This window comes from Tachypleus tridentatus, chromosome 11 (genome assembly GCF_004210375.1).
Source record: "Tachypleus tridentatus isolate NWPU-2018 chromosome 11, ASM421037v1, whole genome shotgun sequence".
NCBI classification, from domain to species: domain Eukaryota; kingdom Metazoa; phylum Arthropoda; class Merostomata; order Xiphosura; family Limulidae; genus Tachypleus; species Tachypleus tridentatus.
This window is the reverse complement of record NC_134835.1, coordinates 5,178,577-5,322,755: the sequence shown is the minus strand read 5'-3', so window position 1 is coordinate 5,322,755 and position 144,179 is coordinate 5,178,577. Positions and strand designations below refer to the sequence as shown.

Below are 144,179 nucleotides of genomic sequence, written 5' to 3'. Positions count from 1 at the left end.
TGTTTTATGTTGTTTTTTCAAGCAGCTTTGTTTTACTTCCCTAAGTGGCTTTGGAAGTTGTGGGAAGGTGGAAAAATCCAAGCTTTGGTGATGGATTTGGATATCGGGTTGTGTACTGAAAGAGAGAAAAAACAGAAGAAGGGGCTCTTGGTTGATTATTTAATTTCTAGCTCAGGTCAGCACGACTGGTATGCCATAAGATATTTTTTCTGTGAAGTCTTAGCATTTATTAATGTCAGTGGCCAGATGTTCTTAATGAATCGGTTTTTCGACGGAGAATTTTTAACTTACGGTTTGGATGTTATAAAATTTTCAGAAATGGATCAGAGTGAGAGATTAGACCCAATGATTCGAGTGTTTCCACGAATAGCGAAGTGCAGAATTTTCAAATTTGGGCCATCAGGAAATCTGGAATCAGATGATGCTTTGTGTTTATTGCCATTAAATGTTATTAACGAAAAAATTTACATATTTTTATGGTTTTGGTTCATACTTCTAGCAGTTCTTAGTGGAATTGTTCTTATTTTTCGGATAGCTATTATTGCTTGCCCATGTGTAAGAGCGTACTTATTAAACTTTCGTTTTCGAATCATTTGCATGGAACATTTACAAACCGTTATTGAAGATGGATCACTTGGAGATTGGTTTCTTATTTATATGTTGGGTCAGAATATAGATGGAGTGATTTTTAAAGACGTGATAACAGAAATGGCTGGAAGAGTAACAGCAGAACAAGATGACGCCGTCGATGTAGCACAAGAGATCTAAAAATATATTTAAGCCTAGTATAAAAGTAAAGCTAAGCTAGACTAGGTAACAGCTTTTAACGCAGTCCTACATTATTGTAAAATATATCTTGGTGAAGATAAATTTTGTCACTTAAGTTTTATTTTTTCTTTTATGAGAAATCAAGATGATTCTTACAACAGTTATTTTCAGTTTTAAGAGTCGCGTAATGAGGCTGAAAACATATTTTAGTAGTGTTACTTTAACTAATATTACGTTCATTTAATCAGATCTTTAAAAGGCATATAAATTATATGTCGGGTGAGAATATGGAGTGATGTTTAAAGACGTGATAGCAGGAATGGAAGAGTAAACAAAACGAAAGGACGCTGTTGAATGTAGCACATGATATCTAAAGAACAGTGTATTATATATTTAGTCCTAGTATAAAACTTAAGCTAAGCTAAACTAGGGAAGAGCTTTTAATACAGTCTTACATATTGTAAAACATTTCTTGGTAAAGATAAATTTTGATGTTTTAAAGTTTATTTTTTCCAAAGTTAGATTCTTACGAGAGCTGTTTTTAGTTTTAAAAGTGTAGTGTAATAAAGCAGAACACGTTTTAATATTACTTTAACATTACTTTCACTGAATCAGATCTTTAAGTTTTAAAGGCATATAAATTATATGTCGGGTGAGAATATGGAGTGATTTTTAAAGACGTGATAGAAATGGAAGAGTAAAAATGAAAGGACGCTGTTGATGTAGCACATGATATCTAAAAACACTGTATTATATATTTAGTCCTAGTATAAAACTTAAGCTAAGCTAGACTAGGTAAGAGCTTTTAACGCAGTCCTATATATTGTAAAACATCTTGGTAATGATAAATTTGATGTCATTTTAAGGGCTATTTTTTCTTTTATTACGGATTAAGGTAATTCTTATAATAGTTATTTTCAATGTGACGAATGTAGCTGAAGACGAACACAAATATTTATATTTCACTATTAAACTAATAAAATACCTTTTTTTTTAATCAGATCTTTTTAAGTTTAAAACTCAGCAAGAGGCATAAAATTGAAATGCCCGAGAAGTATAGAAACGTTAGATTTGCCTATTTTTACTCTACTTAATACTCAGTGGAACTTAATTAAATAATAAATATTTACCGTATAAAACTTCCTGACATGCTTGTAGAAATTAAGCTGTTGTCATTTAGATTTTTTTTGTTTTTTAGTAAAACAGTTACTTTTGACAGAATTAAATAAATTCATGCATTTTTAATGTGATTGTGAAGGTTATAATTCTCTTGTATAATTGAGCAACACATACAACAGTTCCATTTCAAAGACTGTATATATAGCCAGGTGGGTTAAGGCGTTCGACTCGTAATCTGCAGGTTGCGGGTTCGAATCCCCTTCGCGCCAAACATGCTCGCCCTTTCAGCCGTGGGGGCGTTATAATGTGACGGACAATCCCACTAGTCGTTGGTAAAAGAGTTGGCGGTGGGTGGTGATGACTAGCTGCCTTCCCTCTAGTCTTACACTGCTAAATTAGTGACGGCTAGCACAGATAGCCCTCGAGTAGCTTTGTGCGAAATTCAAAAACAACAAACAAAATTTTAAGTTCAACGGCAAATATTTTAATGACAATTTACAGTACGACATTTCGATCACTTGAGCGATCGTTCTCAAGTACATTCTGTAGAGGTACATGAAGTGAAACAACGATATTAATTTTTATTGTTGTTATGTATCAAGTCATCCCGAAAGTGATGTTCGAACATTTAATACGTAAAGTGCATCATCATTTCTGTCTTTGTAGAAAGGTTTAATGACTAAACTATGTAGTTGGACGTTTATAATAATGTTCAGACAAACAAAAGATACTAATCCGATTCCACTTTTTCAGACCATTAAACAAACTTATGAAGATGAATGTGTCTGAAGAACACGTTAGGCATATAATGCTTTATGAGTTTGAAAAAGGCAATAGTGCAGCAGAAACTACGCGAAACATTCAAAGTGTTTATGGTGCGGAGTCTCTCAATGAAAGAAAATGTCCAAGGTGATTTCAAAAGTACAGATCAGGTGACTACAGCTTAAGTGATGCGCCACGTTCAGGTTGTCCTGTTGAGTTTAATGATGACTTGATGAAGATTATGCTGTGCTGTAACTGTTGAAGAGCTGTCACAGAAACTTAATTCAGCAGTTCACCGTCATCTGTAAAAGCTTGGAAAGGTGTCAAAACTTGGAAAATGGGTCCTCCCATGAGTTGACAGAATCCGACATAGAGCAACAGTAAACATTTGCACTCCCGTGAACGTAACTCACCTTTTTTGGAGAGGTAAGTGACTGGAGGTGAAAAATGGATATACTGTAAGAATGTTAAGCGCAACAGTTAATGGCTCAGTACAGATAAACTGGCTAAAATGCAGCCCAAAATGGACCTCTTCCCGAGGAAAGTCTTGTTAAGCGTTTGATGGGATATTGTTGACGTGATCCACTTTGAGTTGCTGCCATTCAATGTAATGATTACGTCAGACTTCTATTTTCAACACTTAGAACGCTTAAATGTTGCACTGAAAGAAAAGAGGCCTGCTTTGATCAGTCGTAAAAGTGTTGTGTTACAGGATCACATCTGCAAAGGTTGAAGAGCTAGACTGGAAAAAAAAAAAATCCACACCCTCCTTATTTTCCAGACCTCGCCCATCTGATTATCCTCTATTCTGAAGTTTACAGAACTATCTTAATGGAGAAGAGCTTGGAACACATGATGGCAAAACTACTCTCTCTACATTCCTATCCTCCAAATCCCAAGAAGTTTATAGAAGTGTCGTTCAGAAGCTTATGAATCACTGTCAGGAAGTAATTAATAATTATGGAATATATATTATTGATTAAATAACATTAAAAGCGTTTGAAATCCTTTCTCTTTTTCAGAATCTAAAATCGGGCATTACTTTAGGGATGACTTGATATATAACTTATGATAAAACAACAGTTATACTGTGGACGTCCTTTCAACCTCAAACCTTTTTTCTCCTGTCAAATTGTTTTTTGTTTTTTTTTGTAAAACCAATAACTTGATGAAAGTAAATTTACCGAACAAAGACTTACTTTACTTGAAGATGATCTCAGTACAGCGCTCGAATGTACTTACTTCTTTCTAAATATATTTTTCCTTGCTATAAAAGTTGTAATAAAATACTGCTTATAAACGCAAAACTAAACTATTAATGTAATAATGGTTGTTCAATAAAATATATTAAACTTCGCTCAACAAACCTAAGAAATATCATTAGGCCTCCTACAATGTTGAGGTTTATATACTATGTGATATTCTAAGTCCTTTTTACTTCTCCGTATACTAACATATTCTATTTTAAATTTCACTTCTTGAAAAAAAAAACATTTTAATATATATATATATACAGTGAAACCTCGCTTTAAAGTTTAAGCTTATTCGTTATAGTGCTCTTGTCTCCTCGTTTTTTGTGTTTTCACGTGAAAGAAAAAACAAAATTATAAAAATCCATAACTCTGTGAAAAATACACTATTCACCCTAATGAAAGTAATTCACTGAATAATATTGTTTAATACAGTAATGAAATAAAAGACACAGAATCTTAAATAATCTGCAAAAAGCAGACGATATCTCATAACTAGCAATTTTTTAAGTAGCGCTACGTGATTTGCTAAAAATCTCATCTATCTGTACAGTAACGTTCCCATGGGAAAAATGTTTTCTTGGCAAGCGACCTACAAATCACTGAACAGAGAATAACGTAATCCATGACGTCATTTGATAGACGAAAACGTCGCTTGTCTGATGATTATAAGTAATATAAATGTTAGAGTGAGCTACTATATGTATTAACAAATCCTGAAAGAAGGTGGGCGTGACACAAGGTGTCTGATTTCCTATTTAATGGCTCTGTAACCATACAAAATTAAAGGTTAACAAATTGTATTTTTTTGGTTTTTTTTCAGCGATCACGGCATCGTGTAGCGTAATTTACGTTGAATTTAGCAGTACCTAAATAAAGTACTTATATCTCATTCACGTGCAATGAACAATTCCTTAAATTAAAATATCTACATATTTATAATGTTTAAATGACTGCTCTCAGGAACCCTTTCTGAGCGCCAAACGAGATATTACTGTATGTATATATTACATGGAATCATTGAATAGTTCGTTTGGTTAATAATGGACTCGACGAAATGTAATAGTATATATTCACGTAATTAATTAAAGTTACAATATGATGAAGAAAAACCCACTCAAAAACCTCATAGTTCAATCTTCGATTCGAGTTACGAAATTTTTTTCTAATGTTTCGAAAGGGCATCCTAACCGAAGTGACTGGTTTTAGTTTTATAAAAAAAGTTTGAGTAGTTATTATTGTTTGGAAACTGGTTCGACTAAAATGTATTTGGACTACTCCAAGAATGCTCAAAGATAGATGTATTTTCTCCTGTATGGAGTGGCTTATATATACATGTGTGAAGAAATGATGTCACTTATACCACCAGCAATATCATAATATACAACTTGAAATACATAATCTAGGTCTTTCATAATTATTATCAATAACAAAATGCTACTATCGTAATACAGAACTTGATACGCAACGTTTACGTCTCTCATATGTGCGACCACCAACTGTTAATTTCACAATACTCAACTTGAAAAAAAAAAAAGTAGTTTTCTGATACTTACAAACAGTAACTCAACGTTTATATTACAATACATAATTTGAGAAATATCGTGTCTAGGTTTCTGATACTTGACATTAAACATCACAACAGACAAATAAATAAACATAGTTTAGCTCTCTGATACTTATCACAGTCACAAAACGTTAATATCACAATATACAAATTGAAAAGCATTCTCTGATACTTAGCACAGCAACACAACATTGGTATCACAATATGAAGCTTGAAAAACACAATCTAATTCTCTGATATTTTGCCCTAGCAACATGACGGTAAAATTAAATACCTTGATCGAGATATACTGTTTACGTATTTAATACGCACCGCCGGCTACACAACGTTACTATAACAATACCACACTTGAGAAACACTATAAATCTCTGATGCTTACCATCATGAATATCACATTAATATTAAGGTACACAATTTGACAAACACAGTTGACGTCACTGACTTACAAAGAGAAGTACAATGCCAATACCACGTGTAACGGATTTACTATTATGTATTTTATTTTAATGTTTGTTTCAGTTATATATTTAAAATTCATATAACGTATAAAAGTATATTGCGAAACTCCCACCTGTTCTATACATTTGCAGAAAATAAGCGAGCGTGAGTATTAACAATAAACTGAATGTGTATGTAATACCAGTGATAACCAGTATTGTAAGTGAACTTTCGAGAACGTCTCCTTAAACTATTTGTAATAAATGTTATTATAAATTGTATTATTATTTGTATGCTAAAATATATTTATGTTAAGACAAATAATTATGTGTGTCAATTTTGTTGGCAAATATCATAAATTTTATACACATTGGCATTCAATTAACTTCGAAGTTAAATTTAAAACTTCCAGCTATTTGAAATCGTAAGAGTTAAATACGTAACATAATAAATCGGAGACTCGTCCGTGATAAATTATAACACTTAACAAACGATACACAACTTCAGTAACACAGACAATGTTTCGATTCTTTTCACCTTCAACGCAACGTTACTACCATAATACAAAACCTGAGATATACAGTGTTGGTCTCTCATAAATACCACCAGTAACACAACGTTAACATCATAACATACCACTTGAGAAACAACTTGCAGGTTATTCATACTAAACACTAGCTACGAAAATGTTATATACATTAACATACGCAACTTCAAAGTACTTCTCAATTCCTCAAAACAAAGCATTAATGTGTGGATTGCAAGTTTGGATTTTATCACAAAGATCTTTCAGTTTTGTAGAACATTTAGTAAGTGTTGGCAGAAGTAGTCCTGTGTAGCCCTATGTTTCAGTTTTGTAGAACATTTAGTAAGTGTTGGCAGAAGTAATCCCGTGTAGCCCTATGTTTCACTTTGAAATAAATTCGGCGCACGTGCAACAGGTCGCATGACAATTACGTATTATATAATGAAGTTTATATCTGAAAGGTTGAAACAAGAGGTGCCTAGTTCATCATATAATTTATTATGCTTTCCATACGAACAAACGCATCGTATATCACATGCCACCGTATGGAACAAGAAAAATTGTCATGCAGCTTCTATGTTCCAAAGAGACTTTCTTCGCAAATTCTGTTAGTCCAGTGTCACCAAGTGTTTCAGTAGTATTAACAGACTAGTCCAGTGTCACCAAGTGTTTCAGTAGTATAAACAGACTAGTCCAGTGTCACCAAGTGTTTCGGTAGTATAAACAGACTAGTCCAGTGTCACCAAGTGTTTCGGTAGTATGAACAGACTAGTCCAGTGTCACCAAGTGTTTCAGTAGTATAAACAGACTAGTCCAGTGTCACCAAGTGTTTCGGTAGTATGAACAGACTAGTCCAGTGTCACCAAGTGTTTCAGTAGTATAAACAGACTAGTCCAGTGTCACCAAGTGTTTCGGTAGTATGAACAGACTAGTCCAGTGTCACCAAGTGTTTCAGTAGTATAAACAGACTAGTCCAGTGTCACCAAGTGTTTCGGTAGTATGAACAGACTAGTCCAGTGTCACCAAGTGTTTCGGTAGTATGAACAGACTAGTCCAGTGTCACCAAGTGTTTCAGTAGTATAAACAGACTAGTCCAGTGTCACCAAGTGTTTCGGTAGTATGAACAGACTAGTCCAGTGTCACCAAGTGTTTCAGTAGTATAAACAGACTAGTCCAGTGTCACCAAGTGTTTCGGTAGTATGAACAGACTAGTCCAGTGTCACCAAGTGTTTCGGTAGTATGAACAGACTAGTCCAGTGTCACCAAGTGTTTCGGTAGTATAAACAGACTAGTCCAGTGTCACCAAGTGTTTCGGTAGTATGAACAGACTAGTCCAGTGTCACCAAGTGTTTCAGTAGTATAAACAGACTAGTCCAGTGTCACCAAGTGTTTCGGTAGTATGAACAGACTAGTCCAGTGTCACCAAGTGTTTCGGTAGTATGAACAGACTAGTCCAGTGTCACCAAGTGTTTCAGTAGTATAAACAGACTAGTCCAGTGTCACCAAGTGTTTCGGTAGTATGAACAGACTAGTCCAGTGTCACCAAGTGTTTCGGTAGTATTTAACAGACTAGTCCAGTGTCACCAAGTGTTTCAGTAGTATAAACAGACTAGTCCAGTGTCACCAAGTGTTTCGGTAGTATGAACAGACTAGTCCAGTGTCACCAAGTGTTTCGGTAGTATGAACAGACTAGTCCAGTGTCACCAAGTGTTTCGGTAGTATGAACAGACTAGTCCAGTGTCACCAAGTGTTTCGGTAGTATGAACAGACTAGTCCAGTGTCACCAAGTGTTTCGGTAGTATGAACAGACTAGTCCAGTGTCACCAAGTGTTTCGGTAGTATTTAACAGACTAGTCCAGTGTCACCAAGTGTTTCAGTAGTATAAACAGACTAGTCCAGTGTCACCAAGTGTTTCGGTAGTATAAACAGACTAGTCCAGTGTCACCAAGTGTTTCGGTAGTATGAACAGACTAGTCCAGTGTCACCAAGTGTTTCGGTAGTATTTAACAGACTAGTCCAGTGTCACCAAGTGTTTCAGTAGTATAAACAGACTAGTCCAGTGTCACCAAGTGTTTCGGTAGTATAAACAGACTAGTCCAGTGTCACCAAGTGTTTCAGTAGTATTTAACAGACTAGTCCAGTGTCACCAAGTGTTTCGGTAGTATGAACAGACTAGTCCAGTGTCACCAAGTGTTTCGGTAGTATGAACAGACTAGTCCAGTGTCACCAAGTGTTTCGGTAGTATGAACAGACTAGTCCAGTGTCACCAAGTGTTTCGGTAGTATGAACAGACTAGTCCAGTGTCACCAAGTGTTTCGGTAGTATTTAACAGACTAGTCCAGTGTCACCAAGTGTTTCAGTAGTATAAACAGACTAGTCCAGTGTCACCAAGTGTTTCGGTAGTATAAACAGACTAGTCCAGTGTCACCAAGTGTTTCGGTAGTATGAACAGACTAGTCCAGTGTCACCAAGTGTTTCGGTAGTATTTAACAGACTAGTCCAGTGTCACCAAGTGTTTCAGTAGTATAAACAGACTAGTCCAGTGTCACCAAGTGTTTCGGTAGTATAAACAGACTAGTCCAGTGTCACCAAGTGTTTCAGTAGTATAAACAGACTATTGTTTTGGCGTAATGACGAACGGAAAAACAAATTTAACTAACGCTTGGTTGCCATAGAGAAGAGATCAACTCTGAGGCAATACGTTCACAGCACAGCATAAATAGTCCTTTTTGTATCTTTGTGCTTAACTTCAAACAAACAAACAAACAAACAAGTGTAACTATAATTATATGCAATAAATTATACAAAATTCCACGTACAAAATTATATAATGCTATTATATATTACAATAAATATATAATAATATAAGCATTTTTATTATTTTATCCATAATAATATATATTTTATTATAATGTGTATTGTAAATCATCATAGAACATCATATGTTCTTTCAAATGAGTGAATTATTTTCATTGCAATCGGGTCACATTCTATTGTGCTTAAAACGTTGATAGCCACTGGCTGTAAATTTATCTACACCGACTGTGACGTAAGAAAGAGTCTCATGAATCTTTCTAGAACACACGAGAAACACACTGCTAGTATATAAACGGTTAAAAAGCCGAATGACATTATTTCTTGATGGTATTTGTTTGCACGTTCACACTTTTTTCAATATTATTTATTCGTCGCTATGGCAAGAAGGGAATGTTTAAATGACCCAAACATATTATATTTGTTGCAAGTTTGATCTAATTAAGTTTATTCCTTTCTCAATTTGTAAAAAAAAAAAAAACAACCAAAAAACTTACCTGATAGAAATAAATGAATATTTAATTCGGAATCAGCGTAGCAGAATCATGGAAAATCCGTTATAAAAACAAAACAAAAAATACCGTTATGAAGTTTAAATTCGCAAGCCTGCGTTATCCGACATGAAATATACTAGCTGGTTCCTATGAATAATTTGTATTATTAATTTAAACATATAACCAAGAAAAATGTATGCTAGAAATTATCCAGCTCAATACTTTAATAAAATATTTAACAACACTTATAAACTAAATTTGTAAAGAAAATGTAATTAATAAACTTTCTAAATTAATGATAAATTACACTTAACATTTCACAACGTTTCACCAGATTTACCAATCATCACTGGATGAGATATAAAAACTAAAGCAAACAGAATTATTTTGAAAAAGAATCACGTAAGAATCTGTAAGAGTACCATGTAATGTATTAACATACGTCTAAGCAATTACAAACAATAAAGTAACTTATGGATAAATTTATTGATGAATTGTGAAGTTTAGGTACAATAACACTTTTAGGGCTGAATATAAGTATTGAAATTCGTTCTGTACAGAAAAGAGAAAGGAATTATTAAAATAGATATAAGTGAATACCTTTATATTTGTTAAGAATAGGGTTATGTTTTTAATAATAAGGCTTGTTTTATTTTTAGTCTATTAATGTTTTACTTTTGCACAACCGTTAAAATACAAAAATATATCAAGTAGCATAGGCGAGCCTAATTAAGTCCGAAACAAAATATATAATAATTATATATATATTCAAAACTATATAATTTTGTACAATATAAAAAATTATAATTTATATTTTCGATAAAAAGTACGGCGAGTAGCGATTTGCATAGACAAAAAATGAAGCAATACCACCTGCAATCGCGATCAATTTTCAAATATATCATCGTTCCACTCGTCGCTCCTAGGAATATAGTGGCGATACGAACAGTACTGGTAATAAACAACATGCATAGGGTAAAGCTATAAATAAAAATTAACTGGATAATTTTATCAATCCTTGCATTGATTAAGTACAAGTAGAGTTGTGGAATAAATATTTGTGTTGAAATATCAGCAGCCACTTTGTTATAGGCTCCCTTAGCATATTTACATCAAGTTTTGAGTAAAATGTTAAGCTTACCATGATGTTCAAGAATGAAAAATGTTTGTAATTTTTTTCTTGTCACCTAGACTTCGGTTCCACCATAGTTATCCGAGGTTCCGCGAGAAAATTTTAAAATGTTAATATTTTTTCCTAAAACTATAGAATTGTATCATAATACAATATACAAAAAAAGGTAAAATATATCATAATACGTTTATTGCGTATTGGGCCTTTTAATATTTTATTCTGTCTAACACCAGACGACTTTATTTTACATAGGGGAGGCTCTCGCGGTGAAAGAGTTAATACAGTCTCAATTAACTTCAACAGTGGAACCACTGGTTGTTTGTATATACAGCACCATCTCAGTATCTCATGCAAGATAGCCTAGTAATTTTCGTATGAAACATCGGCCAACTCTGGGTGATTATGCCAACTGTCTTTTACAAAGCCAGTTCTGGATTAGTGGCTGCATCTCCAACAAAAATGAAACATGACGTCATAGCTGAAACTTGTTCGAATTTGAAACATTGTGATGCAAATTGATGCAGTATCAATTATTTCAATTTCAAAGTATATTCATATGAAGTATAATTATATTTATGACAATTCTACTTGCTAATTGTTGAGTTATGTTAGATTTGTTGTAGTTTAATTAGACAAACTTGGTACCAATGAGTTCTATGATTTTATGCGGGTGTCAAAGATATAAGAATACGTTTTTAAACAAATTGATAATTAGTTGTCACTCTTATAATAGATAAGTAGGTGAATATCAGTAATAAATCTGATACGAGTAATAATCTTTCTAGGCCTAATACGAATTTATCGGCGTTGAAGTCGTGTGCAAGTTCCTTAACACTAGGTGATGAAAAGAGTACCGAAACAAGAAAGAAAAGAAAGTCAGTGGCGACGTCAAGGGGGAGCTTGAGCCCCCACAAATAAGCCAAGCCTCCCCTCAGCCCCCCAATATTGTTACCTACATATATTCATAAAATACGGAAAACACAATCGTTGTTGTTGCTTAACAATTAACATCATTAAGACTTAATACTCATTAAGACGGAAGTATGTGTCATGCGTCCCATAACAACGTACTGAATGCACTGAAATTCATGCGCTGTATTGCTGCTCACTGTGTAATACCATTCTATCTTGAGCTTTGACGAAGATTAGACAACCACGTTGATTTCAAGTTACAACAGATCATCAGGGATTTTACTTGATAAACCAAAGGTTTTACAGGTATTTACCCGTTAATTTAATTTATCTTTTATTGAAAAGCATGAATGGCATGCATGTTTTGTTTGTTTTGGAATTTCGCACAAAGCCACTCGAGGGCTATCTGTGCTAGCCGTCCCTAATTTAGCAGTGTAAGACTAGAGGGAAGGCAGCTAGTCATCACCACCCACCGCCAACTCTTGGGCTACTCTTTTACCAACGAATAGTGGGATTGACCGTCACATTATACGCCCTCACGGCTGGGAGGGCGAGCATGTTTAGCGCGAACCCGCGACCCTCGGATTACGAGTCACACGCCTTACGCGCTTGGCCATGCCAGACCCCGGCATGCATGTATAAGTGTATTGTGTACAGGTCAAAACTATGAAGCATTTAGCCAGTGTTGTGTCCTTTGTGAGATCATTTTCCATTGTGTATCAGCCATCCAAAATTGTACTGATGATTGTGGCATACACTTAAAATTATGACTTACAATCCAATTAATGTTATACTTATGATTAGATAATAATCTTACATGTTAACTGACCAAATAATATTTCTAAACAATTCTAGAATGAATTTTGAAATTATCATTGGGCTATTTAGAAGTGCCTAATTTAATGTAATATAGTAGTTACATTATTGTAACAGGTGCTTGTCACACTTATGATAATAAGAACAATATCACAATCACAGTTTGGCCTGTATGAATAATGTGAACTTTTGAAGAAACCAGCCTTTCTGTGAAGGTCAACTTCAATTTAGACATTTTGTTTTGGTGCTACTATGACCATTCAATATCCAGGCCGCGGGTTTGCTTTGTTCGAGCGCTCGATTTCTGCCTTGAACGCCTTAAGCGTATGATCACCGAGCCGCTGACCATGGTGTACGCTCTGCGTACGGCTAACGATCGACTCAGGCCGATCGAGATCCAGATGCCAATCGCACGTCACCCCCTTCCCCCCCGCTCACTCCCATTAGCTTCCCACAGTTTTACAACATGCTCTATCAAAGCTGTGTTTGTGTTTCCTAATTAGCCCTGTAATTTTACATTATCATTACCGTCTAATTAAGTACTTGTGCTATATGGTAAAGATAAACACTTTCTCTAACAGTATTTCACAGATATGTTCTGGATTTTCATGTGTTATTAATATAATTTGGTGATTTCAATGCCGTAGAGCAGTTGTTCATAATGTTGAACTATGTTTAGTTGTTATTTGTTCCTTATTCATGAAATGACCCAACAGTATGTTTGTTATATCTTTTTCTTAGATTTCGATGTTTAAAATGAATATCCTTTGTAAGCCCTAATGCCAGTATAAGGAGAGAAATTCCCATTCGTTTCATACAAACTAACACAACTTGGAAGTAAGAAGTAGTACTAGCAGTCAGCCGGCTCGGGAGTCACACTGACGTTCGCGCGCTCTGTATAAAAAGGAGTTATGTTTGTTTACGCGGCTCTCGTTCTTACTGGTACTCAGCCTCACACTGGAACACACACTCAGTTTGGATTAATAAAAGGAAATCAAAATCAGCGACTCGTTTTCAAACAAGACAAGAGTCAGACATCACCCACTGAAACATAAACCAGTCACACTACACATAGGGTTGATTATGCAACACTACCTTCTACCCAAGAAGAGGCATCGAGTAGATGGTCCTACAAACACATGTGGTGCAAGTGAGGAGGACAATGGTGATCGTGATGGTGAGAAAGCGGACATGACTAGCGCAGGACCCCAGTCGCAAGAGAGCACCACTCACACCCAGGGTGAAAAACTACCTCCAGGACCCAAGGACCTGAGCCAGCTTCCAGATAGTGGTCCTACCTGTCCAGACTTGAAGAGATACCTGGCTACAGAATACAACGGCCAGTCAAGGTCATTCAACAATAACTGGCGTGATCAGCACTCGTGGTTGAAGTACTCTGTGATCCAAGATGCTGCATTCTGCTTCGCATATCGTCTTTTCAGTCACACACACTTCAGTAATGAGAAGTCCTTCACCCATGAAGGCTTCCAGAACTGGAAGAAGGCGACCATATCACTGAAGTCCCATGATAACTCTGCAGGACACAAGTTTGCCATGCAAGCTTGGGCAGAGTTTAAATTGCAGTAAACAAAGGGTGCAAGGATCCAACATGTTCTCGATGCAAGCCATGCTAAAACTGTGGAGGAAAACTGACATTACATAAGAGCCGTGATAGATCCATTGCTCTACACAGACTGCCAGAATGAAGCCCAGAGAGGTCACAGGAAAGGTAGTCAGTCAGATAACAGGGGAATTTCCTGGAACTTCTTGACATGATTTCCAAGTATGATGAAATCATGAAGAAGAAGCTGAGTGATCCTGGCAATGACAATTACACGCACCATGATATCCAAAACGAACTGCTTGACATCATAGCTGGAATGATCAAGAACGATATCAGCAAAGAGGTCATGGAAGCTGATCATTTTGCTCTAATGGTGGATCAAACAAAGGATGTGAGCAAACAAGAACAACTGTCCATTGTGATAAGGTACCTCCACCAACAGACCCTTCACGAGGAGTTCCTGGACTTCACAGCTGCTGAGGGTCTGGATGCAGATTCATTGCTCAAGAAAATCATGGAGACTGGCTAAATGTGGTATTGACCATAATGCCTGCATTAGCCAGTACTATGACGGAGCTGCAGTCATGTCAGGGCACATCAGTGGCGTACAGGAGAGATTCAGGAGAGAGGTGTCTCAGGCTGTGTATGTCCACTGCCATGCATACAGGCTCGACCTTGTGCTAGTTGATTGTATGCACAACATCCAGTCTGCAGCAGAGTTCTTTGTGACAATTCAGAAGCTGTACAAATTCTTCTCTACATCTGTTGTGCATGAAGAATTTCTGAAGGAACAGAAGAAGCTTGAACCCGTGAACCAGCACATAGAGTTGAAGCGACTGTCAGACACAAGATAGGCCTGCCAACATGCTGCTTGTCTGGCTATGAAAAGAACCCTCCCTGCCATTGTGACAACCCTAAAGCGTCTTGTGGAAGGGGACAATGTTCACAGAGTCACTGAACAAGGGACCTATGCATCCTCCTAGATCAGCAGTTCGTAACCAGTCTAGTGGCCATAGAAAAAAACTACTGCTGATGACAAAACAGCTATCAGACCACCTCCAGTCACCTGACCTGCAGCTGGCCTCTGCAGAGGACCTAGTACAATTTGTCATCTCTGGTCTCTCAGAAATGAGAACTGAAACACCATGGAAAGACTTGGAAGAGTCTACTGAGGATATATGTAAGAAATTGGGAATACACACTGAGACGGTGCAAAGAGTACTGGCCAAAGAGATGAACCAACACCAGATGCCAGGAGACACAGCTTTTATGCCATCATAGACAGGATGCTCAAAGAGCTGAATAGAAGATTCTCCTCTGATGCCTGCAGTGTTCTGATGAATGCAACTGCATTGAACTCCAAATACTCCACATTTCTGGACAAGCAAGCACTCTTAGGAATGGCAGCAAACTATGGTGTGGCAGAGGATGACCTCACAGTGGAGGTCCACTAGTTGAATCGGCTAACTGCCAGGAAGAAAGACAAGGGGCAGGAAGTATCCACACCATTGGAGCTTGCAACCATGCTGGAGCCATACAAGGATCCCTTTATGGATCTCCACAAACTTGTATGCATCGCTGTGACCCTGCCTGTCACTTCAGCTGCCTGTGAGAGAAGTTTCTCATGTCTGAAGCTTCTCAAGACATACTTGTTCAACAGCAATGGTAACAACCACACCAGCAACCTTGCTGCCATATCAGTATACTCCAGGAGGGCAAAACAACTCGATATTGATACTGTTATAGACACATTTGCTGCCAATCACCAGAACAGGCGCATTGTTTTGAAGTAATATTGACTATAAACACAACATGATGAAAGATAGTTAGCCTGATAATGACCTTACTTTTCCTCAGAGTGTATTAACTTCACATGGGATAATTCGTTTCTGCTATATAAACTATGTCTTTATGTTATATTTCTTTTGATTTGTAGCTTTACTCTTAATGGTATGTTAAATGTTCAATCTTAGGTAATCTTGATTTTCTTTATTATTATGTATTACCTTGGGTGGAATTTAGGTGAGCTTCCTCTTTTACATATACGCATATTTTCATAAACAGATTATTTCTAATTTGTAATAATGAATTATTAATCAGATTCTGAGTTTCCAATGAAAACTGCATTAAAAACGCAGTTCAAAATATCACACCTTTCTGAAATGTGCCACTGAAGAAAGTATTATGAAAGTTTTATTTAATATGATTTTGCATGGACAGGTAATGAAGATGGACCTAGTGGGTTGAATGTGGAACAGTGTTGAATAACAGTAGTTTGCATCCAGCAAAGTTAAAACGGCATTTAGAAACCAAACACTCCCAATTAAAAAATCCAACTTCCGAGTATATCAAAAGAAAGTATTTTCAATTAAATGCAAGAAAAGCTATATTTCGCTTGTTTGTCCATCAGGACAACAAAGGTGCTCTTATTGCTTGATATCGTGTTATTTACCTGTATTGTAAAAGCAAGTGAAGCTCATACAAGTGCAGAAGATTTTATAAAACCATGCGCAAAAGATTTAATAGAATGCATGATTGATGAGAAATTTCTTAAAAACATTAAAACATTCTGTGCCCCTTTCTGACAATTCGGTTTCTCGAAGAATCAAGGATATGCCAGCAGATTACTCAACAGAATAAATAAAGCGAGTAAAAACGAGGCCAACTTTTTCGCTTCAGATGGATGAATCAACAGATGTCTCAGATTATGCAATGTTGCTTGTGCTTGTTCACTATATTCACGAAGCTAGTTTTGAAGAAGACATGCTATCTTGCAAACCTTTGCCGCTCAAACAACGGGCGAAGAAATATTTAAACTGATCGATTTACTTATAGAAGAACATGACATCCAATGGCAGCTTTGCTCAAGTATTTGCACTGATAGGGCTGTAGTTATGAATGGAAAATTTTCAGGCGCAGTGTCACGCATAAAAAAGAAAAACCCGGATATTGAGATTATCCACTGCTGTCTTTATCGTCATGCACTTGCAATGAAACGAATGCCAGATGAGTTAAAAGCGGTATCGGGTGATGTCATATAAGTAGTTAATTTTATAAAATCAAGACCACTCAGTGTGAGGATTTTTAGTTTACTCTGTAAGGATATGCGAAGCTTGCATAAAAATGTGCTGCTTCATACGGAAGTCCGATGGCTTTCTCAGGAAAAAAAGTGCATTTAGGTTTTACGAAGTGCGTGAGGAGATAAGCTCCTTTTTATTTCAATACAATTTTAAACGTGCATACAAATTAAGGGACAAATGCTGGATACAGAAAGTGGCTAACCTTTTGGGACGTATTTACCTATCTAAATGAAGTGAATACCACAATGTAGGGTACCAGGATAATGTATTTCAAAGCTGAGAGTAAAATGGAATTGTTTCTACGTAAGATAAAACTTTGGGGTGAATGTGTACTTTTGGAAGGACTTGATTGCTTCGAAAATGTCAGTGGGTTTATTTAGTTATGAATGAAATTTTCTTGAGTGAAGATACAAAAGTTTCAGTCTTGCAGCACATATCTGATTTGTGTACAACTACTGGGGAGTACTTCCCTCCTCATTTAGAAACATTATTGTGGATTCAAAATACCTTTGTTGACTCTGCAAATACCAACGATTTGACTTTGAAAGAGAAAGAACAGCTTACAGAAAATTCAACTGATTGCATCCTAAAAATAAAATTTCAGTGGGAAGAAATTACACAATTTTGAATTCAAATGGCCATGGAATACCCTGAAATATGTAACAGAGCTTTGAAAATGTTGATACATTTTCGAACAACATATCTTTATGAGCAAACATTTAAGAGTATACAGCTACAAGGACCAAATTTAGAAACAGGCTAAATATTGAAGATGACTTGCATTTACAGGTAACAACCATAACTTCAAATATTGAACTACTTTGTGAACAGAAGCAAGCCCATCCGAGCCACTAATAAATAAATAAATAATTTGTACTTTTACTGATATAAACTTTGCAAACATAATTTTTTTTCTAAATATTGATATTTTAAATAAATGTATATTATAAAAGCTTAAAGTAAACTTTATCTGGTGCTAGTGGCCGATTATTCTATTTTTAGTTTATATTTTTTATTAAGACTCCGGAATGTTTTGTTTTTTTTCTGATATGAAGCTCCACAGGTCTAAAAAGTTTAGAAAACTTTGCCATAAAAACTCAAAATTTTATTCAGTCACCTGAATGATTTTTGTGAAAAGTTTATAAAAAATATTATTAGGCGAATATGTGTATTCACTTTTGAGGTAGTTCTAATATATTTCTACAAATGCTAGTTTTGAAAATGTTCCGTTATATCCACTAGAAAAAAAAAGTTATAATTTTTAAATACGCAAACCATCACTTACTGTCTGAGTTAAAAAGAGTTAAGAAAAAATTCTATATTTTTTTATTAGGTTTAACTTGCTTTTATATCATAAAGTTAATTTGATTCCTTTGTTATTAATAGCAAATGATTGCAGCTGCAGCGCAACAAATCGTGGAAAATCACTATGTAAAAACTACACTGACAAACATTATGCTAACGTTATAAAATACAGTGCAACAACTGCCACGATTTCTATATTGGAAAAACAAGCAGAAAAATGGAAACCAGTTTCAAAGAACACACAAAAACGCACCTTCACACGTTATTGAACATTGCAAGTTAAATAAACATAACATAGCCATAGAAAACACCCAGATATTAAGTAGGGAAACAAATATTAACAAATGCGAAATCAAAGAAGCCCTACTTTTACAACAACTAAAACCAAAATTGAACCAACAGAAGCATCTTTATGCCTGTACTAATTAATAACCTCATATCTAACTGCAACGCTCCCTACAATTCCATACACGTATACATTTTTGTTCCTCAGGCATGTGCCCGACAACGGACAGTTGTTTGTTTGTTTGGAATTTTGCGCAAAGCTACTGGAGGGCTATCTGCGCTAGCCGTCCCTAATTTAGCAGTGTAAGACTAGAGGGAAGACAGCTAGTCATCACCACCCACCGCCAACTCTTGGGCTACTCTTTTACCAACGAATAGGGGGATTGACTGTCACATTTTAACGCTCTCACGGCTGAAAGGGGAGTATGTTTGGTGTGACGGGGAATCGAACCTGCAATTCTCAAATTACGAGTCGAGTGCCTTAACCACCTGGCCATGCCGGGCCACGGTCAGTTATATACAGGGGCGTAGATCCTGGGGGGATGGAGGATACATCCCCTTCATTTCAGGTGGTGGGTATGGGGCATACAATCATCCCCCTACAGTTTGGTCTATTGAATTGTTTTATTGCATCACAGGCCTACAAATTGTGTGTTTGTTTTTATGATTCTCGTGTTGTTACCAATCGAATTACATAATTAGGCCTAGATATAGGCTTTTTCGGTAGCCGAAATGCACATCTTTAATATAGGCGTGGTTCTAAGCTTTTCGATCTAAGCGATAGTTCGTAAGTATCAGTCAGTAGGCCTAAGTATACGTGAAAGGTTTGCAAGCACTATCACAGAATCTACCTACGTCTTGTACGTAGTGTAAGATTAAGTAAAATTATCATCACAACAGATTGAACAGAGCATAAAATTCGAAAATATTATTCCCAAGCGTAAACTCATGTGATCTAGATCTGGCAGGCCATTTGTAGCTTGTAGCTGCATCAATCTTATGTGTATATTGTGAGGTTTTCCTACGTCATTTGTTCTTATGCATGTCTAGCCTGTTTTATTGTCGAACGCCAAACTTTCCTCACCTGCCGAAGTCGTTGACCATAGTGTACGTTTAGTGCACAGTTAACGACAGGTTCGGGCCGCTCGGATCCAGACGCGCCCTACATCACCCCCCTCCGCTCCTTTTAGTCTGAGCCTCGATTTTACATTAATGTTTGTGGCCCTCATTAATCCATGAAATTTCAGATTATCACCGCCCTCTAATAAAGTGCTGGTGCTTTATGGTAAAAGAACAATATATTCTCTTATCACAGATAGTAAAAATATTTTATTTTCTTGTATAATTAGAACACAAAAGAAGCGATTTCAACGGCCTAAAGCCTCTACTCGAATTGTGTTGCTAGTTTTTGTTTAGGTGTTTTTAGTTAATACACGTGCTTATAGACATTCTATCACAACGTGTTTGCCTTTTGATGAGCTTTAACAGGAATATAATATATTTGTGATTGTTTAAGTATTTTTCGAGAAACTTGCAATTACTTGTGTTGTAAATAGCACATATTATTGTCCCAGCGATGCCCAGGCGGTCAGTCGGCTCGGTAGTCACTATGAGGTTCGCACGTTCCACTTAAATACATCGTACAGTTCAGTCCTACTTCCATTCTGTTCTATCTTCGTTCGTTGTACGTTAGAGTTTTTCAATAAAGACTGTATTTTAGCTTGTTGAGTCATCTGGGAAACAAATTCCAATTATGACAAGCAAGCGTCTGAAACTTTCCGATATTAGACAGTTCTGCAAGCCAGTTACTAGTATTACAAATGACAATGCAGATGCAGATAATCCAACAACCTCAAGCAAAGGAATAGAAACTTGCCATACAGTGGAAATACCATGTTTATCAGAGGACGAGTCTGAAAATGCTTGTGCAACTATTGCACATCATGAACCACCAGAGAGTTGTGAAACAAGTTTGTGCAGTAATGAGAAATCTGACAATCAGACTCAAAAAGTCATATGCTTTCATTGTGCCAAGGCGAAAAATAGAGGCCTTTTTACAGGGAAATTGGAGATGCCAGTGGAGTATTCCTTCACATTCACCGGTTTTTGCAACTGGAAAAAGGCAAAACAGAAATTCAACGAACACCAATCCTCCTCTCATATTCGCTATATCTCCAGAAGGTTCACTTGATGTGACTCCAGTGATTGTCCAGTTACATGATGTAAAAAAGAAGCAGCAGGAAGAATGCAAAAGAAGTCTAGTCAAAATATTCAGAAGTTTACGTTTCTTACTGCATTAAGGTTTAGCATTACATGGACATACTGATACGGAGGGGAACTTCCTGCAGTTAATGAAACTCCTGGAAGAGGAAGATCGTGAGTTGACGGCCTACTTGTCAAAGAAAACCACATTCACATTACCCCAGGCTCAGAATGAAATAATGGAGATGTTCAGCCATCAAATACTGAGGAACATAGCACACGAAGTGCAGCAGAGTAAGATCTTTGCTGTAATGGTTGATGGCACTCAAGATGTTACAGGTGCCGAACAGGAAGCAATATGTGTACGATACGTAGATGAGAACCTTGGCGTCCATAAAACATTTCTTGGTTTGTAAAGTGTTTCCAATACAACTGATGAAACAATATCCTCGACTATACTTGATGTACTGACTAGACTCAATTTACCACTGTCAGGATTAAGAGCACAAACTTATGATGGAGCCGCTAACATGAGTGGTGATACAGTGGATGCCAAGCAAAAATAAAAGAGAAGCAACCGTCAGCTTTGTTTTTTCACTGCGAAGCACACAAGGCTAATTTAATAATGTAACATGCAGTTGAAGCTTGTGAATGTGTTCGAGATTCTATCCAGTGGGTACATGAACTTGGTGTATTGCTTCAGAGGTCAGGCAAATACAAGACAATCTTTGAAAATATTGTATCGTCAGACAGCCACAATGGTCCAGTTAAATACATCCGCTCTCTGTGTCCAACACGCTGGTTGTGCTGCCTATCTGCAATTACACGTTCTAATGATAACTACAGTGACATTGTTGATTCTTTGTCTGAATTAGCAAATGAAAAATCAGATGTAGCAGTGAAAGCACGAGGTCTGCTGGACAGGTTTGACAAAGGAAAGACAGTTTTAGGATTGGTGATGGCTCAGCATCCATTAGCTGCATTAGAGGAACTAAACCGTGCATTCCAAGCAAAATCAGCGACAGTATCTGGCATGATTGAAGCATCTTTAATGACAGTTGAGCAATTGCGGGTATTGCAAACAGAGGAAAATTACAGCAAGATATTTGATGAAGCTGAGAAAAAGGAACTACCACGCATTTGCAGAACCCCTAGAAGGATCACAGGTGATGGCTCAGCACACCATTCTGCAACAGCTAGAGATTACTACAGAAGCCAATATTTTGAATTTGTGGACACAGTCATAGAACATCTGACCACTAGATTCAATGCAGACAGCAATGACTTGAGGCAATATCTGGTACTTGAGAACATGATCACATCTGGCAAGATTGACAACTCGATTATAAACTTCTATCCAGAAATCTCTGCACAACGGCTCGAGTTTCAGTTGCCCATGTTCAAAGGAACGACAAAAGCAGTATCTCTGAAAGGTGCGAAGGATGCTTGCTATAAAATGCATGAAACAAGCCAGCAGATGTTTAGTGAAATGTTTCTTCTCATGAAAATTTTGCTTGTATATCCAGTATCCAGCTGCGAATGTGAACGCAGCTTTTCTGCATTAAGACGTTAAAGACGTGATTAAGGTCAACTATGTCTCAGTGCCGCTTCAACCACGTGGCAGTTAGTCACACTCACAAAGATGAGGTCGACAAGATAAATATATAAGAGCTTATGAAAGAATTCATGAACAGATCATCACAAAGGAGGTCTACGTTTGGGAACATGTAGACTAGAGGACTAAATGAATCTTACTTAAATGAAAAATATGAATAATTGTGTGCTACATTGTATTGATGTGTAATTTTTAAGAGTTCGCAAAGACATTTTAACTATTTTTATTAAACAACATGAACAGTTTTTCAGTAGATATAAACTTATCAAGTGTAATTACTAATTTTATTAATATTTGAAAACGTAATTCATGCAATGAAAGTTATTAGTAACCTTGTCAAGTATAATGGCCATCTCGTGCAATGTGCAGGAATAAATTCATGTGGCAGTTAATTTGTGACACATTTGTCTTTATTCTGTTAAGATTTTGAAAACTGTTCACAACACCTCACTTATACAAACCTACATGGAAACCTTGAAGTATCGTGACAACCCATATCAACTGCATTGAGAATACATTTTACTTCAAGCGGGTTTTAATACCCATATCAACTGTATTGAGAATACATTTTACTTCAAGCGGGTTTTAATACCCATATCAACTGTATTGAGAATACATTTTACTTCAAGCGGGTTTTAATACCCATATCAACTGTATTGAGAATACATTTTACTTCAAGCGGGTTTTAATACCCATATCAACTGTATTGAGAATACATTTTACTTCAAGCGGGTTTTAATACCCATATCAACTGTATTGAGAATACATTTTACTTCAAGCGGGTTTTAATACCCATATCAACTGTATTGAGAATACATTTTACTTCAAGCGGGTTTTAATACCCATATCAACTGTATTGAGAATACATTTTACTTCAAGCGGGTTTTAATACCCATATCAACTGTATTGAGAATACATTTTACTTCAAGCGGGTTTTAATACCCATATCAACTGTATTGAGAATACATTTTACTTCAAGCGGGTTTTAATACCCATATCAACTGTATTGAGAATACATTTTACTTCAAGCGGGTTTTAATACCCATATCAACTGTATTGAGAATACATTTTACTTCAAGCGGGTTTTAATACCCATATCAACTGTATTGAGAATACATTTTACTTCAAGCGGGTTTTAATACCCATATCAACTGTATTGAGAATACATTTTACTTCAAGCGGGTTTTAATACCCATATCAACTGTATTGAGAATACATTTTACTTCAAGCGGGTTTTAATACCCATATCAACTGTATTGAGAATACATTTTACTTCAAGCGGGTTTTAATACCCATATCAACTGTATTGAGAATACATTTTACTTCAAGCGGGTTTTAATACCCATATCAACTGTATTGAGAATACATTTTACTTCAAGCGGGTTTTAATACCCATATCAACTGTATTGAGAATACATTTTACTTCAAGCGGGTTTTAATACCCATATCAACTGTATTGAGAATACATTTTACTTCAAGCGGGTTTTAATACCCATATCAACTGTATTGAGAATACATTTTACTTCAAGCGGGTTTTAATACCCATATCAACTGTATTGAGAATACATTATACTTCAAGCGGGTATTAAAACCCATATCAACTGTATTGAGAATACATTTTACTTCAACCGGGTTTTAATACCCATATCAACTGTATTGAGAATACATTTTACTTCAACCGGGTTTTAATACCCATATCAACTGTATTGAGAATACATTTTACTTCAAGCGGGTTTTAATACCCATATCAACTGTATTGAGAATACATTTTACTTCAAGCGGGTTTTAATACCCATATCAACTGTATTGAGAATACATTTTACTTCAAGCGGGTTTTAATACCCATATCAACTGTATTGAGAATACATTTTACTTCAACCGGGTTTTAATACCCATATCAACTGTATTGAGAATACATTTTACTTCAACCGGGTTTTAATACCCATATCAACTGTATTGAGAATACATTTTACTTCAACCGGGTTTTAATACCCATATCAACTGTATTGAGAATACATTTTACTTCAAGCGGGTTTTAATACCCATATCAACTGTATTGAGAATACATTTTACTTCAAGCGGGTTTTAATACCCATATCAACTGTATTGAGAATACATTTTACTTCAAGCGGGTTTTAATACCCATATCAACTGTATTGAGAATACATTTTACTTCAAGCGGGTTTTAATACCCATATCAACTGTATTGAGAATACATTTTACTTCAACCGGGTTTTAATACCCATATCAACTGTATTGAGAATACATTTTACTTCAAGCGGGTTTTAATACCCATATCAACTGTATTGAGAATACATTTTACTTCAAGCGGGTTTTAATACCCATATCAACTGTATTGAGAATACATTTTACTTCAAGCGGGTTTTAATACCCATATCAACTGTATTGAGAATACATTTTACTTCAAGCGGGTTTTAATACCCATATCAACTGTATTGAGAATACATTTTACTTCAAGCGGGTTTTAATACCCATATCAACTGTATTGAGAATACATTTTACTTCAAGCGGGTTTTAATACCCATATCAACTGTATTGAGAATACATTTTACTTCAAGCGGGTTTTAATACCCATATCAACTGTATTGAGAATACATTTTACTTCAAGCGGGTTTTAATACCCATATCAACTGTATTGAGAATACATTTTACTTCAAGCGGGTTTTAATACCCATATCAACTGTATTGAGAATACATTTTACTTCAAGCGGGTTTTAATACCCATATCAACTGTATTGAGAATACATTTTACTTCAAGCGGGTTTTAATACCCATATCAACTGTATTGAGAATACATTTTACTTCAAGCGGGTTTTAATACCCATATCAACTGTATTGAGAATACATTTTACTTCAAGCGGGTTTTAATACCCATATCAACTGTATTGAGAATACATTTTACTTCAACCGGGTTTTAATACCCATATCAACTGTATTGAGAATACATTTTACTTCAAGCGGGTTTTAATACCCATATCAACTGTATTGAGAATACATTTTACTTCAAGCGGGTTTTAATACCCATATCAACTGTATTGAGAATACATTTTACTTCAAGCGGGTTTTAATACCCATATCAACTGTATTGAGAATACATTTTACTTCAAGCGGGTTTTAATACCCATATCAACTGTATTGAGAATACATTTTACTTCAAGCGGGTTTTAATACCCATATCAACTGTATTGAGAATACATTTTACTTCAACCGGGTTTTAATACCCATATCAACTGTATTGAGAATACATTTTACTTCAAGCGGGTTTTAATACCCATATCAACTGTATTGAGAATACATTTTACTTCAAGCGGGTTTTAATACCCATATCAACTGTATTGAGAATACATTTTACTTCAAGCGGGTTTTAATACCCATATCAACTGTATTGAGAATACATTTTACTTCAAGCGGGTTTTAATACCCATATCAACTGTATTGAGAATACATTTTACTTCAAGCGGGTTTTAATACCCATATCAACTGTATTGAGAATACATTTTACTTCAAGCGGGTTTTAATACCCATATCAACTGTATTGAGAATACATTTTACTTCAAGCGGGTTTTAATACCCATATCAACTGTATTGAGAATACATTTTACTTCAAGCGGGTTTTAATACCCATATCAACTGTATTGAGAATACATTTTACTTCAAGCGGGTTTTAATACCCATATCAACTGTATTGAGAATACATTTTACTTCAAGCGGGTTTTAATACCCATATCAACTGTATTGAGAATACATTTTACTTCAAGCGGGTTTTAATACCCATATCAACTGTATTGAGAATACATTTTACTTCAAGCGGGTTTTAATACCCATATCAACTGTATTGAGAATACATTTTACTTCAAGCGGGTTTTAATACCCATATCAACTGTATTGAGAATACATTTTACTTCAAGCGGGTTTTAATACCCATATCAACTGTATTGAGAATACATTTTACTTCAAGCGGGTTTTAATACCCATATCAACTGTATTGAGAATACATTTTACTTCAAGCGGGTTTTAATACCCATATCAACTGTATTGAGAATACATTTTACTTCAAGCGGGTTTTAATACCCATATCAACTGTATTGAGAATACATTTTACTTCAAGCGGGTTTTAATACCCATATCAACTGTATTGAGAATACATTTTACTTCAAGCGGGTTTTAATACCCATATCAACTGTATTGAGAATACATTTTACTTCAAGCGGGTTTTAATACCCATATCAACTGTATTGAGAATACATTTTACTTCAAGCGGGTTTTAATACCCATATCAACTGTATTGAGAATACATTTTACTTCAAGCGGTTTTTTATCAACTGTATTGAGAATACATTTTACTTCAAGCGGGTTTTAATACCCATATCAACTGTATTGAGAATACATTTTACTTCAAGCGGGTTTTAATACCCATATCAACTGTATTGAGAATACATTTTACTTCAAGCGGGTTTTAATACCCATATCAACTGTATTGAGAATACATTTTACTTCAAGCGGGTTTTAATACCCATATCAACTGTATTGAGAATACATTTTACTTCAAGCGGGTTTTAATACCCATATCAACTGTATTGAGAATACATTTTACTTCAAGCGGGTTTTAATACCCATATCAACTGTATTGAGAATACATTTTACTTCAAGCGGGTTTTAATACCCATATCAACTGTATTGAGAATACATTTTACTTCAAGCGGGTTTTAATACCCATATCAACTGTATTGAGAATACATTTTACTTCAAGCGGGTTTTAATACCCATATCAACTGTATTGAGAATACATTTTACTTCAAGCGGGTTTTAATACCCATATCAACTGTATTGAGAATACATTTTACTTCAAGCGGGTTTTAATACCCATATCAACTGTATTGAGAATACATTTTACTTCAAGCGGGTTTTAATACCCATATCAACTATATTGAGAATAGATTTTACTTCAAGCGGGTTTTAATACCCATATCAACTGTATTGAGAATACATTTTACTTCAAGCGGGTTTTAATACCCATATCAACTGAGAATATTTTACTTCAAGCGGGTTTTAATACCCATATCAACTGTATTGAGAATACATTTTACAAGCGGGTTTTAATACCCATATCAACTGTATTGAGAATACATTTTACTTCAAGCGGGTTTTAATACCCATATCAACTGTATTGAGAATACAGCGGGTTTTTACTTCAAGCGGGTTTTAATACCCATATCAACTGTATTGAGAATACATTTTACTTCAAGCGGGTTTTAATACCCATATCAACTGTATTGAGAATACATTTTACTTCAAGCGGGTTTAATACCCATATCAACTGGGTTTTCAAGCGGGTTTTAATACCCATATCAACTGTATTGAGAATACATTTTACTTCAAGCGGGTTTTAATACCCATATCAACTGTATTGAGAATACATTTTACTTCAAGCGGGTTTTAATACCCATATCAACTGTATTGAGAATACATTTTACTTCAAGCGGGTTTTAATACCCATATCAACTGTATTGAGAATACATTTTACTTCAAGCGGGTTTTAATACCCATATCAACTGTATTGAGAATACATTTTACTTCAAGCGGGTTTTAATACCCATATCAACTGTATTGAGAATACATTTTACTTCAAGCGGGTTTTAATACCCATATCAACTGTATTGAGAATACATTTTACTTCAAGCGGGTTTTAATACCCATATCAACTGTATTGAGAATACATTTTACTTCAAGCGGGTTTTAATACCCATATCAACTGTATTGAGAATACATTTTACTTCAAGCGGGTTTTAATACCCATATCAACTGTATTGAGAATACATTTTACTTCAAACGGGTTTTAATACCCATATCAACTGTATTGAGAATACATTTTACTTCAAGCGGGTTTTAATACCCATATCAACTGTATTGAGAATACATTTTACTTCAAGCGGGTTTTAATACCCATATCAACTGTATTGAGAATAAAGTTTTACTTCAAGCGGGTTTTAATACCCATATCAACTGTATTGAGAATACATTTTACTTCAAGCGGGTTTTAATACCCATATCAACTGTATTGAGAATACATTTTACTTCAAGCGGGTTTTAATACCCATATCAACTGCATTGAGAATACATTTTACTTCAAGCGGGTTTTAATACCCATATCAACTGCATTGAGAATACATTTTACTTCAAGCGGGTTTTAATACCCATATCAACTGCATTGAGAATACATTTTACTTCAAGCGGGTTTTAATACCCATATCAACTGCATTGAGAATACATTTTACTTCAAGCGGGTTTTAATACCCATATCAACTGCATTGAGAATACATTTTACTTCAAGCGGGTTTCTCGTCATCACGAATTTAACCAAATGCCGATCTTTGATTCTTTTTTTTTATTTCTTCCAGTTATTTTAACAATTTCATTCATTCTCCCAAATATTCAATAATAACTATGTTTAGGAATAAGTGATCATGTTCTACATTGACCTTAAAGTGATTATCTAAAAAAAAAAAAATTATCAGAAAGGACCTTAAAGAATTATTACAGTGTTTTTGAGCTTTTCCTAAATTACATCGATTGATTCAAGCAGGTTCTGAAAATCATCAAATGAGAAATTATTCCTACAATTCTATAGCTGAATATTGAGGTTGAATACTTTAAGTAAACTCCTAGTTAAAGTGCAGGAACACGAAGAAAAAAACAATAGAAGTTTGGTGATATAAAAAACGTACATCGAAGTCAAGAAATATAAAAGTAATAATATCAGGTAAACCTAAGGTGAACATGCATTAAAAGTCTTGAAATCCAAAGTAAATAGAAACTAAAACCTCAGAAACATGAGGTTAAATGTACTGAAAATCATGAACAGGAGGTAAATAAGCACCTGGAGGTTTGGAATCACAGTGAATGTTTGCTCCAGAACATGGATTAGAGTCCCATTTTGGCTACGTAGAAAATAAAAATGTAATTATCTATTTACAGTTTTACTGAAGAATGGTTTTTAAATTTAATTTTCGGAACTAGTTTTCGCAATTTAAGTGCATATATCTAATTATAGTTGGTTTTTTTTAGGTACCCCGTGTAATAGAATGAGGGTTTATCCAATTATTTTTTCTGGTCATCAGACACAGTATTTTGACCCCAACAGAAATAAGTACAAAGAAACCACGTCAATAACTGGATAAATGTAATAATAAAAGCTTCAGACATTAATAATATATTGGGTGTGTTGTCTGTCAATATTAGTAGTAAGCCTACGAAGTTACCTGTTTGTTTACTTTCAGATGGAGGAGCTCCAATGTCTTGATAGACCGTAACATTGTTTGTTTGTTGTTGTTTTTTAAGTTCGCACACTACACGAGGTTTATCTATGTTAGTCATCCCTAATTTAGCAGTGTAAGACTAGAGGTAAGGCAGCTAGTGATTATCACCCACCGCTAACTCTTGGGCTATTCTTTTACTACCGAATAGCTAGATTGAGCGCCACAATATAACGACCCCACGGCAGAAAGGGCGAGCATGTTTAGTTTAACAGCCCTCAAATTACGTGTATGGCACCCTAAATATCTGGCTATGTCGGGCCTAGATCGTGACATATCGATATTTTGTTTTGAATGTGACATTAATGTTTCACTCTGCTAGTACTGAACTTAATTATGACGGTTTTCAGGTGAAGGAAAGTATTTTTTATCTTATTATGAAAATTACTTTCTACTCAGAAAAGGAAACAACGAACGATATAAATAAAGTTTTTGTTGATGTTTCATTGAACAGTAACCTGTTCTAGTTACAGAATTAAAATATGTATTGTACATTAGAAATAAAGTTGTTCATTGACACTAAAATGCTTTTCGCCTTTTCACTCGGGTTTATTAAATTCTACCTACGGTACTCTTGAAAATGAAATAAAAGGTGAGACCCTTCTAGTAGTTTATGTTTGTACTATCAAAATTATTTTTCGTAATGAATATTTCTTTTTTACTTAAAAGTTTAAGTTTTATATTCACAAATACTGTCTTTAGTTTCAAGTGCAAAGTTCATCAGCTTAAAATATTCCAAAATACATAAAATTAACATATATTATATTGTTTGTTTCTTGAAAGGAGATTAGAGTACTTGTGGTAGAGTAGGCCATTACACCTGGTTACAAGCGCAACTCAAATTTATTGAATACGTGTGTGTGTGTGTGTTTTCGTATGTCAAAGCCACATCGGGCGATTTGCCGAGTCCACCGTATACTGGGCACGTACAAAAACACAATACATGTAGAATTGTGCAAACTTATGTTTAGCATTTGAAATATTTGTAGTTACTTATACTACAGAATGGACTGTTAAAGTACTGTACAGTTGTGATTTTTGTTTCAATGTCTTTATTAAGGTGGGAAAGTTGTTGCTTGTTGGTATCAAAATAGTGTTCACTGAGTAATTTGGAAGCTACATATTTTGCTAAGTGTGGTTGTAGAAACTAAAAAAACTGAATTAATGTTTGAATTCGTACTACTGGTTTCAGTGTTGGTTATAATAGAGGCTGAGTTTATTATATTATGCTTTAATGACAGTTACGTTTGTTGTTGTTCGTTGTAAGCAAAATTTTAGGTCTTTATTTATTTTCATAGAATTTGTTCCCTCAAATAGAATAAAAAAAATTGTTAAAAATAGAACAATACACACTTTGGATGGTTCAGTTGTTACTGCGAAGACAGGTCCTTTAGTTAATAGGTCCATAGTGGAAGTTAATAGTTATAATGAAAGTTTCAAGTTGGTAGTTTGTTCTTCATATATGTAGTTTTCCATTTCTTATCACGTTTTTAGTGAAATTCTCTCTCTTCCTTTCAGTACCTGTCTAACTTAATGTTCATGAAATAAGTTTATAAAGGGAAAACTTTATATCCCTTTCTAGGGATATATTTTAGTTTATTTTGTGGACCGCCAACTGAGTAATTTAAAATATTTCCATACCTACACGTTAGTCTGATGCAAGTTTAACATTTGTTTGTCAGACACACATTGTAACATTCAAAGCAAATACAAAAATACACGATTCATAAAAGTTTTGATTCATATTTATTTCAAATAACTAAAACGTAATCCAACCACCTTCATCATCTAGGAACACTTACTTGTTGTTAAAAATAAAATATTCAAAATAACTGTAGACATTTCTATGATGTATATTAACTTTTCCAAAGCCACATTTTGTAGTGACTTAGCCTGTGATAAAAGCACCACATATAGGCTATTTTTAAGTAATTATTTAATATTCCAGAAAGACTAGGTTTGTAATAATAATCCTTTTAGAATTTTGATGGTATACGAGTATTTCAGTTATCCTGACAGCACAATTTTCATACCAACAAGGGGGGGGGAAACAACTGACTATATAAAAAGTGAAAACAAATTAATGATTACAGATTCAAACAGTGTAATGTTCAACAGAGATCTGACAAATAATACAATGAACAATAATCATGGCCAACATGTCATTGAACATTATCTAATTTTCTGGAGAAGTGTTTAACCATCACTTAATGTGAATTATTCAAATAAAAAATTTCATCAATGGCACTAATATATTTTTATGAACTGACAATAGTAAAGCAAATACAAAGTAATTAAATCGTAAAATCTAGTATTTACCTCTGTAATTATTATGTTCAACCTGAAGTTTATTGTATACATTATATTTTGCCACATTAATAATAAAAACAAATTTATCAATGAAAATGTGCTGCTCTAATTAGATTCTTTAGAGAAGTCTAGTCACAGTAATGGCAGATTTTATTATTCAGGAAAATGAAAATATATTCTTGTTTGAAGTTCTCATTATACAAGTGACAAACTCATTCATTACTTGTTACAGTTTCTGTCACCCTTGCTTCTAGGTTAAATTACAATAAAGAATAAGGTGGCAAGTCTAAATAAAACAATTCTGTTAATTCTGTACAACATTTTAATAAGATGCCCTTCATGAAATAGCAGACCTAAGTCGCTTATAACATGGTCTTTACTTGGACCAACTTATTCTTTGTTAAGGTTTATTATGTAGCATACTGAGGATGAATCTGTGTATGCTTATATTATATGTGGTGGTAAACAAAGAAAGAGTGCACAATCAAATAGTCTATTCTACACTTATTAACTAGTGCAGACCAGACACATGAAAGATTTTCTTTACTGGATACCATAGAAGGAAAAAAAAAAGAAGACATTATTACATACACGTTTTCATAATGTTGTTCACTTCCAAAACGGATACATCTACTGTATCCTACAAAAAAACAAAACTCTTGTTATTTTCTGAGGTTGATACACAGTAAACTATTGTTTTCTCATAACACTATCTATAAGTATCAGGAATAACAGTGTTAAGTACACAGAAAATAAGAAACTTTTCAAAAAAAGCCTTATTAATGTTTCTTTTTAAACAATACATGACACTTTTTAATAACAGAGGGAGCTGTTTTTATTAAATTATTCAACATGATGGGTACTGTTCTTACTGAGAAAGTTACAAAGCACAGATGATCTCTATCAGAGATATTTTTCTGATCAGAAAAGTTACACAGAACGTTGCTAAAGGTGTCAATATTAAGGGTTTTATTGTTATAAAGAGGGTAAAAAGCTTCTAAAGTCACAAACATCAAAAGCACTACCCTTATAATAAACGTTTAAATACCAAAGGTGTTATGACACTGCTGACAAAAGTAACAAATATAACTTTTTAAAACTTTTAACTACCCAAAGTTTTTACTGGAAAACAAAAGAATTGACATTTTAAACATCACTAATGGATCAAAATATAATGATAAAGAAAGGTTATACATGTAAACAAATTTATGTACAGGCCTAACCATGAGAGAGAAAATTAACTGTGGGTCTATAATTTAAAGAACTATGAACATGACAATATTTTTGTTTTCTATTCAGAATTTACAGCACAAATTGTACAGGGAACCATGAATCCTACAAAACAGAAACCAAACAATTGATGTACAGTTGTAATTGATGTATTTGATAACAGATTCTCAAGTTTCAGCCAATATTACTATTTTTTCACTAAGCAAATGATAAATACTTTTTTTTTTATTAAATGTGTCGAACACCTTTAATTCTGACTGGATATTAGCATGTTGGATAACTGAACAGGCTTCTGTCGCTTGCTTCTCTATACGTAGATCTTGAGAGATGAACACTCTCTGATGCAAACTTTAATCTGGAAATGTTGTTGAGGGAAAGAGGAAATTCTAATAAAGGATTAAAGTGTCACCTCAATGTCTTCAGATTTTTTATCAAGGTGAAACAAACTCCAACTGTACAAAAAATTAAATTTTCCTTTCTCAATATTCACAGAGGAAATGTACAAAACATATTTACATATTTGTACATATGGTTTTAGGAAAGAGTCATAACTGGATCACCCAACCTCTGCCCAGAATTACCACTTGCTCTGTGTTCATAATTCACTAATCTTCGGCCCACCAGATACCTGAAAATAAAAAAGGACTTTCATACTAAGCCAATTTTTCTATAGTTTATATTATTACATCTAGTCATCTTATTATCAGCTTTGGTGATTTGTCTTTCAAATTATTCTATAATAATGGATCATAAAATTTGGTTTAAACATAGATGGTTAATTAGAGATATAGAAACACATTTATCAATATTTCATAAATTAGATTCTTTTAGTTTTAGCTAGACTGTCAATTTATCTATATTTAGGAGCTAACGATTTATTACAAATGCTATAAAACACACTGTAGTGCAAGGAACTGTTGCAGTAAGTGTGCCACAACAAGCATCTGGTGATACTGCCACAAACGTTGGATATTAGACATTATATTTTGTATTAGTTGTAGCATATACATTATGGCTATTATTACAAGTGACACGAGCATATTATAGTGCAATAAACAAATCACAGAATGTTTCTTTGCTATCCACACACTAAAACAAATAACTTCAGTGGCAAAAAATACAACATTCTTCAAAACTAAGCTAAATTACAACATCTAATATTATGTCTACTATCCTTCCTTATGTTCCCATGAAAAAATAATACTTAAGACTTTATTTGGTAAGTCTGAAGAGAGAAAGGAAATCATCTACAAGGAGGTGGCACCTTTTAACTTCTTGGATAAGGTTACTGTGTTAATTTGATATAATTTTCTAAGAATAATAATAAAAAAGTTTGTGATTCCAGTATATATATTATAATATTAAATAGTATACACTCCTTTTGTGCATGATGATATGTATCTTCTACAAACTATGTGAATCAAACCTGGACATTTAAGGCTGATTAAGAAAGAACACAAACAAATTATTTAAAGTTCTACAGTTTTATGTGCTTACCATTTGATGTGTTTATATAAATAAAATGGTTTTAAGTTCTAGTTTTATGTGCTTACCATTTGATATGTGTTTATATAAATAAAATGGTTTTAAGTTCTACAGTTTTATGTGCTTACCATTTGATAAATGTTTATATAAATAAAATGGTTTTAAGTTCTACAGTTTTATGTGCTTACCATTTGATGTGTTTATATAAATAAAATGGTTTTAAGTTCTAGTTTTATGTGCTTACCATTTGATGTGTTTATATAAATAAAATGGTTTTAAGTTCTAGTTTTATGTGCTTACCATTTGATATGTGTTTATATAAATAAAATGGTTTTAAGTTTTACAGTTTTATGTGCTTACCATTTGATATGTGTTTATATAAATAAAATGGTTTTAAGTTCTACAGTTTTATGTGCTTACCATTTGATATGTGTTTATATAAATAAAATGGTTTTAAGTTCTACAGTTTTATGTGCTTACCATTTGATGTGTTTATATAAATAAAATGGTTTTAAGTTCTAGTTTTATGTGCTTACCATTTGATATGTGTTTATATAAATAAAATGGTTTTAAGTTCTAGTTTTATGTGCTTACCATTTGATGTGTTTATATAAATAAAATGGTTTTAAGTTCTAGTTTTATGTGCTTACCATTTGATGTGTTTATATAAATAAAATGGTTTTAAGTCTAGTTTTATGTGCTTACCATTTGATGTGTTTATATAACTAAAATGGTTTTAAGTTCTACAGTTTTATGTGCTTACCATTTGATGTGTTTATATAAATAAAATAGTTTTAAGTTCTAGTTTTATGTGCTTACCATTTGATATGTGTTTATATAAATAAAATGGTTTTAAGTTCTAGTTTTATGTGCTTACCATTTGATGTGTTTATATAAATAAAATGGTTTTAAGTTCTACAGTTTTATGTGCTTACCATTTGATGTGTTTATATAAATAAAATGGTTTTAAGTTCTAGTTTTATGTGCTTACCATTTGATGTGTTTATATAAATAAAATGGTTTTAAGTTCTAGTTTTATGTGCTTACCATTTGATATGTGTTTATATAAATAAAATGGTTTTAAGTTCTACAGTTTTATGTGCTTACCATTTGATGTGTTTATATAAATAAAATGGTTTTAAGTTCTAGTTTTATGTGCTTACCATTTGATGTGTTTATATAAATAAAATGGTTTTAAGTTCTAGTTTTATGTGCTTACCATTTGATGTGTTTATATAAATAAAATGGTTTTAAGTCTAGTTTTATGTGCTTACCATTTGATGTGTTTATATAAATAAAATAGTTTTAAGTTCTAGTTTTATGTGCTTACCATTTGATATGTGTTTATATAAATAAAATGGTTTTAAGTTCTAGTTTTATGTGCTTACCATTTGATGTGTTTATATAAATAAAATGGTTTTAAGTTCTAGTTTTATGTGCTTACCATTTGATGTGTTTATATAAATAAAATGGTTTTAAGTTCTAGTTTTATGTGCTTACCATTTGATGTGTTTATATAAATAAAATGGTTTTAAGTCTAGTTTTATGTGCTTACCATTTGATGTGTTTATATAAATAAAATAGTTTTAAGTTCTAGTTTTATGTGCTTACCATTTGATATGTGTTTATATAAATAAAATGGTTTTAAGTTCTAGTTTTATGTGCTTACCATTTGATGTGTTTATATAAATAAAATGGTTTTAAGTTCTACAGTTTTATGTGCTTACCATTTGATGTGTTTATATAAATAAAATGGTTTTAAGTTCTAGTTTTATGTGCTTACCATTTGATGTGTTTATATAAATAAAATGGTTTTAAGTCATGCATATTTCATACTTACTTATCATTTCTTATATGTTCGTATAAATAAAAGAACTGTACCACTTGGAATACTATTATTCCTGCAATAACCACAGAAGCTAACAAAGATGGGTAGATCCGTCTCAATATCAAGTTCTGCATTTCAAAACCGGCACCTACAGCAGAAGTTAGAAAACGGTATATTTTGTTGAACAAGAAAGGTCCTGAGAATTCCACTGTTATTGCACATAATGTTAATCAACTATAGAGAATGTCACTGAAACATAATATTTTAGGAGCTTAACAAAAACAATGCTACAACTTCACATAACAGCCGAGTCATTGAACACTTCTGAGTCTTTCAAATCAGTTTTAACTTGCAATATTAAAATTTTGTTTTAATTCACTGGATATTTTCTTTCAGAGTTACCATAAAAACAATGTCTGAAACTTTGTTAAAATAAGGAAGGTGAAAAACACTAAGAAACTCACTTAAATGGTCTGTGATAAATACTTGTTTTGATAACATAGAGGTCTTCAGTTCTGAACTTACCAAACATGGGTAATATGCTACATGAAAACAAGTATGGCAGAGCAAGGGTTGAGCCTAAGGTGATGATAACTGGCAATGCTAAGTCCACAATTATGAGTTTCAAGCTGATGTTTCGAATGCCATCATGGTAAACCTAGTGTGGTATATAAGAATGACACTAAATATAAAATTCTGTATATACAGTTGTAATTAAAAGTTATTGACACTTGAATTACTTATGATAGATAACTTTGAAAATACAACTTGCTTAAAAGACAAGTTTTATTTTTGTTAGTTTTAAAGTAACTGGAAACCATTATTGTGACATATTTTCCTTGATGGATAAATTTTACAAGGAAAACGTGATCTGAAAGCTAACACACTACAAATGATATGAGAAGTATTAAAACACACGTACGAACAACAGGAAATGCTTATGTTATCCAGTTCAGCAGATAGTATTCACACAATTGTTCTTCTTTCTTCACAAATTGTGAAAACAAACTAATATTCAGTCTCTTCTAATGAATGACATAACAGTGACTTGTACCAGTGTCAGTGAATTCCACACCTTGTCAGTAAGAGGGTTAAAACACAAAAATAACTACAATGGTTTTGGTTACCCTCTAGCAAGAGACTAAACTGTACATGTTATAACTTTTAGTTACATTAAAAGAAAATTCTACTCAAGTAGAAACACATGTAAAGTGTTATTAAGTTGTAATTTCATCTTATAATTAGGATTCATTCTAGAAAGATAAAACATGGGCAATTTAAAGTTATTTCATATTTTTGTCTATGGTTATCGGTTGGTCAAATCAACAAAGGCCATACATAATTAGGGCAGAGAAAAAACATTAAATATATTAAAAAACAAACATTTGTTTAGGATATTTCAGAAGGTACACAAACAAAATTTGAAAAATTTTAAGCCTAAAGTACTCTTAAACTTAACATAAGGATCACAACACTCACAGCAGTCAACACCCCACTCCATATATCCATGGATAGAATATTATTAAAAATACTTAATTAAAAAATCTGATTATTTTGTGTAGAAAAAACTTTTAATATTTATTACCATATTTTATTACAATTTATTTTATGTACAACATTAAAAGTCATAGTATGGAAACCCTGATGGTTACTTGAGGGTTGCAAGGTTGGTATAGTCGAGTGACTCTTAAGAAAAAGTTAATGTGATTATAAAAAAAAAAGGACATAACAGATATCCTACTCATAAAATGCAGACTTTTATTTTAAGAAGCCTGGTCCAGGGTTTTGGATTAACACTGTTTACAGTTACTAATGAAAAATGTGATTCTCTGAAATATTATATAACTAGTGCATACCAGACATTTTAATACAGTAATAAACATTTTAAACACCAAATATTTAGTTTTTCTTTAATTGGATGCTCAGCATTTCACGTTACAGCTTATTCAGGAGACTTCCATTAAACACAAACTGTAACTACAGTGCAAAGAGTGAAATGGTTTAAACAACAAATTTTAATTGAGTCTATATTACACAATTTTACTACGTTCTTTTGATGTATTTCTTGTTGAAATAATAAACTACTACCTGTGGTTACCACAAGTTCCACCTAAATCAAAGACTGAGATAATAAAAGATAAGATGAAAAAATTATCATTATGGACACTATATTTGTTCCTATTCAACTCTGGTAATATTTGTTCAATAACAAGAGCTTCTTTGAATGTTTTGGTGGTGTACTTTATAGTTTTGGTAAAGATGTGTACAGAAAATGGTGGATTCATATCAGGTGCAATTTATCCATGACTTGTTAAAAAATGATCTGTGGCCATATTTCTTTCACATTGGTGTTTACAAAGAGTCAATAAATTCTCTAATCATTGTGTGTACCATTCTTCTTGTCCTTCCAGATGATGGCAGATTTTACATGTAAAGTGGTAACTAACATTGGAGACAACACACCCATTACTTTACTACAAGCACCAGTTTATTATTTTAACAATAATCTTTACTACTTAATATGTCGAATGCATACTTCAGACTCAATTAGAATTTATTATCTAAACCAAGTGAAGCTATGCATTGTAGCTACAGTTTCTGTTACAATGGAATAAACCCAAATAGTTAAGTGAAACACTGAGTGCTAGTTACAAAAAGTAAGATATTTGGTGTTGATATTAAGACCTTTACTGATAAGAAGAGAACAATGTTTTGACCTTCCTAGGTCATCTTCAGGTTAACAAAAAAAGTTTGCAAGTGACCGTTGCTGGACACATGTATTAGGGACGAGAGTATAAACGTATACAGGATTGTAGTGGGCATTGCAGTTAGATGTTAGGTTATTAATTAGTATAGGTATAAAGGTGTTCCTTTATATTGTTTTAATTTTGGTTTTAGTTACTGTATAAGTAGGGCTTCTTTGATTTTGCTTTTGTTTGTTTCCCTACTTAATATCTGGGTGTTTTCTATGGTTATGATGTGTTTGTTTGATTTGCAGTGTTCAAAAATGTGTGAAAGTGTTTTTTTGTGTTCTATGAATCTTGTTTCCATTTTTCTGCTTGTTTCTCCAATATAGAAATAGTGGCAGTTGTTGCATTGTATTTTATAGTGTTAGTGTAGTTTTTACATACTATGAACTTTAGTTTTGTATCTGATTTTTTAATAAGTTTGAACTGGAAATGAAACAAAGACAATTCTCTGTACAAAAACAACATAATATAGTATTGCATTTGATATATTAAAGCCATGACTTTCTATAGGTTATATATAATATAGTGTTAAACATTACAGAGAACTATTGGCAATTTGTGAAATAGAGGATGTGTCAAGAAAGGTCTGATTTTCTATTCTATTGCTCTGTAACTAATAATGATTTAAGGTGATAAAAATTAAGCTTTGCCTGAATGATAACAAAATTATAATGAGTGATGTACAATAAATTTCATGCTTCTTAGAGGTGCAATAAATGGATTAGAGAAGATGGAATGCCTAGACTGAAAATATCACAATTCTCATACTTGTAGAAATTCAGAATTATATTTTAATACTGTCATGAAATTATAAACGTAAAACTTATATACAATTAATATTTGGATTATTAGCTATGTTTTTATGCCAAATTTATTCATGACATAATAAGAAAGTAGTTTAATTAAAATTAAATTTGTAAAGTAACTCACGAAAACCCTGTGAGGTGCACACAAAAAGATGCCTGTAGTGTAGGAGTTGAACCTACTTAAACAAAACTTAAGGTCAGAAGAGTCATAACTACTTCACCAACACATTTCTAACATTAAAGCACCATGAACACTTACTTGTTCTAAGAGTCTTTTCAGCCACCAGTTAGGTCCCATTAGTGTAACAGCACAAACAATTTTTGTGTGGAGAACTCCTAAAGCCCAGTCCTACAAAACAATGAAGAACTTAAATTTAATGAGAAAAACTTTAAAAACTGTAGCTTTAACTTTGCTAAAATCATATTTAAAGAAAGTTATTTTTCATAACATGCAAATGAACATAACTAACACAATAACCAAAGCAAGTGAAACTGGTACAGCTTCTAAAAAACTAAAAATACATTACCCAAATCTTCTAGTAACAACAGTCAAACTAGTGCCAATATATATTGGACTTAATATAAATTAGGATTAAAGTATTTCTAAATTGAAACAGATATTAACCTCAATATACAAATTCACCACTGTTTACCTTTACTAAAACTAAGATTAGTGTGTTTAGAAGTATTTCTTTATAGCACTATTTCTCTTTCTAAAATTGAAGGAGGGGTTTTAGTTACCAGTGTTTCACTTACAAGACTAACTGAATATAAAGGACATGCTGAAAAACTTTTAACCAAGGAAGTATCAACAATATCCCCCATTTATTTCATTTTCACAGTCTAAATGCTTATGAAAGAGTATAAAGCTTGGCACAACCTTTAAACTTTTTTGCTATGTATAATACGATTTCATCTACATATTTGTACATGTTAAGTATTAGCACTATAACCTTTGATACAATTATATAAAAGTTTTGGTTAAAACCCTAGATAGAAATGAAATGTTCTAATTGAATTTTGAATGTTTCATTATGAGTGAGCACTTGAGAGAGCTATGAACACTCAACTTGTCCAGAATTCTAAATAAAGCAGTACTACTAACATTTACCTTTTATTAATTATTCAGTGAAGATGAACCTTAAAGATGCTTTGTTTGTGTACAAAGCTACATATTGGTTATCTACATTTTACCCACAACAGATATCAAACAGTTTTAACATTATAATCCTCCAACAGGAATGATTTTAAAAAGAAAAGTAAACTTACTTGCCAAATATATAAAATAGGTGTTTGGTGTAAGGAAACTCTTAGTGGAATGATAATGACCAGGTCAAACAACAGACCCATTAACAGAGGAATAACACCAAGCAGGATGCTGGTAGCAAGAAGAGATTTGAGGTCTGGAAATAAAAACAAAACCAATTACACCTAGATTTACAAGTATCAAAAGCTGTTTTAAACCATTAAGTATTAATTTAACTGAATTTAAAATAAGACAGTCATTCTGAGAAACTATTACTTGCATATTTATAATATTTCTTTCATATTATAAAGGATTTTTCAAAATTTTTTTAAAATTTATTTTTAAAGGTGCATCTACACAGTTTACTTCACGTATCAAAGATCAATCAAAATTTATAACAGTTAACCATTCCAATATTTTCAAAAGGGAGAAATGTGTGATAATATGCCAGAAGTATCATGACGTATTAAATATGTAACAAGGTCTAATCAGTAAGCTTTAGAAAAGATATTATTCAGTACTGATGTGACAGCAGACAAACTGTGCTGTTTCACTTTTCCAGTAACTAGTAAGCAATACAGCTTTATTTAGGTATTCTCATGTGAATTTTTCTAAGTACTTATGTGGTATTTTTCACATAGTGAAATATATATATGTAGGTTGACTAAAAGTGAGTTACCAACTATCTTTGTCACAATTTAATGAGGACTTAAGTATGTCCAGTGTAGCAAAATGTGAACAAAACTTATCAATAAGGTGTGGTCAAAGTATTATCCATAAAACTGGTGACAATGAAAAGTTAATTTATGCAAATCTTGTATATCATTTCTGGGAATACTATTGTTTGAAGTCTGTATAGGGCCATTTTATTCAATTCCTGAAATGAACCAGTTAAACAATTTTGAATTTATCAACTGTAGAAGCTAGTGGAGTATTGAGATAGAGACTGTATTCCGCACATTGAAAGATAAAACCTACTTGTGAAGTGCCTACCTTTACATATTAACAAATATGTTCCAGTAAACATAGTAGATAATTTTGATTAAACAACAAGCATTACCCATACATGTTTCACAAGAGTGATATCATCATCCTACAGGGTCTCATTCAAACCATATACAGCACTATAGGGACCACATTTAAGAATTCATTTAGAAGATATTACATCACATTTTTCCAGCCTTCATCAGATGTCCAAACTTTCAAAGCAGTAATGAAACCAAAATGTATGACTGAGAGCTGAGCTATAATACACGGACCACTTCTCTTTTATTTTTTTGGCTAGATAATCTAAAGATCCAGTGAAAGTACCAGCAAAATTTCTTTGACCCCAAATCTCAAATATTATTTTTATAATCTCTAAAACCTCCTAAATACATTTCAAATGTTTGTTTTCACTAAAACTTTATATTTTATATTAGTTTCTATAATCTATGTGGGGTCTATCATAATCATTATAAAAAAATTAAGAAACATTATGTTTTTTTCATGCTAGAATGACTACATATTGTAACACAAAATATATATGTTTAGTCTAAGTAGCTTAAGTCCCATAACGCTACATATGAACATATATATTTATTACTTTTATTTAAGTAGCTTAAGTCCCGTAATGCTACATATGAACATATATATTTATTACTTTTATTTAAGTAGCTTAAGTCCCGTAATGCTACATATGAACATATATATTTATTACTTTTATTTAAGTAGCTTAAGTCCCATAACGCTACATATGAACATATATATTTATTACTTTTATTTAAGTAGCTTAAGTCCCATAACGCTACATATGAACATATATATTTATTACTTTTATTTAAGTAGCTTAAGTCCCTTAATGCTACATATGAACATATATATTTATTACTTTTAATTAAGTAGCTTAAGTCCCATAACGCTACATATGAACATATATATTTATTACTTTTATTTAAGTAGCTTAAGTCCCGTAATACTACATATGAACATATATATTTATTACTTTTATTTAAGTAGCTTAAGTCCCTTAATACTACATATGAACATATATATTTATTACTTTTAATTAAGTAGCTTAAGTCCCATAACGCTACATATGAACATATATATTTATTACTTTTATTTAAGTAGCTTAAGTCCCGTAATGCTACATATGAACATATATATTTATTACTTTTATTTAAGTAGCTTAAGTCCCTTAATGCTACATATGAACATATATATTTATTACTTTTATTTAAGTAGCTTAAGTCCCGTAATGCTACATATGAACATATATATTTATTACTTTTATTTAAGTAGCTTAAGTCCCGTAATGCTACATATGAACATATATATTTATTACTTTTATTTAAGTAGCTTAAGTCCCATAACGCTACATATGAACATATATATTTATTACTTTTAATTAAGTAGCTTAAGTCCCTTAATGCTACATATGAACATATATATTTATTACTTTTATTTAAGTAGCTTAAGTCCCTTAATGCTACATATGAACATATATATTTATTACTTTTATTTAAGTAGCTTAAGTCCCTTAATACTACATATGAACATATATATTTATTACTTTTATTTAAGTAGCTTAAGTCCCTTAATACTACATATGAACATATATATTTATTACTTTTAATTAAGTAGCTTAAGTCCCGTAATGCTACATATGAACATATATATTTATTACTTTTATTTAAGTAGCTTAAGTCCCTTAATGCTACATATGAACATATATATTTATTACTTTTATTTAAGTAGCTTAAGTCCCTTAATACTACATATGAACATATATATTTATTACTTTTATTTAAGTAGCTTAAGTCCCATAACGCTACATATGAACATATATATTTATTACTTTTATTTAAGTAGCTTAAGTCCCGTAATGCTACATATGAACATATATATTTATTACTTTTATTTAAGTAGCTTAAGTCCCGTAATGCTACATATGAACATATATATTTATTACTTTTAATTAAGTAGCTTAAGTCCCGTAACGCTACATATGATGAACATATATATTTATTACTTTTATTTAAGTAGCTTAAGTCCCGTAACGCTACATATGATGAACATATATATTTATTACTTTTAATTAAGTAGCTTAAGTCCCTTAATGCTACATATGAACATATATATTTATTACTTTTAATTAAGTAGCTTAAGTCCCGTAATGCTACATATGAACATATATATTTATTACTTTTATTTAAGTAGCTTAAGTCCCTTAATGCTACATATGAACATATATATTTATTACTTTTATTTAAGTAGCTTAAGTCCCGTAATGCTACATATGAACATATATATTTATTACTTTTATTTAAGTAGCTTAAGTCCCATAACGCTACATATGAACATATATATTTATTACTTTTATTTAAGTAGCTTAAGTCCCGTAATGCTACATATGAACATATATATTTATTACTTTTATTTAAGTAGCTTAAGTCCCGTAATGCTACATATGAACATATATATTTATTACTTTTAATTAAGTAGCTTAAGTCCCTTAATGCTACATATGAACATATATATTTATTACTTTTATTTAAGTAGCTTAAGTCCCGTAATGCTACATATGAACATATATATTTATTACTTTTATTTAAGTAGCTTAAGTCCCATAACGCTACATATGAACATATATATTTATTACTTTTATTTAAGTAGCTTAAATCCCGTAATGCTACATATGAACATATATATTTATTACTTTTATTTAAGTAGCTTAAGTCCCGTAATGCTACATATGAACATATATATTTATTACTTTTAATTAAGTAGCTTAAGTCCCTTAATGCTACATATGAACATATATATTTATTACTTTTATTCTACTGACCTTCCAGTCATGCTTACAAAGTTTGCACTGATTAGGTGCATATGCTCTCGGGTTACGATATCCAATATTACGAAACTGACCTTTAGTCTTCCATATCTTGGCTATATTTTAACAGACTAGGACTTTGTAATATACAGTCACATTTAAATTATTATACATTATTAAACCATAGAACAACAAATCAAGAAGTAATTTAAACAATTATCTCTTCTTGCTACAACCTTTGTACTTGGTTGTTGCCAGGCACAGGTTGTTAAGCCTCTTAAAATTTTGTATGTGGAGGATATCAAACACATTTCTTTTATAGTTTTTATACATACAGTTAAATAGCCAAAAAAACTCAGAAATAACTACACTGATATCACATAATTCTACTCTAATTTATTAACCTTATTTACTAAGGTTTTGTCCCACACTGAGACAGCAATAAGCCTTCAGATTTACAGTGCTAAAATGAGGGGTTCAATTCCTCTTGCTGGATACAGCAGATAGCCTGATGTGGCTTTGCTATAAGACACAAGTTTTTTTTTTTTTAATTTTACAAAATGCAAAACTTCAAGTAGACCAGAGACACAACCCAACTCCTTCAAAACTTGAATTGAAAGAATGTGGAAGGCTTTTCAAAGATTAATATAATAGGAAAATCACTCCTGGTACATTCTAAGCTGTTGATTGGTTATTAACATGTCATATACTATAGAGTAAGAGTATAAAAAAAACTGTTTCAAAAAATGGAAAGAGTTGAACAGGATCGCCATGTTTGATTCAGTACATAAGCTATATCTCAGGAAAATAAAAAATATGAGGTTATTTCTTTATATTCTAGTTTGTCAATATTAGAAACTTGAGCTCCTAATTTGTGCAAAACTATGGACTTAGTATTTTGATGTCACAAACATCTAATTTTAATCAGTGCTTTATTCAACACACCATATGACCCACAAAAATCTATATTTTTGTGTTATTTTAAATTGAAAAATTAACATATATATATATATATATATTATTAAAGTTCGAATTATAACATATAACTTGATTCTGAACTTATTTAAATAAATTCATAAAATAGTAGTTCAATAAAATTATGAATGCCATTTAATGAATGTGATAGCACAGCCTTTGAACCCTGATGTCTTGTGAAAGGGTTAAAAGGATTTAGAGCTCATGCCATCATCTTCAATCATACTCTATTTTATGGCTGTGCCTCTATATAATAGCCCTGCAATGAAGTTTCTATTGCAAAAGGCTCCAGCATAAAGCTGTCATGTCAAAAAAACACATCATAGCTCACTGCATCTTTTATATAAACCAACTACTGTATAAGAGCAATAGATTATCAATGTGTTACATCTGGCAATTTGATCAATGGGTCTTCACACAGAATAACACTAATACGTACTTCATTTGCCATGTGCTTGAGGTAATTACTAGTAATGTTAACAAAGTATCCTGTGTACACATAAATTGTGTCCCTTTTCCAGGTGGGGACCCTTCTACTTCATGTTTCATACTGTTGCTCGAGACATGTGAACAGCTTTAACCACAAAACCTTAATGTCCTCACTGTTACAAGTTTCCACACTTGGCTTATGAGAGATGGGGCACAGCTTGTTGTAGGTCTCTTTCTCGATGGTCCTGATACTATATATTAATCCATATTACTTTGTTTTCTAATGCTATTAAGTATAAAGAATATCCCTATCTTGGACATTCTAAATACCCAGCCTGAACACATTTATGATCTGAGTGCATGAACATTTTGCATCAGAAAAGGCCATTACTTATACTTCTGAAACATGATTTTTTGATAACATCACTACTTACATATCACCAATGTCAAAATGTAGTTGTAAGATATGCTGTTTCACTACTACTTTATAGCTGATTTGGTTGTCACATTATTATTTTTATTATCACATTAATAAAACATACTCAACCCAGAATATAACTGGGTCAGGTCTATGATCAGGTGTTAGAAGTTAAAATTTTCCTAAACTGAAAATGTGCTTCCAATAACCTTTACCACCACTGACACTATAACTTTTTTTCAACATTGACTTTGCTTATAAGCACTGGTCTCACTGGTTTCCACTCCTATTAATGTGCTCTATATACTAGAACTGTACATAAACAGTTCACTTAGATAATGTAATCACCTTTTTGAGACATAAACAGCTTCTACTGGGGGATTAGGGCAGGAGAATGTCCAAAACATACTTACCAGCAGCTGAAATATAGCTGTAACCCCACGTTGAGAAGGGGCCAGTGTGGACATGATCCATAGTTTACAAAGAACAGTGGTGTAACAAGTTAAAAGTGGTACACAAGTGGAAAGACCACATTACATCTAGAACAGGTATGGCTCTTCACACTGAACTTAGTTCCTGTATTTTCAAGGGTGGGACAATATATAAGCAATCACAATGATAAACCACCTATAACCCAATTACTGAGGTTCCACAACTTAGGGTTAAGATTAAAGGGTCTTGGTTCCTATATTCCACATTGGTGGCTAGGGCTATTTGACTGCAATGTCAGAAATATGCATATGTTTGATTAGATCCCAATCTCTAGTCACAGAGTGATGCATTTCACACCACCAGAATCACTATGAGAAAGTAAGCAAGTGGACAACTTTCTTCTTCATCTGAAGTACTCCAAAAGGCAACACCTCAGGCTCGAAATGATGGAATCACGTATGACATACTCAACAAAAGGAAATTGATTGATTGATTGATTTAGTGTTTCATGGCACAAAGCAGGTAGGCTATCTGTGCCAAATGTCCAGTAAAAAGGTAAAACTAAATGAAATGTAGTAAAATATATAAAAGGAAATGAAGGTAAAACAAAACATCATTGAAAAACAGAAAAAGCATAAAACCAATGTTGACACCTAGTCTACAATGTTAAGAGAGAAAGCAGAGAAGGAGAAGTTGTAAAGGACTACCTGTAGCAGAATGGTAATGATCATAACCCACCAGGAAGACTAACAAGAATCACCATCAGTCACCTGAAGTTGGTCTTTCCAGTCCTGGTTCCAGGTTGTGTGTCATTATGGCCAGTAGCAAAAGGTAAAGTAATAAAAGTGTGAAAAGACATGCAGAAAATTGTAATAACAACTCGCCGGGACAACTAATGGGTAATTCAAACGGATAGTTCAAACAGCAGTGTTAGTCATCTGAAGTTGGCCTTTCCAGTCCTGGTGTCGAGTTATTTAATGTTCTGGCAATTTTCAATTTCAAATTGAACAAGAGAGATTGAGATTCTGAAAAGGGAACCACAATTAAATAGGTGTAATGAATAAATATGCAACAGTTAAATAAGATTAAAAAGATTAATGGCCATTAAAAAACTAAAAACTATCAAGGTGGACAGTGTCACCATCACCAATAACACTGTCCAATGTTACGGACAAACCATGGGACAGAACATGTTTAAAATAGTGCCATCGTTGAGAGTCATAACGATGGCAAGAAAGTAAAATGTGGCTTACAGTGATTTGAGTGTCACACAAACTACACACTGGTGCAACAGTTCCAGATAAAAGAAAACGATGAGTTAAAAAAACTGTGACCAATGCGTAGTCTAGTTAGAACAACTTCCTCCTTCCGAACCTGATGGAAGTTAGACAGCCAAAGCCCAATTTGTGGTTTTATTTGAAAAAGCTTGTTGTCGCATTGCTCACTCCAAGTGGACTGCCAGTTGGCACAGAGCCAAGCCTTGAATACAGGACCATCGTCCATGTACGGAATAGGCACAGTGGTGATAGTGCCAGAGTAGACAGATTTAGCTGCCGTGTCTGCAAACTCGTTCCCGAGAATGCCAACGTGGCCTGGTATCCAGAAAAACTGGATAGAAGTAGATGTTAATGAGAAATGGGCCAGTCGGTTTTGAATATCAGCGAGAACAGGGTGTGAGCCAAAGTGAAGCGATTCCAGGGCCAGTAGAGAACTAAGCGAGTCAGTATAAATAGTGCAGTTGGAGTACTGCTTAGCTTCAATATGATCCAATGCAAGAGATATGGCGTACAGTTCAGCAGTGAACACAGAAGCTGTAGAGGGGATTCTGCACACAACCACCGAACCGCAACAAACCATGGCAGAACCCACAGAGTCACCTCATTTGAAACCATCCGTATAAATTGGAATGGAATGATTGTTCGAAAGATGTTCAGTAAATAAAAGACAGTACTTCCAATCGGGAGTATCTGCCTTTTTCAGATGACTTAAAGAAAGGTCACATTTGGGGGCTGTAATAAGCCATGGTGGGATGGGCTAACTCGTGGATTCTGCAACGTTATCCAAGGACAGACCCAATTAATCCAATTGCGCGCCTGGATGGGAAGGCCAAAAGGAGCAATGGCAAATCGTCTGTTTTGAAAAAAGTATGGCCCACTGAAGAAGGAAAACACATATCCAGACGGGATGCTTTGGTAAGGAACGAAGTTTCGAAGAATATAGTAAACGGCAAAGATGCAGAGTAGGTTCATGAGATTCAATGTATAAGCTTTGAATTGCAGAGATGCAGAAACCCTACTGCAGAGTCGAAGTCCTTGATGATGAATGGGGTCTAGCATCTTTAAGGCCGAGGGTCTGGCAGAGCCATAGACCATTGATCCATAGTCGAGTTTTGATTGAATAAGAGCACGATATATCTTTAACATAGAACATCGATCCACTCCCCAACTGGCAGTAGAGAGGACACGGAGAATGTTCAGTGCTCTTGTGCATTTCACCCGTAGCTGCTTTAAGTGTGGTATAAAGGTCAGCTTACGGTCAAAGATAAGCCCTAAGAACTTGGTCTCAGGGACCACAGGCAGCGAAACTTCACCGATACAGAGTTAAGGATCAGAGTGAATACCTCGTTGGCGGCAAAAGTGCATGCAAACAGTTTTAGAGAGAGAAAAATTAAAGCTGTTCACCGTAGTCCACTTCAGTATACGATTGAGAGCAGTTTGTTGTTGCCGCTTAATATATCTCATATTCAACGACTGACACGAGATGTGAAAGTCGTCGACATAGAGCCCGTTTGCAACAGTGAGAGGGAGTTTATCTTTATACTGAAAAGTGTGACACTCAGAACACAGCCCTGAGGGACCTCAAGTTCCTGTAGAAAAGAACGGGAAAGTGTCGAACCCACACAAACTTGGAATCTCCTGTCCATTAAAAAAAATTTAATAAACATGGGTAAATGGCCACGTAACCCATATATAGAGAGGTCTCGCAAAATATCATACTCCATGTTGTATCATAAGCCTTCTCAATGTCAAATAATATTGATACAAGATGTTGTCGTTTGAGAAAGGCTTCTTATTGATGTTTCAAGTCGAATTAGACGGACCATGGTGGAGTGCTATCGTCGGAACCCACACTGGGTGAGCGAGAGGAGGTTGTTTAATTCGAGAAACCAAACAAGACGAGCATTAACCATCCTCTCTAAGGTCTTACAGAGACAGCTCGTCAAAGAAATTGGACGATAGTTTGAAGGAATCTTGGAATCTTTCCCAGGCTTAGAGAAAGGTAAGATAATAACCTGATGCCAGGCATCAGAAAAAACATTCTCCTGCCAGATCCGGTTAAAAACAATTAGAAGAATATCAAGACAAGCACGGAAAGATAGCGCAGCATGTCATAGTGTACATCATCAGGTCCAACAGATGTACTGCCAGACCGATGAAGGGCTATTTTCAGTTCCACCAGTGTAAAGGGGCGATTATAGTAAAAGAGACAGTCAGTTCGAAAGGAAAGAGGTGAACGCTCTGCCCGAGTCTTGATGGCCAAGAAGGTGGAGGAACAAGCAGAAGTGCTAGATACCCGGCAAAAGCTTTCACCTAGAGTATCGGCGATGCTCGGACATCGGCTACTTCTTGGCCATCACAGAGTAAGATAGAGTGGGGACAGAATTGTAGTGCCCACTGACCTTTCGAATCCTGTCCCATATGACCTTGGAACTGGTGGTAGAAGATATGCTAGTTGTGAACTTAATCCAAGATTCATTCTGGCTTTGACGTCTTACCCACCTAGCATGTGCACGGGCCCGTTGGAAAGCGATGCAGTTCGAAAGTGTGGGATATCTACGGAAAGTATTCAAGGCCCGTTTTTGAGCCTTCCGTGCCATGGGGCAAACAGGATTCTGCCACGGACGAGGATATCGTGGAAAACGTGTCGAGGTTTTAGGAATACACTGAACAGCTGCTTGTATGATACAGTCAGCTACCGCTGCCACACAGTCGTCTATTGATGGCTGACTCACGATGATAGGATCAAGTTCTGCGAGAGCAGTGAAAGTGGACCAGTCTATCTGATCCAGCTTCCACCGGGGCACGAGGGTAGGATGGCATCGACCACGGCCAGTCTCTCTCAAACGTATAGGAAAATGATCACTGCCTAGTGGATTATTGTCAACCCTCCATGAAAAATGGGAGAATAATGAAGGGGAGCAAACCGAGATATCAATAGCGGCAAAGGACTGACTAGGTGCGTGAAAATAAGTGGAATAACCAGTATTGAAAAGAGAAAGATTGTGATCAGAGAGCATACGCTCTACAGAGCGAACCCTCCTATCAATAACAGCACTTCCCCAGATGGGATGATGTCCATTAAAGTCCCCCAGGATTAGAAAGGGAGACGGCAACTGTTCAACGAAAGCATCAAGGTCTGATTGATCATATGTCTCTCCAGGGGCAGGTAGAGAGAACAAACAGTCATGGTACGACCCAAGGAAACACGGATGGCTACGGCATCCAAGGGTGTGTTGAGTGACAAAGACATGGTGGGTACATGCTTATCATCCAACAGTGCAACCCTCCAGGTACTCGTCCATCACACACCCTGTCATTTTTGTACAGAGGAAACTGCCGAAAGGTGATTGTATCGGCAGGTTTCAGAAATGTTTCTTGTAAGAAAAGACATACAGGATGGTAGGAAGCAATCAGTATTTTGATGTTATCCAAACCTCGACAGTTCCATTGTATCAAGGTGGCCATTTTTAATGACGGGTAGGCGAAGTAGCTGGAGAACCATTCTGTTTATGACCACATCTTTTTTCCTTACTGTCCTTATTCGGAGGAGGTCTATTGACCTTCATGGATCCTACCCTGGGTCGATTGGGCAGGTATTTGTTGTTGGAAGGGGATTCCAGTGACTGAAAATGCAAACAAATGATTGTTTTGCATCTTGGGGTGGGAGAAAAAAATGTATCAGAAGAAATCGCTGTATTTGAAACCAAAGGATGTGGATCTTGAGGTTTGTTGGAATGTATGGGATGAAAAACCTCTGTCCACCATCTCAGTGACTAGAAACTGGGTGAGGTAAGAACTCCCTAGATCTGCTTGTAGAATCAAGGAGGTAAAGCATACTGGAGAGTCCTGAGGAACAGTATAATGGGTGAACCAAGTTACCTAAATTTTAAAAAGCAAACCAACTATGATTTATTCAATACAATGATCATCAGAGACAGGCAGAGTCCCCTCTAGCTTTATTCATCATAGTCCATGAATGGTGGTCCACAGTAATATGGTACATACCATCTGGTAAGCACCTAAATGGTCTCACAGAACATTTCATTTCTACAGAGACTTTTGCAATCAGTAGTAAGAATAATTAAATTGATGGATAGAGTAGAAATGAATTGACAAAAGCACATACATCTGGGATACTCTCTTTATATACTGGGATCCAGTGAAAGCATGATGTAAGGGATCTCAGAAAATAAAAGAGATAAGACTGACAAAAGTATCCCTCCTCCTTAGAATCCAGCAGATGTTATTAAGAATGGCCATAGGAAAAGGAGGAACTTCCAGAAAAAAGCATGTAAAGAATGTGAGAGAAAAGCACAGGGAGAAGTCTAAATACTAGTCCATAAAATTTTCCACACTAGATAAATGAAATAGGAAGCAAAAGACAATATGCTGAATCTGATAGATACAACTCAGAAGATACTTCTCCTCTAAAGACCAAAATATGCAAAAGGAGTATTAGAGAATCCATCTCTACAGTAAATCAAGAGAAACTAAAGTATCTTAATAAATACACAGTTGAGACAGTGAACACAAAAGAAAATAAATAACACTTCCAGACTTGATAGGCCATAACAAATTATCAGATTACAATCAATTGCAGAGATGAAAAATCAATGGCAAAAAAATTGCTAAGATGGATGTATACCCTTTCCTAGTTATCAGATACTCAGAAAAAAGGACCTGTCATGATACAGTAGGACCACATGGGAGATAGAGTCCTACAAACATGCCAACAATTCCAATTTATGACATTAACATGTCAGTAACCCATAAAAAACATACTTCCACCTGAAAATGGAAAACAATCCAGGCAAACAGACAAAGGAGGATACAAGGTATGACTATCCTGTCATGTAATAACACAGTAAATCTCTTAGTCTGAACCAGAATATCAGGAAGGAGGAAAAACTAAATAGTTCTCCCTCCTCCATCAACAAGGGAGAAGACTGAGAGGGAACAAGGAAAAGGTCCACATCTCCCAAGTCCAAATGATTAATTGGAGAAAAGAAGTAGAATCCAAACTGATCTTCTGAGAAGCCAACATAGTAAAGAAAAGTGTCAGCAAATAGAACCCAAATTCTCCCCAGAATCAATAACAAAAAGGTAAAAACACCCCAGGATACATGAATATTTTCATCTCTTAGAGGTAAGTTTTTAACCTTTCCTCTCCCACTTCTCCATTGCACCAACATTCTGCCAGACTTCAATGTGAAGATTTGGTAGCAAAATGTAGAGGGAGTCCTGTCATATGAGCATACTATGCTACCAGATGCTACTATGGTTACTAAATGAAGCATGATGCTTTGCAAGACACACATATTGGAACATACTAACTCCAAAAATTGTTGAGTGTAATGTTTCTGACATGCGTAAAGAAAAAGTTCACATATAGAGGGCATATCTGAACAAGAACAACTACTCTAAGTTTCCTGATATGTAGATGTATCAGCGTTTGACATGGCAGATTAAATAAGCGCCTCTCTCTCTCTCTCTCTTTTTTTAATGGATTTTTTGGATCATATGGTACTGGTTTTCAGCTACAATACTTCTTGTTGATGTTACAAAAGATGTATATATTTAGTTTGATATGTTATAATTGAATTGCAAGCTAAAACTTTGAATTTATCATTGCTTTACTCGTTGTAATGTTTTAGTAACAAGATTTTGTTTACCAGTGAAATTGTTTATTGTTTAAAATTACTAAGTTCTGAAGTAATTAATTTTACTTATTCTATTATTACTCTAATTTGCAGTGAATTTGACATAATTCCAGTTATTATAGTATGAATTAAAGTGTTCATTTTAAGGAAAGATGTGACTGGACAAAAGTTGTCTATGTTCATATCTGTTTTTCTGAAACACCTTTACTGGTTAATATTTTTCAGAAGTCCCAGTAAACAAAAGAATAAAAGAAAAGAAAAAAAAAAAACAACAAAAATGCAAGATGTAAAACTGGGACCACTAAAATTACACAAGAAATAATTCCAAACTACAGCAAACATTTTGTATTGTTTTGCCAAAACTTAAACTGCATTTACAAAATAAAACCCCTTTATACTTGTCAAATATAATTAGACTTACACTTACTACAGTCAAGGAATTATCCTAGGCCAAAGCTAAATAAATAATTAACTCATTAAAAACCTTCAGTCTTTCATGGAATAAGAATACTACAGGTAAAAAGGTGATAAAGGCTAGTATACATTTTGTTATATTAAATTAATTTTTCTTGATGCTACTAATCTCTTATGCAGTACAAATGAAAACAAAAAGAATTACATATAAATGTACACAACATGTTTGTTCTTAACAAATACAGCTTTTTAATCTTTAACTTGGGTAACATTCAAGTATTCCAAAACTACAAATTTGTAAAAGGTTAACTTTTGCAACTCATTTTAAAATTAGACAAGAACAAATTCCTAAACAACAATGAAGTCACTAATGTGTTCATATACCTGTCTCACATGTACGAGATTTTATTTTATGAGGTCAACATGTATAGACTTTCAATCAGATATATCTGAATGCTTAACAATGTTAACTCCAGTGCACATCATCAATTATGGGAATGTAAAAAGCTGATCACATTAAAGTAACTAATTATAATTATTTCAGCCAGCATTAAACAGCATTATAAATTATTAAACCAATTTAAACCATTACAGGTTTCATGTTTTTATGCTTAAATCAACAACCTGTTCCACTCTTGGTAGTCTGATGTTAGAATCTACCATAATCATACTACATTTTAGTGTTTTTTTTTGAAAATGCATACAAACACCTTTAATTTTTTGCTATCTAAATGTACATGGAGACTCATTTAACTTCAAAAGATATAAACAAAAGCCACATGCATATATATTTTAACATACATTTTGTACAATATATTAAAAGCTTTAATATATTGTAAACAGATCTAATATTAAGTCGTAAAATAGTATTGTATGTTTATTTATTGGTTGTTTTAAGTACAGCAAATTTTAACTCATCTAAAGCCAAAAACATACACATAACTTAGTGTATATACAGGTCATACTTGATAAAGGCCTAACTACTGCTAGGCCTAAGACTAGTGGGGTCTTAAGAGATTTTGGTGTTTGCAATTAGAATGATTTTGTATTTTTATAGAAATCCTGTATTTAAACAAGTACTGTTGCAATAAAGATAGTTATTCAACCACAAATGCTTTGATGGCCTCTGCTAGTTTAAAATAATGTCTTTTAAAGTTTCTTAGTACTAGATGTTCAAATTTTGCAAGGTAAACATTGATACTTACAATAATAAGCCATTCTTTGAGTTTATTAGCAATAACTGTCCATCCTTTGGGAAGCCAACTGGACAGAACTGTAGCCAAGTTCATCAATAACCAGATAACATAAAGCCCACAGCCAGCAGTGTAGAGCTCATGGACTTTGGTTTCACCCATCCAACAAGTCAACAGCTTCCGCCCAATGAACACTAGAAACAACAAATATACATAAAGTTAAAATGACCTCTATCTCTTGTTTTATCATAAAACTATAGAGAAAAGGTACATATCTTAGAATATCATATATTACATTAAAAGAACAAGTGATCCTTAATAAGCATAAGAAAAAAATAATTCTGAAATTTCATGTTGACAACTTGAACAAACTTGATAACTGGAAATACAAGTTTTTTCTACTTTCTACACAGCATGATTAAAAAGATTAGATAATTATAAAACACAAAAACATGTACGAGGGCTGTTCAAAAAATACGCGGACTGACGTCATAAAACAAAATGTACTTTGTTTAGAAGTTACAGGTCTGTGACCCCTTCAAAGTACTCTCCTCCCCAACGCACACACTTATCCCAACGGTGTTTCCACTTGTTGAAACAGTCCTGGTACGCTTCTTTTGTAATGTCCTCCAGCTCCTTCGTCGCATTTGCCTTAATCTCGGGAATCGTATCAAATCTTCTTCCTTTCAAGGGTCTTTTGAGTTTGGGGAACAAGAAAATATCTCAAGGAGCAAGGTCAGGTGAGTAGGGGGGGTGGGGAAGAACAGTGATTGAGTGTTTGGCCAAAAACTCACGAGTTCTGAGGACTGAATTTCGCAGCAACGCGGTGCATCTTCAATTTTTCGGTCAAAATCTCGTAACAAGATCCAACTGATATCCCACACTCTTCAGCAAGCTCCCTGACAGTCAGACGTTGATTTGCCCGCACCAGGATGTTGATTTGTCGACGTGTGGATTGTCAGTTGACGTGGAAGGACGTCCAGGACGCTCATCATCTTCAATGGACTGTCGACCATCCTTAAATCGTTCATACCACTTGAAACATGCCGTACGCTTCATAGCAACATCACCGTAAGCTGTGTTAAGCATAGCAAAAGTTTCAGTCGCAGAGTTTCCAAGTTTAACACAAAATTTCACAGTGAGTCGTTGCTCCTTCAGGTCATTCATTCTGAAATCCGCCAAACGAAAAAATCGCACTTCACTTAAAACCGCGTAGCTAATACACAAATAAAGATATCTGCAATCGGGAAATGGCGTCGTAATCAGCTGATCTGTGCGAACCTAGCAACACCAAGCGAATTTCCCTGGAACCAACTGGAGCCGCGCAATTCAAACAGTCCGCGTATTTTTTGAACAGCCCTCGTATATGTTAGATAACTTTTCCATTCACCCGTGATTGTAAATGTGAGCTTTCCTCAATTCCTTATTGATAAAATATAACTGATGGAGTAAACTTGTCATTATACGTCATCATGGATTATAAATTACTATTATAATCCAATCATTCTAATTCATTACTAAAACCTAATACATATTGAATCCTAGACAGTAAAAGGGCAACTACTGTTAAAAATACATATATAATCATACATGATAAACAGTTCAATATTAAAGCAAACTTCATTTTTAATTCTGTATCAAAGGTTATAAACTAATGGTTTATTTCATACTTAACAGATGTTACTATTGAAGGACCTATCATACCTGGCAAAGTAAGCATCATCAAACTTCCAATGAACAAGCTCAAGCAGATAAATCCCAAGAGACAAACTAGCTAAATAAAACAAAGAACATATGAGATACTACCCTTAAATGTTCAATATTCAACTAAAGCTAAAACATTTTATAAAATTTGAACTGTGTCACAGGAGTTTTAAAATTCTGCAAATGACAGTAGTTACTTAAGGAAGAACAGTAGAGTATACTTGAGGTCAAGCTGTAAATTTATCAAAAGGTCAACATCAGGCTACCATATCCTTTTATTTATTACACAGTTACTGCAGAAAATAATACAAAAACATCAGACAACTTCTGATTACTCCCTTATAAAAACAGCTTCTCATATCAAGATCTCTCCCTTATGCATCATTTTGAATATATTCGTTTCTAAGAAATACTTGGCGCAATGCCACCACAAAAAAGCAACCACCACAAGAACACTTGTTATTTTACAGGCATTTTCAAAATATGCTATTTAAAAAACATTTTCAGTAAAAAATGGATTGTTAAGTAGTATTTACTTATTTTAATTAATGGTCTGAAGATAACTAATGTTTATATGTATTTTGATAGTATTAAAACTAGGCTTAAGTTTCTTACATTGATTGTAGTAGGAAATTTCTAGTAATTAATAAAATATTTTTTCTTTATCAATAACAAAATACAGCTAATTCAAGTGGAAAGTTCTTTAAGCTGGATGTTTAATACTCAATTTGAAAAGCTTCCTATTTTTAAATGGTTTTTCCTGTTTCCTTCATTTTAACTCAAACTAACAAAAAGATCAATTATCAGACAAGGACCTGTAGTACAATAAAACACTGTAAAAGTAATCTTACTCTAAAAGCAAAAAAACGTGGCTGATAGTATGGCTGGAAAGTGACTGGTCCAGCTCCATGGAGCATTTCTTGATGAGCAACCCCTAGGGGTTGTACTTGAAATCCATCTGGCAATGGGTTCCCTTGATCTCCACCAATAACATCAGGCCTTTCTTCTTGAGCTTCCTGTTCCTCCCTTGGCTGTTTTTCATCCTAAATCATGACTATTAATGTCTAGCTTATAAAACTAAAAACAACTTCTACTACTACACATACATTAAGTTTTGATCCTTATTAATACTACATATATCAGTATTCAATGAATAACTCAATAAACAATATATGTAGTTACTGATGATCTAAAAACAATTATGTAACTCAGTAAATGATTCATGTAGTTATTGATGTTTTACTAATGCCTACATAACTCAGTAACTGTTTCATGTAGTTATTGATGTTTTATTAGCACCTACATAACTCAGTAAATGATTCATGTAGTTATTGATGTTTTACTAATGCCTACATAACTCAGTAACTGTTTCATGTAGTTATTGATGTTTTACTAATGCCTACATAACTCAGTAACTGTTTCATGTAGTTATTGATGTTTTACTAGCACCTACATAACTCAGTAACTGTTTCATGTAGTTATTGATGTTTTACTAGCACCTACATAACTCAGTAACTGTTTCATGTAGTTATTGATGTTTTACTAGCACCTACATAACTCAGTAACTGTTTCATGTAGTTATTGATGTTTTACTAGCACCTACATAACTCAGTATGTGTCAGTTATACAAAAAGTGCTTCTAAGACATCACTGGCACATCAGAAGTGTGATGTCACTTGACTGTAAATGTTCTCATGTAAACTTTTACACTGTTTACCTTCAAAGCTAATATGGCACACTTATGAACAAGATTTTATTATTAATAGAACTTATGAATTAACATATTTTATTGTTCAGTAAAAATTCCATTCCTGTTACAATAACAAGATTAGAGAAAAATATAGTTTGGAAAGGCTACTCTGAGTAGAAAAAACAAGTGCAACAGTATCTTTGGAAAATAAGAAATTATAGAGGTAAAACTGTTTTGAATATGCAACAAATTTTTGTACTTCTGAAATTACTGAAAAAAAGAATTAAAACCCACCAGTTAAACATTTGTTGCTTAGTGAAGAAAATTCAAGCTATACACAACAAGATTAATTTATGAATAAAAACTTCCAAGCAAAAGATGTCATTAAATACACTACATTCACAGTTAACATGAAATGTAAATGTACTTCTTATAAAAGGCAACATAATTAAGTTTAATTTTTCTAACTCTAGCCTAATTATTTCATTAGTTAAAATGCAAGTAATTGTGCACTCTTATTATTAATTGAAGACTGTATTCATAAGATGACTGGTATGGGTACTGAAATTTAAGTGTAAAATAAACTGATAAAACGAGAATGCAGGTAACATATGTTGATAATTTATTAGTTGTATTAATGTAATAAAAATAATCCACTCACTGAACTGATCTTCATACAGCAGCACTTTCCCTATTGATGGTCATAATTACTCTACTGATTCATTCATTAAATACTGCTGGTCAAAAACTATCATATTAATCTGAGAAGTTAACCAAATATTAGAATATAGAAACGTACTTTGTGACAGATAATAACCTAAGTAAATCACTTTCATTTTCCTACTATTATATCTAATTTCATTGTCTTTCCTTCCTGAGCTTACTGACAAATATTCTGAATCAGTGTGTGTTGCTGCTGTGTTTTATGAACAAACCTTTTCAGAATGTTAACATTTTCCTTACCTGAAAATGCAGTTTCTATAGATAATACCTCTGTGCACACAGTTATTATTTCTTGTGCATCTGCTTTTAAGATTTTGTGCATGCTGTTAGAGTTGAGGTATCTCCCATGTAAGACACCTGTTATAACGTGAATCGTGCTGTTGCAAGACAATCATTGTGTAACAATAACCAAGAAGTGACATCCTCCCAGATGGTGTAAATCTCCATATGCACTTGCACTCAAAAATAACTTAATTCTTAGACAAGGCAAGAATAATGTGCATCTGTAGTGGGAGGAAGGATGGGAAGAGAAGTGAGTATCTATCAAAAATATATTTTCTGTTAAGGAAAATGTTAATCTCAGATATGACTTCCCTCTCTGAACATTGTAGTTAGAATCCTATGTTAATGCGGCAGAGGAACTGGTGCAATGCAAAAGCAAAAACTTAGATGAGTTCCTTTTAAAGAAGGTACTTGAAGGGGAAATACATGGAGTGTGATGCCTTAGAGTGGGGGCTTATTGTGGATGATGTGCCCATCTTATTCAGGGTATACTCTTTGCCCAAATGGAATTAAAAAAGGGAAAAGGCAAAATGATTCCACATATCATATAAATGTCAGGAAAAACGACATGACCACTGAGCATTTCACACACAACAGATTAGTTGGACATGAAGTGTAGTGTGGCACAGTTTGGTATGCATTCTGCTGTACACTCAACAAATAAGAAATAAGTCATTGTCACACAAAGAGAACACTCTGCGCAATACAACTGGCCAAATCTTTAAAAAACTGCATACTATATAATAGAGGGTGACCTGCACTACACTGAAATGTAAACCACTGCCCTACTTTCCACTGCACTGTGCTCCCCACTTGGGCTTTCTCCACAGGGATTGAAAAACTGGAGAGAAACTTTCCTACTTGACAACTCAGGCAGTTGGAACTGGTAAAGATCTCCTATGCTCTCTTTGATGACAAGGTGGGGTATGAATTAATATTGGGGAGACACTTAAGAGATGCCCAGACCCAAATACTCTAAGTATTGGAAAGATCTTCTATAGAAGAGATAACAGGTTATTTTAAATAGCTGACATGCACAAACCAGGGAAGTTGATAAACACTCCCCAAGTGCAGGATTTTTCCATGATAGTCCATGGAAAATAATTCTCAGGAATGGACTATGAAATACACACACACATTATTACATATGTACCACTGTACTAGTATTGAAAAAAATCTTATCTTAACAGCAGGCACTTTAGGAACCACAGCACTTGGATTTAACACTTTCTGTTACCCCTTACTTGATGCAGATTTAGGAAAATACACATACCCTGTGAGAAATGTGTGTAGCAATATATAATGAAGTTCGAGAATATGAAATCTACTGCATAACTATGTAAGGTTTGGGTTCAATTAAAATAATGCTGAAGAGATGGAAATCTGAACAAGAGGGTTGGGGCAGAAGGGATAGCTGGATGCCAACTGTGGTTTTGGCATAATACACCCACAAAGACAGATCCTTGAGAATGGAAAGTGGCAGCATTACAAGAAAGGACAGAAAAACACAAGAGATCTTCCACTGCTTGCTCAAAGTTCATTGAAGAAGCCCCATGTAAACCTGGCCAAGAGAAGCAAAAAGTTTCAGGGAGGCACGAATCACCAAATGACACAACCTCTACTGCACAAAGTAAAGGGAAAGCAAGAATCCAAGTTCAGCAGACAACTAGTTACAGGCAAGGCTTAACCCATCTGTGTTGAAAACTGGAAAAGTCTAGGAGGTGGATCAAGCATTTCTTCTGAGTTAGGAATGACTTAGAATATACCAGCCAACCAACACCAACCCTGTATCTCAGAACAGCTGGTATGGGTATTAACACTTTTTTCAGGTTAACCTAGGAAGGACAAAATATTGTTCTCTGCTTTATTAGTAAAAGTGTTAATACCCATACCAGCCGTTGTGAGATATATTTTTATTTCAAGTGGGTTTCTCATCATCAAGAGAGCACCAACTTTATGGAGAAGTGATATGGCCTAAAAGGAGGTCTCCCGAGAAGATCTTAGGAGGAGCCAGTCATGAAACAAAATCCAAGACTGTAGTTGTAATAAAATATCTTCATGACTTTGTTGAATACATAAGGAGCTAAAGCCAGGCCAAAGGGGGAAGAGCTCAAAAATGGTTCACCTGATCCTAGGAAATGAAAGGTAGGAAACAGCATAAGAGTAGGGCAATTGTAATATGAAGAAATGCATCTAAGACATTGACAGTGTTCACTCACAGTCTGGGTGAACAGGGCCAATGGAGAGGAAGAAATCTCTCCATCTTGAAACAAAGAATCACCAGACAGTGGTTGAGAGAGAAGAGGACAATGATAGAACACCAGTCCCTGATCTTTTTTTCTTTTTGAGGATAACAAATAGGCAAGAATAAGATCCTAGAGAGTAGAAAACAACCCTATGAATGGCCTTCATCGAATATTGGATGAATAGCTGTGGTGGTAACATCTTCTCCAGTTATAGAGCCTCCAATGATCACAGAGATAGTATAGGTAATTTTATACATACATATATGAAAAACTGCCAGAACCTCAAGGAGATAACAGTCTCCATCACTTAAAAATTTATGATCATTGTAGCAATTCTTCATATCAGAAATAAGTTCATACACACGCACGCATACATATATATATATATAATTAATTAGTGGCAATGTAGACTATAAATCAAAGTTAAAAAGAAATAAAAGAAAGTTAACAAAAAAACTGATTAAGTCATGTGCCAGAGCAGACCCGATAAACCGAGCAGCAGCTAGACCAAACATTTTATCATAGTGACAGTATACAGCATTTTTAAACTTTTATTCGCTCTCCAAACTTTGTTAATAGATAAACTTATAATAGTATGTATGAATAAGTGATAACTGCATAATAAATTGTGTGTGTAATCTGCAAGTATACATATTAGTGTTTGCAAATGATTAATACTTTCAATAAATTACAGCAAAATTACCACAAAATTCAATTTCAGAGCATCTATTTTTTAAACATTTCCTGGGTATTTGTCCCAAATCCCCTAACATTGACATTTTTTGCAACCTATTCTGAGTTGCCTGACCAATCCAAAATTGTCTTCTTCATCTCTGTAGGTTTAAACTTAAAGAAACATCTATTTGTAATAGTCCTGTGGATATGAATAAAGTTAATTTCAGTGCATATGCTTGAGGGGATCTATTGTGCATAATGATGCATCTTCCTCCCACTGTCACATAATGATTATATTATGCACTAACATGTATTTTAGGTGGGATACAGATTAAGGCTAGTGGCATGTGCAAAATCTCAAAGGCAAGCATGCAAGATATAGCTATCATGTCCAAAGAGAGCAAGCCTATAATTTTGGCATTATACACATTTATATTTAACTTCAAACACCTATACAAATTACAAATAAATCTTAAAATTTAAAATTTCTTCTTTTAATACTTTACATTATGTTGTAAATGTGTTTGAACCTCAAGATTTACTTCAATTATTTTTCAAAATGAAAAGGAAACGATTAAAAAAGTTGGTCAAAAAGAAAACATGATAATTTGAATAAAAACAGCTTCAAAAAGTAGAAAAGTTATAATTCTCCAACATTTAAAATGTATTTCTGACAGGTACTTCCACCTCCATACATAGCTATTCTCGTTCAGTGCTGCTCTCCACTTGCAAATTGTTTTCACACACAGGCTTGTAACAAGCCTCTACTAGACCACAACCCACAGGGCAGTCACTGATACTGAAAAGAATTATTTTTTTGTCCCTCAGACTTCAACCAAGATTGCAAATTTCCAAGGTGATTGAAAAATGAAGAGTGGTGAGGCAAAAGTTCCAAGAATAAGTAAATGTCAGACAAAAGCAGGTCTATCCCCCCAAAATGCCAACAAAAGAAATGTGTATTTAAAAAAACATCTGAAGATGACAAATGTGCCAACAAGGAAGTAATTAGGGTAAACCTTCCTGAGAAACCCTCAGGATGATGGTAAATCAACTCTGAGAGAAAGCAGATAGTGGAAAAGTACTGTAGGTTAAATGTAAGGGTAAGACAAAGGGAGGAAAACCTGGGCTTGGGACAAAAGAACAATACAATCAGGATTTACCCCCTAAATGGGTAATATGGATTCTAAGTGTTGCAAATCTGAGAATGGAAAATCCATCTGATGGTTGGTCAAAACAAACTGGTTCACATCTCATGGATGGTGGAGAATGCTTACACCTTGTTTTGAAAAACAAAACACTCAGCATGAATCTCAATATCTGGTGAAGATGGAAATTTAAAATACCTAAAGGAAAGAGTATCATGTAACAAGGAAGGTAGAGGATTACAGGAAATTGAGGAAAGGGATAAAACAAATCATACTTGAGAAATCGTGTCCAAAAAAAGCTATATTAAGCCTAACAAAACCCATAGAAGTAACCAAGAAAGACATGGCATATTCAGGTGGAGGAAAAAGGTTGTCAATTGTTGTCATCCTGAACTGGTTAAGTTTGTTCGCAAGAAAGTTGGGCAACATTGGGAGAAAAAGGTTGGTTCACATAACAGTCAATCTCTTGATAAATAATTGCTATAATTCCAAAGTTTAGTTCATATCATCTGTATGAACATAATTACCATTCCAATCACTACTAATTATCTGGTATTCCAGCCAGCCTCAAGAGCCCTGGTATTGAGACAAAGGCCTTGCTTGCACTGGATATTGAAGATATAATGTGGTTGACATATTACTATACATTTATCTTCACTAGCACTATGATATTAATGTTAATAATAATTAATATAAACTTTTACTACTACCTATATAACAATATAATTACTAATATCAGTATCACTAAAATATATGAAATGCAAGTACTAACTTTATTATTCATAATAATTTTTTCAGAAGTGAATATCTGCTCAGTGATCACCATGATAACATTTTATGTACAGTACAAAATATGCTAAAACTAATACAAACATAATTTTATGTCTTACTTAATTAGTAATTCAGTTGTTTCAAATAAAGCACCTTCTGTGCAAGGTATAACTGGATTGTTAAGATATTTCTGTTCAGTGATAAAAATACACTTACTTCACCTGCTAGAGGCACATCTCCTAATAAATAGGAGCGTAATTCAAGGACACAGGAAACAGCAATGCACCATCCACGAATAAAAGATTTTAACCACTGCCTTGTATGGCCCTGCTCCAGGACAGCTGGAAGAACAACTTGTAGCAGGATCAGTTCTAGAGACAACTCACTTACAGGTGTTTCACTGGAAGAAAGCAGGGAGACTATTATTAATCAAAGATTATTAACCATTGTAACGATAAATTTCATCAGTTCATATACCAACTTGTACAAGGAATTGAAACTGGAGAAATGGCAAAAATGAGTAGTTCATATGGCATGCTATTAAATGGCGTGTCATAATAACAAAAGAAAGAAATGATCTATTTTAAATAACCCATGAAATAGTTCTGAAGTAAAATTATACCAAAAGTGCTCTACACCGACATCTTGATTAGTGATGTTCAATGTATCATCTGTGATGACAAGAAAACTCACTAGTAGAGAAAATTATATATTTAAAAACAGCTGGTATGGGTAGAGAAAGTTCTTCTCTATCAGTGCTTTCTCAACCCAAGTCAGCTGTTTTTAAATATATAATCAATTTATCATGTATTTTAAGAACAAGAATTATTTTAGTCAATTTAACATTTAATAAAGACACTTACCTTGATAACACAACATTGTATGGCAAGAACTCTGGAAACACCTTCATGATTAATTGCACTGGAACCCACACCATCAGCAGAACTACCATGCCAAAGATAACTACCGATGCCAAAAATCTCCGTATGTGTCGTAGAATAGGCAAACGAACCATCTAAAGAATTAATGATCCACTCTTTTCAACATTTGACTCCTAACTTAAAATTTTCATTATTAAAAACCACACACCAAAGAATTACAAAAGTCACTGAATTGTATGTTGAGCTATTTAGAAATTGTGTAATACTGTTATTCAGACTGTTCATGTATTTGCTGAATCAACAAGGAACTTACCTGTGTGTTTCACAAGTAAGTCATAAAGAGCTATAGATTTTTTAAATACAACCATCATTTAATAACATAATAACATACTTTAGTCAAATTTAAATATTTTTTAATAGTTAGAAAGGAGGAAATTTTAAATTTACAAATTTTTCACACAACTAAGAATTTTAATAATTGTTATAAAAAATATCCTAAGTTAGCATTGCCTCAGATAACAGCAAAGCAAAATTATATCCCATTTCATGTGTATTAAACTACTGAGTGATTATAAAATCCTATATTTAAAATTACTTCATGTCAAAAACAATAGTTTTTCGAAAACTTAATTTCATGAGATCTACAATGAACATCACAAGTTTCATCCTGTATAATATGGACATAGTAGTATGTATTGTAAAGTTTGTCACAGCAAATTAAGAATTCCCCTAAATTCTGCTGCTGTTTGCATTGTCTGTACTGGAAAGTGCTATCTGATGCTTGGAATTAATTTGTAATGGCAATTTTCACTTTTTCACCTTCTTGGACTACTATTACTGACATTCCCTCTGAGGAAACCTCACAACCAAAACTTTGCTAGTGCAATGTCAAGGAATCTTTCCATGCAGCATATGAGTACCCAATTTTTTGTTGTTAGTTTAATAGCACAGTTGAAAAACAATGGTACTGGAATGAGCTGTAATAATAATTGTATTACTATTTACTTTTTTTGTGTATTGTATGTTATTAAGAACCCTGTAGCTAACAAAGACAAGAATCCACACATAATGTGGTGTACAAGTATTTATGAGTTTAAAAAATTGAGGGATCCACATGGTCCTAATCAGTATTCCTGACCTTAAAAAACTAATGAATCCACATGGCCATAATCAGTATTTCTGATCTTAAAAAGCTGATACAACCATGTGATTCCCATCAGAATTTCTAAGTTAGTTTGTCCATTTCTGCTCATTCTTGGAACTTTGTTACTTAAAATCTAGTTTGGGGCAGGAATTTAGGTTAAAAAATCTTTCAAGCCAATCCTAAAAAACAAACCAGAGTGGTCAGAATTTTTTCTCTTCACCCTGTGTGGTGAAAAGGTAAATGTTAAATAAATTTTGAAAGAGCCATTGGGCTTACATTACATTTAATTTCAACCTGTACAGTAGATTGTTGAGAGATGCACGGTAACAAGGAAGATGCTGACCCATGGCTCTCCCAGTGTGCTACTAAACAACAGCCTGAACCACATTATTGGTTAATTGTGTTTGTCCACTCTATTAATAGACATGTGTAAGAGTTAGGTATGACCTTAAAGTCAAATGTTTCGTGTAAAAAAAAGATGTTTTGAATAAATTTTTTTCTTTATGCTATATTTACCTTGGTTATTTTTAATTATAGAATTCACATTTTTTCTGTTCATTGTACAGTTTCTTTATTCATTTGATTCTTATTGTTACTACATAAATAAAAGTTAGTGAGTTCTTTTCTTACTGTAATATCAGTACCATTCTGCTACATGGCTTTACAGCTACAGTCATGTGAAAAAGTTAGGACACCCTATGAAGGCCTGTGTATTTTTGTAACATTTTTGGATATACAGATATTTAATCTCAATTTTAACAATACTGAGATATTATAGGAATATAACTAAACAAGTAAAACTGAAGAAAAGACTTTTCAAGATCTTCTGTAAATGTAATTCCACAAAAATGCATATTCTAATTGAGGAAAAAGTTAGGACACCCCCCCATTTATTCCCACTTAAAATGACTCAACTCACATACAGGTGTATCACACCAGGTGCACAAGATTAAAAGATCGTTACACAGCATTTTGAATGAGGCTTGCCCTATTTAAACCTCAGACATTCAGTTTGGTGTGCTCCTGACTGTTGAAGTGAGAGTAAGCACCATGGTGAGAGCAAAGCCTTCAGAAAGAAAATTGTAGCAGCTTATGAGAGTGGTAAGGGATTTAAAAAGATCCCAAAAGATTTTGAAATCAGCCATTCCACTGTCCAGAAAATAGTAAACAAGTGGAGGGCTTTCAAAACAACTGCCAACATGCCCAGGTCTGGTTGTCCAATCAAGTTCACCCCGAGAGCAGACCGCAAGATGCTAAAAGAGGTCTCCAAACACCCTAACATGTCACCACGGGACCTATAGCAGGCTCTGGCTACTGTTGATGTAAAAGTGCATACCTCTACAATCAGAAAGAGACTGCACAAGTTTAACTCGTATGGGAGGTGTGCAAGGAAAAAAACCTTTGCTCTCTAAGAAAAACATCAAGGCCAGACTGAAGTTTGCCAGAGAGAATGTAGACAAAGACCAGGACTTCTGGAATAATGTTCTTTGGACAGGTGAGTACAAAATTGAATTATTGGGACACCAGAACAGAAGACATATTTGGCATAAACCAAATACAGCATTCCAGGTAAAGAACCTCATACCAACTGTGAAGCCTAAAGGTGTCATGGTTTGGGGATGCTTTGCTGCAGCAGCACCTACACAGCTCACAATCATAGAATCCACCATGAATTCTACTGTGTATCAGAGGGTGCTTGAGGATCATGTGAAACCATCTGTACGAAAATTAAAGCTGAAGTGGAACTGAACCCTGCAACACAACAATGACCAAAAACATACCTGTAAATCCACCAAAACTGGCTGAAAACTAAGAAATGGAGAGTCCTGGAATGGCTGAGTAAAAGCCCAGATCTTAATCCCATTAAGATGCTGTGGGTGACTTGAAACGGGCTGTACATGCAAGAAACCTCTCAAACATGCCACAGCTGAAAGAATTCTGCATTGAGGAGTGGGGCAAACTTTCTTCAGACCGATGTCAGAGACTGGTAGATGGCTACAAGAAGCGACTCACTGCAGTTATTTCAGCCAAAGGGGGTAACATTAGCTATTAGGGGGTAGAGTGTGCTAACCTTTTCCTCAGTTAGATTATGCATTTTTGTAGTTACATGTACAGAAGATCTTGAAAAGTCTTTTCTTCAGTTTTAATTGTTTAGTTATATTCCTATAATCTCTCAGTATTGTTAAAACTGAGATTAAATATCTATATATCCAAAAATGTTACAAAATGCACAGGCTTTCATAGAGTGTCCTAACTTTTTCACATGACTGTAAATAGTAATGTGTGGTAATAAATTTCAGATGTTAAGTTTCAGTATTGGAGCCATTTAATGAGCTTTCATATGTCAGTAGATGTTGGGGAAGATGACATAAAGTGTTTACTTATATCAATATGATGTTTTGCAAGTAACAAGGAATCAGTGGTAGTTCATTTTATGTAAAGTTATATTTCAGTCTTATATCTTTACCTTTAATTTCATTAATAGTTATGGAATTAATCACTTCTGTGTAAAACTAGAGAACCCAATCAGTCATCTATGCAAAAAGTATCTACAATGAAAACATCTATTAGCTCTTGCACTCAGTTTAAATGATTTCTAAAACATCAGGTGTAACTGTGTTAGAAAGTACATTAGATATGTTTCTGAAAATGAGGATGTAGTTTTACGTTATAATGCTTTGGCAATTATGCTGATGCTGAAAATGAACTAATATTGTACATATATATTAATTTTGTATTGTAAACAACTTTTTCTTGATGGATGATTATCTGCTTTTAGGTAAGTAGATACAAGTTTCTGTATTCTGTGACTAACACAAATGTTATATTTTCAACCATTAAAGATGGTTCCAAGATGTACAGTTTACAATGAAGACATAGCACAGTAGTTTTGTGTGTGTTACACTAAGCAGGAACAGTATCCAGAAATGAAAGTATCAATAAATGAAGTTCAGAAAATTAATAAAAGTGGTGCCACTAATAAGAACAAGACCAGAAAACCATTTAACTTGTATAAATCAAATGTTAAGTATCTTAGGCTTACTTTACTCAGTAATAGAGGTCAATTTAGCAGTTGTCTTGTTGCAATGCTCCAAGAAACATTGACATTGACAGTACAATGCAAGTTGGACCAAGAAGACCTAAAAGTGTGCATTAAAGTAAGAAAACATTGTTGATATTTTACAAAGACTTGTAGGCTGTTAGGTGAAATGGAAAACAGTGAATGATCAACCACGTCTTCTTATTTTTTATAATTTTTTTACTACAATATACATTATGTGAGCCTAAAGATAGAAAGGACTATAGTTCCTTAACCTACTATTTTTACACAGGCTTTTTAAGATGTTTCAAAAACAGCTGTATACAATGACATTTGCATTTAATTCTTTGTTCAAAATACCTATAAACTGAATCTAATGCATCTACAAGCTCCAAAAAACCTAGTTTGCAGAGAAAAGCTCAGACCTCTGATCAATAAAAAGGCCATGTTGAATTTTGTGTATGACACCCTTTATCCAAATGTATGGCATGGCTGTTTAACATTATGTGAATGGAGTTGGTTTGTGCCCAAATGTAGTTTATATGAAAATATACATAGAAGTGTGTGCTATAATTCCAAATTTATTAAACATATGCTCACAAAACTTAGTAGGCTTTTAATAAGCATTACAATCATGCTGTGTACAAAAAATTACACTTTTAACAAATTAGTTTTACTAAGTCATTTGACTCAGAGTCTGACTACAACATGCATAACTGATTTATTTTCATTAAAGAATAAAAATAGTTTTTCGATCTTACAGTTTCCATATTTCATGTGTATAGCCTCCCACATGAATATCAAATTTTTGGTAAGACTTTATATTTTTTCAGCATCAAGTGTAGTGAAATGATAAATTTAGGGTAAAATAAAAAGTTTAAAAATACTTAAAAAAACTTCATTATTTCTAGATTACTCTATATTGTAACAGATAATTACACACCATTTAACAGCCAAAACTATTGGTTCATTTAGTTTCATTGCTTTATAACTGTACTTAAACCCTCTCAAGACATACTATGATCCATTTGTCACAGATGGAAACCTTTGTTTACATAAATGATTGAGTTATAAGCATATTGTGATTAAATTACAACTGTAGAAGAAATACAAAAGCAAACAATGGTTGAATTTGTTTTGAATCTTGAGCAAAGCTACATGATTGCTATCTGTATTAGTCGTCCCTAATTTAGCAGTAAAAGACTAGAGGGAAGTCACCTAGTCATCACAACCTACTATCACCTCTTGGGCTTCACTTTTATCAACAGACAGTAGAATTAACCAAGGCTGAAAGGGGCGAGATATTCAGTTAAAGGGATTCCAACCCATGACCCTCTTATTACAAGTCAAGCACCCTAACTCCAAGCAAACAGAGAAACTGAGGATATATACTTACTAACTTGGTACATAAATGAACTAGAATTATAACACATCTTAATAGGAGAAATTTCTCTTTCTGTTGATTAAAAGTATCAGAATTGGGACAATTTTTAAAAGATGTAATGAGATAGGAGGGGTGTGGCATGCGGGTTTGCCTTTCCTGGTTTCATCTCAGAAATGTAAGAACTTTGGAGGCAATACATTTACATTATGACTTAACATCTATAACACAAATGTGTAATTGGTGGCAAACTCAAGATGTGATAGATAGATAGAAAGAAAATACAAAATGGACAAATTGGAGAAAAGAAGCATCATGTGATGCAAAAAATGAAAACTGAGAATGTATTTAAATAATTTCTTTTGAAATTACAATAGTAAACCTTTGGTAACATTACAATATGATTTATTAACTATGCTTTTATGCTCCATTTCTCAATATAAGTTGTTTATTTAAATTATAAATGTAACTGAGGAAAAAAATGTAACATGGGCACTTTGACTCTCACTGTACACACAGTATTAACTATAACTGGAATTGGTGATCTCTATTGTATTTATAGAGTCCTGGATTATATATAAATGTTCATGCACCATACTGTTTAATTTTACAGTATGATAATGACCCTACAAGTGCAGAAAAACAATATTTTAACATAAAGAAGTAGATGAAATTTTTCATGCTTAGTGTTATCTCTCAAAGCATAGACCTCAAGACTGTTGATCAAGAAAAATAGCAAAGGCAGTCAGCATCAAGGAATGTAATTATGGGCAGTACATCAATATGTCAGGAATCCAATTATCATCATGTATTTAAAAGTAAACTTCAAATAAATGCACCAAAAGGAATTTTTACACTTTGAATTTAAAACATGGTGGTGACTGAATGGTCTCTAACTTCTGTATGTGTGTATTTCTTATTCCGAGGATATTTCATGATTAGTCTAGTACACAGATTAACAACTAACCTAAATCTCCTAAGCTAGCTAATCGTTGTAAGATATTACCAAGATTAAGACCAAAAATACTGATATTATTGCTGTTGGTCTTGCAGAGACTAATATCAGTAGATATTCATACATTATTTTATAGATGCCAGTTTGGTTGGTTTTCTTCCCTTAGACAAATTTGTCTTTGATTGAGAAAGCCAGGTTCTTAATATAACCAGTCTATACATTAATTATTTTTTTTAAATAAATTGTTCCATTATTTGACTAGACAGACCAGACACACATAAATGATAGTACAACCCCTTTTGTGTTAATAATTTCAGTCAGTGGTTTAATGTAATATTATTATCCATGTAATTTTAGAATTTCTTTATAGCTCTTGGTAATTTCAGGATTAAAACCCCTTTCTACTGTTGTATGATTGGTCAGCAATAACTAACTCACTGTTAACATCTTTGTTTACAACAAAATCACAGCTTTCTGTTTCACATTTTCATTTTTGTGTAGTATCTTACTCAGTAAATGTTTTATAGTATTTTAAAAAACTTATTGTGTAACATTACATGCTAGTTTCCTTCAATGACTGTATTGTTTGTAAAAACAAATATCAAATATTCACAGCTTATTTATTGATCATGGAGATGATTCTTCACAAACACGCAAAATTATTCAATTTCATAATTACTGGTTGTTTTTTAGGTTACAGTTCATTATTAACATTTGGTTTTTCACGCATACCTTTTCGCAATGACACGATACTAAACCAGATCATGAGGCTAAATTTTTCAGTAGTAATTTTCTACTTAGTTCAAGCCAAGTTATTGAAATCAGTCATGTGTATAATTAAGGTAAAGAGCTATCAAAGATAAAATACTGTATTTCATTTTATATTTATCAAAAAGAAACTGGCTACAAATGTTAAGACAAGTCAAATATTCAATATTAAGTTAAAGAGCTATTACAGATAAAACACTATTTCATTTTATATTTATCAAAAGAAATGAGCTACAAATCTTAAGACGAGACAAACAATAAATAAGTGAAGTAGTACCAGGCTTACCTCTTGAATAGGGTTGAAGTCTGGATCATACAAGTTTGGAAGGAACCACAGTGCACCAGGTCGCAGCACTTCTCGCAACAGAAGAATAAAAGAGGCAAAGTAAAAAACATACACCATACCCACCAGCCAGTGAATGAACATGAAGGTACCTGGAGCTGCCTTGAAGCTGGCTTCCCTGTCTTGCAGACTAGTGTCAAGTATTGTCTGAAACAAAGCTAATAATTATATTAAATTCTCAGAAAGTAAAGTTAGTAAATGAAGTAAAATTAAATAACGTCAAACAATACATTTTTGTTTTAAAATAAAATGCATTTTAAATCCTTTTCCACATCACAGCCAAAACTCTAGGTGGGATATTTAGTTTCAATAGAGTCAAGACTTTGTGAAAAACAGTCTTAATGTATCCAGTCAATAACATGGAAGAATCTCATTTCGAACATAATAGAAAGAGCCAGATGAATACTGAAGCAAACTCATGTGTATATCAAATGTTAGTATACAGCATGTTTCCTTAAAAGGTACACACATTACAAATAATCTTTGTCCACAATGGTTGTACTCTTAGGGTCAAGAAAAAGGGGAAAAAAAACCTAATAGCTAAAGAACACTCAAACATGGCTTAAAGCCCTTCAACAATGAAAAAAAAATGAAGAATGAACTTCATTTACACCAACCAATTAAATCCTCATAACTACAAGACATTCTTAACTGTTTGAAAAAATTATAGAAACCAATAGGTTATACAAATTAGTTTGATCAAAGAGAGAATGGAAAAAAGGGAACAATCTATATCAGAGTTTTTCCACAGATAACTTAAATGTGGCCCAACAACTGATTGTGCCTAATGCACACACTCAATAGGGATCACAGTAAAGTATATGCATTAAACTTTTTTAATCATAAGTAAATTTTAATAAAAGTTCTATCTCAGTAACAAGTAATGACATTCCAAGAGTAAAAGGTTGGATCACACTGATCTATGATAATTCAAGTCAAAGGAGAAATTCTAAGAAAAAAACACCTTAAAATGCAGACTTGTATCACACAGAGAAAGAGACAGGAGTAGAGAGAAACCCAAGCAAACAAAACATTAATCAGTGAAAAACTGAAACATGATGAACACAAAAGGCAAAGGAGATTCCAACAAGACTTCACTCAGTATAATGAAAAGCATGAGAAACATCCAATTAAATGAAACTGTGGTCCAACGAAAGACAGCTTACAATTAGGAAAGGAAAAACCAGCAAAGAACACCCCAGCTCAAGAGTGTATGACAAACAAAGTGTACACAAACAAAGAGAAAGAACTAGGGAAACAGCCACAACATGAAAGGTTTTAGAAAGGAAATGAGGGTAGGAAGAACTTAATTGATTCATACCATAATATACTTGCTATGGGGACCTCAGTAAGGATACGGATGTACATCTGGTCGAGTACAAAGATAAATGAAACACTAAACACAAAGAAACAACAGCAAACTGGAACACTTATATGAAGTACATACAAGCAACATACTGAGTCTGAGCTGATAAAAGTCAGACTCAGATGGCAGCACTACTTTGTCATAAATGAAGAAGCACTTGGTAAGTACAAACAAGACTGGTAGCAGACTATAAGGAATAAGATGTGTATCAGTATACATTTTCTGAACATAAAAAAACATCTCATTAATCAACCACCCCACTACAACTACAAAAACATAATACTGGTGAAATTACACTTGTAACTATTAAGAGTAAAAGTCGGCTCTCTATACAAACTAGCCATAGGGCATCTGCAAAAGAGCAAAAGGCCTAAAGACAACAAAGTATCTATGTCATTCACAAATAGCAAATTCCATCTCAACTAGTTAGAATCAGTTAACAACAGGTGCAGTGAGAAAGATCAAAGACCACATCACATGGCTAAGATTTATTCCTTTAGGTACCAGTGCAACCAGCAGATTACACATGGCAAGAAAAAATCCAAAGAAATAACAAGTACAACCACCAGATGTCACTAAAGAATAAAGGACAAAATACAACTACACAATTAGGATAAAACTTATGATATTATACTGATTGTAACAATCAGGACATTTTGGACACTAAATCATGTATCAGTATTTTGACAAGTGTGCAAAGATAGCTTGGTCAGCAAAAGTGGGAGGGGTGTTGTTCATGTATGAAACAATTCTTTTAAAACAATTTGGGGAAGGAAACAAGGACTTTGGAAATACAACTGTAGTGAGCTTGAAACAAGAACAGTTAGCAATGGAACAAAGCCAGTCAAAATGGAATATCATAATACAGGTTTGAAATGATACTCTCAGCTCATTTATACTTATATAATACAGTGCCTTTTGCAAACCACTATACTGTGACCATAATCTTCTTCTGATGCAATTGTGGCTTTGGAAAATGTTTAGGGGGTTCATCACTGTCAACCAAATGAGAAGACCACTTTCTATTGTCATAAAGTATACGCTTTTCATCACGTTAAAAGGCACTTTAATTTACATTTCAAGGAGAAAAAAGCAAGATAAGGTCTCAGAGGATGTTGGCAGTGAAGTTTCTATCATGTTTTCACCAGGTGGTCTGTTCTAATGAGTAAAATTACTATGGTGCCAGCTACTGATGAGAAACACAAAATTATTTCTTGAAAGTTAACATTTTCCTAAACTTACTAATACTTACCTCCACTGACACCAGAGCCATTTCTTGACCTCTATGATTTTCACTCTTTGCATATTTAAGTATTGAAAATACTTGCTCCAGTTTTTTTTATAATCCACTCAAATGCCTTAGGCAAATCATAATTTGCAAATTTCTCTACCATCTTCAATGCACCCTCTTTCTAGGTACTGTATATAAGTGCCTTATCCCGATAATGTAATCACTCTTCTTGAGACACAAAGAACTTCTAGTGTGGAGGTAGGGCAGGAAGAGTGTCAGTGAAGATAAGTATTGGATTGTTTGAAAAATAATGGCAGATTTTTAGACTTTATCTCAAGAAGTAATGCAGAAAAATAACAGTAAGTTTATTTAGTCAAAATAGGCATCTAAAGAGTCTACAAACTTCTGGCAATGAGTAACAAGAGATGTTTTATTCAATCTGAAGTCTTATAACTTAAACATTCCGTGATGGTATTCTCTGCTGCTTCTTGGTTATGGAAGTGTTTTAGTTTCAAAAAGTTGTCCAAATGTTTGAAAAATTGGTAGTCTGTAGGTGAAAGATCTGGTGAGTAGGATGGATGAGGTAATACCTCATAATCCAATTCATTAAGCTTCTGGCAGTCACTCGTGCCACCTGTGGTTGTCATGAAGCAAGATTGGTCCTTTACGGTTGACTAATGTTGGTGCTTTTTCACACAACTTCCTATGCATTTCTTCCAACTGTTAACAGTAAACATCTGCAGTAATGCTCTTGCCCTGTTCAAGAAAGCTGTAGTGAACAGTGCCTTTTGCAAAACACTATACTGCAACCATAATCTTCTTTTAATGCAATTGTGGCTTTGGAAAATGTTTAGGGGGTTCATCACAGTCAACCAAATGAGAAGATCACTTTCTATTGTCATAACGTATACACTTTTCATCACAAGTGATTAAGCGACAATAAATGGTTTATTTTTGTTGCATGCAAGAAGTGTTGCAACTTTCCTGCTATTAACTGACTTAATGTGGAAACATTTTGTCCAGTTTTTCACTTTTCCAGTTTCCTTAAGATGATTTAATATTTTAGAAATTGAAACACCCAATTCCTGTGCCATTTCTTCAGCAGTAAGTTGTGAAGTTTTTTCTACTAACACCATTAAGTTCTCGTTGTCAACAGCAGAATGATTCGTTGTCAACAGCAGAATGATGCCCACTATCCTTCTCATCTTGGAGACTAAAGTCCCATTTTATGAACTTTGAAAACCAATGCTGAACTGTTCTTTTAGAAGTGACTTCATCTCCCCATACTTGCTTTATATTGTGAGTTACCTGAGCAGCACTATGACTAAGTTCAAATTCATGCACAAATATGACTCTTAAATGCACTTTTTCCATCTTGACAAAAGAGCTCCAGAATATTGATAATGAACACTGTAAAAAAAAAGAATAACTGATGTAATGATGACGTATTCAAGCTTCCCATAGTATGCAAACTGATGTAATGATGACGTATTCAAGCTTCCCATAGTATGCAAACTGATGTAATGATGACGTATTCAAGCTTCCCATAGTATGCAAATTGATGTAATGATGACATATTCAAGCTTCCCATAGTATGCAAATTGATGTAATGATGACGATTCAAGCTTCCCATAGTATGCAAATTGATGTAATGATGACATATTCAAGCTTCCCATAGTATGCAAACTGATGTAATGATGACGATTCAAGCTTCCCATAGTATGCAAATTGATGTAATGATGACATATTCAAGCTTCCCATAGTATGCAAATTGATGTAATGATGACGATTCAAGCTTCCCATAGTATGCAAATTGATGTAATGATGACATATTCAAGCTTCCCATAGTATGCAAACTGATGTAATGATGACGTATTCAAGCTTCCCATAGTATGCAAATTGATGTAATGATGACATATTCAAGCTTCCCATAGTATGCAAACTGATGTAATGATGACGTATTCAAGCTTCCCATAGTATGCAAATTGATGTAATGATGACATATTCAAGCTTCCCATAGTATGCAAACTGATGTAATGATGACGTATTCAAGCTTCCCATAGTATGCAAATTGATGTAATGATGACATATTCAAGCTTCCCATAGTATGCAAATTGATGTAATGATGACATATTCAAGCTTCCCATAGTATGCAAATTGATGTAATGATGACATATTCAAGCTTCCCATAGTATGCAAATTGATGTAATGATGACATATTCAAGCTTCCCATAGTATGCAAACTGATGTAATGATGACGATTCAAGCTTCCCATAGTATGCAAATTGATGTAATGATGACATATTCAAGCTTCCCATAGTATGCAAATTGATGTAATGATGACATATTCAAGCTTCCCATAGTATGCAAATTGATGTAATGATGACATATTCAAGCTTCCCATAGTATGCAAATTGATGTAATGATGACGTATTCAAGCTTCCAATAGTATGCAAATTGATGTAATGATGACGTATTCAAGCTTCCAATAGTATGCAAATTGATGTAATGATGACATATTCAAGCTTCCCATAGTATGCAAACTGATGTAATGATGACGTATTCAAGCTTCCCATAGTATGCAAATTGATGTAATGATGACATATTCAAGCTTCCCATAGTATGCAAACTGATGTAATGATGACGATTCAAGCTTCCCATAGTATGCAAATTGATGTAATGATGACATATTCAAGCTTCCCATAGTATGCAAATTGATGTAATGATGACATATTCAAGCTTCCCATAGTATGCAAATTGATGTAATGATGACATATTCAAGCTTCCCATAGTATGCAAATTGATGTAATGATGACATATTCAAGCTTCCCATAGTATGCAAACTGATGTAATGATGACGATTCAAGCTTCCCATAGTATGCAAATTGATGTAATGATGACATATTCAAGCTTCCCATAGTATGCAAATTGATGTAATGATGACATATTCAAGCTTCCCATAGTATGCAAATTGATGTAATGATGACATATTCAAGCTTCCCATAGTATGCAAATTGATGTAATGATGACGTATTCAAGCTTCCAATAGTATGCAAATTGATGTAATGATGACGTATTCAAGCTTCCCATAGTATGCAAATTGATGTAATGATGACGTATTCAAGCTTCCCATAGTATGCAAACTGATGTAATGATGACGTATTCAAGCTTCCCATAGTATGCAAATTGATGTAATGATGACGTATTCAAGCTTCCCATAGTATGCAAACTGATGTAATGATGACGTATTCAAGCTTCCCATAGTATGCAAACTGATGTAATGATGACGTATTCAAGCTTCCCATAGTATGCAAATTGATGTAATGATGACGTATTCAAGCTTCCAATAGTATGCAAATTGATGTAATGATGACATATTCAAGCTTCCCATAGTATGCAAATTGATGTAATGATGACATATTCAAGCTTCCCATAGTATGCAAACTGATGTAATGATGACGTATTCAAGCTTCCCATAGTATGCAAATTGATGTAATGATGACATATTCAAGCTTCCCATAGTATGCAAATTGATGTAATGATGACGTATTCAAGCTTCCCATAGTATGCAAATTGATGTAATGATGACGTATTCAAGCTTCCCATAGTATGCAAACTGATGTAATGATGACGTATTCAAGCTTCCCATAGTATGCAAATTGATGTAATGATGACATATTCAAGCTTCCCATAGTATGCAAACTGATGTAATGATGACGTATTCAAGCTTCCCATAGTATGCAAATTGATGTAATGATGACATATTCAAGCTTCCCATAGTATGCAAACTGATGTAATGATGACGTATTCAAGCTTCCCATAGTATGCAAATTGATGTAATGATGACATATTCAAGCTTCCCATAGTATGCAAATTGATGTAATGATGACATATTCAAGCTTCCCATAGTATGCAAATTGATGTAATGATGACATATTCAAGCTTCCCATAGTATGCAAATTGATGTAATGATGACATATTCAAGCTTCCCATAGTATGCAAACTGATGTAATGATGACGTATTCAAGCTTCCCATAGTATGCAAATTGATGTAATGATGACATATTCAAGCTTCCCATAGTATGCAAATTGATGTAATGATGACATATTCAAGCTTCCCATAGTATGCAAATTGATGTAATGATGACATATTCAAGCTTCCCATAGTATGCAAATTGATGTAATGATGACGTATTCAAGCTTCCAATAGTATGCAAATTGATGTAATGATGACGTATTCAAGCTTCCAATAGTATGCAAATTGATGTAATGATGACATATTCAAGCTTCCCATAGTATGCAAACTGATGTAATGATGACGTATTCAAGCTTCCCATAGTATGCAAATTGATGTAATGATGACATATTCAAGCTTCCCATAGTATGCAAACTGATGTAATGATGACGATTCAAGCTTCCCATAGTATGCAAATTGATGTAATGATGACATATTCAAGCTTCCCATAGTATGCAAATTGATGTAATGATGACATATTCAAGCTTCCCATAGTATGCAAATTGATGTAATGATGACATATTCAAGCTTCCCATAGTATGCAAATTGATGTAATGATGACATATTCAAGCTTCCCATAGTATGCAAACTGATGTAATGATGACGTATTCAAGCTTCCCATAGTATGCAAATTGATGTAATGATGACATATTCAAGCTTCCCATAGTATGCAAATTGATGTAATGATGACATATTCAAGCTTCCCATAGTATGCAAATTGATGTAATGATGACATATTCAAGCTTCCCATAGTATGCAAATTGATGTAATGATGACATTATTCAAGCTTCCAATAGTATGCAAATTGATGTAATGATGACGATTCAAGCTTCCCATAGTATGCAAATTGATGTAATGATGACGTATTCAAGCTTCCCATAGTATGCAAACTGATGTAATGATGACGTATTCAAGCTTCCCATAGTATGCAAATTGATGTAATGATGACGTATTCAAGCTTCCCATAGTATGCAAATTGATGTAATGATGACGTATTCAAGCTTCCAATAGTATGCAAACTGATGTAATGATGACGTATTCAAGCTTCCCATAGTATGCAAATTGATGTAATGATGACATATTCAAGCTTCCCATAGTATGCAAATTGATGTAATGATGACGTATTCAAGCTTCCCATAGTATGCAAATTGATGTAATGATGACGTATTCAAGCTTCCCATAGTATGCAAACTGATGTAATGATGACGTATTCAAGCTTCCCATAGTATGCAAATTGATGTAATGATGACGTATTCAAGCTTCCCATAGTATGCAAATTGATGTAATGATGACGTATTCAAGCTTCCCATAGTATGCAAACTGATGTAATGATGACGTATTCAAGCTTCCCATAGTATGCAAATTGATGTAATGATGACATATTCAAGCTTCCCATAGTATGCAAACTGATGTAATGATGACGTATTCAAGCTTCCCATAGTATGCAAATTGATGTAATGATGACGTATTCAAGCTTCCCATAGTATGCAAACTGATGTAATGATGACGATTCAAGCTTCCCATAGTATGCAAACTGATGTAATGATGACGATTCAAGCTTCCCATAGTATGCAAATTGATGTAATGATGACGTATTCAAGCTTCCAATAGTATGCAAATTGATGTAATGATGACATATTCAAGCTTCCCATAGTATGCAAATTGATGTAATGATGACATATTCAAGCTTCCCATAGTATGCAAACTGATGTAATGATGACGTATTCAAGCTTCCCATAGTATGCAAATTGATGTAATGATGACATATTCAAGCTTCCCATAGTATGCAAATTGATGTAATGATGACGTATTCAAGCTTCCCATAGTATGCAAATTGATGTAATGATGACATATTCAAGCTTCCCATAGTATGCAAACTGATGTAATGATGACGATTCAAGCTTCCCATAGTATGCAAATTGATGTAATGATGACATATTCAAGCTTCCCATAGTATGCAAATTGATGTAATGATGACGTATTCAAGCTTCCCATAGTATGCAAATTGATGTAATGATGACATATTCAAGCTTCCCATAGTATGCAAATTGATGTAATGATGACGTATTCAAGCTTCCCATAGTATGCAAATTGATGTAATGATGACGATTCAAGCTTCCCATAGTATGCAAATTGATGTAATGATGACATATTCAAGCTTCCCATAGTATGCAAATTGATGTAATGATGACATTATTCAAGCTTCCCATAGTATGCAAATTGATGTAATGATGACATATTCAAGCTTCCCATAGTATGCAAATTGATGTAATGATGACATATTCAAGCTTCCCATAGTATGCAAATTGATGTAATGATGACGATTCAAGCTTCCCATAGTATGCAAATTGATGTAATGATGACATATTCAAGCTTCCCATAGTATGCAAACTGATGTAATGATGACGATTCAAGCTTCCCATAGGTATGCAAATTGATGTAATGATGACATATTCAAGCTTCCCATAGTATGCAAACTGATGTAATGATGACGATTCAAGCTTCCCATAGTATGCAAACTGATGTAATGATGACGTATTCAAGCTTCCCATAGTATGCAAATTGATGTAATGATGACATATTCAAGCTTCCCATAGTATGCAAATTGATGTAATGATGACATATTCAAGCTTCCCATAGTATGCAAATTGATGTAATGATGACATATTCAAGCTTCCCATAGTATGCAAACTGATGTAATGATGACGTATTCAAGCTTCCCATAGTATGCAAATTGATGTAATGATGACGTATTCAAGCTTCCCATAGTATGCAAATTGATGTAATGATGACGTATTCAAGCTTCCCATAGTATGCAAATTGATGTAATGATGACGTATTCAAGCTTCCCATAGTATGCAAATTGATGTAATGATGACGTATTCAAGCTTCCAATAGTATGCAAAGTCACAACATAAAGCAATCCCTCTTTTTCAAAATGTGCATGTTAAATCACAGAAGTGAAATCCACCATTATTTTCTGAACAACCTACTATTATTTGAATTACATTTTCCGTTTAAGAAATGTTAACTTCTAAGGCAACTCTCCACCTCCTCAATATGAGATTCTAGCTGTAGTAGTCTGGTGAAGGCGTGAAACATACAGAAAACATATGCTTTTCATCTTGAACATAGTTTATGTGTCAGAAGTGGAATAGAATATGGGTAATCATCAGTATTGGCCACCACCCTCAGTGAGATAGCCGAGATTCCACAACTCAGGATTGGAATAAAGGGGTCATGGTACATATACTCCACACTGGTAGCTATGGTTATTGGACCACAGTGTTATATTTATATATACAAATAGTTGTTGTGAACATAATCTTATCACTGATTTCTACCAGCATTTGGAAGTCTCTTAACCTATTTTAATTCTTCAATAATATTAAAATCATAAATTAAAAATTGTAGCATAAATCAGACAAAGGCACTTGTAACTGTAACTTCTTGTTAAGAAAAAAACAAAAACTGATCACAGCAAACTGGTGTAAAACTAAATGACATTTTAAGTTCTGGAGAGCCAACAGCATAGACCAGTTTTTGTATCAAATTTTGGGACAGCCATACGCATAAATGAATTTATTTATCAAATGTTGCAAATGTTATGGACAAAAGTCTGCAACAAACAAGAATAACATGAAGCTCAGATTAGTGACCAACAGTGATAAAAAATGCAAGTTCTGCTATATATAAAAGGGAGAAACCAAAATAGCCTGAAATGTCTGCAGCAACTTTATCTGAAGAAATCACTCAGTGAACATGAAATGGTACAAAAACTGTAGCAAATGCAAGACACTTTTAGCAAAATGTAATTTTGTATAAATGGATTTGGAAGACAAAATATGTGCTGCTGAGGAGACAGAGAACAGAATATAATGTGTATGCATGTTCATAAAATGACAATAACTGAAAAGCAAACACTACTGATAACAAAGAAAGTTTTATTTCTTAACTATCTAACAAATACACTTGTCATAATTCTACTTACAAGAGAACAGATGTCCAACCACCACCCACACATTAGAGGGAATACACCAATTTCCAGCACAGACAGGAGAGAAACCTTGACAACAACATAACAGAGTCCCAGCAGTTGTTTGGTTTTTCTAAGCTTCACAAGAGATGCTACTCCATGAAGAAGAATAAGCACAATACCAATAACTACATAGCCACTTAAGGTCGTTAGTAAACCTTCAAACTGAGATGCAGTCACCTGTAATATTATTCAATTGTTTACATGGGTAAAATCAAAACTACAAATAAGCTTCTCTTACAGGTTCAAGAAAAGTTAACTTTACACAAAATTTAATAAGTTTTACTGATGTAGGATAATAAAATAGACCTCATTAAATGTCACACAATCTTTTTACGGAAAATAAGAACTAAGCTACCTTCAATATAAATTAACAACTGATACAATACACTTATAGAAAAAAAGTGTACTTAACTTGCATAAAATTTAATCACAAGTTCAAAGATATATAATGAATAACAAAAGCATACAACATAAAGAGCTGAAACAAGCAAAAATTAACTTATTTGTCTTTTTTTGCATCATTTCCATTTCCATAAATGAAATATTTCATTTTAGCCACATATAGTAATTATATGGATAATGTAACAGATATTTTTTTAATGACTTGTATGGTTTTAAGTGTGCACTGAGCAAGTACTTAAATGTTTTAAAGTACATTTCAATTGAACTTTCCCTTAAAAGGAATTGGAATAGTTGAACATTTTTTACACTACATAAGAAACATGTTCAACTATTCCAATATAGCAATCAGTTCTATTCAAATCCTCTATCAATAATTGCAAACGGCGAATATATCTTTTCACATGAAATGTCGAAGACACGATATAAGCAACTATGAAATAAATAAATCTGCGTTCCAGTTATAGTTTTACAAAACATTTTTAAACATTGCACGAGTTTCTCTGAAAAACAATACACAAGAAACATACATCACTCCTTGAACTGCCTTCAAGTAGTGGTGATGGTCCTTACAGAACTATGAGGCGTAGTCACATACTTTCCATCTTAAATGTATATACTTTTTATTGTTTTATATTTTTCTATATATATTGTTTTCAAGCCTACTTTCCATTATTATAAGCTCAATACAAAAACAACTGGTTTCATGTTCATTTCATAATTTTCTGCATATATAATTGTTTTTGTCAAACCGACTTTCTGTTATCATAAGTTTAATATAAAACACCACAAGTTTCTTATTTCATACTTTTGCCTATTGTGTGTTATATTATAAATTCAGTATAAAGTTCCACCATTTTAAATTTTGTTTTCTTACTTTTCTGTCTATATAGTGTTGCTAAGCCTACTTTGTTATTAATAGCTAGTTTCACATTTGTTTCATACTTTTCTATGTATAAATTTTTGTTTTCTATTAAGCCTAGCTTTAGTTATTATAGCTCAATACAGAACTGAAGAGTATTTTTTTTAGTTTAAAAATATTATTTGGATATTAATTTTAATCTTTTAATGATATAAAAACTTATACAAGATTTTACATTCTATAATGTCTAAACATTCTGAGACTAGATGTGTTATATGTTTAAACTTATCTCAAAAATACTTACATAATCCTTTAACCTAAATCCAACCAAGGTAAAATGCCCAATATGATAGGGACAAAAAGCTGTTGGGGGAAGAATAAAAAGTGATTTACTTTCTTTCTACAAAAACTCAAGTGCTAAATTTTTTCAGTTTCAACTTCATCTAAAATGCAACGTTGTATGCAAACTGCCCAGAAAGAATTCACTTCTAATATAAGACATGGCACACTGTCAGGCTGACTCTAATGTAGTTTTGCTTTCTTTAAACTGATTAATTCACATGATACAGAAGGTATCAGTTTTGTTTACCTATATACTTCCTATTTTTCCACAATAAAATGTTCAAACTATTATTTATTATTTCAAATTAAACTTTTTCCAAACAACTAGACTCAAGAAAAAGATAACACATGACGTGTATAGCAAAATATACTGCTCAAGTTCTTCACCTATGATCATAAAACATTAACACATTTGCTTCTAAAATGTAAAACAAGCCTATAATAACATTTGGTATTTTAAAATTATCTCAAATCAGGTTTTTAGTATACATACACAATTTGAATATTTAAACAATTCTATAGCCTATGTCACATTGAACTTTATCAGTTTTATTCAGAACAAACTTCTTAATACTTACCAAATACAAGGATAAACAAAGTGTTGAGAGACACCACCCAAAACACATGTTCCTGTAAGATTACACAAAGTTACAGACTTACATTGCAATTTTTGTAACTTTACAAAAACTAGATAAGACAGAAAATGTTTAGTATTCCGTAACCTAAATTTATGTAAATACAATAGTGCTGTCTGTTGTATGTCCATGTAATTATAATTACTTCACAGTTGTTATGGACTCACTGGGTCCATGGGGACACACCTACAATTTTTCAGTTTTTATAGCCATTTTTGCACTTTTTGGCATTGCCTCAACTCGTCTTGATGGATTTTCACCAAATTTAACGTAAAAGTTTGTTGGGTCCAAAGGGAAGATACATGCAATACTGTGGTTTCACATTTTATGTTCTTCAGTTTTTTTATTGCATTTCTACAATAACATATAAGGTAATTAACTTTTCATGTCCTCAGATAACCTTTCATTAATCATAAATTTACACAACTTTTGATCAGGAAACAGGTACTCCAGTTAGTACAACTTTTGTTCAGGAGACAGGTACTCCAGTTAGTACAACTTTTGTTCAGGAGACAGGTACTCCAGTTAGTACAACTTTTGATCAGGAAACAGGTACTCCAGTTAGTACAACTTTTGTTCAGGAGACAGGTACTCCAGTTAGTACAACTTTTGTTCAGGAGACAGGTACTCCAGTTAGTACAACTTTGTTCAGGAGACAGGTACCCAGTTAGTACAACTTTTGTTCAGGAGACAGGTACTCCAGTTAGTACAACTTTTGTTCAGGAGACAGGTACTCCAGTTAGTACAACTTTTGTTCAGGAGACAGGTACTCCAGTTAGTACAACTTTTGTTCAGGAGACAGGTACCAGTTAGTACAACTTTGTTCAGGAGACAGGTACTCCAGTTAGTACAACTTTTGTTCAGGAGACAGGTACCCAGTTAGTACAACTTTTGTTCAGGAGACAGATACTCCAGTTAGTACAACTTTGTTCAGGAGACAGGTACTCCAGTTAGTACAACTTTTGTTCAGGAGACAGGTACTCCAGTTAGTACAACTTTGTTCAGGAGACAGGTACCCAGTTAGTACAACTTTTGTTCAGGAGACAGGTACTCCAGTTAGTACAACTTTTGTTCAGGAGACAGGTACTCCAGTTAGTACAACTTTTGTTCAGGAGACAGGTACTCCAGTTAGTACAACTTTTGTTCAGGAGACAGGTACTCCAGTTAGTACAACTTTTGTTCAGGAGACAGGTAGTCCAGTTAGTGTTAAATAAATTCCATGTTTTTATTTAGTGCCTGTTTTTCTATGTCTTGAGTATAAATATTAAACAGTTACAAATTATCATTTTCTATTTGGTAATCAAGATAATGGAAACCATTTTAATAAAATACAAGTGTTTTACTTCTTAGTAATACACACGTTATAATCTTTAGTACAGCACATGGGAATAACTTCCTTAAGATACTGGAGCAAAAATAATATTGTGATATACCATTTTGAAAATCTAGTATCCATAACTATTATAATGAGATTCAAATAAATCTTATAAATGTAGTTAAAAGAAATTTAAACAAACTCAGCAAAATGTTTGCAAAAGTTCGTGGTTTTTATGTTAACAAATACAATTCTTGTTGATAAAATTAGAAGTTAGAAGAAAATTCTTACCAAAAACACCAGGGAACCATCAAGCCCAAGAAGCTAAATGCAAGAAAAGATTACTATCATTATAAAAGTTTTATTGTTATATTTAACATACATTTTTACAGGTGATTTTCTTCTCTATTGTTATTTTCTGCTCACTTAGATAATTTGAATATATTAAAATCACTACATTAGAAACTACTACACCTTTATTCAGTTTAGGTTTACTTTTCTCAATTAAAGTGGATTCTTTAATCTTTTTCAATTTATACATTCAATTAAATGTTATCTGTTTTTGGTATCTCATGTTCTTTATAATAATTTTCAGTACTAACATTATTAGTATTGATATACTGGATGTTACATACACGTTCAAATATATCATGTATTGGTTGGCATATTTTTCTAATACACATATTAGAACATCTGCTAAAGATTACTTCATAAACAGCATTCTTATATCATCATCAACCTTGTAGACCATATTTAGTGATTACACACTTATTTTTTGCTTGTTTAGAATTGAAATCAGATGCCAGTTTTGGTATAGCTTTAATATGTAAGTCTGACTAGGTTGAACTTATTAAGAACATAGGCCTGTAAATGTAAACTGCATTGATTTGGATTTAATAATGGATTTACCATAATTCAGCTATGAAGATTTCAAAAATAATATTCATTTTGCTCTGTCACATATGGACTTTTTTTTTACAAATAAGAAAGAAAAAAACTCTTACTTAGACAAAATTATTATTTTTACTACTATGAACATTTTTTATTATTTTGTTTAAGAAAATTGCAAACAAACTGAAGAAAAGGAGAAGAAAGTTGATATCATATGAATATACATCCTCATTTTTTTTGTTAAATCTATGTCCAAAAACTGCTGTGGTCTTTATGTCTTGCATCTGGAGCATCTCATTTCAATGAACAGCAGTAATCAGCCATCTTGCTGGTGTTCCACCTTCCTTGATATCTCCTCTCCTTTTCCTTGATGTCTTGACAAAACCTTTCCCCTTGTTCTTTCCTGATGGCACCAATATTTTCAGGAAAATAGTCAATATGTGAGTGTAAGAAATGAACTTTCAAGCTCATATTATCATCCATATCTTTGAATTAACATGTTATTCACAATATTTTCATAATTTGAGTCCTTGTTGTTTCCTTAAAATTTGTCAATATTATCTTTGAAGGAAATCAATGCTTCATTTTTACTGTTCTTCACTGTCTTTTCAAACTGTTCATCCAAAGTCAAGTTCCTAATCCAAGGCCTAACAAAAACCCTTTCTTTACATTTAACATCTGAAACAGCTGGAAACTGTTCACATAGATACTTTGAAACAGTTGCCATTTTTTCTAGCTTCACCAAGCCCAGTTTTATGTAAGCGGAGAAAACAGGACTTTCTGTATCAGGTTGATTCTGCATGGCCATTGCTTTTTATCTAGTGCTGATTTCATGCTCTGCTGTCCCATTCACACAAAAAACATTAAAACTTTGTGTAACTAGAATGATGACCCAACATCATTCAAAGGACTTTTAAATGTTCACAAAGTAGTTAACCATGTTCTTTGTATTTAACTTTATTAACAAGTACAATATTTTCATAGATTTCATTCAATTAAACAGAATTAGAAATATGAAAAGATGCATATATGTTATGCCACTGTGAAAGAGAATACCTTTTACACATCTTTTGGAGGAATTAATGAACAATTACCACTCACTTGGTTCACAGACTGCAGCTACTAGTAATCCACTGTAATAAACCAGTGAACCTACTTGTAAAGTGTATTGTATAAACTCCTTCTCACAATCTATATTCCAATAAAATGATGTTCTTGGAGAAAGCAAGTTCTTAGCCCAAAGTCTGGACCCCAAAATCATTGAAGAATCCTTTGGAAGGACCACATCTCTTACTAAATCATTAGGTTCATCCTATGTGAAATGTTGTGGTTCAACAGACATTTCAGGTTGAAAACAATCCCCATCTTTATTTGTATGTACATCAGATTCAGATGAAACTATCAAGAGACTCAGGTGGAGTAGGTATAGGTACATCAGGTACATGAGCAACAGGACTTATACAGCAGACTGAAGGCTTAGATAAGCAATTTCATTTTTATTTCAAGTGCTGTGGCATTCCATGTTATGAAAACAAAAATAGCAGTCATCTCTGTTATTTCCAGACTCATGTCAGACCAATGGAATTCCAAAAGGCAAAGACTTTTTCTTACCTTTAAGTCTATTGTCTCAACTCTTCAACACAAATAGTGTAAACTTTATGCAGAGCCCATGATTTGTCTTGGTCTCCATGTTTTATTCCAAAATACATGTAACATGCTTTTTTGACAAATTCTATAATGTTTTGCCTTTGTTTTTTTACAACAAACTTGCTACAAACATACCAGGATATGTTTAGGTCATTAACACAAGTTGCTGATGCCACAGAGAAGAATAAATAACATTAAAAAGAGAAAAATAATGTCAAAGTGTACACACAAACAAATACTTTCCAGAAATATGGCCATTTAAGAGTTTACATACTAGTGGTGCATTTCTCATGGGTTCTAGAATGATTGATAACACTCTCACGTCACAATTGGTCTAGATAATCTATAGCCAGTGTTTGTCAACATTTTAAGCATAATAGAATGTGACCAAATTTCAAAGAAAATGATTAATTTGTTTAAAAGTACATACAACATTTTGTGAAAAATCTGTAAGTGGTAGAGAAAAATGGTTATTTTCTAATTCAGTGCACAGGGATTTTTGTAGAACATGTTAAATTTGAATACAATAAAACCAATTCAAACCTGTGGAATTAAAATCAGATGTTAGTCATGGCACTTTTACAAGTCTAATGTTCTAATTATTCTCTTTTACGTGGGACTCATTGTGACTTGTTTTCTGATGTCATGGGATAAGTTAACTAAGTTGCATATTTGTTCTGTAAATATCTACTTATCCTTACTTCACTTAAGGGTTAAACATAAGTTATTCATACTCATATTCATTCACTACTTACATGAAATTTGTACATACAGTTCTGTGCAAAGGTGTCAGGACAAAACTAATATTTTGTCATTTGATGGGTTAAATTCCTCCATGCCATTACAGAATATAAATTTCAACATTATGGTAATATTTCACTGATCCATGTTGACAAATAAATAAGCCAGGGTAAGAATACTTGTCATAATTTTAGAAATCCAACACACTTGTAACAAAGGCATATCATAAGAGTTCTGCTTGAATGAATATACTAGTCAAATTTTTTGTCTGAAATAACTGTCATATAGTGTCTTAACTATACAAAGAGAAGCTAGCATGTGATATCAGTATATGCTAGAATAAATCAGTTCAATAGCACTCCACAAACAAACCTTGCTAAAACCAGTGTTTAACACTACATATAAAGTTTTGTCATGTCACGGCCCAAACAGCATAAACAAATGTCAGTAGAGCAGAGAGTTTACATAAAAGCTTTAAGTGATGCTGGTTGGACTCTGACAAAGTGCTGCAAATTTGAAATGCTTCCCAACACTGTGAAGTACATCCTATATTGTGAGACAAAGATAAATTTTAATACAAGAAAGCAAGAGGCAAAACACGTACTCTCAATGACACTGTTGTCAAGTATCTTTACTTATGCAGCCTTTGGAACAGAAGGAAGACTGCCACTGATCTCAAGCATGAGATAAACGACCATGTAACAAATAACAGAAAAGCGTGAAGATTAGCAGTATGAAGAATCAATAAGAATGGAAAATTTGGTTGTGTATCAGTTAAAAAAACCTTTAATTACAATAACCGAATATTGTCAAGAGACTGAAATTTGTTAAAAAGTACCTAACTTGGACTCTTGATGATTGGAAAAGGGTGTTATGGACAGATGAGTCCAAGCTTGAAATATTTAGTTCAAAGCACAGGTTGTACGACCAGCAGAAGAAAGGTAAAAGATACTTCAATGCATAGCACCTACCATGAAGCAGTGTGATAGTTTGGGGTTGTTTTTATGCTGAGGCAATGCAAGATATATGCAAAATAAATGAAATAATGGACCAGAGCAAGTATCATCAGGGTATATACACCCAGTTATTTGCATATTAAAGGTAAAGGATTCTACTACCAAAAAGATTATGATTCCAAACATTCATCCAACTTGTGCAGAAATTTCAAAGCTAAGAAAGAAAGTAGTGGAGTCATTCAAATGATACAATGGCCCCCGCAGAGCCCTGATCTCAAACCAATTATGCATATCTGGGATTTGATAGATCAAAAACTTGACAAGTCAAAAGTTACTTCCAAAGAAACTTTATGGGAGTGTATGTATTTAAGCATAAGAAGGGCACATAAAATATTAACTCTTTGCTAAATTCAATCATTTCCACTGAGCTTCTGTTGCACTAAACATGAAAATTATTAAAGTGTTGATGTTTCACGTGTGATTTATCTTCCATTGTTCTTTGAAAATATCCTATAATCTACGTTTTGACTTCGTCTTAAAACTTTTGCACAGTACTGTGTTTTTAATAAAATTAAAACAATAAATAATTAAATTTCCACTACTTGACAACACAATAGACATCAATGCAAACAATAACCCAATAACAACTGTTGATTAAACTATTATTTTTTCATACTTCCATTTCTACCTCCCTACATTCAGGAACACCATATATTTTAGTAATTTAATATGCAAGTAGATATATTTTCTTTGCCTAAGAAGTAACATCTAATACAGTCCTTATGTGTTTTTCATAGATGATTTAGGCAGAGTCTTCATGATCAACAAACAAAGGTGACATGGGTAGCAACTGCCTAGCACAATAAACACTTGTGGGTATGGCTAAGAGGACTAAAAATAGTACAGATGGGAAAGAACGATGTCTTGAGAGGCTTTCACCAAAACGTCATGTTGAACTAGGCTGTTATTGCCCATTTCACTTACATTTGTTCAACATCTCATACAGTTTAACATATCCACATATAACCTGAGTGAAACATGACAAAGAAATACTCACACGTTCCCAAGTCAGCTCTTCGGCAGCCCTGTCCCACTCAATCGGATTCCAGTTGTTATCATCTGTAAATTTGATAAATATTTAGTTTCAAGAGGGAAAATTAAGTATATTTCAATGCAAAAAAATAACATAATTGTTACAAGTTCAAAACTATAACAAAGTTTTTCAACAGATACACAATTAATTTAAAACATTTTATTTAACCTAATTCATGAAGAAAGTCAAACCACAGATATACAAATAGCAATCGTAGGCCTTCTTCTCTAAAGTAAAGTAATGAAGCATTCAACCACTTGCTTATCGGAATGTAGTATAACAATATATTATTAATATAGTCTTGGTTTACTTTGTATAGTGTGTCACTGTGTTACATTTTATAGGGAAAACTTATAAACTAGCTCAGAAGCATATTAATTAGGTATTTTCTAACAAACATTAACAACATATGTTGCACTAGCTTTAAAGGATATCAGCATTGTTATAATTTATAAAATAGGTTAACAACACACTACCCTAGAACATATTTTATCATGTAAAAAATATGTTAACACAGGACACAACTCTAAAGGCATATTAACTTTGCTATAGTTTAATTAATATATTAAATAACATTACCTCAACAGAATGCTTATCTATATAGATCCAGAAATGTTAAAATAATAAATTCTAACATGAAAATTTTTTTATTACAAATCATTTAACTTTGACAAAGAATTACAGCTTCTTAAATCATGCCAAAGTTTAAGATTTAACATCTTAAAGTCACAGAAACATTTGTATCAGAATTCATGTTTTCAGTCAACCCAAAGTAAATTTGATATATTAAAACAGCACACGGTCACTGTTTTCTTGTTTGTTTTCTTTTCAAACACACCTTGAGCGCCATTATTTCCATCATTTACTTCAAGATCTGGACCATCTGCCTCATCAGCATCTACTTCAGCAGCGCCCTCTACAGGTGGAAGTTGTTGATCATTAACGTTATTGTTCGCTGGGACAAGTACAAGATCACCATCTGCTACAGCTAGTGGCTGTGGCTACAAAGAAAAAGTTTCACACAATAGAACACTCTACTGTATATACTATACAACAAAAGTATAATTTTTAAAGATCTGCTAAAGACTTATAAAGCAAAACATTATCATCATCTTGAATATATAACACATTAACAAAATGTTAACAATACAGATTTAGCAAGTATATTAACCTAAATGTACATGTATTCTGTTGGTAGTACACAAACCAGTACATCAAATTTCAAAATGATCCGCAAATGCAAAACCTCTTTACTACAAACTCTCACAAAGGTAAGCAGAACAAAATATCTTATTCCACAAAAAAAGATAATGAACTGTTGGAAATAACCATCTCCAATTATAGCATTTCACCTCATCATAGTATCTTACCATTAACGGTGGATCTTGTTCTTGTTCTAACCATTCGGGTCCTCCACCATGAAGTATCTGTTCTCTTAGCCATACCAAGCTAATAAAGGCACACAGTGTGCATGTCACTACACAGCAGCCATAGAAGCTGTCTGCAATCAGGTTCTCACTGAAATATGTGAACACATAATTACAAAGGAAAATGTTCATTTGGCTCTCACTGTATCAAACTAGATCTTTAGAATAAAAAGCATTATTTAGAAGGATTAGACTGATAATAAGAAAATATGTTCCTGACATTACAAAAACTATTATCAAATTATAACACTGAAAAGGATCTAACTGAGTCATTATGGATCATTTCACAAGGAAAACTCAATAAAACCTCTCAGACGGTGGTGCGTTCAGATAAACCAGTCTTGGGAGAATTAAAAAATAGTGTTTTAGTCAATATAAAAATGTGTAATCTCATCCATTACTAAGAGAAACAAACGCTGCAGACAGTAATGGATATATTTTGTCTAAATGATATGTTATGTCACTGCTTTTTTCAAAACTGCAGTGAGTGTGGAAATACTGATTACATGTGTTGTCCATGATGACTGGTGCAGCAAAGACTGTTCAGCCTATCAGTAAGGATTAAACACCATGGAAGTATATTGCTTGCAAATGCTGTGAAAAATAGGGTAGTAAACACCAGACAGCACTGACTTAGCATCGTTTATTATGCTAAATGCTAATTTATCTTTACTGATGAATTTTTCGTGGTACTTTTGAATATTTTTACGTTTTGATTACTATTATACAAGTATATATGCATAAGTGCAAGAAACCAAAGTCACCAGATAAGACACACCAGTGATTAGAAGCCATAGCATGCCCTTCAATTGGATACAGCACAAAGTGGCATCAGACAGTGCTTTACAACTCCCATCCCCTATTGTATGACTTGTAATTGTTACTGTCACTACATGTGGTTGCACAACAATTTAGTATATTTATTTGAACTACATAATAATTATTTGTACTATGACTGTTATGACAGCAGGGATTCTCACTAATAAATACAGACAAGAACAATTCTAGAATCTAGCAGAAAGCATCAGTAGTGCAAGTAGTGTCATGCCTGCATAATACTGAGATATAGTCCATTCATGAAAATGCTATCTGATCATTCCATTCAAAGCAAAATTAATATCCATTTACGTCACTGGGTAGAGCAATATTCAATCAGAATATATACTTCTCTCACATCTAGTACTTATTGTTATTTAACTAACAGGAGACCCTAAAATAAAAGTGGTAAAGGAAAAGAAAGGAACAGGAGAAAGGGGAATGGTTAATTTTTAAATTGTTCAAAGAAATGTCAACATTTATGAAAATAATAGAATTATAGGTTTACACAAAACATAACAAGGTTATCTTCTGTCAGCCTTGACCATTTGTCAATGTTACATTTTTAAACCCTTCTGGTACATTTACTGAGTTGTATTCAAAATTTAACTTAACCACTTTAATATGAATGTATTTTATTGAAATTACTATCATCAAACACATCATAACTTTAGGATTTATATTACCTAAGTTTTATTCTATTTTAGACAGAATGATCTAAAACAGCAATTAAACCTTTAGATTTCACTGTCGCATGATCTGCTTGCATTTACAAGTCTAAACTTTGCGAGCTATTACATACAATACTTTGAGAATAAAGACTGTCAGCATACAAGGTCAAATTGAAGTTCCATCAGTCCTTAATTACTATCTAGAAAATTTCCAAGAAATACTCAAAAGTGGTTTTACATTCTAATATGTCTAAACTTAAGGTCAGCAATGCCCACCTGCATAGTTAAAGCTGGGTTGCTAGGTTGGTTGATTTAGTGTTTTATGACACAAAGCATATAAGCTATCTGTGCCAAACATCCAGTAAAAAGTTAAAATTAAAGTAAATTTAGTAAAATTCATAAAAGGAAATTAAGGTAAAACAAAAAGTGTAAAAAAACAACATAAATAGCATAAAACCAATGTTTACATCTAGTCTATAACGTTAAGAGAAACTACAGTAATACAAGTTATAAAGAACTTTCTGAAGCATAACTGTAATTATCATAACTCGCCAGGAAGACTAACAGGTAAGTACAAGAACCACCATCAGTCACCTGAAGTTGACCTTTCCAGTTCTGGTTCCGAGTTATTTGATGTTATGGCCATTTTCAAAAAATTGAAGTAATATAAGTTTTAAAAGACTTGTAGCAACATTTTAATAATAACTTGTCAGGATGACTAATGGGTAGTTCAAACAGTAGCTTCATTCACCTGAAGTTGGCTTTCCAGTCCTGGTTTTGAATATTTTGACATTACGGTCATTTTCTAATTTCAAATCAAACACAATGGACTGATTCTTAAAATGTCTAATGTATAAATTAAAAAACTTAAATGGCATTAAAAAGATTAATGGCCTTTAAAAAACTAAAAACATTTCCAAGGTGAACAGAGTCACTATCATCACTAACACTGTCTAATGTAATGGACTACCCTTGGTACAGAACACATTTAAAACAGTGCTGTCGTTGAGAGTCATAACAAAGGCAAGAAAGTAAAATGTGGCTTATTGTGACCTGAGTGTTACACAGACTACACATTGGTGCATCAGTTCCAGATAAAAGAAAACAATGAGTTAAAAAACTGTGACCAATGCGTACTCTAGTTAGAACAACTTCCTCTTTTCTATCCTTATGGAAGCAAGATGTCCAAAGTCCAATATAGAGTTTTATTTGGAAAAGTATTTTTCACTTTGCTCACTCCAATTCAACTGCCAGCTGGCACGTAGCCGAGCCTCGAATACAGGACTATAGTCCATGTATGGAACAGACACAGAGGTGATAATGCGAAAGCATATAGATTAAGCTGCGGTGTTGGTGAGCTTGTTCCCCGCAAATACCAACATGGCCCAGATTCCAGAAAAACTGAATAGAAGTAGATGTTAAAACGAAATGGGCCAGTCGATTTTGAATATTTGCGAGAATAGGATGTGAACTAACATGAAGCGATTCCAGGGCCAACAGAGAGCTAAGCGAGTCAGTATAAATAGCGCAGTTTGAGTACTGCTTAGCTTCTCTGTGATCCAGGGCAAGAGAAATGGAATACAGTTCAGCAAAGAACACAAAAGCTGTAGAGGGGGATTCTGCATACAACCACTGAACCACAACAAACCATGAGCCCACACAATCACCTCATTTTGAACCATCTGTACAAACAGGAATGGAAGGACAGTTTGAGAGATGTTCAGCAAATAACAGATAGTATTTCCAATCAGTAGCGTCTGCTTTTCTCAAATGACATAAAGTCACATTTGGGGACTGTAAAAAGCCATGGTGGGATAGGCTGACCAGTGGATACAGCAATGTTATCCAAGGACAGACCTAATTCATCCAAATGTGCCTGGACATGAAGACCAAAAGAAGCAATGGCAAATCGTCTGTTCTGAAAAAAGTATGGCCCACCAAGAAAGGAAAATACAACCTCAGGTGGGATGTTCTGGTAAGGAATGAAGTTTTGAAGCGTATAGTAAAGACAGTTGCAAACGGCAGAGGTCCCAAGAATGTTCATGAGACTCGATGTATAAGCTCTGAACTGGGGAAGTGCGGAAAGCCCCAGTGCAAATCTGAAGTTTTTAATGATGAAGGGGTCCAGCATCTTTAAGGCCAAAGTCCTGGCAGAGCCATTAAATAGTGATCCATAGTCGAGTTTCGAATGAATAGGAGCACGATATGTCTTTAGCATAGAACATTGATCTACTCCTTAAGTGGTGGAAGAGAGGACATGGAGGATGTTCAGTGCTCTTGTACATTTGACCCATAGCTGTTTGATGTGTGGTATAAAGGTCAGCTTACAGTCAAATATAAGCCCCAAGAACTTGGTCTCAGGAACCACAGGCAGCACAACTTTGCCAATATGGAGTTGAGGATCAGGGTGAATACCCCGTTAGTGGCAAAAGTGCATGCAAACAGAGAGAGAGAGAAGTTAAAGCCGTTTGCCGTGGTCCACTTCAGTAAATGATTGAGGGAAGTCTGTAGCTGCCGCTCAATATACCTCATGTTCGATGACTGACAGGAGATGTGAAAGTCATCAACATAAAGCCCATTTGCAACAGTAAGAGGGAGTTGTTAAGTGATGGCATTAATCTTTATACTGAAAATCGTGACACTCAAAACACAGCCCTGACTTCAAGTTCCTGTAGAAAAGAACTGGAAAGTGTTGAACCCACATGAACTTGGAATCTCCTGTCCTTTATAAAAAATTTAATAAAAAATGGGCAAATGACCATGTAACCCATGTACATGGAGATCTTGCAAAATGCCATACCTCCATGTTGTATCATAAGATTTCTTAATGTCAAATATTGATACAAGATGTTGTCATTTGAGAAAGGCTCCTGTGATTGGAGTTTTAAGTCGAATCAGGTGGTCTATGGTGGAGCGCTGTCATTGGAACCCACACTAAGTGGGCGAGAGGAGGTTAGTTGATTTGAGGAACCAAACAAGATGAGCATTAACCATCCCCTCTAAGGTCTTACAGAGACAGCTCGTCAAAGCAACTGGACGATAGTTTGAAGGAATCTTGGAATCCTTCCCAGGCTCAGAGAAGGGTAGGACAATAGCCTGGAGCTAAGCTTCAGGAAAAACATTCTCCTGCCAGATCCAATTAAAAACAATAAGAAGAATAGCAAGAGAAGCAGAACATAGATGGCACAGCATTTCATAGTGTACATCATCAGGTCCAACTGATGTACTGCCAGTTTGAGTTCCACCAGTATAAAGGGATGATTATAGTCATAGAGACAATCAGCTTGAGAGGAAAGAGGTGATAACTCTGCCCGAGTGTTAATGGCTAAGAAGGTGGAGAAAGAAGCAGAAGTGCTAGATACCTGGCAAAAGCTTTCACCTGGAGTATCGGTGCTGCTCCAGGTATCAGCTACACCATGGCCATCATAGAGCAAGATTGAGAGAGGGACAGAATTATACTGCCCACTGACCTTTCGAATCTACTGGTGGTAGAAGATACGCTGGTTGTGAACCTAATCCAAGATTCTTTCTGGCTTTGACATCTTACCCACTGAGCATAAGCATGGGTCTGCTGGAAAGCAATGTGGTGCAAGAGTGTGAGGTACCCATAAAAAGTGTCCCAGCCCCGGTTTTGAGCCTTCCTGACATAGCATGCAGGATTCCACCATGGACAAGGATATCATGGAAAATGTGTTGAGGTTTCAGAAATACACTGAGCAACTGCTTGTATAATACACAGTCAGTCACTGCTGCCACACAGTCGTCTATTGATGGCTTACAGATGATGGCAGGATCAAGTTCTGCGAGAGCGAAAAAGTACCAGTTTTCTTGATCTAGCTTCTACCTGGGCATGTGGGTCAGGTGGGGTCAACCACAGCCAGTCACTCTCAAAATTATAGAAAAATGATCACTGCCTAGTGGATTATTGTTAACCCTCCATGAAAAATGAAAAAATAGTGATAGGGAGCAAACTGAGAGATCCAAAGCAGTAAAGGACTGACTTGGTGCATGAAAATAAGTAGAAGAACCAGTATTGAAAAGAGAAAGGTTGTGATCAGAGAGCATATGCTCTACAGAGGAACTTCTCCTATCAGTATCAGCACTTCCCCAGAGGGGATGATGCCCATTAAAGTCTCCCCAGGAATAAAAAGGGAGATGGTAGCTGTTCAATGACAGCATCAAGGCCTGACTGATCATAGGTCTCTCTTGGCAACAGGTAGAGAGAACAGTGATGTTATAACCCAACCCAAGGATACATGGATGGTTACAGCCTCCAATGGTGTATTGAGTGTCAAAGACAGGTTGGGCACATGCTGATCAACTAACATTGCCACTCTTCCATGCATTCATCCATCATGCAGTATGTTATTTCAAAGAAAACTGCAGAAAGGTGACTGTATTGGCAGGTTTCAGAAATGTTTCCTGTAAGGAAAGATATGCAGAATGGTAAGAAGCAATCAGTGTTTTGATGCAACACAGATTAGAACGTAAACCTCGACAATTCCATCATAACAAGGTGGCCATTTTTTATTTATGTGTAGGCGAACTGGGTAGAGAACCCTTCTGTTTACATCTTTTTTCTTTACTGTCTTTATTCGAGGAGGGCCTATTGACCTCCATGGATCCTGCCCTGGGTTGATTGGGCAGATCTTTGCTGTTGGAAGAGGATTCTAGCAACTGAGGACGTGAACGAATGACCATTTTGCATCTTGATGTGGGAGACGTTGTACCTGAGAAAATACCAAAGAAAGTGAATCTTGGGATTTGCTGGAATGTATGTGATGGACAGAGATGGGTGTTGAAGTTGAATCATCAACTTTTTAAACCACGAGGGTCAAGACTTTTCAGACTTGAGAGGGACTGCAATTTACATAATGAGGGTCTATTTTACACTCACAGGCATTGTGGTCCTTGCCACTGCAATGAGCACATGTCAAGGAACCATGACATGACATCTTCGAGTGACCGAACTGCTGACAATGGAAACATCGGAGAGGGTTTGGAATGTATGGCTGTACCCAGCAGTTAAGATAACCTGCCTTGATGGTGGTAAGTGGACACTATGATATAAATGTTAAAATAAGGACACTGGTCAGCATCATAATTTCATCTTTGCAAGTAGAGGTACGCCTCACTGCAGAAATCAGTGAGAATCTCTGACTCGGGGATATTCTTCAATTCCCTATCAACAATAACTCCTCATGATGAATTCAAAGTAGCATGAGGTGTACCCTTTATAGGTACATCCCCAATCACCTTTGAATGCTAGAGGAGTTCACTTTTCTCGTAATCAAGAGTTCACTGTCTTGAGATGTGGATGTTTCCACCAACATGTCATCAGATTGAAGCTTATTTACTGACTTAAGAGACCCAGCAAGTCCCTCTCATCAATTCTGAATGAAAAAGCGAGACATTTGCCCTAAAGGTTTGTCTGAAAGAGAATGCAGTATAAGAAAATGAGGTACAGGTGTTACAGATGTTAAAGATTGCTGCTCAGAATCTTCAAGACGTGGTTATTTACCAATGGAATGTTTTTTCACTATTTTATTTAATTTTTTTTGGAAAAAAAAATGAATATTTTGGTGTCCACTGATCTCACCCACCATGGATCCCTATGAGGGGATGCATGACAATGCCAAACAAGGATACTGCAGCAACACCAGGATTTCATGATCACTATACCCAAACATCAGCATCAGTCAATGTCCACAACACCTGTTGAGAACATCCAACACTGGTACTTGGTTGACCCTAGCCAAAGTGGACCAGCCGACTGATCCAAGAAGAGCCACCCCAAGGCTGCCCGTCTACTACAGGAATTCAAGGCCAAAGTGGTGTGTTAGGGTTGGACCTCTCAACCACCAGGATCCACTCCTCTCCTTCACGGATTACCACGCACAGCAAACACGTGGGTGGATGTTTAGATCCCAGAGGAGGTAAAATGAAAGAACAGAACCTTCCTTGAGAGGTCCCCTCATCATGTACAGGGATCCACACATAGGGGATGTTGCTAGATGATAGTGTGAAGTTGAATGACAGTAAAAGGGGATTTTCCACTATTCAATCATAGCCTAAAGAAAGTTCTATCAGGGAATGTATTTGTAGCATGAGATAGAAAGAAAGCTTAGACTATTATCCTCTTGAAGTATATGTAAAATTTGGCAAGTGTTTCTAACCTTATATGTATTAGTTTGTTAAACAGTTAGATTGTATTTAGGTTTTACTTCATATTTTAATTAGCTATGCATAATTTGTGTTTATAAATGCATACTTGAAAATTTTATGATTGCATACATATAACTCAATGTAATTTGACTTGTGGAAATATCTCAGCAAAATGGCTTCATGTGCAAGAATTAGCAAAAATTTGTGGATGATCTTTGCCCTTTAATAATTATTACAAACATAGGATCATGTTAACAGGGACAGGCTGGTATACCTGAATCCAGAAAAAAAGACAAAACTACAAAGGAAAATTAAATATAAACTATCAATGAAAAGACAAAGATGTGAAATTACACACAGGACAAAAACAAACATTACAAAGTAATAATAAGAAATAAGAAATATTTCAATTTCTTAAATATAATAATTTCATTGCACTGTACATTGATGACAATATCTAATGATATAACAGAGAAAACTGAAAATAAAATGTAAACATTCACTGTAGAAAACATTTGATATTCATTTAGGAGGTTCTATAGATGATGCAAATGAAATTTTAAAACTGTAAGATTACAAATAACATTTTTACATTCAATATTAAAATCACATTACTTGTTAAACATTCTGATTTTGAATGCATATAACTACATTAAATAACAATTGTTTTATTTTAAAGAGTAGAAAAATATCAAAATTAAAGTTTTATTTTTCTAAAACTACATTACCTTAGAAACGTGCAAGACAAATTTAAAACTATTTCATCAACTGGTTTAATTTTTATAAATAACTTTCATGAGAGTTGTATACCTACTTCCATCATAAGTAGGTTGTAGGCATTCAGTTAATAGTTTTCATTCCCTTGTTTATGATTTCAGAAAATGCTGAACTCGCCCAAGACATCCAAAAAACTCAAATAGACATTTCACATTTTAGTAGAAATGTGGGTAATAATTAGAGCAAAGAAATACAAATGAATCAAACTAAAGAAAAAACAGGTGTTACACTAAGATCCAAGAGAAAATACACTTAAGATATGGTAATGAAATATTAAAGATATTAAAAATACATATTAATATAGATACATTAAATGTATCTTAACCCTTTCTGCTTTGATATCTTTTACTGTACATGACACAAGATTTTAGCATCTTAAATACAAAATTTTATTAAACTTTTTTTTGTTTATATTATAGTATAGGCTCTTACCTAATTAATCCATATTTTAATAGTATACAAGTTTTAAGTTTGTAATGACAAGAAACTCACTTGAAATAAAAATGTATCTCAGAACAGCTGGTGTGGGTATTAACACTTTTACTAAAATAAAGCAGAGAATGTTTCAACCTTCTCAGGCCATCTTCAGGTTAACAAAAACAGAGTGTGCAACTGACCCTCGATGGACATGTCTTATGGACGAGAGTGTAAATGGATATAGGGTTGTAAAGAGTATCGCAGTTAGATGTTATCACTTAGTACGGGTATAAAGGTGTTCACTTAGTACAGGTATAAAGGTGTTATCACTCAGTACAGGTATAAAGGTGTTCACTTAGTACAGGTATAAAGGTGTTCACTTAGTACAGGTATAAAGATGTTATCACTTAGTACAGGTATAAAGGTGTTATCACTTAGTACGGGTATAAAGGTGTTATCACTTAGTACAAGTATAAAGGTGTTATCACTTAGTACAGGTATAAAGATGTTATCACTTAGTACGGGTATAAAGGTGTTATCACTTAGTACAGGTATAAAGGTGTTATCACTTAGTACAGGTATAAAGATGTTATCACTTAGTACGGGTATAAAGGTGTTATCACTTAGTACAGGTATAAAGGTGTTCACTTAGTACAAATATAAAGGTGTTATCACTTAGTACGGGTATAAAGGTGTTATCACTTAGTACAGGTATAAAGATGTTATCACTTAGTACGGGTATAAAGGTGTTATCACTTAGTACGGGTATAAAGGTGTTATCACTTAGTACGGGTATAAAGGTGTTATCACTTAGTACAGGTATAAAGGTGTTATCACTTAGTACAGGTATAAAGGTGTTCACTTAGTACAGGTATAAAGGTGTTATCACTTAGTACAGGTATAAAGGTGTTATCACTTAGTACAGGTATAAAGATGTTATCACTTAGTACAGGTATAAAGGTGTTCACTTAGTACAGGTATAAAGGTGTTATCACTTAGTACGGGTATAAAGGTGTTATCACTTAGTACAGGTATAAAGGTGTTCACTTAGTACAGGTATAAAGATGTTATCACTTAGTACAGGTATAAAGGTGTTCACTTAGTACAGGTATAAAGATGTTCACTTAGTACAGGTATAAAGATGTTATCACTTAGTACAGGTATAAAGATGTTATCACTTAGTACAGGTATAAAGATGTTATCACTTAGTACAGGTATAAAGGTGTTATCACTTAGTACAGGTATAAAGATGTTATCACTTAGTACAGGTATAAAGATGTTATCACTTAGTACAGGTATAAAGATGTTATCACTTAGTACAGGTATAAAGGTGTTATCACTTAGTACAGGTATAAAGGTGTTCACTTAGTACAGGTATAAAGGTGTTCACTTAGTACGGGTATAAAGGTGTTCACTTAGTACGGGTATAAAGGTGTTCACTTGAGCAACGGGCATAAAGGTGTTCACTTAGTACAGGTATAAAGGTGTTATCACTTAGTACAGGTATAAAGGTGTTATCACTTAGTACAGGTATAAAGATGTTATCACTTAGTACGGGTATAAAGGTGTTCACTTAGTACGGGTATAAAGGTGTTCACTTAGTACGGGCATAAAGGTGTTCACTTAGTATGCGGGTATAAAGGTGTTCACTTAATAACGGTATAAAGGTGTTCATTTAATAACGGTATAAAGGTGTTCACTTAGTAACGGTATAAAGGTGTTCACTTAGCAACGGTATAAAGGTGTTCACTTAGTACAGGTATAAAGATGTTATCACTTAGTACAGGTATAAAGGTGTTCACTTAGTACAGGTATAAAGGTATTCACTTAGTACAGGTATAAAGATGTTATCACTTAGTACAGGTATAAAGGTGTTCACTTAGTACAGGTATAAAGATGTTCACTTAGTACAGGTATAAAGGTGTTCACTTAGTACAGGTATAAAGATGTTATCACTTAGTACAGGTATAAAGGTGTTCACTTAGTACAGGTATAAAGATGTTCACTTAGTACAGGTATAAAGGTGTTCACTTAGTACAGGTATAAAGATGTTATCACTTAGTACAGGTATAAAGATGTTATCACTTAGTACAGGTATAAAGGTGTTATCACTTAGTACAGGTATAAAGGTGTTATCACTTAGTACAGGTATAAAGGTGTTATCACTTAGTACAGGTATAAAGGTGTTCACTTAGTACAGGTATAAAGGTGTTCACTTAGTACAGGTATAAAGATGTTATCACTTAGTACAGGTATAAAGGTGTTCACTTAGTACAGGTATAAAGGTGTTCACTTAGTACAGGTATAAAGGTGTTCACTTAGTACAGGTATAAAGGTGTTCACTTAGTACAGGTATAAAGGTGTTCACTTAGTACAGGTATAAAGGTGTTCACTTAGTACAGGTATAAAGGTGTTCACTTAGTACAGGTATAAAGATGTTATCACTTAGTACAGGTATAAAGATGTTATCACTTAGTACAGGTATAAAGGTGTTCCCTTAGTACAGGTATAAAGGTGTTCCCTTAGTACAGGTATAAAGGTGTTCACTTAGTACAGGTATAAAGGTGTTCACTTAGTACAGGTATAAAGATGTTATCACTTAGTACAGGTATAAAGGTGTTCACTTAGTACAGGTATAAAGGTGTTCACTTAGTACAGGTATAAAGGTGTTCACTTAGTACAGGTATAAAGGTGTTCACTTAGTACAGGTATAAAGATGTTATCACTTAGTACAGGTATAAAGATGTTCACTTAGTACAGGTATAAAGGTATTCACTTAGTACAGGTATAAAGATGTTATCACTTAGTACAGGTATAAAGGTGTTCACTTAGTACAGGTATAAAGATGTTATCACTTAGTACAGGTATAAAGATGTTATCACTTAGTACAGGTATAAAGATGTTATCACTTAGTACAGGTATAAAGATGTTATCACTTAGTACAGGTATAAAGGTGTTCACTTAGTACAGGTATAAAGGTGTTCACTTAGTACAGGTATAAAGATGTTATCACTTAGTACAGGTATAAAGATGTTATCACTTAGTACAGGTATAAAGATGTTATCACTTAGTACGGGTATAAAGGTGTTATCACTTAGTACGGGTATAAAGGTGTTCACTTAGTACGGGTATAAAGGTGTTCACTTAGTACGGGTATAAAGGTGTTCACTTAGTACGGGTATAAAGGTGTTCACTTAGTACGGGTATAAAGGTGTTCACTTAGTACGGGTATAAAGGTGTTCACTTATACGGGTATAAAGGTGTTCACTTAGCAACGGGTATAAAGGTGTTCACTTAGTACAGGTATAAAGATGTTATCACTTAGTACAGGTATAAAGGTGTTCACTTAGTACAGGTATAAAGGTATTCACTTAGTACAGGTATAAAGATGTTATCACTTAGTACAGGTATAAAGGTGTTCACTTAGTACAGGTATAAAGATGTTCAATTTAGTACAGGTATAAAGGTGTTCACTTAGTACAGGTATAAAGATGTTATCACTTAGTACAGGTATAAAGATGTTATCACTTAGTACAGGTATAAAGGTGTTCACTTAGTACAGGTATAAAGATGTTATCACTTAGTACAGGTATAAAGGTGTTATCACTTAGTACAGGTATAAAAGTGTTATCACTTAGTACAGGTATAAAGGTGTTCACTTTATGCAGGGTATAAAGGTGTTCACTTAGTACGGGTATAAAGGTGTTCACTTAGTACGGGTATAAAGGTGTTCACTTAGTACGGGTATAAAGGTGTTCACTTAGTTCGGGTATAAAGGTGTTCACTTAGTACAGGTATAAAGGTGTTCACTTAGTACAGGTATAAAGATGTTATCACTTAGTACAGGTATAAAGGTGTTCACTTAGTACAGGTATAAAGATGTTCACTTAGTACAGGTATAAAGGTGTTCACTTAGTACAGGTATAAAGATGTTATCACTTAGTACAGGTATAAAGATGTTATCACTTAGTACAGGTATAAAGGTGTTATCACTTAGTACAGGTATAAAGGTGTTATCACTTAGTACAGGTATAAAGGTGTTCACTTAGTACAGGTATAAAGGTGTTCACTTAGTACAGGTATAAAGGTGTTCACTTAGTACAGGTATAAAGGTGTTCACTTAGTACAGGTATAAAGGTGTTCACTTAGTACAGGTATAAAGGTGTTCACTTAGTACAGGTATAAAGATGTTATCACTTAGTACAGGTATAAAGGTGTTCACTTAGTACAGGTATAAAGGTGTTCACTTAGTACAGGTATAAAGGTGTTCACTTAGTACAGGTATAAAGGTGTTATCACTTAGTACAGGTATAAAGGTGTTCACTTAGTACAGGTATAAAGGTGTTCACTTAGTACAGGTATAAAGGTGTTCACTTAGTACAGGTATAAAGGTGTTCACTTAGTACAGGTATAAAGGTGTTCACTTAGTACAGGTATAAAGGTGTTCACTTAGTACAGGTATAAAGATGTTCACTTAGTACAGGTATAAAGATGTTATCACTTAGTACAGGTATAAAGGTGTTCCCTTAGTACAGGTATAAAGGTGTTCACTTAGTACAGGTATAAAGGTGTTCACTTAGTACAGGTATAAAGATGTTATCACTTAGTACAGGTATAAAGGTGTTCACTTAGTACAGGTATAAAGGTGTTCACTTAGTACAGGTATAAAGGTGTTCACTTAGTACAGGTATAAAGGTGTTCACTTAGTACAGGTATAAAGATGTTATCACTTAGTACAGGTATAAAGATGTTCACTTAGTACAGGTATAAAGGTATTCACTTAGTACAGGTATAAAGATGTTATCACTTAGTACAGGTATAAAGGTGTTCACTTAGTACAGGTATAAAGATGTTCACTTAGTACAGGTATAAAGATGTTATCACTTAGTACAGGTATAAAGATGTTATCACTTAGTACAGGTATAAAGGTGTTCACTTAGTACAGGTATAAAGGTGTTCACTTAGTACAGGTATAAAGGTGTTCACTTAGTACAGGTATAAAGGTGTTATCACTTAGTACAGGTATAAGGTGTTCACTTAGTACAGGTATAAAGGTGTTATCACTTAGTACAGGTATAAAGGTGTTATCACTTAGTACAGGTATAAAGGTGTTATCACTTAGTACAGGTATAAAGGTGTTCACTTAGTACAGGTATAAAGATGTGTTCACTTAGTACAGGTATAAAGGTGTGTTCACTTAGTACAGGTATAAAGGTGTTCACTTAGTACAGGTATAAAGGTGTTCACTTAGTACAGGTATAAAGGTGTTCACTTAGTACAGGTATAAAGGTGTTCACTTAGTACAGGTATAAAGGTGTTATCACTTAGTACAGGTATAAAGGTGTTCACTTAGTACAGGTATAAAGGTGTTCACTTAGTACAGGTATAAAGGTGTTCACTTAGTACAGGTATAAAGGTGTTCACTTAGTACAGGTATAAAGGTGTTCACTTAGTACAGGTATAAAGGTGTTCACTTAGTACAGGTATAAAGGTGTTCACTTAGTACAGGTATAAAGGTGTTCACTTAGTACAGGTATAAAGGTGTTCACTTAGTACAGGTATAAAGGTGTTCACTTAGTACAGGTATAAAGGTGTTCACTTAGTACAGGTATAAAGGTGTTCACTTAGTACAGGTATAAAGGTGTTATCACTTAGTACAGGTATAAAGATGTTATCACTTAGTACAGGTATAAAGATGTTATCACTTAGTACAGGTATAAAGGTGTTCACTTAGTACAGGTATAAAGGTGTTATCACTTAGTACAGGTATAAAGGTGTTATCACTTAGTACAGGTATAAAGGTGTTATCACTTAGTACAGGTATAAAGGTGTTATCACTTAGTACAGGTATAAAGGTGTTATCACTTAGTACAGGTATAAAGGTGTTCACTTAGTACAGGTATAAAGATGTTCACTTAGTACAGGTATAAAGGTGTTCACTTAGTACAGGTATAAAGGTGTTCACTTAGTACAGGTATAAAGGTGTTCACTTAGTACAGGTATAAAGATGTTCACTTAGTACAGGTATAAAGATGTTCACTTAGTACAGGTATAAAGGTGTTCACTTAGTACAGGTATAAAGGTGTTCACTTAGTACAGGTATAAAGGTGTTCACTTAGTACAGGTATAAAGGTGTTCCTTTATGTTGGTTTAATTATGGGGTTGTAAAGAGTATCACAGTTAGATGTTATCACTTAGTACAGGTATAAAGGTGTTCACTTAGTACAGGTATAAAGGTGTTATCACTTAGAACGGGTATAAAGGTGTTATCACTTAGTACGGGTATAAAGGTGTTATCACTTAGCACCGGTATAAAGGTGTTATCACTTAGCAACGGGTATAAAGGTGTTCACTTTAGCACGGGTATAAAGGTGTTCACTTAAACGGTATAAAGGTGTTCACTTAGCACGGGTATAAAGGTGTTCACTTAGCAACGGGTATAAAGGTGTTCACTTTATACGGGTATAAAGGTGTTCACTTAAATGCGGGTATAAAGGTGTTCACTTAGTGCGGGTATAAAGGTGTTCACCTTAAATGCGGTATAAAGGTGTTCACTTTAGTAACGGGTATAAAGGTGTTCACTTAGTACAGGTATAAAGGTGTTCACTTAGTACAGGTATAAAGGTGTTCACTTAGTACAGGTATAAAGGTGTTCCTTTATGTTGGTTTAATTATGGGGTTGTAAAGAGTATCACAGTTAGATGTTATCACTTAGTACAGGTATAAAGGTGTTCACTTAGTACAGGTATAAAGGTGTTCACTTAGTACAGGTATAAAGGTGTTCACTTAGTACAGGTATAAAGGTGTTCCTTTATGTTGGTTTAATTTTGGTTTTAGTTGTTACATAAGTTAGGCTTCTTTGATTTTGCATTTGTTTCTACTTAGTATCTGGGTTTTTCTACAGTTATGTTATGTTTATTTGATTTGCAGTGTTTCAAAAAGTATGAAGGTGTTTTTTTGTTATTTGACCGTGGTTTTCATTTTTCTGCTTGTTTCTCCAATATAGAAGTTGTGGCAATTGTTGCATTGTATTTTATAAATTATGTTGGTGTTGTGTTTGTAAGTGTAGTTTTTACATTGTATGGACTTTAGTTTTGTACCTGGTTTTTGAATAAATTTGGAGTTAAGTTTTTTCCCAAACATTCATTATATTTTTGCTAATATCAAGGACACTTGGTATATAGCAGTGTAAGGTTTTGTAGCTTGTTATACCTTGAGATTTATTATTTGTTTGTTCTTGGTCTAGGTGTCTGCATATAATTTTTTTCCCATGGTTTTTGGTGGAAATTTGTTGATGTAGATGAAGTTTTGTTTCATTTTGTTGATTTCATCATTAATTTTATTTGGTGAGCACAGTTTTGGAGACTGAAGACCCCTGGTCAAAAAGCCACATGAGAAACTAAGAGATACCAGCAACAGTAGGACAAGCAGTCGGTAAACCCTGAACCTGGGCCCAAGTACTAAAGACCTTTCACTTTCTCTGATACACTTTCACAGAAGAAGAAGAGATGAACTGGGCCAAATGAGAAGCTACATGATGGAAGAAACCAGATCTCCTTACCAAGGACTGGACAAAAGCCAGGTGAGTATATACAAGACAAAGTGTAGGATCTATAGCTGATTAAGCCAGGTGAGTATATACAAGACAAAGTGTAGGATCTATAGCTGATTAAGCCAGGTGAGTATATACAAGACAAAGTGTAGGATCTATAGCTGATTAAGCCAGGTGAGTATATACAAGACAAAGTGTAGGATCTATAGCTGATTACTGGGGTTGACAAAGGAGTTCTGGTAATAAGGGAAATGGTACTGGAGGGGAACATTGTAGGTGGAGTAAATAAAATAAATCCTAGTTAAGCTAGCTAGCAGGGAGCAATCCGAAGAACCCAGTACGTCGTGGTATGGATTAAGAAAACTACCCGATGAAGTAACTGGAGAGAAGAATAAACATATAGGAATTTGTATGCTTAATCCTGGCTGAAGGCATCTATAACCACAGCCTGAGAATGAGGAACTAGGGACCAAAATTGGAGTGAATGGTGACTGAGAGAGATGACAAAACCATGAATGTGAAAAACACCCCCACAGACTGCAAAGCCATCAGAAAACAAGGGGATGAAGGGAACACTTCATCAGGTAAATCATGTGTAAGGGTGGGAAAGCTATCTAGGACATTACACACAGTTAGATGAATGTGTTGCAAGTGGGCCAAATATAGGATACCCAACATGCAAAAACAGAGGAACATGACCCGGTCCACATTGGTGGTTGATATAGACCACCACCATGGAACTGACAGAATGGATCATTACCAGACAATGTGTGGCAATGGAAGAAAGTCAACCAAAGCCCAACAAATAGCTAGGAGCTCTAGAATGTTGAAATGTAAAGATGTTTTGTCTAGAGACCAATGACCCAAAGCCACCTGGTGACTGACCCATGCACCCCAACTCTGAAAGGATGCATCAATAAAGAAATGTCCAGATAAGGAGGTGAAAGAGAAACATTTGCCAACGTGTGAGTTTTGTCCAATCAGTAAAGTAGTTTGTCTACAAAAAAAGGAGGAAGGGTGATAGGAGTTTCCAAGGGATCCTGAACAAGGTTGCACTAATTGTGCATAATCCATTGAAGGGAGCACATGTGCATGGCTGAGGAGAATTAGTGGTTTCACAGAAGACCACATCCCCAAAAGTGACTGTACCTCATATGCAGAAAGTGAGGAAGAAGACAGAGCATGTCAAAACTGAAAATTTCATAGAACAGAGCCTAAGAGGAGAAGGTTGGGCTTGACAGAGGTGTGTGTTGAAAAAAACACCCAAATACACAAAGTAATGGATAGGACTTAGCTGCTTCAAGAAAGAGCTGATGAGTAAGGCAGGCAGATTTCTATTCAGAATGGGTTAGAAACAGCCAGTCATTGATGTTAAAATGGAAATGTAGCCCTATGGCATGAAGAGAAAGGGCAAAAGCTAGTATCCTCCAAGAGAAAATGTACAGAGCTGAAGTCAGCCCGAATGGTAGGGTGTGAACTTGATAAACCATCCCTTGATGGACAAACTAAACAAAAGGACAAGACTATTTAGAGATTAGAATATGAGGTAAGATACTAGAGATGTACATCTTGGTCATCCATAGACATGGAAAAAATGCACACAGAATGATGAGGTAGTTCTCAATGGTGAAACAAAGGAGATGAACACTGTGATAGAGGTAGGAAAGATCGATGACAGGCTTACAGTCCCTGATCTTTTTTTGTGAAAAACAAACAGATAAGTTTAAAATCCTGATTAATGAAGTGGGACAAGTCTGACAGCATGTTAGGTGAGGAAGTCCTGTACCACTTTCAATAGATGTTGGGAAGTTATTGGATCTCAAGGAAAAAGGAAGGAAACAGATACCTGGGACACAAGAGGTGGGGAAAAAAACAAATTTTGAATCGCTCTGACAAAATATGAACACATACAACTGAGGTAAAAGTACATCACCAAAGAATGAAAGTTGCAAGGAAAGTTTCCACTGGGTCTGAACCCACCAAGTAGTCACTGGAACTTTTACTTGTGATCAATTCAGCCTTACACCCACCACTATACTGGTAGAGGTATGTTGATGATACCATTGCTGGATTCACATCTACAGAACACACACTTAGTTTTTTTCAATCATGTTCACTTTATACACCCCAATATTAACTTCACATGCAAACAGGAAGAAACTAACCACAGAGAATTTCTTAACCTCAAGATCACTAGAACTGATACACAATTCAAAACAGAAATCCACAGGAAAATCAACCATACTGGATTATACATTCCCTGGGACTCAGCACATGAAATAAAACAAAAACTCGACATATTAAGAAACCAAACAAACACAGCCACAAAACTATGCTCATCAAATAAAATTAATGATGAAATCAACAAAATAAAACACTTAATCAACATCAACAAATTTCTTCAAAAAACAACAACGTGGAAACATATGGTATACAACAGTATAAGGTTTTGCAGTTTGTTGTATCTTGGGATTTATTGTTGTTTGTTTGTTGTTGGTCTAGGTGTGTGCATATAATTTTTTCCACTTTTTTTTTTAAAAACTTTATTGGTGTTGATGAAGTATTATTTCATTTTGTTGATTTTATCATTAATTCTATCAGGTGAGCATAGTTTTGTGGATATAAACACCAAATTTATTCAAAAACCAAGTACAAAACTAGAGTCCATACTATGTAATAATTACACTGACAAACATAACACCAACATAATTTATAAAATACAATGTGATAACTGCCATGACTTCTATATTGGAGAAACAAGCAAAAAATGGAAATGAGATTCAAAGAACACAAAAATATCTTCACACATTTTTGAGCACTGCAAATCAAATAAACACAACATAATCATAAAAAACTTTCAAATACTAAGTAGGGAAACAAATATAAACAAGAGCAAAATCAAAGAAGTCCTACTTATACAAAAACTAAAACCAAAATTAAACTAATATAAAGAAACACCTTCATACTTGTAGTAATTAATAACCTAACATCCAACTGCAATGCCACCTACAATCCTGTACACATTTTTACTCTTGTCCCTAAGGCATGTGTCCGGCAACAACAGTCACATTCAAACTCTCTTTGTTAATCTGAAGATGACCTAGGAAGATCGAAACATTGTTCTCTGCTTATCAATAAAAGTGTTAGTACCCATACCAGCCAATCTGAGATTCATTTTTATTTCAAGTGGGTTTCTCGTTATCAAAAATTACTGGTGTATTGTGCATCCTCCAGGTAAACAGCAAACCACTGCACAGTGGGAAGGAGGGACAGGTAAGGAATAGAAACAATGAGTACTGAAATAGCTACCACACTTAGCTTTGACTGAGATAAACAGGAAACTGGATAGGAAATGGCAGAGTGTTGCTGGGCAGATGCCATCCAAGATACCAAGGAATTTGGGACTGTATCAAAGATGAAACATTTAAAAAAATGGCACCATACACAAACCATGGAAATAAAGAAATTGTAAATAGGTTTGAGATAAAACAGCATCATGCCTAGAAGGTCCCAACAACAATACCCTGTATGTTGAGCCAGAGCTAAGGATAAGTGAGCCAATGAGGAGGTAAGGAGGGAGAGGTTGTTCCCAGAAAAACCACTCAGTATTTCTGCAAAGAGTCTCAGACAGCAGAAGGATCATGGGAAGGTAATGCAAAAGGGGTGTGAGGGTAAAATGGAGCAGGAAACTTAAGCATGAGTGAGACCAATGGAAGTTTCACATCCAGTTCCCCATACAGACAGAAGTGAAACCAACAGTTGTTGGTCAAGATATAAACAGCTTGCTCTATAAATTGCAAGGGTCAATTGATCTGTTAGCCTGTGAGAGACAGTTTTGGTCAGCATAAACCCGAATGTCAGGGGTCAGGCCAAACAGAATCCTCAGGAAGAGTATGGGAAGGCATGGCAAAAGAAGCAGGTGGAAATAGATGATTAAAGTTAACATGATCAGGAGGAAGAGGAGAAAACACTTGGAGATAAAGACTGACCCATATAATGTTTAATCTTCCTACATAAAAACATGAACAAAACTTCTGTCAGGTTACCATCACCTGTATCGACTGTATGACATCTGAAGTGGTGATATTAACTTCAGAATTTGTGGTGATGTAGTTGACAACAGTGTTTGAAACAAATAGAAATACAGTAAATGAATTGAAATAATATCAATAAAACAGTATTTTAAGTTAAAATAAACATTTTGAGAAAATACAATCTCAAACACAAAAGAACACAATAAAAAAGACATCAAACAAGAAGTGGTGGTTTGGTAGTGATATCTAGAGGGACTCACATGCATCACATGAATATATTATAACCTACTGGTGGATAAGTGATGTGTGAAGATTTGCTCAAGGCACACTGGAATCAGTTGCTTCCACTGAGGAGGGCGTTGTAGAAAACTTATGGCATGCATAGTAAAAAGTGAGTGTACAGAAGACAGCAATAAACGAGAATAGCTGATCTTGTGAGGGGGGGAAATGATGTATTGGAATTGATTATTTTGAACTTTTCTGTTAAATTAATTTATAGACAAACCTAAAACAATTGAGAAAAGCTGAAACTGTATTTAGATAAAGAAATATCAGAAGTCATTTTGATCTTTAAATGACCAGGAATAATGAAATCAGCTACACTGTCTTGTTATGTGAGCTATGTACTTACAGCAAAAACAAGCCCTAAATGCACATTCAAAAGTAAATAAAATGAGCCATAACATAAAATTTAAAATTTTTTGTAAGAGGACTGTTCCAAGATGCTGAAATTTTGTGATATAATGAATAATAAATTTCGGTTATAAGTTCAAATTAAACTTTGCAAAACTGTATGGAGATAATGTAATTAAGTTGCTAAATGAATAAGAGACAGACATGGGTATACAAGTTACACAAGTATTGTGTAACTATGGATTTTTTTTTTGCCACAAGAAACAGAAAACAAAACATTATTTCTACAATAAGATAAGCAAAAGTTAAATGGTATTTATGCACAAACTTGTCATTCTGACATGAGTTGTTATAGTAAACTATACAAGTATGTGAAAATTAAATCCATGCATTTAAACTTCATATAGAACCAGAGAAATATTTTGAAATACAAAATATAAGTGTTTGATACATAAATTAACTTAGCATTTACTACCTAAGATCAAAAGGATCAATGCAACAGATTGCCAATGCATATATATAGTTTGTTATAACCAAACATAAACAAAAATAAATAACAAAACTGCACCAATTAAAAGGGTCCCAAGGTACAGACTATAATATGAGATATAGAATATATCTTTGGTTTTGGAGGTGATTGAAGAAGTAGGAGCTGCACTGTGGTGGGGATACACCACCTATCAGTCTTACTTTCAATCTCATTTCACAGAAAGAAATAAAACAAAGGAACAAAAGAAATTAAAATAATAGAGATTAGAAACAGGACAGTGAGATGTGGGTAGTCAAGCCCACAATGATATCACCCTTTACTGCCTGCAGACAGTTGTGGGAAAGTGACTGCTTTCTAAAGTAAAGAAGACAAAATAAAAGTAAGGTACTTCCATTTGGGGATAAGTAAGTTAAATAAACTTAACTCTAAGTTAGCATTCCAGCCCCCATTAAAGTTAAAAGGTACTAACTGGTCACCTAGAAAATGAATTATACTGGTATGAAGGGTCCCGATCAGTTATCTGAACTAACTAGTATAGCTCCCAGCCCTCACCCATTAAATCTATTGCAACCATCAATTTTTATACTTGAAATAAGTCTTAATATGCAGTAAGGTGTTCATCCATATAAATGCACCTGCATTATGGGACTAGGTTCATATTTCAGCAAGACAATGCATCTATACATTTTTCCAAGGCAACTAGCAGTTAGTTTCAAGAATGGAATGTTGACGTTATGGACTGGCCTGCCAATTCTCCAGACTTAAATCCAATTGAGAATGTTTGGGGGTGGATGTCCCAGCAAGTTTATGCAAATGGGAAGCAATATCAGGATGTTGAATCTCTCAAAAAGCCCATTTTGAAGGCATGGGATGAAGTTGATGCGACTTACCTTCGAAAACTTACTTAAAGTATGCAGAAAAAATGTCTTGAGGTTGTTATTAAGAAAGGTAAGAAGATTAACTATTAAGTTTGTTGAAAATGCATTTTCATTTACGTTATTCACATAGTGGTTACATATATATTTCATTCAGTGCTTGTATGTGTGTATCTTCTTGGCTGCATATCTTATAACTTAGTTTGTGTATCAGAAATCCCTTCGGTAAATACAAAATATAAGGTATTAAGATTTTATTGGCTAAAATTATTTTTTTCTACCAATCAAAGTGCAAGATATATTTGGGAAAATATTGTGGCCATATACTTTTTTTGCCCACTGTATATTTGGTATAGAATATCTTAATAATTTTATTTAAAGTTTCTTTATTAAACCCATTCAATATTAATTTTTGTATCAGTACTTCAACATTACTAATAAAATACTGTAATCTATTACATATTTTATAAAATCTGAATAATTGTGAAGTTATAATGTTTATAACAGAAGGGTATGGTACATTACTATGAAAAGGGGGTAAACCATGAATTGGAAAGGCAAAATATTTTCTTTATATTCATATCCTTATTGATTAATTTTTTCTAAATCTAAATAATGTGCTTCTGTATTAGACATTCATGTATTTTTAATTTCTAAGTCTACCAGATAGTGTTAATACCATTATTTATTTCAGAATTATTTATACTAATCAAATCATCTATATACCTAAGTTAAAGCAAAAATATCTGGGTTTATGTAGTTTAAAAATAAAGCTGTTCTCATAAATGTAAAGATATAAATTTCCAATAAAAGTAGAATAGTTAGCTCCTACTGGAATTCCTATTACTTATTTAAATGCATAGTTATTGAAAAATATATAATTATTGTAAATGCAGAAATTTAATATAACCTTTTATATTTTTAAGAGCTAAGTTTTCTTCCTTCCAGTTCTATGAAAGAATAAAAAAAAACTGTTCTATTAATAAATCTAAAAACAAAAAATTTAATCTTTTAATGGAATTGTGATGTATAGTGTGGTGAAATCAAACATTTGAATGCTATTTATTTGTTCACAAGTTCTTAGAAATTCTATAATAGGCTGATTATTTTTTATTATCCAAAAGGTACGTTTTTTATTATCAACACTTATATTTTTAACTTTACCAAGTGAAGTATTAAGTAAGTTATTTAATAAAATGACCAGTTGTTTATAATTGTTCTTATTGAATTAGAAATAAACCTAAATTTAATTGGAGATTTATGGAGTTTGGAAATAGCATATAGAAAAGGTAAATCTACATAAGAATTTTGTTAATACAGTGACACTGTTAACCAACTTTCATAAAGTGGGCCACTGGCAATAAGTTATCTGAAATAAAGTAGTAATTAAGAACTTACGTTGAAAGCATATCCAGTGGTAAAGTTAGAAGTGAACTTACTGAGCCAGTGAACAAGCAACGATATATTCGACCTAACAAAGAAAAGTATTTTTTGTCAAATAAGAATAAAAATTACAGATCTTCTCACAGAATAATTACTTATCAATAAAAATATTTCATGAAAACTTTACCACTTTATATATATATAGGTTAGCTATATCAATACAGACAAAATGTTCTTTTTTTAAATGGTTACTTACATTGGTAACAATATGGACATATACTACACAAATACACAAATTAAAATTGCAAAATCAATTACTGGTTGAAGAAATGTAGTTGAAAAAAGTATACAAGCAACAAATGTGTCTCAAAGTAAATAATTAACAAGGAAGATGTATCAGCTATAACAAGTAAAAAGTGTGTAACAACAAATGTGTCTCAAAGTAAATAATTAAACAAGGAAGATGTATCAGCTATAACAAGTAAAAAGTATACAAGCAACAAATGTGTCTCAAAGTAAATAATTAACAAGGAAGATGTATCAGCTATAACAAGTAAAAAGTATACAAGCAACAAATGTGTCTCAAAGTAAATAATTAACAAGGAAGATGTATCAGCTATAACAAGTAAAAAGTGTGTAACAACAAATGTGTCTCAAAGTAAATAATTAACAAGGAAGATGTATCAGCTATAACAAGTAAAAAGTATACAAGCAACAAATGTGTCTCAAAGTAAATAATTAACAAGGAAGATGTATCAGCTATAACAAGTAAAAAGTATACAAGCAACAAATGTGTCTCAAAGTAAATAATTAACAAGCTCAAGGAAGATGTATCAGCTATAACAAGTAAAAAGTTTGTAACAACAAATGTGTCTCAAAGTAAATAATTAACAAGCTCAAGGAAGATGTATCAGCTATAACAAGTAAAAAGTTTGTAACAACAAATGTGTCTCAAAGTAAATAATTAACAAGCGCAAGGAAGATGTATCAGCTATAACAAGTAAAAAGCGTGCAACATCAAATGGTCTAATTTGAACAAACTAACGTAAATATTTCTATCCACATGCTATATCTCTGCTTTTAAATATACTGCTTAACAGTATAAAAACTGTCAGACACTCCAGATTAAAATAAAATTATTAACTGTTTGAAAATTAAATCTTAATGGGTATTAGGTTCCCTTTTTGTTCATTAATTTCCCAAATGGACAATGTTTAATTTCACTGATACAAAGTCTCACCAAATTAAGCTATGGAGAAACAGGTTATAGTATGAAAAAGAACTTTTCTAGCACTAAGATACAAATGCCTTTTCAGTTAAAAAATCAACAGTTTAGCAAAATATAGAAAGTGGTAGATCATTCTTTAGTTTTGTTAAGTTTCTGCAAAGAAACATTCTTTTTCTATTGTTTTGTCTTCTTTCTTTCTTCTAAACACTAACTGGATGCCAATCATTCATTCATTGTTGGATGAACTCAATACTTTATAAAGTTATATCCTAGTATAATACCACTTTTTTATTTAGGTCTTTTTAAAGATTTTGTGGGATAAAAGGTCAAACAACTCAAAAATGTAGAATAAAACTTTGACAATGAATCAGAACATACTGATTCAAACCAATTCAACCACACTGGCCAGAACTCAAGAGGGATTATCGTATTTACTATCAATATCATTTTTAACAGTAAGGTCACCCTAAAAATGAACACTTGCTATTAATAATGATCTGGTACATTCAAACTTGATTAAGTTAAAACAACAGATAATGTATAAAGACCAAAGTCTGGGCAAAAACAGAAAGTAAAGAAACAAAAACTGTTCACAAAGGAAAAACAATATACTAATAATGTACAAAATTTAGCAAAATAAAATATAGTTCTGACTTTTAAAGAAACATAACATTTTTGAATGACCAAAAGAAAATCTTATGTTAAATATACAGCTACATCAAAGGCTACCTGCACCTGACCCACAATGAGTATCAAAACCTGATTTTTAATGTTATAATCCCCAACAAAAGAGAAATTGTAAATATGTAGCAGTTTTTTATTCTTATAAACTTATCCAATATTGTACTTTATTTTGAATACATACATTTTATTACAAAGGTTTTTTGTAATTTTTTTCTTTAAGTATAATTTCTAGACATTTAGTCGAAGCATACAAGGTTAAAAGTAGTAAAAGCAGTAATCATTTTATCAGTGATGCCACAATGTAAATAGTCTTATTCTGTAAGTATTAGAATTTTTTAGAGATTTAAATTATCAAACTTTTAAACTTCTTTCACATAAAATTTCAAATATAAACACCTCTATTTATACACAAACAAAACTCATTAGATATTACAAATGTATTTAGATACATTCAGTCATTGGGTTGTAAAAAGTTAACAAGGGGAACTTGTGAAATGTAACCAGATGCATCTTCTTATAATCAGATATTTGACAGAACTTCAAGAGGGTGATTTAACCAAGTTTCACTTTTGTTATTTTATTATGACTGTAACATTGTTTTACAGAACTAAAAACTAAATCATTTCAAATCTCAAGTTGAATAACTAAGCTCTCATTGTCTACTTCATAACTATTTGCCAGATATTTAACTTGCATTTCAGAATTTAAGGTCGCAAATCTCAATCCACTTAGAATATGAAACAGAAGGTGTTATTTGCAGAGGTAATAAAATACCACCTTGTCTTCACTTGGATTTTTTAAAACTGTTTGTTATATCTACACATATTTAAAAAACAAAGTCACAAAAGTTAACACTTTCCTATACCGAAAGTGTGTTTCCAATATTTACCTCATCCTGCAAATTAGCTTAACCCCAACACATTTTTCTTCTCTGCCCATCATAGCATTGGTATGAATCTTTCCTTGCTTGATCCAACCTTTATACCTACTATATTGTCCAAAACAAGTTAAATCTTGCAATTCTCTTCTGCTATGTCAATGCTTCCCTATCTCTGATTCATATATAATATAAAAGCTCCCTGTTATTACTTCCTATTCAGATTTCAATACAGTCCAGTTAGCAGACCTAAAATCAGGCATTTCATGGGGAGGAAAGTAGGATAATGTAAAAGGAAGTAAGTATTAACAGAAATACATTTTGGTACAGGAAAATATTAGCTTCCAAAACTCATCTCTACTCACAATTTAGCTAGAATATTGCACTGATAAGGTGGAGGGGCCAGTGAGTGCAAAATCTACACAGAAAGCATCTGCACAAAACAGAGGTGTGAAGAATGAGATATAGTAATAGCACACTAGTGGGGTCTGCAATATTTTTGTAACAGGTATGCTCTTTGTGCTGACAACATGAAATCTAATTCCTGGATGGTAAAGGCAAAATCCAATATCACTAAAAAAACATGAATTCATTCAGACCCCAACCAGGCACCAAAGTTCCATGTCTCATCCATGGAATTACACGGTTATAGACCCAAACCTAGATCCAAAGCATAATGGCTAGAACATGGTGACCACATTGTATGTGATCTTATTTAGTAATGTGGTATTATTGGTACCCAACCTGAAAGTTACAGAATATTACATCATGTTGACCCATCTGAATTACAAAGAGAAGGCAAGCAACATAAAAGAACCCCCTGCTTTAACATGAAGTGCAAAATACAACAAAACCAATTAGAAATTATCGGATCATGTTGATCTCATTCAACGTGAAAAAATGAAGATTACTTAGCCTTGTATTACAAAGCAAAATCCTAGTTTAACATTGGTTTAAAGTAATTAGGAAACAGTGCAAAACAAACAAAAAAGGAAGATTAACCATCTTTAACTTTTAACTAAGAACGTAAATCAAACATGAATATGATTACAACTTAAAAGTAAACCATCTATTTAAAATTTCTGACAACACATAAAATACAGCAACTGAAAACAACAAAAGGATAAATTTCACAAGGTTTCACTTAATAACCTCAGAACAACATTAGAGTAGGAAATTAAAATTACCTCCCATTACAAAGTTTCAGTGGCATCATAGTTTCTTTAAAGTTAAATATCTAATATTAAACATTCTAATTTACTTCATCTAACTGTTTAAAATGGAAAGAATAGAGAAAATAACCGTACTTATGTTTAAAACGAAGAAAAGAAAGGTGTGTGAGAATTACCATGCAACCTCACTCTTGCCACTAATAACATTAGCAAACAATATAACTGCAAAGAAACTCCATACTTTTAGACCAGGACCAACAACAGTGGATATTGTTATGCTACATCAATTATGTGAAAAAATGTGGAAATATGAAAGAAAAAAAACATCATATATTTATTCACTTCTGAAGTCATACAGTAATATACATAGAAGTAGCCTATGGAATACTTTTAAAAGTTGTAAATTCCTGCAAAATTAAGTTAATGCCTATATGGAGATAGCAGCTCTAGGATGAACAATGAATAGAAGGCAATTTAATGTTGATAAAAAAGTGGCTGTATATTATATATGCAAAAAGAGCAGGTATGTAGAAGCTCTTCTACACAGTGCTTTCTCTACCCATACCAGCCATTTTTTACACACACAATTTTCTCTACAAGTGGGTTTTCTCATCATCATGGATGACCGTATATTGTTTCATACCCTTTTCAGTTGGATTAGAGTAATGGTTAGCAAGACAAATGCTGACTTATAAAAATGATACTGATCTACTAGTTGAAAATACAAGAAAAACAGATACACAGCTGACCGAAGATGAGAAGAAAGGTCTAGGATGGGTGTTGAACAGTGATCTGCATTTATTAGAAGTGGATGATAACCTGGAGTAGACAGCAGAGGACAAAACATGGAGGGCAATCGCTGCAGAGGTGAAGGACTACAAAAGACCTCCCATACCAGAGAAGAAAGTAATACATTATAAGTATATCATTAAACTCAAAAGGTTACCCTTAAGCCAATAGGATATATTTATGAAAGGTAACAAGTAAACGATTAAGATTGCAATATATTTTTAAACAAACCTAATAAAAATACTTACATGCAGTAAGAGGTACAACACCTAACCAGGCAAAAGCCACAAGAGTATAATGTAGCCAGTATCGTACTGCTGTACCAAGGCTCGTAAGAAGACCACTGAAGATATCTTTTACTGGCAATCTCTGGGGCATATCTGGTGAATAAACTTAATAAAAAGAAAAAGTAAAACATAAACTAGCATATGACAGTGAAACAATGCTTTCAAGAACCATTACTATAACTCTAGTTTTTTTTTTAATCTGCAAAATAACATTTATTTGTCCATCTTAAAGTGAAACATATTATCACAATTAATACTTAATCTCTGAAAATGTTAATTTCAAAATGATGGTTTACTTTTAACATCAAAACAATAGACCATTTTTAATACTTACTTGGCATGAAAGAAAACCTGTGGTTACACAACTCACAAAATTCCTTCCTGCTATACTTGAGCCACTGAACTAAGCTAAAACATAAAATTAAAAAATGCACTAATTAGAATGAATGTCAGTGTAACATAGTAAAGAAAACTATACACTGTTTTTGTGGCCAAAGTAAACAATTTAGTCCTACATGATTAATAATTAAACTTTCATACCTTGGTATACAGGCACACCTTTAGTTCAAAATAGTACTGTTAATTTTAAAACCTAATTGTCCCAATTAATTCAATTTTCATTTGACAATAAATATGACTAATGTAAAAAAATGAAATGGTTTACTGTAAAAACATGTTTATGTTATAAATCTAAAATATTAAATTATACCATACATATATTCATGATACTAGGAAATCACATATGCAAAAAACAAATAGTATTATAACAAACACAATAACCTTTATGTTTTCAGAAAACAGACCTTCCTTTCTAAAAGGTAGATACAAACATTCACGTAACATTAAAATTACCACAGCCCAATTAGCAGTAGGTCCTTTCCTACCAAATGTTCAAAAGAACCTTATCGTGTAGTAAGATTAGTAACTGACCGACTGAAGCAGTGTAGCAGAATATTGAAAACCTTCCAGAGTACTGGAGAACTAGAGGTTGTAATTAAACTGTTTTAATCATGTGCTCAGTGGATGTACACTCATATATTTTGACATCAGTTTATCTACAGTGGTGAATAAAAATACACCAGTCTCTGAGAATGTAATATTAATTGTGTCTTGCCATAACCTGAAGTGAAGCCTGAATTTTACTAATCTACCTCAGAACACTTCAAAAAAATCTAGAATTCAGAATCTCACTATACTTATAGCTTATTAGCAAGAAGAATAGCAGCTATTCCAGTACATAAAAACTAATGCACCATGTTTCAGTAAAGAATTCACAACACTGTTAATGTTAAAATGGGTCCTTAGTTGTTAGACAAAACAAACCTCTGTTCAAACTGTGCTGTACGACACTTCTGGTCATAAAGTATTCATGTGGAAAAGTAACAGTACTGCTATCGGATTTTTCTTATTAAGCTTACGTTAAATTATTCCACAAGGAAATACAAACATCCAACTGTAGAACTACAATGTCTCAGTTTTTTCACCATAGAAAATCATATCACATACTTGTAAAGTGTGTAACAAAAGCTATAACCCCTACAAAACCTTTGTATATCACATATTAAAGTGACACCCTTACCATTCTTGATGAATATATTTTATACTTCCTGTACAAATGCATGGATGAAACAAAGGTTTTTCCAATGAACCTTCTGACCTGCACACTCTACAGATATCTGAAAATATAAGTCAAATATTATTTTTCAAAGCTATTCTATTTTTGTTTTTAAAAAAAGGTTTCTAAACCATTTTAAGTGTAATATTCATCCCTGAGCAAAGAGTGGTCAGAGGTTGTTGTTAAGAGTTTTAAAAATATGTGCCATAAGTTCACAAATAAATATTGCATTCATGTGTTTTGTGATGAGTGGTGACAAATAAGACAATAAAAACAAACTGTTCACAGTTTTATCTAGTCCACGACTGTTCAGTTGAGTGTTTAGATAGCATGTTCAGAGTTATAGGTAATGCACAGCTATTCCCACCATCAGTATTGTAGTTGATACCTCAATGTCTAAAACTCAAATATTATAATAAATTAGACTGAAAAAAATGCAGGAGCCAGCATGGCCAGAGGGGTTAAGTTGTTCAACTCCTAATCTGAGAGTCACGGGTTCGCATCCTGGTCGTGCCAAACATGCTCGCCCTTTCAGCCGTGGGGGCGTTATAATGTGACGGTCAATCCCACTATTCATTGATAAAAGAATAGCCTAAGAGTAGGTGGTGGGTGGTGATAACTAGCTGCCTTCCCTCTAGTCTTACACTGCAAAATTAGGGGCAGCTAGTGCAGATAGCCCTCATGCAGCAGCTTCAAGCAAAATTCAAAAACAAAAAACAGAAACACTGAAAAATAAAGCAAGAGGAATAAAAATCATATGCATCAAGCAAACTTTATTCATATCTTAGCCACAAATCTTTTAAGTCTGTTTTAATGTTTACACCTTGGAAAAAAATAAAAAATAATGGTAGCAAATAAAACTAAAACCAATGTTGCTATTAATAAATTCTTCATGATCTTTGAAGCCAAATAGGATCATAACAGATCTACTAGATGTATTGAATATGTGGGAAAATTGCTAACATTCTACATATATACATATGCCAGATGAAGTTCATACAAACCTGTAGTAAGTCTATTACACATAATGCAATGTATAGTAGCTGTTAGTTTTGAATAACTTGTGTTACAACTATGGATTAGTGTATGGGCATATGGTGGTTGATGACAAATAGAGGGAAGGTGCTACAAACATCATTACAAAGATGTAGTAAGAACTAACAAAAAGGTTTTACTTGTAAAAAGTCTTGCTAAAGGTGTAGTATCAAGATGTTTCATTAGTAAAACCCCCTCGATACTACACCTCTACCAAGAGGAGTTTTACGAGTAAAACATCTTGATAGAGGTGTAATACGAAGGATTTTACCAGTAAAACATCATGCTAGAGGTGTAGTACCAAGAGGTGTTTTACTGATAAAACATCTTGATAGAGGTGTAGTACCAAGAGGTGTTTAACTAATAAAACATCTTGATAGAGGTGTAGTACTTAATAGAGATGTAGTCTAGTAAAACATCTAAACAGAGGTGTAGTACCAAGTGGGGTTTTACTGGTGAAACATCTAGATAGAGGTGTAGTACTAAGAGGGGCTTTACTAGTAAAATATCTTGTAAAGGTGTAGTACCAAGAGGGCTTTTAAAATATCTTGTAAAGGCAAAGTACCAAGAGGGGTTTTACTAGTATCTTTATAAAGGTGTAGAACCAAGAGGGATTTTACTAGTAAAATGTCTTTGTAAAGGTGTAGTAACAAGAGGGGTTTTACTTGTAAAACATTTTCAATGCCACATTGAGCCTCATGTGAACTGCTGCATAATCAATATTTAATGCATAATAATCATAAGTACGCGACTGGTCTAACACTGTTACAGTTTTTTAATTTAGCCAGTCTTATTTTTGAAACCTGTAAAATATAAAAACAAACATCTGAAGGGTCAAGACCAAGACTAGTACCAAGAGGGGTTTTACTAATAAAATATCTTTGTAAAGGTGTATGATACTTAATTTCACAGTCAAGATAGCTTGTTCACAGTTCTTACTAGTCTATGGCTATCTGAGTTGAATATCTGGACAGGCTGCAACTAGATATATATATATATATATATATAAGGAAAATTGACAGAGAAAGCTAAGGACTATAAGTGATAATAATTGTAACTTGCAAATTATAAGAACCTATATTATTTTGTCCAACTAAGACATGCTTTTGCATGGATGCAGAATTTTGTGTATGTTACACGTACAATTTTGTGTTTATGTCATTTATGTGTTATGGTTCAGCCCATCAATAATACTTTTATTATGTGAACAAATATTTTCAAGTAAAAGTATTTTTATATCCATATAGCTTTCAACAAAAAAGTAAAGGCTGTGATTAGCAAAATAAACTACATCATAAAATAATCATATCCAAATTTTACTATCTTCTCATCCATTTCCAAATCTTTAAATCCTCTTTCAATGTATCAAATTCCTAATCTGTATGTCATTCTAGCAGCTACACTCTTCCCCTTTACACCATACACTATCCTTCATTAATATGACAAAAACTGGAAACAACATTATATACAAAAAATAATATTCTATTTTAAGATTAAAATTTTTATAAATAAATTAGAAAACCATTTACTAACTCTTTTTATCATTACCAAAAGTTAAATTAAAACTATTAAGCTTTTATCAATAAAAATAACATTGAAATATTCATTCTATATCAGAAGCAAATACTAAACTTATTTACTGTGAAGTAGTCAACTCATCAACAATTCCAAAAGGTTTCAGCTGACCCTTCTAAATGAATAAGCTATACTGTTATACACATTAGTAAGCATATACAATATTTAATTCATATTATGCTTTAAAAATTGCTACACAAAACTATTGTACCTCTAGACAATTAGCATATGTGCATGTGGATAAATTCACGGAGTTTACTGGCATTTATTCTAATTATGTCTTGCATATTAACTAATATACTGACACAGTAACTTAATAAGATTCATAGACAAATAATAATGGATAATGAAAATATCATAATTCATATTTAAATACTTAGAATGAGAAGACATAAATTTAAGATTAACAAAAAAGGTATCCCAGGCCCCAAATAAGTTCTATTTTTTTTAAATGAATGAATTTTCATCACGGCAGACAGCACTTTATTCAAATTTCAGATTCTTAAGAGAAGAAATTATTCAAGAATCAATGGTCTCAAAACTAGAAAACGAAGGATTGATTAAAATTTTTCACTTCTTTCAAAGTTGAATCACTGAATGTGCAAAAAGACCCTTTTAGAACCAAATGACCCTTTTCTGTCGAAATGTTCCGTTATTACATCCCTTGTTCACATATGGTTGATCTAGCCTACTAACACTAAACATTACTTTTAATAATGATATTAGTGTTACAGTGCTCAGAGTCAGACACCACCGCATATTATTATTAATATTATAAGACTAACGTCAATCTTTCTTTTACTAACTTCAGTTTATTTTTAGTAAACATGAATTTCTACAAAAAATGTCTCATACACAGTTATTACCTAAGCTGTACCAACCACTTTTAATTTCGAAAAAAAAACTTTAAATTTGGTACGATTTAAATAATTTCACTTTTACCTTGTTGCGTATCGTCCATTTTACAATGAAAGTTGATTTACTGTTTTGTATAATACGTAAGGTCGCCGCTGGAGGCGCAATAACATCTCATAACCTAATTATGTTGCTAGATGTTATATTATGACCCACTCTATTCGTGTGGTAGAAACATAAATCACCATCAGCAAACATTGTTATTATTATTTTTATACTAAATTGTCAAATATATTAAGAAAAGATTAATCGCTCTTAACGAAAGGTTTGGGAATGGAATTGGATGCTTTTGGGAGGAAAAGTGGCATATTTTATTTGCGGTTTGTTTTTTTGACCTGCTTGTTATTATTATTATTAATCTTATTATGATGTTGTGTCGCACAAACACTCGATATATAACATGGTTACTGATATATTTGCAAAGACTGATCGTTTGTGATCATTTTACGTAATGACGTTGTTTTTTTTTTAAATTTCGCACAAAGCTACTATGCTAGCCGTTCCTTGTTTGTTTGCTTTTTTAATTTCGTCCCTAATTTTGCAGTGTAAGACTAGAGGGAAGGCAGCTATTCATCACCACCCACCGCCAACTCTTGGGCTTCTCTTTACCAACGAATAGTGGAATTGACCGAGAAATTATAACGCTCCCACGGTTGAAAGGGCGAGCACGTTTTGGTGCGACCGGGATTCGAACCCGCAACCCTCAGATTACGAGTCGAACGTTTTAACCCACCTGGCCATGCCGGGCCTATACGTAAGGATGTTTTGTTATAAGCTATATTTTTAATACAGAAATTAATGATAGCTAGAGAGGGAGCTATTCCGGGTCTTAATTATAACGATAAGTTAGGCCTAGAACATTTAAAAAACTGTATGGATTTCACATAAAGTGTTCTTGAACATTTGAACCTACATTTTAAATACATAATAGTTGTGAAGTGTACCGAGTATTTTCAAAACAAAGAGTAAATCAGCTATATGCTATCGGGGCTACTTTATATAAGTAAGTTATTTTGTATAAGTGATACTTGAAACCGTCGGTTCTTGGTGAAACTCCATAATTACAGAATTAAGGGAAAAGAAAGACAGTTGTACGTTTCACAAAATCTTCATTTATCAACGTCCATGGTTTCACCTGTAAAGGTATCGCCAGGTCTTAAATAAATAAAGTTTTTTTTAAGTGTACAATTTTCTTGGATTTTTCTTCTATTTTGTATGTTCTTTTGTTTTAGTTAGTGCTATTTGTAACGTGAACTTACAGTTACAGCAATTATTTTGCGGCAGTACAAATGTTAGAAATGTTAAAAGAGGAAGTACGAGCTGATTGTGAGTTATCTTGAAACAAAATAATGGTACCTACAATCGTAGGGTTAGTTATTTATTTACTTTTTGTCAAAGAAGTAACTTATTATCTATTGGATATTCAAACACATCTGTATGTGCGATATTGTACACAAGCCTGAAAGTGAAATAAAGTCTTCCAGGAGAGGGTGTATATGAATTTTCTTATAGCAAAGTCACATCGAACCCCTGATTTTAGCGGTGTAAATCCCTAGACTTACCGCTCTACTAGCGGGGGGATCCAGGAGAGGGAGACGATATATGACATTTAGAAAACAAAACAAAACTTGTTTTGTCGTGTCCAATGTGATTTATGGGTACTATGAGACCAGTTCATTGGACCCACATACCCAAAAATATAAAACATGCCATAGACTAATAATATTGTTTTCGACGATGTTTTTGAAAGCATAATACCCCATTGGCCACCATAAATGTTGACTCTATGTTTGTTTAGGGACATGTACATTAAATCTTGAATTGATAAAATCATTGTATTACATAGGATACTGAATTGACACCTTGCATATTGACGCAATGCATGGAACTGTACATAGGATTAAAATCGCCCCCAGTGAAACAGAGGTATGTCTGTAGACTCACACTGCTAGAAACTGGGTTTCGATACCTTGGTGGGTAGAGCACAGATAGCCCATTATGTAGCTTTGTATTTAATTCTAAATAATTAACCAATCAATAATTAATGGTTAAAACCCTCAGTGAGATGCGTTTAAATACTTTGGTGGGTTAACAATGTACTATTAACCCATACATGGGTGTGTATTTCAGAAAATGTTAGATATTTGACTTTAATTGAAGAGTGAAATTGAAAATGGTGAAATCTGCAAGTGATTTATATAGGGCTAAAATGTGATATTTCAGTGTTTCATTCTCAAATGTTTGTAATCATAACAGGAATTCCTAAACTTGACGAGTTGTCGAACTCTCGACGAACTTATAAAGTTGTCATTTACCCCAAATTCTCATAACATATGTCATAATAAAGAAACTTTAACGTATAATCAACTTTTATTCATCATAATACAATCTCTAGGAAGCATAAAATGTGAAAAGAAAAGAAAAAAAATTTCTAATGAAATGGATGAGCTTGAACAAGCCTGTGAATAATGACCATTTTTGACACGTTAGCGACACCTAGGTCTTCATTTGCCTCTGTACGGTCTCAACGACCACTTTTGGAAACCCTGTTCCAGAGACTATACGTCATAACCAATATTTTTGTTTTTGTGGACAAATGACATTGGTTTAAAGATATTTATTTTGAATAATTACTATAAATCTTATTTGATAATATAAAAATTGTCTTAGAAACAAAAGACGATTTTGTTTTTGATGAAATTCAATTCATACAATTCGTTTGGTTAAATGACTTCTATTTATCAAAATGTGTTCACCTTAACATGTTCCAAAATGTTTATCATATCTACCGGGGAGCAATTGGTTTTGTAATGTATGTGTCAAACAAAATCAATAAAGAAATTAAATTACACTATGTAACACAAATTTTGTTCCTGGATAGTATGTATTATTTCTTCATTGCTTATGTTGTAAAAGTACAAAAAATGGCCATTATTGTGTTCAAACTTTGCTTTTGTGACCTGTATACTGAAATTTAGAAATTAACCTATTTTCTATGTAAAAATGGGCAAATTTGCACATTTTCAGTTACATAAGGTCTGAATAAAACAACATATGAATCAAGATTTACATGTATTTATACTAAAGTTATACAAAAATGAACAAAAATATTTAGAAGTGAGTAGTTTTTCGAGATTTGCGAATGTAATGTGAATCACTTTCACGTATCAGCCCCTAAATATATTCTTCCATCATGTTTTCGTTATATACTTCCAGGTCACAAAAGCAAAATTTGAAGAAAAAAATAGGTCTTTTTTATTTACTTTAGACATAAGTAATTGGGAAATAACACTTTCTGATCAGGAACAAGGAAAAAGGTAAAAATTTTGTTACATAGTGTCATTTATTTGTGAAGACAAAATGTGCATACTTCAATACAAACATGTTTTATTATGATTCTTTATTAAGTCCACAAGATTTAAATGAAGAAACTCCACTGGATTTAGTCGTATCAAAAACATAAAAGTGTGGTATAATCAGTTGTTCAATACTTAATCAAAATTGAAGGAGGTATTAACATTCTAAAGTCAAAGGGTGCATTCCATTCTACGCACTTTTAGACAAAAAAAAAAAAAAGTGGATCAGGTAGCGAGTGAAATTGAGGTACAAACCATGCTGATATACTTACTACAGGACAATTTGTCAATAGGCCTATTTTATCAACAACAATGATAAGATGCACAGATGCTTTGTTTATAGCTTGGATGCTCAGAAGAAACTGAAAGAATCTTTGGTTAATTCTCAGATGAATCCACTGTACTTCCAATTTCATTGAAGGATGGCACTGAGAAGTGTCATGAGGTGTAAACAAATATCACGTAATAATAAACTGCCAATTACCTGAAGATTTGACTTAACGCTAATTAAAGTATTCTTTGAAAATGTATATAAACATAAAATAAGTGTTTTTCCCTCCTTTCATTTGTTTTAAATATTAGCTGTTCCAATGATAGAGTATCCGTACGTGGAATTTAACTTGCTTTGTTTTAGAGAGTAAAAGTTTTTATTTCCAGTTTCTACAAAGTACAGTGGTTTATTGTTATTAAATCATTATCAAAATTCACCGTTTGTTACTAACTGAAAGTATTCACATTGTTCATACAAGATATGTAGTTTTATAGTATCTACATTCTGTATTTTCTTGACTCAATATTTTGTAAGTTAAATCAATAGGCTATTGCTGGATATTTGAGAAAGAAATCCAATAAATGAAGTGTATTCATGTAACAATCGATCAAAGAGGCATGCATGGAACTCAAAACCCTGTTCGTACTACTGTATATAAGGTAATATTTGGCATCTTTAAATCACAAGAACCAGTCTGAAGATAAAACTGCACTGATTGTTCAGTTTTCTGAAAAGATATCCAAGTACTATTTATGGTTTTGATACCCAAAAACCACAACGGCCACACTTTGGGTTGCACCGATTTATGGAGGTCTATGGGTTTTAAATCTTTAAAAATACGATACAAAACCAGCTGATTTAGTTCATGATGTAACACCATCTACAAACCAAACTTTGTTGGTCTTGTGATATAATTAATAAATGCAAAACGAATCTCATAATTTGGTTATGTGGTATCCAGAAACCACATACGTTAGAATTGAAGCAGATTATTTGTAACATACATTTGTAAGTGTAACATATCCCTCGGTTATGGATACGCGTAGAAATCACACAGTAGTCCGTAGGGGTTTTGAGCCTAAAATAACATCTACTAAACCATAACTTTGTGGCTTATATTTTACATAATATTTCTGAGTATATGAAAAACGCATCTAATACAAATGCACATTGTTTATGTGGTATCCAGCAGTCACATTATCCAAGAAAAAAGTAATTTATTTATAATGCACATGTCCATGGGTAAACACAGTATAAACATTTATGGTGGCCCATAGGGTCTTAAGCCTTTAAAAACATCGTCGAAGACAATACTTATTGGTGTATGGCATATTTTTTATTGTGTGTGTGTATGGGATACGCGTCTAATGAACTGGTATTGTTGTATCCAGAAAACAAATGGGCCAGGATAAAACCAGTTTACTTGTAAAAACATTGTGCCCCCCCTCCCGGAGGACTCTTTTTTCACTTTCAAGCATGTGTAGACTACCACAAATACAGATGTGTTTGAATATCGAATAGATAACAAGTTACTTGTTTGACATTTTAATATCAAACAGGAATATGTAACTAACTTCAAGTCAGTATAGTAAGTCTGTCTTCCTAAAACACAACATTAAGTTAATAATTACTTACAACACAAGCTAACGTTAAAATGAAGAAGATAGACCAATATTCCGTAGGAATATGTAAAATATTCTTTATATTAAATACACTAGTGAAAGTACCTAGCTTTGCTCGGGTTATAAAATTGACATATTCTAGATGATTATGTCAGGATGTGTATTATGAACCTATTTAGTGTGGACATAGTCTTCATCTTGGTGCTTTTGGCTTCTGAAAATGAATTTTAGTCTCTCTGCTCCAGTTTTGACATACATTATGATTCGTCCATTACCACTCAAGTGACAGGGATGCAAGTGGCTGTGAAGCCTTGTAAGTGTAGTGAACGTTGTACGATTTAATGAAATGAATAAATAAACCTGAAGTAAAGACAAATTATAAGATAACTTAGCCTAGAACCAAGTGGATACAGTTCATCATGAAAGCTAAAATATCGATCCATTTTAAACTTAAATTGAGTTAAGGTTGTTTCATCAACATTCTTATTAAACATAAACCTTTTAATCAACGGAGTCTGTAAATTAAGAAATCAACAAATATTTTCGATTTTTTTCTTTATACATTTCATTTTATACCTATATTTTATTCTTTCAGTACCTAAACCATAAATTAGCAACAGTAATAGGTTATATATTTGTTGCTAAGCAAAATGACATGAAAGCTATTACTGGAATGCATTGTTATCAAAACACACTGGATTTTCTATAGGTTAGAAGTTGTTAATCTAAATGACATTCTACAGGGTATACTAGGGAATGGTATTACTTGTGTCGTTATTTTTGACGGGCTATACAGCTATAATAAAAAAGCATTCCGTCTGCCTGTTTATGTTTTATATTTTGATATAAGGAACCATCTCTTTTCTATGTGAGGTTTTGCTAGCTTGCCTCACTAAAAAGATGTGCACGCATATGCGTGCACGACGTGCGTGTATGTCTGTTTGTAATGTCTATTTATAATGATAAAAGGACATGTCTGGGTGTGTGACCACCATAAATCTAAGAGAAAAGAACCACAAAACCTGAAATTTTGCAAATATACCGAGTAGATACTGACGCTGTGCACTTTCATATTACTGCTTATCCATGTGCGTGCGTGTACTCGTCTTTTTGTGAGATAAACAAATGAAAAACCACAAAGAAAAGAGTTTGTGACCACCATAGCTCCAAGAGAAAAAACACACATAAAAACAGCAAATTTTGCACCTAAACTAAGTGGAACCTGAGAGTCTACACCTGGATATTATTACTTATTCACTAGTAGAAAAACAAATTGAAAAAAGTTATTCCTTATATTGCAAATTATCGATGTAAATCACAGACAGACACGCAAGAGCGTGCATGCCCATTTTATGTCAGATCATCCCATAAGTAATGTCCGAAAATATAATATAGAAAGCGCATCATCATTTATGTCTTTGTAGAAAGTTTAATGACTAAAATATGCAGTTGGACGTTTATAAAAATGTTCAGACAAATAAAATAACTAACCGAATTCCACTTTTTCAGACCATTAATCAAACAAACTCTTATGAAGATGGATGTGTCTGAGAAACACGTTAGGCATATAATGCTTTATGAGTTTGAAAAAGACAATAGTGAAGCAGAAGCTACACGAAACATTCAAGATGTTTAGGGTGTGGAGTCTCTTGATGAAAGAAATTGTCAAAGGTGGTTTCACGAGTTCAGATCGGGTGACTACAGCTTAAGTGATGCGCCACGTTCAGGTCGTCCTGTTGAGTTTAATGATGACTTGCTGCTGGCTACACTTGATGAAGATTGTGCTATAACAGTTGAAGAAATAGTACAGAAGCTTCATTTAACCCAATCAACAGTTCACCGTCATCTGCAACAGCTTGAAAAGGTGTCAAAACTTGGAAAGTGGGTCCTCCATGACTTGACAAAAGCCAACCTTAGAATAAGAGTGGACATTTGGACTTCTCTACACTCTCGTGAACGTAGCTCACCTTGTTTTGGAGAGGTAAGTGACTGGAGATGAAAAATAAATATATTATAAAAATGTTTAGCGCCCAGGTAATGGTTCAGTGCAGGTAAACTGGCTAAAGCGCAGCCCAAAATCGACCTTCACCCTAGGAAAGTCTTGTTAAGCGTTTGATGGGATATTGTTGATGTGATACACTTTTAATTGCTGCCACTCAATGTAACGATTACGTCAGACTTCTATTTTCAACAGTTAGAGTGCTTGAATGTTGCACTTAAAGAAAAGAGGCCTGCTTTGATCAATCGTAAAGGTGTTGTGTTACACCAGGATAACGCACGGCCCCATACAGCAAGGGTCACATCTGCAAAGATTGTAAAGAGCTAAATTGGGGAAAAAATTCCACACCCTCCTTATTCTCCAAATCTTGCCCCATCTAATTATTATCTATTCCGAAGTTTGCAGAACTATCTTGATAGAAAAAAGCTTGGAACACATGAAGGTATCAAAACTATCCTCTCCACATTCTTTTCCTTCAAACTCCAAGAATTTTAGAGAAATGGCATTCAGAAACTTGTAAATTGTTCGCGGGAAGTAATTAATCATAATGGAACACACATTATTGATAAAATAAATTAAAAGTGTTTGAAATCCTTTTTCCTTTCCTGAACCTAAAATCGGACATTACTTAAGGGATGACCTGATAAATGAGACAATCTAGCGAGAAAAACATAGAAAAGAAGTGGTTCCTTATATAAGAATTTTTAACACATAGAAAAGCTAGTGCGTTTTGTTAACTATGTGTTCCAGCAATTGCTTTATATCACGTTGCTTAGCAGTAAAAGTATAGCCTAATATTGTTGCTAGGACGCTATGTGCTGGAAGTATAAAATGAAAGTTATAGACTACAAAAGTTTTGCTTTCTAACTTAGAGACTCTGTTGATTAGATAATTTTGTTTTATCATTTCATTATTATTAAAGTTTAAAATCAGAGGACAAGTCAGGAGGAAGGTTATCGCCATAGACCGATTACATCCTTTAAAGGAACAACAAAAGTATGTAGGTTATATTTTTATGTTAGAATGGTATCAGAATACAAGCCCTGACACACTCATCTATAATATGTGTGTTTTCTTATAGCAAAGCCACATCGGGCTATTTGCTAAGTCTACCAAGGGGAAGCGAAATCATCTGTAATAAAACAACCTAATAACCCAAGCGAAGGCGGGTACTTACGCTCTGTGTTTCTTACTAGCTGGCCTCATTAGAAAAGATGCACACGCACGTAGATAAAATAAGTAATAATATCCAGATCCACACTCTCAGGGTCCTCTTAGTATGGGCTCAAAATTTTAGGTTTCTAGTTTCCTTCATCTTGGAGCTATGGTGGTCATGTACACATACAGAGACACACCCTTTTATTATTATAGATTTTATTATACATATAAATCGTTATCTGTCTATTTGCTACTCCATTAGAATACTGTGTTTTCGTATACAGGTACTGACACAGACGTAACTTGTATTACTTAATATCTGGCTATGCCTTATGTTAAGGTAAATAGATTTCTTGAAAGAAGAATTTAGGTCTGTCTCTTATATAACGGGAGTATCGGCACGTTAAATTGGAAGGTAACACCGAATTCCAATAAAAATGAGCCTGTGTTAAGAAATAAATACTGTTAGACAAACGTTGTAATGCATAATGGAAACATTTTTTAAATTATACACTACTACACTGTGGATGCTTTAACTGCAGTTTTGAATTGATAATGTTGGATTTATTTCCTCAATATAAGGTTCCAGAATAACTAGTTCTACTTATTTATATTGATAAAGTCAGGCTTATCCAGAGAAACTGACAATAACACGTGACTGGTCATTTCTATTTAAATATGAGGGACATTGAAGGGTCAAGATATCAATTGTTATTTTCCCATTTACCAGGCACGCCATCAGAGGAAGATAAACGTGTGTAGATCTCGGAAAAGGTATGAGAATGATGTCACCATAAATGCCAAAGTTCTAGAAGATAGCGCATTGTTTGGCCGCTATGACGTCAGAGAAGATGCTGTCATAGTTCGACAAAATATCACCAAAGTTATAGTGCTAGGGGCGCTTTACGGTGTCAGATATGACAGTGCATACGGCATTATTAACGTGTCTCAACATGATTATAATTAATACAATAAGTTTAAGAGACTAATTGTAACGGATTTACTATTATGTATTTATTTTAACATCGATGTTTGTTTTAGCTAAATATATATTTAGAAATGCACGTAATTCATATTGTGAAATGTGTATTGCAAAGGTCTTACGTATTCTCCACATCTGTATAATATTATTTAGTGTTCTCCACATCTGTATAATATTATTTAGTATTCTCCACATCTGTATAATATTATTTAGTGTTCTCCACATCTGTATAATATTATTTAGTGTTCTCCACATCTGTTTAATATTATTTAGTGTTCTCCACATCTGTATAATATTATTTAGTGTAAGAATCAACCATGTACTTATGTCTGTTTGCAATACTAGTAATTGCCAGTATTGTTGTCAACTGCACTTTCAAGATCCTCGCCTTAAAGCATATAAAAAGTAAACAACGTAACGCGGAAAGTTTTATATTGCTGGTTTGCTACAGTCAGGATGCTATAAACCTCGAAGGTTACAACTGTGATAAACGGTTATTAATCAGAAAACAACAGGAACATTTATATATTTCAAACATTACAAACCGTTTAACGTTAGAGAATTAACTTCGGACCTTAGTATTTCTACGAGGACATTAGATATTGTTGTCGGTGAAAAACAATTGTGCTTCAAGCAAACTAGCCGTCAAGAGGAGTGTACAGGTGTATCAAGAAAGAATTAATTTGCTCATTGAGAAAAATTGATAAAATATTCAGTACTAGACTAAATAGAAGACTCAGTATTGTTTATAAGTTTGTAAAACTCTTGTATATTAACCATCATCTGTAATTAGTACTTGCAATAACGTAATTACAAATTGTATTGAAGTTTGTATTTCAAAATATGTGTGTTAAGAAAGAAAAAAATGTATATATCAATCATGTTGGCAAATATCATAAATTTGATACCTATCGACATTCAATTAACTTCTTAATTAAAATTAAAATTTCCGGCTACATGAAAACGTAATACATAATATAAATCGAAAGCTTGTCCAAGATAAATTACAATATGTAACATAATTCATTAGTTAATTATATTAAATACATTTCCTGACCATTCATATGCAGACCATCCAGAAAAGATATGTTTATTTAAATACCTTTCAGTGTTCCAGATTTTACTGTTTTACTAGTTTGACTTTGTGTTATCCATATAACTTAGTCCGTCAGTGGCACAGCGGTATATCTATGCACTTATACTGTAAGAAACCGGGTTTCAATATCTATGGTGGGAAGAATACAGATAACCCTTTGTGCATCTTTGTGCTCAACTACAAACAACAATACAGCCTAAGAAAATATTTCATTTTACACAAGATATATTATAGTTTTCGTTTTACAAGGGTGGATGGTATCTCCGTATTTCCACATCGAATATGCTATCAGTGTTTAGATTTAATGATATTGAAACTATTATTTTAACGAAAATCTTACTGTCCGTAGGATTTTAATAAAGCTGTTGTTGTCCATTATTTAAATGAAATCACAACTTACTTTTTTTTGTGTTAAAGTTAATATAAATCTGTTGTATTTATAATTTACAAATGTGTGATATATTATTGAAGGTTATATACAGATTTTAACATAGAGTAAATTGTATACATTTGACAAAGATGTAGAATAGCTTATTGACATCCTTTTCATTTTCGTCTGGGACTCATTAACACTGAGGAGACACTTCCCTCTGACTCATTACGACCTGTTCCCAATCAGTCTATCTCACTTCAAAACACGTGAGCTGCAAACTTTCTATACATATATAACTCATGTTTCACTAACTTTAATAAACGGTGCAGTAAATCCTTTTCCTACATAATAAGTGTGGTTAATCACTATTATAGAATAGCAACACACACCATTTTTCATAAATCTCTGAAGACTGATCTTTCTTGGATTCAAGTCGACAACATTGTCCACACATACACAGACGAACTGGTTTCATTAAGCACTTTTTTGTTGTAAGTTTGCGTTACAGTTCGTTTGATGGTGTTATTATGTTGAGATAGTTCTAGTGGATTAAAATATTAACCTTTCTCATCTCGACCATATAAATACAGGCCCATTTGTTACCAGGTTTTTGACTCAGATCTAGACTGATGATGTACAATTGGTTGTCTGCATGGTCAGGTAGTTTACCACTGACCAACACACCTCCAAATATCTATCGCATACCCAAATCTCGTGAAAGTACAGAATACATTTCTAAATAGTTCATATCTATTTTCAGACAATATTCCATAGGACGCCTGTTGTTTCGCCCTCATACGTCAACTATACATATTATCAATTGAATATAAATTTTTGTAGATCTGTTTGAGAGTAAACTCCTATTATCTCTTCAATTCAGTTGCGGATTTCAAGTACAGGGGTATGTTTTGTATAGTTCATAAAATAAAGAAACTTTAATTACTTCGGAGAATGTCCCTTATGTTTCACTTATACTGATGTATTTCTTTTATTAATAACCTACAAGAACAAGAATATACCACAGGTATTATTGCACTGGGCTGTAAGTCAGTATAAACGTTTTTAATTTATAAAACGTCAAAAGCAATATCTTTTATTGTAAGAATAAACAATTCACATAATTTATGAAGACTATATTGCTATCACAGTTAGTTTACAGGTTTTTGTTTGTTATTAAAATCTTTAAAAAATAAAATATATGTACATTATATTTGATACTTCTTAGAGAATGTCATAATTCTCTACAGTATTCCAGAAAGTTTCACTGATAGAACCTAATAAATTTAACTGTATTATTCTTTGATTAAATATAGATTGATCAATAATTCGTTCACTGCTGATCTCATGTTTTAACATGTAACAAGAATGGTAAGTTTGACTTAGATTGTATGTTTTACATGCTTCACATTGTTCGTTTTTTCAGTACTCTTAAAATAGACTACATATTTTCAATGTTTATATTAATAAGATCTTGTTTAATATGGTAGCACACTTTCTTTCCATTATGAACTACAGTATGTAAGTGAGTACCAAAATGAGAAACTTGTGCACACAAATTGTACCATTCTGAATCACAAATTGTACCATTCTGAATAACAAAAAGCAAAGAGAATCTTAACATAACGTAATGAATCGGAGACTCGTCCGGGATAAATTGTAATGCGTAACAAAGGGGTTTAACGTAATAAAACATAAGCATTGATCATATGTGAAAGTATAATGATCACCTTTGTAAAACTCATGTAAGATAAAACGGTAAAGTATCACGTGTACAATAAAATATTTTGCAAAGATATTGTATAAAGTCACACTAGTGACAGTGTAAATTTAATAATTGTATATTTACTAGCCATTTTATTGGTGACTGATGGAGACACACTATAAAAATTTGCTTTAAAAACACGATATATGTAGAACAACATCCAACTTTGTAAAACTCGAGATAAACTTTTAAAATATCTTGCATTAAGTAAAATGTTTTATTTTGCACTTTAATTAATTGCCGAATATCTTTAAAATAATCATTTGTTTTATAATTAAGAGTCAAACAGTAAGTTTCAATAATTTTATGATATCGGATTTAAATGTAAATGGTCAGGAAATGTAATTAATTAACAAATGAGTGTTGAGCCTCCTTCTTAGGACGACTTAACTGGTCAGGATATTTACTTAATGAATTAGTGTTGAGTCTCCTTCTTAGGACGACTTAAATGGTCAGGATATTTACTTAATGAATTAGTGTTGAGTCTCCTTCTTAGGACGACTTAAATGGTCAGGATATTTACTTAATGAATTAGTGTTGAGTCTCCTTCTTAGGACGACTTAAATGGTCAGGATATTTACTTAATGAATTAGTGTTGAGTCTCCTTCTTAGGACGACTTAAATGGTCAGGATATTTACGTAATGAATTAGTGTTGAGTCTCCTTCTTAGGACGACTTAAATGGTCAGGATATTTACTTAATGAATTAGTGTTGAGTCTCCTTCTTAGGACGACTTAAATGGTCAGGATATTTACTTAATGAATTAGTGTTGAGTCTCCTTCTTAGGACGACTTAAATGGTCAGGATATTTACTTAATGAATTAGTGTTGAGTCTCCTTCTTAGGACGACTTAAATGGTCAGGATATTTACTTAATGAATTAGTGTTGAGTCTCCTTCTTAGGACGACTTAAATGGTCAGGATATTTACTTAATGAATTAGTGTTGAGTCTCCTTCTTAGGACGACTTAAATGGTCAGGATATTTACTTAATGAATTAGTGTTGAGTCTCCTTCTTAGGACGACTTAAATGGTCAGGATATTTACTTAATGAATTAGTGTTGAGCCTCCTTCTTAGGACGACTTAAATGGTCAGGATATTTACTTAATGAATTAGTGTTGAGCCTCCTTCTTAGGACGACTTAAATGGTCAGGATATTTACTTAATGAATTAGTGTTGAGTCTCCTTCTTAGGACGACTTAAATGGTCAGGATATTTACTTTGAATTAGTGTTGAGTCTCCTTCTTAGGACGACTTAAATGGTCAGGATATTTACTTAATGAATTAGTGTTGAGTCTCCTTCTTAGGACGACTTAAATGGTCAGGATATTTACTTAATGAATTAGTGTTGAGTCTCCTTCTTAGGACGACTTAAATGGTCAGGATATATAATTACTTAATGAATTAGTATTGAGTCTCCTTCTTAGGACGACTTAAATGGTCAGGATATTTACTTAATGAATTAGTGTTGAGTCTCCTTCTTAGGACGACTTAAATGGTCAGGATATTTACTTAATGAATTAGTGTTGAGTCTCCTTCTTAGGACGACTTAAACAGGACTTAAATGACGTTAAAGGATATTTACTTAATGATATTTACTTAATCAGGAATTAGTGTTGAGTCTCCTTCTTAGGACGACTTAAATGGTCAGGATATTTACTTAATGAATTAGTGTTGAGTCTCCTTCTTGGGACGACTTAAATGGTCAGGATATTTACTTAATGAATTAGTGTTGAGTCTCCTTCTTAGGACGACTTAAATGGTCAGGATATTTACTTAATGAATTAGTGTTGAGTCTCCTTCTTAGGACGACTTAAATGGTCAGGATATTTACTTAATGAATTAGTGTTAGTCTCCTTTACTTAATGAATTAGTGTTGAGTCTCCTTCTTAGGACGACTTAAATGGTCAGGATATTTACTTAATGAATTAGTGTTGAGTCTCCTTCTTGGTCAGGACGAGTCTCCTTCTTAGGACGACTTAAATGGTCAGGATATTTACTTAATGAATTAGTGTTGAGTCTCCTTCTCCTTCTTAATGAATTAGTGTTGAGGACGACTTAAATGGTCAGGATATTTACTTAATGAATTAGTGTTGAGTCTCCTTCTTAAGACGACTTAAATGGTTAGGATATTTACTTGTGTTGAGCCTCCTTCTTGGGACAACTTAAATGGTCAGGATATTTAGTGTTGAGCCTCCTTCTTGGGACGACTTAAATGGTCAGGATATTTCTTAATGAATTAGTGTTGAGTCTCCTTCTTGGGACGACTTAAATGGTCAGGATATTTACTTAATGAATTAGTGTTGAGTCTCCTTCTTGGGACGACTTAAATGGTCAGGATATTTACTTAATGAATTAGTGTTGAGTCTCCTTCTTAGGACGACTTAAATGGTCAGGATATTTACTTAATGAATTAGTGTTGAGTCTCCTTCTTGGGACGACTTAAATGGTCAGGATATTTACTTAATGAATTAGTGTTGAGTCTCCTTCTTGGGACGACTTAAATGGTCAGGATATTTACTTAATGAATTAGTGTTGAGTCTCCTTCTTGGGACGACTTAAATGGTCAGGATATTTACTTAATGAATTAGTGTTGAGTCTCCTTCTTAGG

General features: G+C 33.6%; 1 protein-coding gene and 1 pseudogene across 1 annotated transcript; one reads left to right on the top strand and one right to left on the bottom strand.

Annotated features, from left to right (window-relative positions):
• LOC143231415 (innexin shaking-B pseudogene) overlaps window positions 1–2,035 on the top strand; it is a 2,426-nt pseudogene extending 391 nt beyond the window's left edge.
• A 31,765-nt stretch (window positions 2,036–33,800) lies between these two features.
• On the bottom strand, window positions 33,801–129,085 carry LOC143231631 (E3 ubiquitin-protein ligase MARCHF6-like). The gene is made up of 23 exons (XM_076466170.1): window positions 128,978–129,085; window positions 125,390–125,486; window positions 124,145–124,218; window positions 123,772–123,915; window positions 118,789–118,861; window positions 94,904–95,051; window positions 94,372–94,534; window positions 93,498–93,559; window positions 88,497–88,529; window positions 86,834–86,885; window positions 86,218–86,276; window positions 84,605–84,829; window positions 73,945–74,148; window positions 66,353–66,504; window positions 65,706–65,889; window positions 58,809–59,000; window positions 57,958–58,027; window positions 56,262–56,447; window positions 41,662–41,795; window positions 40,652–40,741; window positions 37,362–37,494; window positions 36,849–36,984; window positions 33,801–34,151 (listed from the first exon to the last, which is right to left on the bottom strand). The coding sequence occupies exons 1-23, from the start codon at window positions 128,994–128,996 to the stop codon at window positions 34,058–34,060; spliced, it is 2,724 nt and encodes a 907-aa protein (XP_076322285.1). The 5' UTR covers window positions 128,997–129,085; the 3' UTR covers window positions 33,801–34,057.
• Between the last annotated feature and the right edge of the window lie 15,094 nt (window positions 129,086–144,179).

Bases quoted from the DNA above. Each gene is read 5' to 3' on its own strand.
- LOC143231631 (XM_076466170.1), bottom strand. The intron at 123,916-124,144 runs GTAAGTATTAAA...CTTTTTATTAAG, and splicing joins CAGGTTTTCTTTCATGCCAA to TTTATTCACCAGATATGCCC. The intron at 94,535-94,903 runs GTAAGATACTAT...TTTTCTTTGTAG, and splicing joins AACAAGATCCACCGTTAATG to CCACAGCCACTAGCTGTAGC.